Below are 144,179 nucleotides of genomic sequence, written 5' to 3' on the forward strand. Positions count from 1 at the left end.
AGTTTTAGGGGAACTATATAATTTAAACTAGTATCTATATGTCTGAAGAGAAGAGAAGGGGAACCCACTCCAGCATTTTTGCCTGGAGAATCTCACGGACAGAGGAACCTGACGAGCTACAGTCCATAGGGTCACAAACAGTTGGATACAACCGAAGTGACTTAGCATGCACATGAAGATAACAGGAGAAACAGTGAGATACATATCAAACTAATTTTCATTGGTGGCTTAAACAGTTAACATTAAAGTATATTTAGATATTGCAGTTTAAAAAGAACTTTTTCGGTTAGGTAATTTAGTTTATAGTATCTTTAAAATAGTACCTGTTGTTAAACTCCCCATAGCTTTTGTTTTAATCTTTATAATTTCTTTTTGTTGTTAGAAAATGGAGCAGATCTTGAAAGTTCTCTTTACAAGAAAGAAGTTTTGTAATTATGTATGGTAACAGATGTTAACTGAACTATTGTGGTAATCATTTTGCAATATATACAAATATTGAATCATTGTATTATATAACCTGGAACCAATATAATATTATGTCAATTAAAAATGAATGAATAACCACTGCCAAACAGGATAAAACAAAACTTTCTGTCTTTTATAATTTCTTTTAAAGATCACTTTGTAAATATGCCTTGCTTTGTGAGTTTTCCAGTAAGCATAAAAAGGTGTCATTAATGTTCCACTTGGTTTGTAGCAGTCTCAATTTATTTAAATGCTCTTCACTGTGATTTAGAAGATGGAGCTGATTCTTCCCGTATCGCAAGATGATAGGAATTATGGGAACCACTCATTTTAGGACTTTTCTTGCATAAACATGCTGTGATCATAAAAAGTAAAAGATAAGAATAATGTAGTTATTGCTTCTATTTTGTTATCATGAATAACCTATAAACCAATACGTTCACTGCTGACAAGGAGAACAATTTCCAGTCAGTGGAGTTTAAGATGCATAATTTTTCAACCCAATTCTTTTACTGGAAAACTGAAAGCACGAATCTTTTTTGAGTCTTTTCTGAGGCCTTGGCTTCTTTTACTTCAGCACATTTGGGGCTTCTCTCTTTTCTCTGCTTTCCTCAGAGGAACTTCCTCTCCAGAGTCTTCTCCTGGGGAAATAATTGTAATAAGGAGGAAGGCGACTGTGTGGACAAAAATATGGATGAAATTGAAAATGGTGGTTCCACGTTGGAGGAGGGTAAGGCCTGTATGGAAACCTAATGTAGACTCGGGACCATCGTGGTGGGAAAAAATGGAAGGGACACCTGGGTGTCCTGGTGATGGGCTGGGTCCTCGTCACTGTGTTCCTTGTGGCAGGGGGAGGGGTGAGTGTAAAGATCTCACAGTCTGTAGGGTGTGCATTATTTTGTGAATCTCCAGGAGGAGTGACCACTTCTTGTCCTGTGGGGAGAAAAGTACATGTCAGGAAATAGGCCTGATGGCAGGAACAGAGGGGAAAGTCTTCAGGTGTAGCAGAGGAGAAAGAATGGAAGGGAGAATTCTAGAGTCTCCCTAAAGCATGTTTGAGAGAACTGTCTAGGTCAGTAAAATGAGACATGGACACTCCTTGTGACCCAGAAATTCCATGCTGGAGAATTTACCCATGAGAAATGAGTGCGTATGTCTACAGAAGATTAGTTCAAGAATTTTTTTTTTAAGCAGCTTTTTTTTTGGCCACACTGTGGGGTTTGTGGGATCTTAGTTCTCTGACCAAGGATCAAACCTGTACCCCCTGCAGTGGAAGTGCAGAGTCTTAACCACAAGACCACCAAGGAAATCCGCATAGCACTCTTATTCATATTAACCTAACCCTGGAAACCATCAGTGGGCTCCCTCGTGGCTCAGATGGTAAAGAATACGCCTGCAATGTGGGAGACTTGGGTTGGGAAGATCCCCTGGAGGAGGGCATGACAACCCACTCCAGTATTCTGCCTGGAGAATCCCATGGACAGAGGAGCCTGGTGGGCTATGGTACAAAGGATCACAAAAAGGTGTACATGACTGAGGCAAGTACATACACACAGAAACCATCAATAGGTGAGGGTAAATAAACTATGTATTCATACAATAAAATACTACTCAGCAATAAAGAGCAAGAATTATGAATACAACAACATGGATGTATCCTATGATGCTATGTTGAGCCAAAGAGGTTAGACACAAAAGAGTATGTACTGTAAGATTCCAATTATATGAAGTTCAAGAACAAGCTAAATTATGTTAATCTATGAGAGATGTTCTAGCTGGATTTAGAATTGGCAAAGGAACCAGAGATCAAATTGCCAACATTTGCTGGATCATCAAAAAAGCAAGAGAGTTCCAGAAAAACATCTACTTCTGCTTTATTGACTATGCCAAAGCCTTTGACTGTGTGGATCACAACTGTGAAAGTTCTTAAAGAGATGGGAATACCAGACCTGACCTGCCTCCTGATACGCCTCCTGAGAAATCTGTATGCAGATCAAGAAGCAACAGTTAGAACTGGACATGGAACAGCAGACTGGTTCCAAATTGGGCAAGGAGTACGTCAAGGCTCTATACTGTCAGCTAGGTTATGTAACTTCTATGCAGAGTACATCATGTGAAATGCTAGGATAGATGAAGCACAAGCTAGAACCAAGATTTCTGGGAGAAATATCAATAACCTCAGATATGCAGATGACACCACCCTTATGGCAGAAAGTGAAGAAGAACTAAAGACCCTCTTGCTGAAAGTGAAAGAGGAGAGTGAATAAGGGGGAATCAGGATGGGGAACACATGTAAATCCATGGCTGATTCATGTCAATGTATGGCAAAAACCACTACAATATTATAAAGTAATTAGCCTCCAACTAATAAAAATAAATGAATTAAAAAAGCTAGCTTAAAACTCAACATTCAGAAAACTAAGATCATGGCATCTGGTCCCATCACTTCATGGCAAATAGATGGAGAAACAATGGAAACAGTGAAAGACTTTATTTTTGAGGGCTCCCAAATTCCCACAGATGGTGACTGCAGCCATGAAATTAAAAGACACTTACTCCTTGGGAGGAAAGTTATGACCAACTTAGACAGCATATTAAAAAGCAGAGACATTACTTTGTCAACAAAGTTCCATCTAGTCAAAGCTATGGTTTTTCCAGTAGTGATGTATGGGTGTTGAGAGTTGGACTATAAAGAAAGCTGAGTACTGAAGAACTGATGCTTTTAAACTGTGGTGTTGGAGAAGACTCCTTGGACTGCAGGAGATCCAGCCAGTCCATCCTAAAGGAGATCAGTCCTGGGTGTTCATTGGAAGGACTGATGCTGAGGCTGAAACTCCAGTACTTTGGCCACCTGATGTGAAGAGCTGACTCACTGGAAAAGACCCTGATGCTGGGAGGGATTGGGGGCGGGAGGAGAAGGGGACGACAGAGGATGAGAGGGTTGGATGGCATCACATATGTGATGGACATGAGTTTGAGTAAGCTCCGGGAGTTGGTGATAGACAGGGAGGCCTGGCATATTGCAGTCCATGGGGTCGCAAAGAGTCGGACGCGACTGAGCAACTGAACTGAACTGAATGGTTTAAAAAAAGTGAAAAACAGCTTAGGGTTACATGTAGGTGTCATTTAGTGGAGAAAGGAACCAGTGAATTCTTTCGATCTTGATCTGGGTGGTTGTTACACGAATATGGAGATATGCACACACATTTATATTTACACACATACATGTAAATATACACAAAAGTATATGTGTACACATATATGCATATATGTAAAAAGTGATTCATCTGCACTTCTAAGATGTGTGCCTTTTATTGTGCATAAATTATAAATAAATAAGAAAATTTGGTGGGAAAAAATGTAACATTAAGAAAAGTAACTGTCCCCCCGAAGGCTGTTAATCCGAAAGACTTGCTTCACTCTCCCAGCAGTGAAATCGCTCCCAGAAGAGGACAGAGGGAGCGTCTACACACATCAGAGGAATGACCACTGGGGACCAGCATGACAAGTTTCTGAGGAGAAATTTGGATCAATATTCAGCGTCACGCTGGATCACTTAATCAAACTGGCTATGAAAAGCAAGATTTCCTTTAGAAAATTATCCCATCGCTCCCTTAGAAACTTGCCAATACAAAGGGCAGCTGAGTGTGAATGACGGAAAAAATGAATTTCTCACAGGACTGTTGTTAGACATTCAACTCTTTCATTGACTGGCCAGTGACCAATCAGATGTCATCCGAGAATTTCAACAAAGAGACACAGTGGAGTGTGTAAGGAGAAGGTGTAGGGGAGAGGCTGATGTGTCAGGTGTTGGCCAGTTGAATGTTGAATGAACAGAGAAGCCAGTCTTTGCATAGCTGTAAAATGGGGATGGCCTCTCAAAGAGACAAGTGCCTATGTGGTAACAGGGTGATTGTGAGAGTAGCCTTGGCTCTTGATTTTCCAGGGTTGATCTTTTTGAGGGCTGGCTGTACTTAAGTTTCTTGGAAATATCTTTATAATAATCACCTCTATTATTTTGTTAATCCACCTTGAATGGGTGAATTAAATACTGACTCTTTATCCCATATCCACTCAGGCTACTGAGCATTAAAATGTTATGGTTGAAACTGGATTAAGACATTTCAAACTACAGAAGATGACTTAATGCCGTATCACTCATTCTTTCTGTAGGAGACAGGAAAAAGAAAAGCAGGCCCTGGCAAGGGCCACAAAAGAAATGTATAGTTATTGATAAACTGGATGCAAGGCATGAGACTCTTGGAACAAGTCCAGAGGGAACAGTTCATAATCTTGAAAACAAGATATGCTCCTGGGGTCGGAAAACCGACCCCAGACTGTTTCTCAACTGGTGTCTCAGAGTCACATGTTTTACGTATGTGGTGGAAAATCTGTAGATAAAAACATTAGTCTTAGTTACTGATTTGTTATTGATTACTGTTTCCTAATTACTCAATGGTTAGTGATCATTTTGTTTTTTGGCCCTGCAGGCCACATGAGTTATAGTTTAACTCCCCGCATATTCTTTCATTCACGGCTGAAAGTATAATAAACCTGGCTTGGATTCAGTTTCGGCACCTTCACCTTGGAGCGGTGTTGGTCCCCTGATCCTCACTTTTCTCTGAATTCTTGTGTCTCGTTTCTCGTTCTCTCGCTGTATTGTGCTTTCAGAAACCCTGCTTGTCGAGCTGGTCTTGACACTTTCCTCCTACACAATCAGATTAATTATGAACCTTTTTAACATAGAAACTTTCTGCCGAGAATCCAGTCGCTAGAGAGGAAGCTAGCCTTATTCTTGAGCTCCACTGTGACATTTTCCTATCAGATCAGGTAGGTCTTGGGCTCTGCCACTCAGTAAATTGGATTCTAGCTTTTAAAAACATCCACCCTTCGTGCTCATTTTACTTCTTAAAACTGAGGCTACTCACCAAATCCTCCTGACGATGGAGTGTTAGAGTTGTTAGTGCTTCTCTGACTCTGGGATGTCTAGTGTTTTTTAAAATTAAAAAATTTTTTTTATTTTGTTGTTTTTTGACCATGCCATGCAACATGTGAGATCTGTTTTTTTTTTTTTTTAAATAAAAAGTTTTATTGGAGAAAAATAGAACCACCATGTACGCAGGGAAAAGAGCACAAAAATTCAACTGATACAGAAAGGGAAGTCACAACTACCCAATGTTGTTTGCGATTACTTTGCAATTTCTTCAATGGCTTCCCTCAATTTTTTAAATAGCCTTGCCAATTTATTTCATCTGAAATAGCATCAAGTTTTAAAAAAACAAAGAGCCTCAGCGAAGGGACCAGCTTTTAAGATAACAAAGGTGACATCAAGAGTCTCCTAATAGGACCAATTCTACCGAAAAATTCCTGAAACACGTAACTACTGAGTCTGGTAGAACAGTAGCTCAGAGACCATCAGGGATTAGTCAGAACACTGACTCAGACGGTCCAGTATGCAGAGAGGGCAAACAAAAAGCTGCATTTCCCTGTCAGAGGAGTTCACGTAAGAAAACCAAGGAGGTGCTAAGACAATGCAGGCAATGGCTGCTCAAAATAATTAAGAAGGCATTCTAAATACCACATATTATTAGACAACAGTATGTAAAGTGATGCAATTAGAAAACAGGCAACTTAAAAAAAAATATGGTCACAGGTCTTTGAGAACTCAAGAAAACAATCAATAGGAAACACAAGAGCTGAAAGTCTTCTCAGCTGAGGGTTGAAAGTGAAAGTGAAGTCGCTCAGTCATATCCGACTCTTTGCGACCCTGTGGACTGTAGCCCACCAGGCTCCTCCGTCCATGGGATTCTCCAGGCAAGAATACTGGAGTGGGTTGCAGCATGTGAGATCTTAATGCCTCAACCAAGGATCGAACTCGTGCACTCTACTTTGGAAACTCAGAGTCTTAACTGGACCACCAGAGAAGTCTCTGGTTTGTCCAATATTAGTCAATGCTCTCTTCTTCCAGGAATTTCTAAGGACTCAAAGTCAAGATATAAGCTTGTCCCAGTATCTAGCTCACAAAAAACCACATTCTCCCAGCAGACTAGACACGTGGTGACTATTTCAGGTTACTGGTTGGCTAGCTCAAGTGTTGTGAAATATGGGAATTTAGGGACTTATTTGGGGAACTGTCACAGGTTTTTTACGAGGTTCAGGCCATACATCTGAGTGAGTGGGTTGATGCCATTTATGGTCTCCAAAGAGTTAATACTGCTTCTGAATTCTTCTGTCTGTCCATGTTCTGATCCATTCTCTCTGTCTTCTAAACCTTCCATAGTCTCTTCAAAGCCCCTTCAACATTCTCATCCTTCTTCATTCATTTGAAGAATTCTCTTCATAATTCTCCCGACCTTTCTAAGCAGATTACTTTGCTTCATATTTCAGAGAGAAAACTTCAGTGATCTGCCATGAACTTCTTGTTTCTACTTCTCTCACTTCAAAGAGAAGTCTACACACTCTGACTCCTTTTTCCCCCACCTATTTAATCCATAGGAATCTGACTCGTTTCCGCCACCCCACAAATAAGTGTTTTAGTATTGTCACTAGTATCGAACTCATGCACTCTTCTTTGGAAACTCAGAGTTTTAACCACTGCACCACCAGAAAATGCCTGGTTTGTCCAGTATTAGTCAATGCTGTCTTCTGACAAATGTTGACAAATACTTTGACAACAAGCATGCATGGTCCTGTTCTTTTAAAAAGTTGGTTCCAGATGCCAAGAACATCATTTCCTGCTCTCTTTGCCTGGTTTATCTCTATGTAGATTTCATATCTCATTTCCTCAAGGAGGTCTTCCCTCCCCTGCGGCTGGCTTAAGGCCTTTAGCAATATGCTTCCATAGCACCCTGTGAGTCCACTTTCACCATATTTATTGGTCATGTGATTCGTATTCAGTGGTTATATTCCTCCTCCACTGATGTATCTGCGAGATCATCGTGCAGACCTGGTCTCCTGATCGCTAGCACTGTGCCTATATTGGACTTGATCAGACTGAGAGAGAGCTCAGTTTCCATAATTGCAAAAGTTATCACGTTCCTACCTCTCAGGGATAATGTGATTATTAACAAGCAAATATTTCTCACTATGTAGCATACTGACATGACACCAAATATACTGAATATAAAAAATGAGAACTCTTCTGTAACCTTAATTAGACTGAAGTCAGTCAAATATTTAAATGCAGATGGGAAATATTTTGAGAGGCAGAATAGCATAGTGTTTAAAAGCACAGGATCTCTTAAGAGAACAGACTGTGTATGATTTCAGTAGCTTTAGGCTATGAAATTTTTGCATCCTGTTTGACACCCCTGGATATGTTCCAGTCTCTCCTGGTTTACAGTCTATGGGAACTGGAATAGAACTTGTATTCCGCTGTTGTGTGAAAATTGTATAAATCTTCATTATGTTGAATTTGTTCACAATGCTTTTCAGGTTCACTACTTCCTTCAACTTTTCTGTCTGTTAATTCTATTAATTTTTGAGAGTTTGCTATTTAACTCCAACTAAAAATCTTGATTTATCTACTTAAAAAATAATTGTAATATACAGTGGAACTGTATGTAACTTTGTTCTGCATTTTCCAAGTCACCTGTAAATGTTATCATACTTTCATAATTTTTAAAAACAGCATTGAATCCCTGAGCTCTATGACTTATATGAGCTCCGCCATTTAATAATTATGTGACTATTGACAGCTTCCATAACTTAATTGACACCTTTCTCCCAGTCTGCCTTTCCTTATTTGTTAAAATAGAGAAAATAATGCTACTTATTGGCTTATTACAGTGTCTAAAATAAGATATGTAAAGTGCTCAGATATGTATGTGAGAATTGGACTGTAAAGAAAACTGAGCACTGAAGAATTGATGCTTTTGAACTGTGGTGTTGGAGAAGACTCTTGAGAGTCCCTTGGATAGCAAGGAGATCCAACCAGTCCATCCTAAAGGAAATCAACCCTGAATATTCATTGGAAGGACTGATGCTGAAACTGAAGCTCCAATACTTTGGCCACCTGATGCAAAAAGCCAACTCATTGGAAAAGACCCTGATGCTGGGAAAGATTGAAGGTGGGAGGAGAAGGGGATGACAGAGGATGAAATGGTTGGAAAGCATCACTAACTCAATGGACATGAGTTTGAGTAAACCCTTGGAGTTGGTGATAGACAGGGAGGCCTGGCATGCTGCAGTCCATGGGGTTGCAAAGAGTCGGACACCACTGAGCGACTGAACTGAACTGAGCTATTGGGTTATTGAACCTCCATGAAGATGAGGAGGACTGTTGACTCTATTGGTCATTGAAAGTGAAAAAGTGAAAATCTCTCAGTTGTGTCTGACTCTCTGCAATCCCATGGACTATACAGTTCATGGAATTCTCCAGGCCAAAATACTGGAGTGGGTATTCTTTCCCTTCTCCAGGGCATCTTCCCAACCCAGGGATTGAACCCAGCTCTCCCGCATTGCAGGCAGATTCTTTACTAGCTGAGTCACAAGGGGAGCCCAAGAATACTGGAGTGGGTAGCCTTTCTATTCTGCAGCAGATCTTCCCAACCCAGGAATGGAACTGGGGTCTCCTGCACTGCAGGTGAATTCTTTACCAACTGTACTCTCAGGAAAGCCCCTATCGGTCATTGCTATAACCAGTTCTTCACTTAGTGTGAGCACTTATGCCTAGTACAGAACAGATGAGTTGAATGAGTGGCCAGGCAGGCAGGTGTGGATTGTATTAATGGATGTTGAGTTCATTTCTGTAGATTTTTGCAAGTCTAAGTGAGTATTTCATTATAGTCTCAGAAAAAAATGAAAAAAAAAATTTTTTTGGGCTACATGGCATGTGGGGTCTTATTACTCAGACCAAAAATCAAACCTATATGCCCTGAAGTGGAAATGTGGAGTCTTACCACTGGACTGCCAAGGAAGTCCTGCCAAACCCAGAAAATTTGCAAAAATAATTTACATTCAAAATTAGAGGATAATAAAATAATCAGGCTAAACTATTGCTGGAGTTTGGACATCAATTTTAAGTGGGGTTATTATAGTCTAGACATGAAATTCATAGTACGCCAAAAACTAGTACTTTAAAAAAAAAACAGTAAGGATGAGGTGACCTCTTTTTAGAAAATATAATTACCTGTAGTCTGTGGTTGTTTGGGCAGACAATAGATGTTTTGTAGTGAGCTACCTTGATTTTTAAGAGAAGTAAGCTTTGTACTTGATGTATAAGTATGCAGTTCTTCTTTTATACATCCTCAGGTGCCTTCAGAGGTGAACCAAAAAGAAATATAAGCCCTGTGATTAACTTGCTCACAATAACTGCAACTTAATTCACTGCATAGACTCACAGAATGACTAGCTATTTTGGTCAAGTCCCTAATTTTATAGATAAAGACTTTGGAGCCCACTTCACACAAGTTCACACAGGCCTCTTTCAATCCTATGCTGTGAGTCTAGTCGACTCAACAGTGTACAGATTACTGTGTTAGGAGCTGCAACAAAGGCAGAGATGAAGAAACAGGGCCTATGGGGAGATGCTACAAATACATGGATCTGTAATACAGAGCATAACGCAGTAAGTACCATGGGCAATGTGCAAATTGTAAGACTTCAAAAATTCCAGGTAGAGGGAGATTACAATTTTAAAACCACGTGTCTTAAGAAAACCATTGTGAAGGCAATACCATAGCGACACTAAACGACATCATATGAAGCAGAATTGTAATAAGCAGGTGAAAGCGGGAGAGGGGGTTAGCCACAGCTGTTGCCGTGGAGATGAGAGAGGACGGGGTGAGTTCAGGGACCACACGTGTAAGCAAGTGATGACCTGAAACCAGGGCTGCCTGGAGAGAGTGAAGCTGCGTTTGAAGGACTTTGAGGCCAGTCTGAGGGACAGTGGGGGAGAGGGAGCCCAAAACAGAAACCACATTTTAGTGGTGCTTAAAAAAAGTGAATAAACCTCTAATTTTATTATAACTTATTTGGATACATGTTTATAGGGTTTCCTGAAGAGTGGTCCACTTTCTGGAACCACCAGCTCCGATGGCCCTGCTCCTCTCCACTCTGTTATGAGCTGTGGTACATGGGCGCAGCAAACTGGTTGGGGGATGACTAGGGTCTACTAGGGTCTGGCTGCAGCCCTGCAAAGTCCCAGGCCACATGAAAGGGATGGAGGGCTCGGTATGACCCCTGGGGCTCTGTTCCTTTTCTTGCCTGTCCCCAGTGCTTGCAAACCAATTCTCTGGCTCAGGCCACCTGGAAATTCTGTAGGGGTGGGGGGGGGGGGGGGAGGAAAGAGAAAGGAGCAGGGGAGAAATTGAATCTCATAGAATCTCAAAGCGAGAAGTCTAGGCTCACCTCTGCAGCACCAGGACACAACTGACTAGATGTGATTAAAGCAATTAACAAACAGAAACTGAACACCCACCACGTGCAAATTACCACACCATGGGGAAGTCGAAGAGGTGGACATTGCTGTAATTCAGGGGGAAATTGTTAGCTCCACAACAATGATAGCTAGTATTCATATAGTGCTTGAAGCTTGAAGAGCTTTTCTTGCAGGATAGCTCATTTGGTCCTGTTGTTGCTGCTGCTACTAAGTCGCTTCAGTCGTGTCCGACTCTGTGTGACCCCATGGACGGCAGCCCACCAGGCTCCCCCGTCCCTGGGATTCTCCAGGCAAGAACACTGGAGTGGGTTGCCATTTCCTTCTCCAGTGAGTGAAAGCGAAAAGTGAAAGTGAGGTTGCTCAGTTGTGTCTGACTCTTAGCGACCCCATGGACCGCAGGCTACCAGGCTCCTCCGTCCATGGGATTTTCCAGGCAAGAGGACTGGAGTGGGGTGCCATTGCCTTCTCCCATTTGGTCCTGACAACCCTCATAATAATGGATGTCATTCATGCTGTCGCTTCACACAAGAGGAAATGGATTTCAGAGCAGTTAAGTGCATCTAAATTCATATAGCTAGGACTGAGACTAGGACCAACATCTTCCGATGATAAAATTCAGTGTCCTTCTCTTTAACCACACAGGCTAATGGAAGCTGACGTAAATATTTCCAATTCATGGATATGTTATAATCATGGAGCCAAATTCATTCTTTTTACACAGCTTATTAATTAGTGCACCCACAGGAGAATAAAAGCAAAACCCTTACCTTCTGCCACAGTTACCACCAGCCAGCAGACCAACAGCCAGTGGGAGAAGCAGGGTCCGTGAGCCATGGCTTCCACCCTGAGCAGTCACTGCCTCGAACCCAGCGTGGCTTTAAAGGGGGTGGGTGAGTCACCCACAGCTTGATTCAGGGAGTTGTATTTGCATAATGGACCACAGCGAGCAGGTCCTGTGGTGTGAGGGTAAGAAGTCAGCAAGGAAATACCAGACAGTATTTATCAAGCAGAGCCTCTGGTAATGACGGCCAAACATCATTTATCCATCCTTGACTGGAGTTGGATTGTGGACAACCACACCCTCGCTATACTTCTAATTCCTTCAAATTTTTTCTTCTCTTTCCTTGTGTGTATAGGTCTCCTCGGCAAGAGGAAGGATCTGTCCAGGAAATATTCCACACTGTTTCCTTCTGTATAGCTTACTTCACAAAGCCAAACAGGATGGAGAGGGCGTTATCCAAAGGCTCAGGGACCGAAGCGGTTTGATGAGACTGTTCACAGGTTTCAGATCAGGGATTATGTTTTTTCTGCTTTGGTTCAGGAGCCAAGACCACAGTTGAAAAACTGTCTTCTCTAGTAGCCATCATGGTCGTTGTCTAAACAGACATGAAATTTTTGGGAGATTAATTTACTGAGTTGTCCTTTCAGGACTCCCTCTGATTCATCAAATTGCCCCAAAGATGCCCAGTGTTTTTCCTGTCAGCTACTGGAGGAATGGGAGGGGATGGTCACAAGTGATTAAAAGCATGGACCCTGGATCTAGGGATGATCATACTAAGTAAGTCAGAAAGACAAATATTGTATGAAATCCATGTGGAATCTAAAATATGGCACAAATGAGCTTATCTATGAAACAGAACAGACTCACAAACACAGAGAATACATCTATGGTTGCCAAGGGGATGTGGGGCATTGGGGGAAAGATGGATTGGGAGTTTGGGATTAGCAGATACAAACTTACGTATAGAATGGATAAACAACAAGGTCCCTACTGTGTAGCACAGGGAACTATGTTCAATATCCTGTGATAAACCATAATGGAAAAGAATATGAAAAATGAGCATACAGGTGTATAATTGAGTCACTTTGCTGTATAGTAGAAATTAACACATTGTAAATAAACTATACTTAAATAAAATAAAGGTTAAAAAAGGTATGTACTTCAGAGTCAGGAAAAACTGGCTCCAGCCCTGATTCCTTTTGTTACTAGGTGGGTGACTTGAAGCCTCAGGGGTAAAATGGGGCTTGTAGTATTTCCCCCTGAGGATTGTTGTGACAAATAAAAGAGGTAATTGACACAGAGCTCCAACCACAGTGCCTGGCACAAGAAAGGGAGTTGTTTTTAATTGGAGGCTAATTGCTTAACAATATTGTGGTGGTTTTTTTTTTTTTTTTTACCATACATTGACATGAAGCAGCCATGGGTGTACATGTGTCCCCCATCCTGAACCCCACTTCCACCTCCCTCCCCAGCTTATCCCAAATAAATAAATTAATTAGTTAAAAAAATCCCTCCCCAGCTTATCCCAAATAAATAAATTAATTAGTTAAAAAAATCACTTAATTACAAAAACAAGTTTAGCAGGCATAAAGAGGGAGGACAAACAGCACAGAACAGGTTTGGGGATGAAAACAACTCAGGTAGTTGGACCTGATGTACATGAAGGTGCTACAGAGAAGCTTCTGGTTTCAAATGTTCAACATGCTGCGGGCACCCACCAGACTGCTCTGTATAAATACTGGAAGCTTCATTTAAGCTGCTGAACTGGCTAAGAGAATGTCTTCTACTGTGTCAATATAGATATTGATAACGTTTATTGAGCACCTATTATGTGTCAGGCACTGTGCTAAGCACGTAGCTTGCATTGTATAACTGAATGTCCACAATCTGCGAGGCAAATATTATCATCTTCATTTTACCTACAAGGAAACCAAGGCCCAGAGAAGTACTCAAGCAATTTATCCAAAGTTTCACCACTGAGAGGTGGCAGAGCTGAGATTTTTAAGTTGGTGTGAATCCAAAGCCTGTCTCCCCTCTTCCTGCCCACACTGGCTCTGCAAATGAATATTAAATAAAGGGTGTAACAAGAATAAAATACAGAAGTGAAAAAAAAAAAGAAAGGGAGTTGTTGTGGCTGCAGCTAAATCACAGTAGCTTCAATTGTTCTCTTAGGAGCTTATCCTTGCCAACTCATTCGATCGCTCCAAGGCCTAATGATTGAGCAGAACATTTTCCTGGCCATTGCAGAAAGAACAAAACAGAACACAGTCCCTGGCTTCAAAAGGCTGGCAATCTAATGAGGGAGACTGTGAGAACTGAGAACCAAAGTGAATAAGAATGCAAACACTCACCAACTAGAAGAATGGTAAATTCCACAGACTTGATGATAATCCTAGGCAAAAATTCTAGAAGTAGATGGTTAAGTCAACGATGTGTCAGCAATTTGGAAAGGAAGCAGGGACAAGCTTACCTCCTTAGATTCCACCGTTGGGTTCTGTTGACTGCATGTCCTGGGCCATGTCTAGGCCTGGTGAAGGTGCTCGGGCTAAAGATGGAGTTCCTGCTCTCATGGAGTGTCTAGTCTGGCAGGGACATTAAATATTAATTAAGGAATGACAGGAAAGGATTTGAGTGTTAAGATAAAAAAAGCACTGGGGGCTGCAAAGCAGAGACACCCATAACTTTACGCCAATGGGTGCGTATTACGTATACTGTTGATACTTTGTATTCTGTATTAGAATCACATTACCATGCCAATAAAATTAGTTCCACATATTCTCTGTAACTACTGCCAGTATTGTGTTTTATGGATTTACTGCAAACCATTGAGCCAAACATTTTGTATGATGGACATTTGTATTATTTCTTCTGATCCTCTTTCTTTTTGTATTGGATTTCTGATGACCTTTCATTTGAAATGATGAAAATAAGTAACAAAAGCAAAATGGTGATAGAATTTCTTTCTGTTTGCATTTGTTGTCCTGAAGTTTATGAAATAAACAAAACTTCAAAAGGAACAAAAAATTTTAGTTTCATACAACTCTTTTTATTTTTATTTTTTGGCTGCACTGAGCAGCCTGCAGGAACTTAGTTCCCTGACCAAGGATGGAACCCATGCCTCCTGCCTTGGAAGCATGGAGTCTTAACCTTGGACTGCCTGGAAAGTCCCTCATTGAATTTTTATTTGGCAGAGAATCCTAACATATCTTAAAAAAAAAAAAAAACTTTTATTATTTATTTATTTGGCTGAGAGGGTTCTTTTTTTTTTTAATTATTTATTTTTGGTTGTGTTAGGTCTTCCTTGCTGCCTGTGGGCTTTTCTCTAGTTGTAGGGGTCTCCTCTCTAGTTACGTTGTGCCGGCTTCTCATTGCAGTGGCTTATCTTGTTGGCAACCGCGGGCTCTAGGGTGACCAGGCTCCAGAATGTGTGGCTTACAAGCTCTAGAGCACGGTAGTTGTGACACATGGCTTAGTTGCTCCATGGTCTGTGGGATCTTCCAGGATGACCAGCAGCACCTAGCCTCACTCACCGCCGCAGTCCTGATGGGATGAAGTCCCGGTTTTGCTGCCAGGCCTTAGAGAACCAAAGGCGCGACACACTTATGGCCCATGAGGCTGGCTTCCTGCTGCAGAAACCGCTGAAGCCGTCTGGGGGAGGGGTTCCCCTTACCTGGCTGTGTGAATAAGCCGGGAACCTGCCATCAGGGCCTTCGTGAGTCAGGATTACGGATAACCTGGGGAGTGATGGGTACCGGCCTGCCCCCTGAGTCAGGCTGCGGGGGAGTAGCGGCTAGCTAGCGCTCCGAGGCTCATTTCCTGGAGGCCGGGGGGTGGATCAGCGTGTTGTGTCAGGAGCACTGGGGCACACACTCCTTCCAGGAATCTGTGCGGTTCTGTGGTCGGCGCCCATGTGGATTAGACTGTATGCCTCTCCTGCTAGGCTTGCTAAGGGCGTCTTCTGCTGGGATTTCTCCTGAAAGGGATTGCAGGCACCTGAGACATAGCTCCAACTCTACCACTTTGCAGATCTGGAGACTGAGATGAGACCTGGAGAAGTTTCCTAAAGTCATCCCAGCGATTTAACAACAGAAAGGCAGTAACATCCTGGCCAGGGGCGAAGTGATGCCCACCACTTGAGAGCTCTCATTTATCAATGGTCTGAAATACTATCAAACCAGTGGGATAAATCAGGGTTCTAGTCTTGCCTTGCCACCCATTAGCTGTGAGACCTTGGACCTGTCAGCCTGACTGACTCTCAGTTTCATCTGTATAATATATCATTTGCTGTGTTCTATGCAACACTGTTCTAATTATTGTGCATGCATCAAGCCATTTAATTCTCAAAACAACCCCATGAGGAAGGTACTATTGTGAACCCCACTTAAAGATGATAAAATTGAGGCACAGAGAGGTCAGTTCATGTGACTATCAAGTGGCAGAACCTTGATAAGAACACAGGCAGTTAGGCTTTAGAATTCATGCTCTAATCACTGTGTTAGGTGGACTCTGACCCCCTGGTTGCCAGCTTATTTTTATAAAGGCTCTGTGAAAGTATCCTAAAAATTCAGGCATCAGGGTAGGACAAAAGACTTGGTTGTTAACATAATTTTTTTTCCAAGGCTTAAATAAATAAAAAGAAGTTAGAGGGAGAACTTACAGGTTAAAAGAGATTTAAGACACCTAAACAATTAGAACATTTGGACCTTATTTGGGTCCTGCTTCAAATAAACAAATTGTTAAAGAAAATACAACCGGGGAAATATAAACACTGACTGGATATTTGATGATATTAAGTAATTATTGTAAATATGATGGTGATAAATGATTTTAACAAAAAGATAAAGATGGATTCAGAGATAGTTGCTGAAATATTTACAGGTTATATGTTGTCTGGGATTTACTTCAAAATAATCAGAGGATGGGGAGTGGGAATATAGATGAAGCAAGATTGTCCATTGTTTAAGCATCATTGTTTAATAATGATCTAAGCTGGGTGATGGGTGTATTTGGGTTTACGATGTCGAAGCCCATGGACCTACTGTTGGGAAGAATGACAGCTGATAGGGAGAGGGGGGTCGGATGCCTTTTTGGAAATTCCTCTTCTAGGGTGCCATTGATTTCAGGGTGACCCCAGTGCTTCCTACATGGAAGACCCTTACTGGATTCTTCTGGCCTGCATGAATGCGTGAGCATATAGATGAATGAATGGGAATGAATCTGGTCCACGATGAGTTGGAGAAACAGTCTGTCACAAGATCAGAGACAGAATCTAATTTCTAGGTCCAATAGAATGATGAAATGATTCTGTATGTTTCCCAGTTAACCAAATTGTGCATTTAAAGGCATTCTTTATCTATCACTATCATAAGGACCAAAACACTCCTACACCTTCCTGCCTTATCCTGGTAGATAAAGTACATGAAAAGATCTACTAAAACCTCCACTCTGAAGCCATATCCCCACTATTCACACCTCTCAGAGACTACTCCAAGTCCCATTGCTTATTATCTTTTGCTTACCCAGCCCAACATCTGTCCCAGTGCTACTGATTAGCCTAAGTTCCCTGGCTTCAGAATTGTCTGTATCCTACGCTTGCAAATCACATTGCTTTTCTATGGCCACAGAAATTGGCTTAGGGATGGGCATTTGACTCAAGCCAAATCAACTGGGGACCAGTCAAAACCAATCCTGGAACTTTTGTATAAGTGACTGGAAAAGAGGCACATTAATTGTGCCTTTGGACTTGAAGTTGGGGAGAGACATACCTACACAAAGAGAGAGTCTTCCCAATAAAACTGACTGGAGAGATAGCAGAGTCTGACATAATTTGACCCCCTGGATCCAGCTATACCTGAGGCCATACACACTGCGCTGTATGTGGTATGGTAAGAATGATTCTAAAGTATTACCAGCACAGTCTTACGGTAGCAAATCACATAGAGAATAAAGATTCTAGTCTAGTGTTTCTTGTTAAATGGAAAGAAGAGCTATTAATTTTTATACTCTTGTATTTGATTACAAACTCTAGAAGTAGACAGGGAGTAGAAAACTATGTCAGTTCCAGTGGTTGGGTAAGGTAAGGCATTTGAAGAAATTAAGATGATTCTTTTTATCATTCCGTGCATTCTTCCTGAGAGCGGAGAGTAACTGCATGACTAGACAGACTCCCCCGCAGGTGGAAGCTGTGGATACCTGAGTGTCTTGGCTATGAATGCGGTCAGCTGACTTCATCCTGTGTGCTTAGCCGCCCTGTTTATGCCTGGCAGTAGCATCAGACAGATCCAGATTGTGGTGATGAGTCACTTTGGGCTTTCCCCAGCTTCAGACACAGGGTGTGTTCACATTTTATCCTTCAACCTTTAACTGCCCCAGTTGGAGCTCCTGAATGGAATGAGTGAAGTCTGGACTTTAGGTATTTTCAATGAGCAATTCAGTATTTATTGAATTGAAATCTCTGGGTTGTAGATTGAGGTTGATAACAATGTGTCTCTTTGTAGAACTGAGGAGAGTATGTATCATTATACAAGCTGTAGGACCAAGGGGCAAGTTACCCAACTTTAATTTCCTCCTCTATAAAATGAGAGTAATAATAGTGCCTACCTCACAGGGTTGTTGTGAGTTTAAATGAGTTAATGCCATTTAAACACTTTCAATGAAGATTGGGGCTATGTAAATACTAACTATAGTTACTCTTGAAAAATAATAACTTTCTGTTTCAGACAAACGTTTCCTCTAGAACCTGGATATCTGAAACAAAACTAAGAAAAGGCAGCACGTGAGGATTTATGAAAATTGTGATTTGTGAGCGTGTGCACACAAATCTCACACAGCAGTACTTTGAAGTCCTGTTTTTAAATTTTCTGAGGTATTGAGTCAGTTGGAAAGCTGAAGGGGAAGGTTCTCAACAGGGAATGAAGGGGGTTTTCTTTAGGGCTCTGCTAGGTGGCTAGTCATAGGCAAGCTAATTAAAATCTTGTCATCATACTTACCCAGACAATGGTTTCTATAAACTGCAGTAGTTAAGCTGACAGGGGTTTGAGAGAATTCTTTGAAATATCCAGGAATTACAGGAAATGGTAATAATTTAAGACTTTTACCTAACATTCACCAGTGTCTCCAGGAGATGATGGGGGTGGTGGTAACAAGCAGCTACTAGTTTTTTCAGAAATGGCATGGTTTTGATTTAAATTTGTAGAATGCTGTTAAAACTTGTTCTTTCCTTCCCTCTCTTTTTCCTTCCTCTCCTTTCTCTCTCTTCTTCTCCCTGCACCTTCTTTCTCTTCCCACTCCCTCTACCCTACAGAAAGTACCTTCTCCCTTCTCTATAGAACCAGCCACTTTAAACACTTTATTTGTTTAGGCTGCGCTGGATCTTAGCTGTGGCCGTCAGTCTCTGCTGCAGTGTGTGGCCTTCTCTCTAGTTGTGGCATATGGGATCTTTGTTCCCTGATAGGGATGCAACTCATGTCCCCTGCATTGGAAGGTGAATTCTTAACCACTGGACCATCAGGGAAGTCCAATAATTAACCACTTTTTAACAGTTTGCCATATATCCTTCTATTTCTTTTTCTATGTATTTACACACACACACTCAAAAATTGTTTTGCAGGTGGGTTTAAAAATTGTTTTATAAATGGGATAATATTTTGAGTTGCCTTCTAAATGATTTCTTTTTCACTTAACTGTATTTTCTTCCCATGCCAATTCATATAGATGGATCTCTCTCTTTTGAATTGTTGCTTACTATTGCCTTGTATGGGTGCACCATAGTTTTATTTATCGATTCACTGCCTGATGGAATTTGAGTTCCTTTCCATTTTGTGCTCTTATAAACAATCCTCCCATAGGGCAACAGCAGAGTGCACTTGCCCTAAGTAACTTTTAAAAGTAGCTTGCTGAAATTGTTTTTAGATTTAAATTGTAGAATACATCTTCATTTCAGTCTGGTTTTCTGGTCCCTATGGCACTTTGTGGGCTGGAGCCTTTGGATAGCCACATTTTATTGCTGGCTAAAACCATTTCGTATCCTTTCAACAAGGATATATCCAGATAATGGTGACGGCCACAGAAATGTGAAACGTACATCTCAATAAGGCATTCCCTACTTCTTAAGACCAACCCACAAGTATCACAGAGAGAGTGGCAGCCAAAACATTTTTTTAAATGCTCAGGATATCAGAGATAGCTCCCTTCAGCTGTATAGGCTGGCAACACTTTGTACCATTATAAAGTCTACCTCTTTTATAAGCACTGGTACCCTTTCCTTCTAATTAAATTGTACGTTATGTACACTTTGCTGGCAAGTCTGCAGCTGGTGCCTGTCTCTACAAGGTGCTCGTCTCCAGTATTTGTGGTTCGTGTCTTGCACTAACAGAGTATGCTTCACTATCTCTGCTTAATAAAACAGATCCGTTTTAAAAAGCATGAGACCTAGATTTGCTGAGTCAGATGTTATCTCATGTATTATTTTTCAACAGCACAAGCTCTACCACAAGGATTTGGGAAATTTATTATCTGACACAAATCTGTTGGGGACTCCTTGGCTGTCAACTGACCACAAATCATGGAGCCAAGGGTAAGTTCAAAGTATCTGTTTAGTAAATGACTGGATACTCTGAGACAGTGCTAACTCAAAGTAGCCAGTTCAGAGTGAGAGGAGGTGCTAGTCCTAGAAAAGTAGCCAGTTCAGAGTGAGATGAGGTGCTAGTCCTAGAAAAGTAGCCAGTTCAGAGTGAGATGAGGCGCTCCTCCTAGAATGCAGATCAACATCAACATGTGGTTTCAGTGGGACTTCCCTGGTGGTCCAGTGGTTAAGTCTCCATGCTCCCAATGCAAGGGGTGTGGGTCAGTCCTTGGTTGGGGAACGAAGATTTCGCATGCTCTGGCCAAAAAATAAACAAATATATCCTAAAAACATATTGCTTTATTCATGGAGAAATATCTCACTATGAAGATATGTTGACCAAATAGTGGGCTTGGCGATGTAGTTGACTTCTTTTCTTATGCCAACTCCTTCAGTTGGACACTGGTCTCTGAACCACATGATGAGTAGCACTGTCTCAAGTGCTTTATGAAATGGGATGAATGAATGAATGAGTGAATGAGACATATCTAAGATGGATTAAGTGGTTTTTCAGAGTTGACATGGGAGGATGTGATTAGATAAAATTTTCTTGACTTTCAGTGGGACGATGTTCCTCGCTCGCCCTTGAGCTGCCAGAGAGAGGGAAGGTTTGTTCAAGGCACAAATGGATCACCTGGCCACTGTGGCTTGTGCTACTCTTATTCCCCATCAAGAGCATGCCTCCCCTCTTGTGCTCCGCCCTTCTTTCGGTTCTTATCTCCTTTCCCCATTATCCTGCCTTGGGATTTAAAGAAAGAAAAACAATGCATGGGAAGCTCATTGTGTGGGCTGTGCTTTACAACCAGTTAAATATAAGTCTCATCAACAGGGTGAGGAAGGGTATATTGTCTACTTTGTAAATGCTCATAGAGTTTCGGTAACTTGGCCCAGGTCCCATATGTTGTAAACTGGCAGGCGTGAGACTTGAACCTGGGTCTCTTTGATTCTCCCCAGGTGGTTTGGTCTCCTACTCTTGCATCTGAGGAGGCTGCTAACAGAGTCCCAGGCCTGTGACAGAAGTTTAAAACTGTCTACATTGACACACTTGAGTTCCATTTTGGAGCTTGGAGGCTCCATACATTTCATAGTCACCTGCTTTAATTGCCATGGTCCTGCCACTTTGCTTACTTCTGTTTGTGTCATATAAGCAAATGTGTCATTTGCTTACTTCTGATGTGTGCATCCCTGTAGGCTGCGTGTGCCTTCACCTTGTCATCTTTGCATCCCTCACAATACTGTATGGGGCTTTGAAAGCAGTACACTCAATGGGTTATGCTGTTAAATTTGCTAGTCTGTAAATTTATTTATGTGCCTAAAAAGCAAAAGTGAAAGTCACTCAGTCATGTCTGACTCTTTGCGACCCCATGGACTACATAGTCCATGGAATTCACCAGGCCAGAATACTGGAGTGGGTAGATGTTCTATTCTCCAGGGGACCTTCCCAATCCAGGGATCCAACCCAGGTCTCCTGTGTTGCAGGCCGATTCTTTAGCAGCTGAGCCACCAGCTGAGGTGAATATTAAATGAAGGAGACTGAGACTCAAACACTTAAACTTTAAGATGTTGTGGTGTGAATTCTATTGCACATGTGCATCTACTATTAATAATAAAGCAGTGCACAGTGAGGAGAAAGGCACCAGGAAGCCCATCCTCCTGAAATGCACTCCTTGGCATTCTCAGATTATTGCTTTTGGAACTTCTTACTAGTCTCTAACCTTGACGACAGGAACTGATCTTTTCTCTGTTGGTTATTTAGTGCCTAGCGTATTTTCTGGCATTCAGTTCCTGAAACTTGAAAAATATGTGTGAAATTGTTGATTGTGCTAAGTTCTCAGCATTTCCTCTTAAACTGCTGTTACTGGTGCTTGTTATGGACCCCCATGCAGTTCTCATTACAGGTTGTATCTGGCTGCTGCTCCTGGGTTTCCTGGTCCTGATCCAATGTTTTCTTCTGCCAGTTTCATCTCTTCCAGCTCCTGCTTTGCATTGGGTATACTTCTGTGATTGGAAGTACAGCTGGGAGAAGGTAAGGGATGTGGGAGCATGGGCATCATTGTTTCTCCTGAGTGTTAGAAGTGTGGTGAAATAAAGTTTGAGGAAGCAAAGTCTGGAGGTAATCAGGTGTAAGCCTCCAAGAGTCATTCCACTGTAGCATGGAATTGTGACGACATGTATGAAACTCTGTCTACTAGGGAAGCTCACGAAAGATTCAGTGTATAAGGTTTACTGGAGGCTGGTTATATAGGCACTCTGCCTAAAACATTGTCAAATTCCAGACTCCCGGAAGGAAAGCAGGTGTTCTTCATAAACCACATTGTGTCTACAAACTGTTAAGGCACATAGAGGCCCTCTTATCAGTTAGGGAATGATGGAAATCCTCCTGAAATCCAAATTCCCAGATGCTAGCCAAGAGTCAATTCTACAATCAGGCCTTTCTAAGGACAGCATTCTCAGGCTTGCTATGTTAATCCCTTTTTTCAGACCCCTTAGCTTCTGATTCATGGGTGGGGTTGGTAAAACCTTTACAGATCTTACAGGATGTAGGAGGAGTGGCTCCCATTTATCTCCATTTAATTCACCACTCTGGCACCTGCAAAATTTAGACAGAGGCTGCAGGATGACAGAAGACTAAAGCAAATTCACCCAAGGAGTAGCCCTGACAATGGCCAAGTACCAGCTGTGACATCTTGCTTGACTCAATTAACATGGCTCTGGGTGCATGGTAGATGACCCAGTGATTAGCTGGGTGCCTGCTTTACCATCCCTACTGAAAAGAAAACAAAGAAACAAACAAAAAACAGAATCAGAAAACAGATCATATTAACATGAAACTAACAAAAGCGACATTAACAGCCTAGGTTATAACTCTCTTGCTTCTGTTATGATTGAAAGAGACCTAGACCATGTAGACATTCTACAGAAAATCACTATATTGATAGATTATGTTAATCAAATTGGATGAACAAGCTGTGACTAGTAAATCTGAAGCCTCGATAAAGTTAAGTATGCTCTAGAGGGTGAGATGAAACTCACAAAATTCAGGGGTCTACCATGCCAGAAAACGTCTACTTCTGCATTATTGACGATGCCAAAGCCTTTGACTGTGTGGATCATGACAAACTGTGGAAAATTGCTAAAGAGATGGGAATACCAGACCACCTTACCTGCCTCCTGTGAAACCTGTATGCAGGTCGAGAAGCAACAGTTAGAACTGGACATGAAACAATGGACTGGTTCCAAATTGGGAAAAGAGTACATAAAAACTGTGTACTGTTACCCTGTTTATTTAACTTATATGCAGAGTACATCATGCGAAATGCTGGGCTGGATGAAGTACAACCTGGAATCAACATTGCCAGGAGAAAATGTTGGGCTGGATGAAGCACAAGCTGGAATCAACATTGCTGGGAGAAATATCAACCTCAGATATGCAGGTGACACCACCATATGGCAGAAAGTGAAGAAGAACTAAACAGCCTCTTGATGAAAGTGAAAGAGGTGAGTGAAAAAGCTGGCTTAAAATTCAACATTCAGAAAACTAAGATCATGGCATCTGGTCTCATCACTTCATGGCAAATAAACGGGGAAACAGTGGAAACAGTGACAGACTTTATTTTTGAGGGCTCCAAAATCACTGCAGATGGTGACTGCAGCCATGAAATTAAAAGACACTTGCTCCTTGGAAGAAAAGCTATGACCAGCCTACACAGCATATTAAAAAGCAGAGACATTACTTTACTGACAAAGGCCAGTACAGACAAAGCTATGGTTTTTTCAGTAGTCATGTATGGATGTGAGAGTTGGACCATAAAGAAAGCTGAGTGCCAAGAATTGATGCTTTTGAACTGTGGTGTTGGAGAAGACTCTTGAGTCCCTTGGACTGCAAGGATATCAAACCAGTCAATCCTAAAGGAAATCAGTCCTGGATATTCATTGGAAGGACTGATGCTGAAGCTGAAGTTCCAATACTTTGGCCACCTGATGCTCAGAATTGACTCATTGGAAAAGACCCCAATGTTGGGAAAGATTGAAGGCAGGAGGAGAAGGGGATGATTGAGGATGAGATGATTGGATGGCATCACCAACTTGATGGACATGAGTTTGAGCAAGCTCTGGGAGTTGGTGATGGACAGGGAAGCCCGGCATGCTGCAGTCCACGGTGTTGCAAAGAGTCGGACATGATTTAGTGACAACGCAACCACACCAGAAAAATTTGAGGCGGGGGGGAGTCCAGTGACCAGGGGCAAGCTAGACCATCCCTTCTGAGTAAAAGACAAATTAGTAGTACAGCTTCTGTCTCCCACTATGAATATGAAATGTGAATGTGTAAGTTGCTCAGTCTTGTCCGACTCTTTGCAACCCCATGGACTTTGCAACCTCTGTCCATTGGATTCTCCAGGGAAGAATACTGGCTGTTCCCTTCTCCAGATCTTTCCAATCCAGAATTTAACCCAGGTCCCCCGCATTGCAGGTGGATTCCTTAACAACTGAGCCACCAGGGCACTGAAGTGAAGTCGCTCAGTCGTGTCCCACTCTTTGCAATCCCATGGACTACAGCCTACCAGATTCTTCCATCCATGGGATTTTCCAGCCAAGAATACTGGAGTGGGTTGCCACTTCTTTCTCCAGGAGATCTTCCCAACCAGGGATTGAACCCGGGTCTCCTGCATTGTAGGCAGATGCTTTACCATCTGAGCCACCAGGAAAGCCCCCCACTATGAATAAGGAAGCATGATGCTTAACAAGCATCTCTAGGTTCTGATGGCAGCACATTTCAAATCTAAGAATACTACCCTTGCCTGTATACTGGTGACATGAAGGCTGCCAGTTTTGAGTGAGACTGAAAGGACAGGGCTGAAAGGGGTCTATGGCGGATGCACACTGTGGTGGAAGCTGGCCTGCCTCCTGGGTTACCTAATCTAGCAGACTCTAAGACAGCAGTTATTGGTGGAGAGAAAAATGCAGGCGAAATTAAAGCAATACCACTGTATACATACTCTTGATTTTTCTCAGCTCATTTTATTGAACAATTGAGTGTATAAAAACCACATAGAGCACATTACTAGAAAAAGTATTTTATTTTTCAAACACATAATGGATTCTTTACCCTCTTTTATCTTTTTATTAAGACTAAATACATATAATTTCATCTTTTCTCAAATTAATGACAATGGTGTAATTGTGATTATCTTTTAGCAACCAAAGTCTATTTCCAGAGGTTTGAACTTGCTATGAGAAAAACACTGTATCAAGTCCATTGTACCTGGTTTGGTGCTGAGGTTGACCTGGTGAAACGGTTTGCTCCAGGATCCAGAGGCTACTGGAAGCTTGAAAGCAAAGTGGAGTGCTTAGGTTGACCTTGGCTGCTTAAAGATCCTCTGGATGGGGTGAGCGGTGCCTGCTTCTGTTTTGCACAGGACGGCTCATCCTCAGGCTAAGCTGGAATCTCTGGGAACAGTGTGTGTGTGTGTGTGTGTGTGTGTGTGTGTTGCTCAATCGTGCCTGACTCTTCGCAATCTCATGGACTGCAGCCCACCAGGCTCCTCTGTCCATGGGATTCTCTGAGCAAGAATACTGGAGTGTGTGTGTGTGTGTGTGTGTGTGTGTGTGTGTGTGTGTGTGTGAGTTGCTCAATCGTGCCTGACTCTTCGCAATCTCATGGACTGCAGCCCACCAGGCTCCTCTGTCCATGGGATTCTCTGAGCAAGAATACTGGAGTGGGTTGCCATTTCCTTCTCCAGGGGATCTTCCTGACCCAGGGATCGAACCCAGGTCTCCTGCATTGAAGGCAGTTTCTTTACATCTGCACTATAGGAATTGAGGTATGTACATGTTCAGGCATTTGCCTGGATGGTAGGTGGGGAGGACTCTACTTCTTATGTCACATTTCTACTGGTAATCCTTTTTCCATAAGGGGCAAATGGGCAGCTCTGGATTCTTGACGATACCAATCCTTTGCCCACAGCTCACTCTTGTCAATGACACTATGACCACTGAAAAAGAAGACAAACTCTTAGCTCACTGTGAACACGGAACACCAGTAGTAAAAGTGACTGTGGTAACTATGTGATGAGGCAGAAACTGGGAACTGACTCTCGGAAAGGTCTACTGGGCTTGATTTAAGCAGCCAGGAGACATCTAGAATTTGGACACACAGTTGTTTGGATATATCCTTTTACTTTTCTCCATTGCCCACTGACTTTAAAAACCTAAGATCATACCCCAACTTCCATTAGCGTGTCCACCATGAATGCAAAATTAAATAACTCAAATAAATAATGGGTAGCTAAACACTTTAAAGGTAGTAAAAAGATAGCACCTCAGTGATTTCTTAGCATAATGCTAATCTTTCAAATGTGGGTAAAATCCCATTTAGTGGGAAGGTTTGGAATCTTACATAAAAATATAACATGAATTATATATTTCTTGAATATAAAAAATTTAAGTGACCGTATCATTACTAATATTAATATAACACAAATAAAATTATAATGAACATTTTAACACAAAATGTAGTTCATTTCTAGTTAACATATTGAAATAACTGATTCAAATTCTAACTATTATAGCACAGACATATGAATGGAGTTTATCTATATACACATGCTTCAAAGTAGAATTTGCTTTGGGGCTAGTATTTTTTATTCTAACCCACAGTATTTATGACTCATTTCAGTTGTTTTTACTAAGAAATCAGGAGATAAACTTAAATTTCAGATTCTTGGATCAGTCAGAAAATAACTAAAAGTTATTCTTCTGTAAATTCAGTAAGAAGCTATTCTAAAATTGTTGCTTATCTATTTCTCTAAATGAAATCTCAGGTAGTAATCTTGTCTCCTAATTAAAGGAAGACATTATAACCCTCTAATTCCTATTTTAACTAGAAGAGCCACATCATTATTTTTAATGGTTTCTTCTGTATTTTGTACCTTAAAAAAAATGCTAGTAATACTACTTTCTGTAAAATACAAAACAGCATTAAAAGTAAACAGTTACTACTGGCATTCAGATTTTGAAGATATACCTTTATGATGAAATAACAGTCATGAAACAAAATGTTCAGAAGAACTGTCAGTAACCATTTAAAAATCAGATTTATGATCCTATTTAAATATTTGTTAAAGCAATGCTGGTTTACATCAAAGTGCTCCTAGTGAGGAGAAATGATGTACTATATTGAAAAAATAAGACCTCATCAGGGGTCTTCTTAACTCGGCTCTGAACCTTAAAAGCCAAAAGACCTGCACCATATGTTGTTCTCAAGGTCACTACCATGGGATGCCTTGTAAAAACATCTTTTGGTATTATTGATAATAAAAGCACTTTGAATTGGATTCTAGATGGACATGTGTTATAAGCAAAGATACTCCTCTGAAGCCAAAAATCTGATGCTGCTGAAGTGTCCACTTTCGACTACTAGAGTTTAATGTAGCTGATCTAAAATCATTTCCTTAGTCCTACAGAATTTTCCTGATCTCTTAACATTTTAAAATAGTGACCTGGCACTAGTTTAGGTCTAAAAGTGTTCATCATTTGGCCGTGTCTGATTCTTTGTGACCCTTGTGAACTGTAGCCTGCCAGGCTCCTCTGTCCATGGAATTTTCTGGGCAAGAATACTGGAGTGGGTTGCCATTTCCTTCTCCAGGGGATCTTCCCAACCCAGGGATTGGACCCAGGTCTCCCGCACTGCGGGTAGATTCTTCACCTCTGAGCCAGCAGGGAAGCCCATATAATTTAGGTCTATAAAAACATAACTCTCACAAGTTACTCCAAAACATGATAACTAGCACAACACTTTTACCTATCTTTTACAAAAAGCCTTTGGATAATAACTCTAATGCATCAGGCTGCAGAGCCCCAAAGGGCACTCTAAATGATGGAATGATGGACATTATTTAATGATGGTAAATGAGAATTATTTCCTTAAAAGCCAAGATCAATTTTACCAATTTTAAGTAGAACATAACATGAAATTATTTCATGAAATATAGTCTTGTTCTATGCTCTCTTGACACCAGTCCCAACAGAAAGCTTCCAGTCTTTTTGCTGTTTCTTGACTGATGAGACATTCATCCTTTAATTCCCTGATTGTCTTCCTCAATGATTTTTGGAAACGTTTTTCTCGGTCTAGAACATTCTGCAGACTTTTCTTGGTATCCTCTAGCTCGCTGATCACATGATCTAATTTATGCTTAAGTTTCTTTGGACTGTCCATCACACTGTAGCTATGTTCCTAAAAACATAAAAACCAAGTTATTAAACCAAACAGACAAGCAGTTAGATAAAAAAATTATAACTAGGCCTCAGTTATTTCTGCAAATACTATGCTTAGAGAACATTTTTAAGTTGGTGATACTAAGAGGTTCAAAGACCACAGGGAGAGGACAGGGATATTTCAGGTACCTAGAGTCCCCATCTTTGTCTAAGGTCTGGCATAGACAAGGAGGGCAGAATCCTGTAGGTGGAAGGCACTTCTCACCTGGAGGTAGGCATCTGCTTATGAAAAAGCAGCATGACACTCACAATGACCATAACAGTTTTGGTCCCTAACTGTGGGCTGCTAAGTTTAAGTTAACTTACATTTTTAACCTTTTAACTGAACTGCTTTATTTGATGAATATTTCACTTTATAAGGGATGACAGGAAAGCACTGAAGCAGGTCCTCAGGCTGGGTGTTAGGGATTTAGAGAGGACTCTGGTCTTGGATTTATAAAGGGATAATTTAAGCGCTCTGTATTTATTTTGGTTATGGTATGTTTATTGGGTATACTTTTTTCATTCAAAACCACCACTGACACATAAACATAAAATAATTTTGAAAAGCTGTTACTTAAAATTAGTGAAAATGACTTTGCTTTCAGCCAAGATGAAATAAGAGACTGGACTGACCAAAAAACCCCAGGACTTCCCTGATTGTAAAAGGATATCTGCTGCTAAGGCAGGAGACTGGGAAGAGTTCGCATGCTGTGGAGCAACTAAGCCCATGTGTCATAACCACCGAGCCTGCACTCTAGGGCCTGCAAGCCACAACTACTGAGTCTGAATGCTGCAACCACTGAAGCCCACGTGCCCTAGAGCCTGTGTTCTGCAAGAAGAGAGAAGCCACCACAGTGAGGCCAGTGCACTGCAATGAAGAGTAGCCCCTGCTCACTGCAACTAGAGAAAGCCCGTGTGTGGCGACGAAGATGCAGTAAGACCTCAACACACAGCCAAAAGGTATAAAAAAGTTTTGCACATAAGGACATCAGGCAAGGAAGGCAGAGACTGCAGAGAGATGGGAAACAAAGAGATGAGCCTTATGAATGCCCAACTTACTGCCTTGAGAGAGTTCTAGGTCTCAGTGCCAGGAGAGGAAACCCAGGCAGAGCCGGTTAGACAGAGTTGAGGAGGTAGTGCAAAGTATTTGGGGAGACCAAGGTGGCTACAGTTTACAGAACAAGGTATCAATAGTAGAGAGGAGAACCTGGAGATCTTCAGAAGCTCCCTATCAAGTATTGCCCTGAGTAAGATCAGAATGTGTGTGTAGGAAACTGCTCAAGGCTTGAGGAAAGAGTGGCCAGAAAAGATCAGGAGTACCCTGAGCTCACAGATTTTACTCCCACCAGCCAGTACCAGAAGAGTACACAGAAGAGTCTTGCCTCAGTGGAGGAGAACAAATAGCCTGAGACAGAGCACTGTTCTGGTCCTGCCTAAAAAACACAAAACCTGAAAGAGCCAAATTGTTTCCAAATAACTACACCTCATAACAAAGCTCAAGCATATAGGACGCAAAAATATCCAGCATCCGGTAAAGTAAAATCTACAGTATTTGGCACAGAATATTTACCAGGCATGCAAACAACAGAAAATATGAGCCATAATAACAGAGAAACCAATCCACAGAAACCAACCCAGAACTAGCAAATGTTAGAATCAGTGGACAAGGATATTAATGAAATTATTAAAACTGTATATGTTAGAAAGTTAAGCAGAGACATGAAAGATATAAAAAAAGAATCAAATAGGACACCTGGACTTAAAAATTACTATGTCTGAGGTGAAAAATATATTAAGAGAACTAATGGCAGATTAGAAATTTCAGAAGATTGGTGAAGGTGAAGATACAGCAATAGGAATGATCCAGAATGGACTACAGAGAGAAAAGGGAATATTTAAAAAACAAAAAAATGAACAGAGCATGAGTGAGAGGTGGCACAACTTCTGACAGTGCAATATACATGTAATTAGACTCCCCCAAGGAAAAGGAAGAAAAGTTGAGGAAGAAATATTTGAAGAAATCATGACCAAAATTTTTCCAAGTCTGATAAAAACTATAAACTCACAGATGGAGAAACAATAAATCCCAAGCATAAGAAACATGAACAAAGCTAAACTATGGTATAATCAAATTATTTAAAACCATTAGCAAAGAAAAAAGATGAGAGTAGATTTTTGATTAGCAAGCATGCAAATGAGAATATAGTGGAGCAACATCTTAAAAAAACTAAAAACAACAAACTCCCAAACTGTCAACCCAGAATTTGTCAATATCTTTCAAAAATGAAGACTAAATAATGATTGTTCAGATTTTTCCAGACTAAATAATGACTAGTTAGAAGACTAAGTAATGATTTTATAAAAGCTGAAAGAATTTATCACCTGCATAGCTGCACTGTAAGGAGTATTAAAGTCCTTCAGACAGAATGATACCAGATGGAAATATGGACTTACACAAAGGAATGAAAAGCCCTGCAGTGGCAACTACATGGGTGGCATATACCTTTTTTTCTTATTATTTAAATCTTTTAAAAAGATAATTTACAGCTTAAACAAAAATTATATCAATGTAATGTGTGGTTCATAGCATATGTACAGTGAAATGTATGACAGCTGTAGCAAAAAGGCTGGAGAAGAGAAATAAAAGTATACTATGGTAAGACATGTACATTATACACTAAGTGGAATAGTTTCACTTATCATGTAGCCTGTGGCAAGTTAAACATGGATGCTATAGACCCAAAAGCAATTAACAAAGAGTTATGGTGAATTAATCAAAAAGAGGAGATAAGATGGAATTATAAAGAAATTTAATTAATTAAAGGCAGAAAAAGAAAAAAAGAACAAAGAATAAATGGAATAGGAAATAAGTATGATGACAGATTTAAACCAAACCATATCCCATTAGATAATTTGATATAAAGTAATGATAATCACATTAGATTATTATAGTTTAAATAATCCAAATAAAAGGCAGAAATTATATATAGAAAAGATCAGTGATCATAAATAACAAAGTTATATTAAAAAATCAAGACCCAAAAGTACATGCTGCCAAGAAAAAACACACTTTGAAAATAAAAAGACAGAAATAGGTTGAAACTAAAGGTTTCAACTAGGATAACACTAATAACAGAGAACTAAAGTATATGCAGAGTACATCACGAGAAACACTGGGCTGGAAGAAGCACAAGCTGGAATCAAGATTGACGGGAGAAATATCAATAACCTCAGATATGCAGATGACACCACCTTTACGGCAGAAAGTGAAGAGGAACTAAAAAGCCTCTTGATGAATGTGAAAGAGGACAGTGAAAAAGTTGGCTTAAAGCTCAACATTCAGAAAACTAAGATCATGGCATCTGGTCCCATCACTTCATGGGAAATAGATGGGGAGACAGTGGAAACAGTGTCAGACTTTATTTTTTTGGGCTCCAAATTCACTGCAGATGGTGATTGCAGCCATGAAATTAAAAGACACTTACTCCTTGGAAGGAAAGTTATGACCAACCTAGATAGCATATTAAATTAAAAAGCAGAGACATTACTTTGCCAACAAAGGTCCATCTAGTCAAGGCTATGGTTTTTCCAGTGGTCATGTATGGATGTGAGAGTTGACTGTGAAGAAAGCTGAGCGCTGAAAAATTGATGCTTTTGAACTGTGGTGTTGGAGAAGACTCTTGAGAGTCCCTTGGACTGCAAGGAGATCCAACCAGTCCATCCTAAAGGAGATCAGTCCTGGGTGTTCATTGGGAGGACTGATGCTGAAGCTGAAACTCCAATACTTTGGCCACCTCATGCGAAGAGTTGACTCACTGGAAAAGACCCTGATGCTGGGAGGAATTGGGGTCAGGAGGAGTAGGGGATGAGATCGTTGGATGGCATCACTGACTCGATGGGCATGAGTTTGAGTAAACTCTGGGAGTTGGTGATGGACAGGGAGGCCTGACGTCCTGCAATTCATGGGGTCGCAAAGAGTTGGACATGACTGAGAGACTGAACTGACTGACGGTGGGTATATTACTATCAGACAAGATTTCAGAGCAAAGAATATTACCAGGCATAAAGAAGGCCATTTCTTAATAATAAAGGGGTTAATTGATCAAGACATAAGTATTTTCTTTTCCAATGGTTTTGAATAATTTGATTACAATGTAGCCTAGTTTAGCTTTCTTCATGTTTCTTGTGCTTGGGATTGCTGAGCTTTTTATCTGTGGGTTTATAGTTTATCAAACCTGGAAAAATTTTGGCCATGATTTCTTCAAATATTCCCCTCTCTTTCAACTTTTCTTCCTTTTCCTTTGGAGAGTCTAATTGCATGTATATTGGACTATCTAAAAGTTTTACCACTTCTCAATGATGCTCTGTTCATATTTTTCATTTTTTAAATATTCCCTTTTCTCTCTGTATTCCATTCGGGATAGTCCCATTGCTATATCTTCACCTTCACTAATCTTTTCTTCTGAAATATCTAACATGCCATTCAGTTCAGTTCAGTCACTCAGTTGTGTCCGACTCTTTGCAACCCCATGGACTGCAGCACCCCAGGCCTCCCTGTCCGTCACCAACTCCCAAAGTTTACTCAAACTCATGTCCATTGAGTCGGTGATGCCATCCAACCATCTCATCCTCTGTTGTCCCCTTTTCCTCCTGCCTTCAAACATGCCATTAATTCTCTCCAATATATTTTTCAACTCACATATTGTAAGTTTTTTCTAATTCTTAGTTTTGCTTATATGAGATGATAGATGTTCATCTACACTTACTGTGATGATCACTTCATGATGAATGTTAATTATATTATTACTGTACACTTTAAACTTATACAGTGGTGTATGTCAATTATATCTCAATAAAACTGAAAGAATAAAATAGAAAGGTACTTCCTCAGTCTGATAAAGGGCAATTATGAAAAATCCACAGTTAACATCATATAAATATCTTCAATGGTGAAAGACTGATGCCTTCCTCCTAAAATCGGGAGCAATGCATAATGATCAGCTCTCAGTACTTCTATTCAGTATACCCTTAGAGGTTCAAGGTAGTGCAATTAAGCAAGAAAAAGAGATGAAAGGTATTTACATTGGAAAGGAAGAATTAAAACTGTCTTTAATGACAGACATCATGATTATTTTTGTAGAAAACCTGACAGTCTTTATGAAAAAGCTTTCATAATTAACATGTGAGTTAAGCAAGTTTGACAGATACAAGATTCATATACAAAGGTCAATTTATTTCCATATACTAACAGTAATTAAAACAATGTCATTTATAATAGCATCCAAACATACAAAATACTTAGGGATAAATCTGAAAAAAGAAATGAAAGACTATACACCGAAAATGACAAAAACCCTGCTAAGAAAATTTAAAAGTTTAAATATGTGAAGTGATGAGCTGGAAGACTTAAAATAGTCTTATTAAGATGTCAATTCTTCTCAAATGGATCTGTAGATTCAACAGAATCCCAGTCAAAACTCTAGCGGGAATTTTGTAGAAATTTATCAGAAGTGATTCTAAAATTCATACAAAAATGCAAAGGACCAAGACTATCCAAAACAACTTTGAAAAAGAACAAAGTTGGAAGATTTAACACTGATAAACACTGCCTGATTTTAAGCATTATTATAAAGCTATATATATATATATATATATATATATATATATAGTAATTAAGATAGGAAAACAGATCTGGATTCCAGGGCCTGATTCTAACATGAAAAAGCAATCAGATGAATAAATAAATGCAAGCTTCAATACTGTGTGTGTATGATAGTCCTTCAAGAAAACCTAAAGACATAACTATTTTTAAAATTAGATATTTCCACATAGAACCTACAATACCAATACCTAAAGGGAAGAATTATTTATTGTGTTTTATTGGTTGACATTACTTTGCCAACAAAGGTCCATCTAGTCAAAGCTATGGTTTTTCCAGTAGTCAAGTATGGATATGAGAGTTGAACCATAAAGAAAGCTGAGCACCGAAGAATTGATGCTTTTGAACCATGGTGTTGGAGAAGACTCTGGAGAGTCCCTTGGACTGCAAGGAGATCCAACCAGTCCATCCTAAAGGAGATCAGTCCTGGGTGTTCATTGGAAGGACTGATGCTGAAGCTGAAACTCCAATACTTTGGCCACCTCATGTGAAGAGTTGACTCGTTGGAAAAGACCCTGATGCTGGCAAAGACTGAAGGCAGGAGGAGAAGGGGACGACAGAGGATGAGACAGTTGGATGGTATCACTGACTTGAAGGACATGAGTTTGAGCAAGCTCTGGGAGTTGTGACGGACAGGCATACTAACGTGTTGCAGTCCATGGGGTCACAGAGTCAGACATGACTGAGCAACTGAACTAAACTGGACTGGTTGAAATATTTTTTGAAAGCATTCTTTGAATTAAATATGTATATATAAATTATAATGGCCCTTGGAAGCAGTATTACTTTTGGTTATTACATATTAAAAACATCTCAAAAACCTGAACTCCCAGTTTTTCAGTAAGATTTTTAAAAGCTTAATCCTAATGGAGAGGGCATGTTCATCTTAAAAATATCAACATTAGCCCAGTAAGTAATTTTACTTACAAAAATGAACTGCGACTGGAATTCTTCAACACACGAGGAAGCATCAACAAGCTTGGGATTGTGGTTTGTAACTGGAAGGGCTCTGAGGGTGAAGTTTCTCCTACAAGGAAGCTTTTCTCTTTTCCCCTGTTAAGAATAGTTAACTGTTAATCAATCATTATAGATATTTCTGTCCTTTTGTAAATTTTTAACCTTCTTAACTTTTTGTAGCAAAATTATTATTTTTTTATGGAAATTGCTTTTAAAAGTCAGTAAAATTTAAATTCACTGAGATTACTTTAAAGGAACTTCCCTAAAATAACTTTAAAGTTTACCTGGAAACATGAATTTTCCTTAAAAAAAAAGAATGATAATGAGGGAAGATATATCCTACAAGGTATTAAAAATATCCTACAAGGTAACAATATTTAAGATAGTGTTCTGTTCTTTTGGCTTCCCAGATGGTTCAGTGGTAAGGAATCTGCCTGCCAAGCTGGAGGCACAGGAGATATGGGTTCTAGCCTTGGGTCAGAAGACTATTCTCTAAGAAAAATATGAACAGATCATGTAGATAAGATCCTTCAGGATAAAAAATGGCATTCTGAGTAAGTGGATAAAGGCTATAAATCATGAAAAATGAACTAATTATGAAAAATAGTTATATCCTTTATGAACAGTAAATCAGAATGAATTTCTATATAATGAAAATTCATGTAAGAATGAAAACAATGAGGAAGTAGAAAAATACATGGGAAGTATTTATAAAATCTTAAATCAGACAGCACAAGAGAAAATATAGGACTATTTAAAAAAATGTATTTCACACAAAACAAACACCATAATTAGAACTAAAGACAAAGAACAAAAAGTAACTGCAACATAGTTAAATGATTCATATCCTCAATATCTATTGTTGTTACAAAACAGCTTAGAAAAAGATAAAACTGGAAGACTTTAATAAGTTATTCACAAAAGAAGTAGTAAAACTGTCTAATGAACACAGGAAATAATGCATAAATGCACTAATATTCAAAGATAAATTAAAAGAATAAGATGCCATCTATGCATATCAATTTCAGCAAAGGTTAAAAACACAACTTACACTGAGGATTAGGATGGACAAACACTTTTACACATAACTATTAGTAGGGCAGTAGACTGATACAAACTTTATGATGGGCTTTTGAGAGGTTTGTATCAAAAGCAAAAAATGACTTTAAAATGTGTGTAATTTTTGATCTAGCTATTTTATTTCCAGGATGTTAGTTTGGGGAAATAAGGATATGTACATAGATTCAGCTACAATAATATTCATTATAATGCTTTTTAAAACAGTGAAAGATGATAATCTATATTCAACAGTAAGGATTGATTACATAAAGTATTTATTGTCCACACATAGGATCAACCACTATATGGTCTTTAAAAATGTTCTGTAAAGATGACATCACTAAATATGAGGAAGGATATAGAATCATAGGAACTCTTATAAGCCAAAGGTGGGGGTATAAGTTGGCAAAACCACTTTGGAAAACTATGGTGATATCTACTCAAGCTCATCCTAGGATCCAGCAATTCCATTTCTAACAGAAATGTACATATACTCTGTAAAAATGTGTACATTTAAGTGCATCAGAAGGCATGGACAAAAATGTACCATTCATAACAGCTCCGAAGTGAAAATCCAAAGTTCACCAACAGTAGAATAGAAATTATAGCTTATTTATACATGTGCTGAAGAAGTGATATTTTTTTTTTTTTTTTCCGCCTGGGCGAGAAGTGATATTTTTGAACTGTGGTGCTAGAGAAGACTCTTAAGAGTCTCATGGACTGCAAGGAGATCAAACTAGTCAATTCTAAAGTAAATCAACCCTGAATATGCATTGGAAGGATTGATGCTGAGGCCGAAATTCCAATACTTTGGCCACTTGATGTGAAGAGCTGACTCACTCTGGGAAAGATTGAGGGCAGGAGGAGAAGGGAGCAGCAAAACATGAGATAATTGGATGGCATCACCAACTCAATGGACATGAGTTTGAGCAAACTCTGGGAAATGGTGAAGGACAGGGAAGTCTGGTGCACTGAAGTTCATGAGGTCACAAAAAGTTGGACAGGACTTAGCACTGAACAACAACAGATGCAATAAAATATTATAGTGCAAAGAAAATACATGGACTAGTACCACATGCTGCGATGTGGATGAATCACAAGAACAAAATGTTGAGGGAAAGCAGCCACAGTACAGAGTATGTACTATATGACTCCATTTACAACAACTGACAGGGATAAAAGTCAGGATAGTGGTACTTTCGAGGTGTAGGGACTGGGAAAGAGCATGAGGGAAGCTTCTGGGGCATTGATAACTTTCTCCATCTTGGTCTGAGAGGAGTTACATGAGTATATTCACTTTATGAAAGTCCAATGGTCTATACACTTATGTGTGCATTTGTTATATGTATGTTGACTTCAGTATAAAGTTTAGTTAAAAAAAAAAACTGATGTTCCATATAGGTTTCTCTTAAAAATGTGATCCATTGAGCTGCAACACAATCATGCAGGGTGCCTATTAGAAAATGCAGATCCTAGACTCCAAAGCTAACTTGCTGAATCAAATTTTTTGGGAGAAGGGGTTAGGATTCTGCATTTTAAGCCAAGCTCCCTGGATAATATTTAGGTAGACTAAATTTGAAAGCCATTGTTGTAGAAAAATATTTAACATCATGGAAAATATTATAATAGTTAAGAGTGAACTTTGGAGCTAAAATACCTGGGTTTAAATCCAGCCTCTGCCATTTAACAGCAGTGTGACTTGGGGAATGTATTCCAGCTTTCTGGGTCTAAATTTTCTCAAGTGGTCAAATGAGAATAAGATTATTTAACTCTTATGGTAGTTTGGGGGACTAAAAAGAGTCAAAATATATGTAAAGTGCTTAGATTAGTGCCTGGCACACAGTAAGCACTGTATGAATGTTAAAAAAAAAAAAGAGCAAAGCAAATAATAAAAAGGATATACAATATAATTCTGTTCTGTAAGAATATATAAATATAGATGAATTTATATACAAATATACACATACAAATGATAGAAAAGATCCACATAGAGTGTTAACAGTGTTACTTCTGGATTCTGTGATTTCCTTGTTATTAGGAAATAACTTTTGGAAGTTAGTAATTTATTATTTGACTTATTATGTCCGTATTTCTTAAGGTCTGCTTAACATTACAGATGACACCATGGTATAGGAAATAAACCCTTTAGAGCAAATTGCAGAAGATACTGTACATTTATTAATATGGAAGAAACTGAGTCAGTTTCCACTTTATAACTCAAGTACTGAGATATGAACATCTGCAAATGTGACCAAAGACCCTATGGGAGTAGACATCTTCTGAACTACTTCTTCTGTTTCCAGCTGTCAGGAAGGAGATATCTTTCAATGGAGGTTCATTCCTACTGGTGTGGGAACCCACAGGCTCTCCCTGAATTTTCCACATTGGAATCAGTCAATCTCTAGAGCTTCTGCAAGTGAGTACATGTTCAGGCATATGAAGTCAAGAGAGATACTGCGGGCGAAGCAGCTCATCGGTGGCACTAAAATCATTGAGAAAAGCCACAGAATACAACTAGAGTTTCCTTAAACAACCCTTTTATTTTTTTGACCTCTTCTTTCTTTCTCTTCTTAATTTTTGGTTTTCTACCTTCCAGTTCTACCTAGGCTTTAAGTGTGAATGTATGTGGCTCTCAAAGTATACTCTGTGTCTATTGAGGCTCTGCTCTTGACTTCTGCTCCAGTGTGAGGAGCACTGCCAGCTTGGAACTTCAGTTCAACTCTAACATTCCTCAAAATTTTAGACCCAAATCTTGAGCTATACTAACTCAAGTTTGCTTCACCAAACCTTAGTAAGGTTCAGATATTAACATTTCTGAGGGGCTATTGGTAAAACACTCTTACTATTCATTACAAAAGCTTACACAGCAGTTTACACATCTAAAAAAACTTAAAAAAGAATGGTTTTCAAATTAATAAGCAAACAGTAAAAAATGGCAGCAAGTGTGGTGAAGGTTCTTAAATAGTCCATAAAAAGTGAGTAATGATGGTAAGCAGCATCTGATAAACAAACCTGTAAGCGAGATATGGAGTCAAAAATAGAAGGTATGACTCCAGGTTTCAGTTTAATATTTGGAGCACTTCTGTCAAAATCTGTCTTCTTAAAGTGTCTTGAACACAGCACATCTCCTTTTTTAGGCTCCCAAATGCCTGCAGCATTCACATCACGTCTTTTCACTGCTAATACCCATTTTCTTTTGATGTTTTCATCTGTGGGGAATCTAGAAAAAAATACATACAGTATTTTAAAATTAAACACATATACCTGAATTAAAAGGCTGTGCCTAAATTGATTAACTGGTTTGTTATTACTCTTGGGAACTGGAATATTTAGGAAACCACTGCGATTTATGGCTTTATAACTTTCAGTTTTAATACTCAGATTTTTGTACCAAAATGCTGCAGGCAAATAGCCCTCATTTAATTCTCTCTCATATTATAAAGAAGAAGAGCTTCCAAAGGCATTTAATACCTTAGAGTAAAATTCACAACTGAAGGTTTTTCCTCATCTATAGATGATGAAGAATATCACTTGGGCCTTTTCCTATCTGATGAATTTATCCCAGATGAACAGAGACACTCGTAGTTCCATTCTTCTATCAGCATCAAAAAGTAGTTTAGTACAACATTTAATACAAAACAAGGGTATAAATGCTTAGTGAATGAATGCAGAGAACACCTGCGGAGTTTGGAATTTTGGAGAGCAGAACGATTTTGAGATCTGGAGGTTAATAGCCATATCTTTTCCAATTTTCCCAGCTGGCTCAAGTCCTTTTTGGAATAAAGTGGGGTACATGTGTTCATTTTTTATTTCCTTATACTTAGCAAAGTAGTTAGCAGATGCTTTCTCTGGCACATAGCACAATGCCTGGCACAAAAGCAACAAAATAAAACTTCAGCAAATGAATAATTATTAAACTTTATTGCTCCTTCTTTCCTATACTGTCAGAAGAATGACTAAAATACTAAATTAGGACCATCTTAATTTATCTGCAGTACAGCTAAACTTGGTCTGAAGTTGTAATTTATACCTTTTCCTCTGTAACATAAGCCTGATCTATTTTTAAACATCAACATAAACATAAGGTTGATTTATTTCTAAAGGACAGAATATATTTGAGCAAAGATCCTTGATTTGGATTGTAAACTACATGTAAACAACACAATTTCTTTGAAGGTATGTTAAAATGCAAAGTAGTACTATTAGCAAAAAGGTTTGATGATATTTTTGTTAATCAGTCTGTACCTTTGCAGGTATCTTAAGCTTCTGCACTAATTATAAAAATGTAAAATTATTATTGTCACTTCAAATTCAAGTAAAAAGGTTATTAAAAAAGAAGTTAACTAAAGTTCAAAATTGAAGATCTAGGAGGTATAGCTCAGAGGTAGAGCAACTGGTTGCAAAATTACAGATTTAAGTAGACCTGTCTTTTGCTTCTTTTAACAGTCAAAAGTACTTAGCTTAACTACAGCTGACTCTTACACGTGAAATGTCAGTCCTTTTAACTTGGAATTCGGTAAACAGCGAGAGGCACATCCAACGGCCGAGCAACATTTCACCATGGTTTCAGCAACTCATCCCAGAACTGAAAGAAAATTAAGGAGGCAAGCGTCAGTAACGTCAAAGCTAAGGGGTACATATTTACCTTTCCCAGAACGTTCTACGTAACATTACATGAGGTTAGAAAGCCAAAGGCAAATATTTTCTTTCAAAACCCGCAGCTCTGCTCATAAAATTTTCTAGGGGTTTGGCTCTTTAACTTAAGGCAGGTCATATTCAGCTAGGCCTTAGGTCAGTTTCGGGGGCGGGTACATTTCCCTCCCACCGCTTCTTACAGGCGCGCGTTCCCTCCATCACCAGATCTTGGCACCCTGACGCCTCCTAGAACGCTCCTTCTGCGCTCTCAGCTCAAGCGTTGCTTCCTCAGGGGAACCTTCCTTGACACCCGATTAAGTCAGATTCCCTCTAGTACTAGCTCTCAGGCAACACACACTTCCCCTTCCTAGCACTTCTCCAAGCTGTAAACCTACATTTATTTCAGGGTGTCTGTGGACTCTTTCTCCTTCACCAGTCTGAGTTCCCAGAACTGTTTTTGGTCACTTTCGTTCCCATGGTGTAGCTGGTGACTGGCACATAGTAAGTGTTAATATTCTACTGAAGGAATGAAGAGGAAGTAATGAAGAAGGGGACAAAAAGGCATTCGGGTCGCTGACGAGCGGCTGGCTGCTGGGCCGTCGCCGCGCGCGCGCCAGGATTCGCTCCCAGCCGGGAGGCCAGGCAGGAGCTCCGCCCCTTTCTCAAGGCTACGGCCGCTGCCGGGGGAGGGAGGGGCCTCACTGTCACAGGTGTCGCTGCGGCCGCCGAAAGCGGCCCTTCCCCAGGGGTCACCGGACGTCTCCGCGCCGCTGCAGTCCTCCTCGCCCCGAACCGCCCCCAGGGTGTGGGCGGGTAGCGATGGGGGGAAAAGGGGAGGCAACCTAAGAATTATTACCGTTAGAGGTGAAGGCAGCAGCTAACGACGACAACGGAGACTGCGCCTCCTTTCGCTTCCGCCCCGTGGTCCCGGGTGCCGGAAATCCGGCTGCCCCGGGTCACGTGCCCTGCCGCCATCTTGGCTCCGGGGGCCGCAGCACCTGGGACAGGGCGGGCTAGAGCGGCGCTGCTTCTCTGGGTGTAGCTTTTGGCCTGGGGGAAGGGGTCGTGGAGTTTGAGGGGAGGTGGAGGCGATGGCGTCCTCGGAGCGGGAAGATGGCGCCCGCGGGCAAGTCCAAAGGCGGCGGGGCTGCGAGCACTATGACAGGGGATGTCTCCTGAAGGTGACGATTTCACTGGGCTCTTAAGAGCTTCCGCCGGGCTGGGGGTGGAGTGGGCCGGGAGGTGAAGCTTGGGCTTAAGTTTCTTGTCGGGCTAAGCTGTTGTCAGGATAACTTCACCTCTGATTGACTTCTTGCCGTAAAGAGCGTGTTTTGTCAAGGCGACCACTGGTCCTACCTTTGTGTTGTAAGTTTGCAAGCAAAGTTCTTGCTTGGCAAAAATCTGGCCTTGCACATCGGTTACCTTATCAGGGGGTTCATTTATTTAGTCTTTTGGTGTTGGAAGTAGACAGAGGCAACCCCGGGCCTGTGCTGGCTTTTCCCAGGATCATTTTCAGGTGTGTGATGAAATAATGGTAGGCGGGTAAGCGAGTGGAGACTCGGAATACGCTTTCATCTCCTGTAGTAATAAGTTTTACAGCTTGCCAGCTTCATTTAGCCTGAGTATGCCTAAGCCTGCCAGGCAAAAAACGTAAGCGGAAGGAATGAACTATGTTATGGTAAGTCATAGCATAGGAAGTCTTCAGAAATGAGTGGGTCTTAAAGTTCACAGTGTACTGGAAAGTATAATATAAGGTTAGCTTACTGGCCTAGAGGCATTTTGATGTACTAGTTAGGGTAAAGCTAAGTTGCTGTAACAAAAAGACCCAGTAATAATGTGAGTTAAAGAATAAAAAGTTTATTTCTTCTCACCTCACAATTCAAGCTGAATGAATGATCTGGTTTGGTAATGAGGCAGTTTCACATGACCACTCCTTGGACAAACGTTCTCTATTGTGTTGTTAACCATGTTTTAGGGCATATAGTCATCAGCTGGGTTGCTGCCATGTCCACGTTTCATCTGGTGGAAAGGGAGAAGGGAGCTTGGGGGAAGAGGCAAGCCTAGTAGGCCCAGGAGAGGCACTGATTTTATTTTGTGCATATTCTGTTGCTAAGAACTTAAGTCATTTGGCCACAAGTAACAGCACGAAAACAGTAGTGTAGCTGGGCAGTCATGTGTCCTGGAAGGAGAGAGTCGACTTTCTTGTCTTGAACAACTTGCAGTCTTTGCCGGTCTTGAAAACAAGGACTGTCTTTTACGTTTATTGTGTCCTCCAAACTTTAAGACACAGAGTTGATGTGTGGTAAACTTAAGTGGACTAAAATATAATCATTATAGTATTTAATTCTTCAGCATTAAAGTTGGTAAATGAATTTATCTGGAATGTCTTAAGTAGAAATTGCCTGCCTGCTACTTAATGTTGAGAATGAGTTTAGGGTATTGTGGGATTAACTTTTCAGTTTAGGGATGGCCATCTTTCATAATTCTTCTGTTTGAACTGCAAGGTTGTGTTCAACTGGGTAGAGACCTAGATGTTGATGGAAAACAGTGAAATGTTATGTATAGTTATCAGCTTACCAAATGATCCATTGGTTGTAATCTTTGACCTTGTTCCAGGAGGAGGAGAAGGGAAGAAATTTCTTTTTGCATTATTTCAAACTTGTCTTGTCTTGCTTCTTATACCTTTTTTTTTTCTCACCTGGGAATTAGGCACCTTGCTGTGACAAGCTTTATACTTGCCGATTGTGTCATGATAACAATGAAGATCATCAGCTAGATCGCTTTAAAGTAAAGGAAGTGCAGTGCATAAACTGTGAAAAAATTCAGCGTGTAAGATTTTATTACATATTTCTATTTTTTTAAAATGTGTACTAAGGTGGTTTTAAAAATTTAATCAAGAATATTGCAAATACAACTTTAGCTCTGTATGAAAACATGTAAAACCGCATATACATTAGGAAGAAATCTGGACATTTAAATTAGTAATTCAAGATGTTTTGGTAAGTTGTATATTTTTAGTTACTTTTTGTTTTTTAGGCACAACAGACATGTGAGGAATGTAGCACGTTGTTTGGAGAATATTATTGCAGTGTATGCCATCTGTTTGACAAAGACAAGAAACAGTATCATTGTGAAAACTGTGGAATTTGTAGGTACTGTATGTAAAATGTTCTTTTTAAATTATTTCTAATATATCTTAGCAGTAATAGTTTTAAAAATCACATTATTGGAGTATAATTACATCAGGGAATGGCTACTACCCACACGACTATTCTTGCCTGAAGAATTCCATGGACAGAGGACTTTCAGAATTACCTCTTAAGGGGTGCATTAATTTTAAATGTTCAGTAACTTTTGACAAATATATCTACTGTGTTACCATCATCACAAATCAAGGTTAAAAAAAACTTTCTATTGCCCTAAAAAGTTTCTTCATGCCTTCATCATTTTAACTAGCTGATCAACAATTGTGTGGCTATTTAAATTTTAAATTTGGGGTAGAAATTATGCTTTTATATGAAGTGGCTTATAGGAAGCTAAGGTAGAAAATTAGGGTAGATTTTTCCTTCTTGAAAATTAGTTGAAAAAATTATCAAAAGTTTTGATAAAATCAGTATAGGCTTAAGAATTGGATAATACAGGAAAGTAGAAAGAATGAAAATAAAATAGTCTTCAATCCAGCCATCCACTGACAAGCTACTGTTGACATGTTGGTATATAGGAATTTTTTTCTTTCTAAAAATCCTAAAGTGTTATGATGTGTCCAGAAGCACATATGTAACAAATATATATTTTAAAGTATACTAATACAACAAACCACTGTTTTTAAGAATTACCAGTGTTGGAGCTCCAAGTGTCCTATGTCAGTCCTTTCTCTTTGTTTCTATTGGAGAATTTTAAATCACTTTCTGTTTTTATGTAGTGTTTTGTTTTTTGGCTGTGCCATGTGAGATCTTAGCTCCCTGACCAGGGATTGAACTCATGCCCCTTATGTTGGAAGCCTGGAGTCTTAACCACTGGACTACCAGGGAGGTCCCTTGAGGTAGTTGTTTTTAAGGAAGGATAACAAATATACCAAAAGATGTGACAATCATAAGCAAACCCCCTTTTCTTGTTTTTATGTCTAGAAATTTGACTTGGGTCTTTTTTAAATTTTTATATCTGTGTTAACTCTTTGAGCATATGAAATGTAGTAATAATAATTGTTTCATGTCCTCTGCTAATTCTAACCTCTGTGTCAGTTTGGATTGATTTTGGTTGTTCAGTTATTTTTTAAGTTGGTTTTCCTGCCTTTTGAGTGACTGGTCCTTGTTGGATACCAGACATTGTGATTTTTACCTTGTTGGGAACTTTTCATATTCCTGCAAATCTTGAGCTTTATTTTGGGATGTGGTTGTTACTTTGAACAGTTTGGTACTTCTGGGACTTGCTTTTATAATTTGTTAGATGGATCTGGAGGTGTGCTTATTCCAGGAGTAATTATTCCTCACCACTGCGGCAGTACCTTCCTGAGTGTTCAGCCCAGTACTTCATGAATTCTGAGGTTTTCAGTCAGGCTAAAGGGAGTAAACACTGGTCCTGACCGTGTCTGAGTGCTGAACCCTGTTCCTTCTAGTTCTCTTGAATGGTTCTCGCCATGGCCTTGGGGGGTTCACATGCATGAGCTGATGTGTATTCTGCTAAATACTTGAGGGGCTCCCCTGTGCAGCTCTGTCCTCTTTGATACTCTGTCCTGTGAGCTGCAGCAATCTTGGGTTCCTTGGACTCTCCACTCATCTTCTTGATCAACAAGTCTTTTCTGGCTCTGCTTTTGTTCCTCCAACTTGTCCTACTGCCTGAAAGTGCTCTAGGCAATAAACTAGGGCAGTTTTAGGGCTTGCTTAATTTGTTTCCTGTATCTCGCAGGTTGCTATCTTTCATTTCTTGATGTTCAGTGAAACTTGTTTCATATGTTTTGTTTGGGTTGTGTGGTGGTAGTTTTAGGTAAGAGGGTAGATCTCGTCTCTTGTCTGTTATTCTGTCTTGGGCAGTAGTGGGAGTCTCCTGCAGGGTTTTACCTGTGGAATTGGACAGACTGTAAATTTCATCTGAAAGAGAAAATATACAGAGCTGAGCAGATTTTGAAAAGGAAGAACAAGGGGACTGCCTTTCCACATAACCAAAACATGACAAAGGGAGAGTAATTTAAATGATAAATTCTTTGTATAGGAATAGACAAACAAATAAAGGGAGAAACTGTGTGTGCGTGTGTGTGTGTGCACACACACATTCACATATTTAACATATGAATTTATAGCAAAAATGGCATTTCAGATCAGGAGAACAGGTACTAAGATAACTGATTATCCATTCGGGAAACAAAAAATTGATTACTAAAATTCTATGCATTCATTAGAATATGGTTTTAGCATGTTGTAACAGAAATGCTAAATAACAAGTGGCTCAAAAAAGACATTTATGTTTCTCAAGGAAAAGTCTGAACCATGTAGTTAAACAGAGCCCAGGTTTCTGTTTTTGCCCTGCTATCTATAAGATACTTCCTTGTCTACACAATTTAAAAGAACTCATATTCTTGTCAGCGGAAAAGGGGAAATAGGTGAAGGGAAGGTACACCCTTTTTTCTCCGAGGGGCACAAGAGAGAATTTTCCTTTGTCCCTTCTGTTCACACTTCCAGGGAAGGTGGGAAGTAGTTTTTATCCAGTACAGCCCTGTGCCCAGCTCATATTGTGCAGGAGGAGGTTGAGAGGAATCTGGGGACAACGAGCTGTCCCACCTTTACTGTGCATAGTGGATTTCAAATGGATGAAAGAAAAATACAAAAATCATAAGCTGTAGTATTAGAAGTATATAGGAGAGTATGTATATGACCAATGGGTTTCACAAGTTTTTTTCAAAATAAGAGGCACACCCTGAGGAAACCAAAATGGAAAAAGACACATGTATCCCATTGTTCATTGCAGCACTGTTTACAATAGCTAGAACATGGGAGCAACCTAGATGTCCATCGACAGATAAATGGATAAAGAAGTTGTGGTACATATATACAATGGAGTATTACTCAGCCATAAAAGGAATGCACTTGAGCCCTAATGAGGTGGATGAACCTAGAACCTATTACACAGAGTGAAGTGAGTCAGAAAGAGAAAGATAAATACCATATTCTAATGCATATATATGGACTCTAGAAAAATGGTACTGAACAATTTACAGGGCAACAGTGGAGAAACAGACATAGGGAATAGACTTGTGGACATGGGGAGAGGGGAGGAGAGGGTGAGATGTAAGGAAAGAGTAACATGGAAACTCACATCACCATATGTAAAATAGACAGCCAACTGATATTTTCTGTGTGGCTCAGGAAACTCAAATAGGGGCTCTGTATCAACCTAGAGGGGTAGGATGGGGAAGGAGATGGGAGGGAGGTTCAAAAGGGAGGGGATATATGTATACCTATGGCTGATTCACGTTGAGGTTTGACAGAAGACAACAAAATTCTGTAAAGCAGTTATCAAAAAAAAAATAAAAAGGCAGAAGCATAAGCCATAAATTGAAATATCATGTCTTTTTATTACCTAGGAATTAAAGTGAATGTATGATAAAAGATGTAAAAAAGGTAGTTGACATACCAAAAAAGTAATTTTAATATATACAAGTGAAAAAGATTAATATCCAGGGTATATAAAAGCGTTGCTGTCAGTTGTGATTGACTCTTTGTGACCCCATGGATTGTAGCCCACCAGGCTCCCGTGTCCAGGGGATTCTCTATGCAAGAATACTGGAGTGGGTTGCTATGCACTTCTCCAGGGGATGTTCCTGACCCAGGGATCAAACCCTGGTCTCCTGCATTGCACATGGATTCTTTACCATCTGAGCCACCAGGAAAGTCAGGATATATAAAGAACTCCTTTAAATTAGGTTCCTCAAAAAACTAAAAGTAGACGTACCATATGGTAGCATGTGTCGTTCCATTCTTGGGGTTCTGTGTGTGTGTGCACTTGCATGCTCAGTCTTGTTCGACCCTTTGCAACCCCATGGACTGTAGCCTGCCAGGCTCCTCTGTCCATGGGATTTTCCAGGCAGGATGGGTTGCCATTTCCTTCTCCAGAGGATCTTCCTGACCCAGGGACTGAACCTGAGTCTCTTGTGTCTCCTGCGTCACCTGGGAAGCCCCCCACTCTTGTGTACATATCCAAAAAATGTGAAAACACTAATTCAAAAAGGTACATTTGCTCAAGAGTTCATAATAGCATCACTTACAGTAGCCAAGGTATGGAAGCGATGCAAGTGTTCACCAACAGATGAATAAAGAAGATGTAGTGCATAGACACACACTGTCTTCTCTCTCACACACTCTGGAATATTACTCAGCATAGGAAAGAATGACATTCTGCCATTTGCAGTATTGTGGGTGGACCTAAAGAGTATTGTGCTTAGTGAAGGAAGTCACAGAGACAAATCCTGTATATTATCACTTGTATGTGGGATCTTTTAAAAAAAGTGAATATATATAACAAACAGAAACAGACTTAGTTATAGAAAACAAACTAGTGGATACTAGAGAGAGAGAAGTAGAGAGGGCAAGATATAGAGGTAAAGGATTAAGAGATACAAACTAGAATATATTGGGCCTCCCAGGTGGTGCTAAGTGGTAAAGAGTCCGTTTACCAGTGCAGGAGATGTGAGAGACGTGGGAACGATCTCTGGGTTGGGAAGATCCCCGGAGTAGGAAATGGCAACCCACTCCAGCAGTATTTTTGCCTGGAAAATTCTGTGGGCAGAGGAGCCTGGTGGGCTGTAGTCCATGGGGTCAGAAAGAATCGGACAGGACTGACTGGAGTGAGTTGCCATAAGGAAGCAGTGTGCTTCCCTGGTGGTGCAGCACGGGGAAACGGTAACCATTATTTTGCAGTAATTTTAAATGGAGTATAATGTATAAAAATACTGAATCACTATGCTACATATTTGAAACTAATATAATATTGTAAATCAAGTATATACTTGAGTTAAAGAGCTTCTTTAAAATTATAAAAGACAAATACCCTATTAGAATAATGAACTGAGCACGTGAACAGACAATCCACAGGAGAAGTCCACATGGTTCATAAATAGTAAAATATGCTCTGTGTATCACCATTTGAGAAATCCAAATTAAAGTGATGTTTTTTTTTGTCATATAGGTAACCAGTGTTGGCAAGGGTGTGGGGAACATGGGTGCTGTTACACATTGGGGGGAGTATAAATTAGTACTGTCTTTGGAGGTCAGTTTGGCAGTATCAGAACTGATGATGCAGTGCCCTCTGACCCTACAGTTTCACTTCTAGGAATTTTGTAAAAAAATCATCAATATGTAGGTTGACTGATGTCTGTAAGAGGTATTTATTGTATCATTACATTAGCTAAAGATAGTAAATTTTATCAATAAAAGAATATTAAAAAATTAAGATATATCCATACCATTTAATATTATGTAACTGACGAAGAATAAAGTGGTTCTATATATTTTTACATAGAATATTCTTCAAGGAATACTGTTAAGTGAAGAAGTTGCAAAACAGGATATACAGAAAGAATCCATTTGTGTAAAAAATAAAACTCAAAGCGTATGTATCTGTATATGTGTGTGTGTGTGCAGTTTTATAGAAGAAAAAAACCACTCAGAAGGATAGATACCATTCTGTTTGTAGTGCTTGCATTTGGGGAGTGATGTTGGGGAGGTTGGGATTCACCTCATATTCTTCAGTGTGGTTTGAACTTTGTTTATAGTGAATCTGAACTTATCTATAATGAGTAAATATGTAATAAAAGCATATGTAATCTTTTGTTGTTCACGTTATTTTTTTAGGATTGGTCCGAAGGAGGATTTTTTCCACTGTTTGAAATGTAACTTATGCCTTGCAATGAATCTCCAAGGGAAGCACAAGGTATGTACTTTAGTTTGTATGATTTAAAAAGTATTATTTTTGAAAACAGCTAAAATCCTAATTTGTTTAAAAGCATGCTAACTTTCAGATGTTACTGAGTATAGTCATGTTGCTTTTTATTTTTAAGCAGTATTAAGTAAATGTTCTAAAGTACAGACCTTAGAATATCTGATCTACAGTTCCCTTTTCTTCTCTATAGTGTGTAAGAACACTTAACATCAGTTATTAGTATAATGTAGACAGCCTCTAAATTAGCCTGTGGATTCTTATCATTGCAACTGGTTTTGAGGATAGCTTTTAAAATGTATGGTACAGGAGAAATACAGAGCAGTGTAACCTTTTGTTAATATAGCATTCCTAGATAATTCAGTATCCCTTTCCAATAAAAATATTTTTAACTTGGATGTAGAAATTTTATATCATTATCCTAGGCCCTTTAAAAATTATTTTTCATTATTTAGGAGAAAATCTAATAAACTATCACTTACAGTACTGATTGTATCCAAGAATTGAGAGAATGGAGAATCTGATGAGGGTGTTTTTAAAAAGATACTAGATAATGAAAAAGTGAAAGTTAGTCACACAGTTGTGTCCAGCTCTTTGCGTTCCCATGGACTGTTAGCCTACCCAGCTCTGTCTGTGGAATTCTCCAGGCAAGAGTACTGGAGTGGGTTGCCATTTCCTTCTCTAGGGGATCTTCCCGACCCAGGAATCGAACCTGGGTCTCCTGCATTGGAGGCAGATTCTTTACCAACTGAGCCACAAGGGAAGCCCTACTAGATAACAGCTAGCCTGAAATACAGGTAGTAAGAGAAACTGAGGTGAATAGTGAAAATAAGGAATGGAGTGACAAGTATAAGGGAGAGAGAATGGGGGCTGAATGAAGATGACGCCAAAGGAGTTTAGTCCTGGCTTTAAGTATTTTATTAATAGATTGCAGGAGATGATAAAATTTTGGGTTTGGTTTTGTGGACTTGCGTTTAGGCTGATTAACTATGCTGTGTTGCCTTTAGATATGCTGTGTTGTCTTTAGAAAACTATATACTCAGTTTCTCTTGTGGTATTTTTGTTTTGTTTCTCGGTTATTTTTTATTGTCTGTTAGTAAGTGGTGGTATCATCTACTCAGGTGTTTGCTAAAAAACCTGGGTATCATTTATGGCTTGATGCTTTCTCTTAACTCTTCACACCTAATCAGACCTTGTCTTGTCAAGTTAAGAACTCAGGCTCAGTGGGCAGCCTTTGGAACACACATATATTTCCATTTCTTGATAGCATGTAATTTGGGAAGTTATTTAGCTTCTCTAGATCTCAAAAGGACTTCCCAGGTTGTGCAGTGGTGAAGAACCCGCCTGCCAGTGCTGGAGATGTGGGTCCAATCCCTGGGTCAGGAAGATCCCTTGGAGAAGGAAATGGCAACCTACTCCGGTATTCTTGCCTGGAAAATATTATGGACAGAGGAGCCTGGCGGGCCACAGGGCATGGGGTCACAAAGCCTTGGACATGACTGAGCCCACTAGAATGCATGCACAGGCCTCAAATACCTCATCTGTAAAATGGGGTAAATAATTGTATATGTTTCAGTGTTGTGGGAATTAATTGAGATAATACAGGCAATGAACTTGACATGGCATGTAGTAAAATCTCTTTAATATGAACTATTACTATTTCTTTATCTGTAAAATGAAGATAATTTGAATAATTAAGATGTATTAGGCAGTTTCATTGTTTCAGGTAATGTGCAAAGCCTGAAATAGTTGTGAGGGTTTATTGTTCAGTTCTTGTCTGACATATAGGGAACATATTAATGTTCATTATTACATTTAGTGAGTTGGTATTGTTTCCTTTGTTAGTTTTTGTTATTAATGCTATGGTTATATAATGTCCATCTAGTTAAGCTTTTGGTAATTTTAATTTTGCTTTTAAACAGTGTATTGAAAATGTTTCCCGGCAGGATTGTCCAATATGTTTGGAGGTGAGCTTAAAATATTTTTTGCTTTGGAAATATCCCCTTTTGAATTTGAAATACTGGGTATTTATATTGTGTTCATGTAATTAACCACCAACTTTATTTGCTTTTACAGGACATTCACACATCTCGTATCGTTGCTCACGTCTTGCCATGTGGACATCTTTTACATAGGTAAAGTGACTTTTTTTTCCTCAAAAGTGTTTGGAAATGGTGGAGATACTTTTTCCTTTATTAAAATAATGTTATATTTTCTTTCAGAACGTGTTATGAAGAAATGGTGAAAGAGTGAGTGTTTGATGGGATTGTAAAAAGTTGTTATGTAAGATGTCTGTTTTTGTTTGTTTCTTTTTTTTGGGCAGGCAAGTGGGGAAGGAAATGGGCAAACCTCGCAGTTACTTATACCATATGTGGATATGGTGGATATTTCCTTTGAGATGGGTAGGGTAGATGAGTAGTGTTAAATTGGGCAAAGCACGTTGGGAGAGAAACACTGGACTCTGGCTTTGTCCTCTGGCATGTTTCTGTTATGCCATATCTCATCTGCAATTTGAGACAGATACCTCTCACTCTCTGGCTACTATTTGGGGAGCTTGGTCTCTGCCTGAGACAGTCATAGCGTTGTAAAAAATAAAAATGCTGAGACATGTTGCACAAAATTATTAGCTGTTGTATTGACCCATTATGATGAGTTGCAAAAAAATCCAAAACTCATACCAAGATTTATCTAATGCTAATTTTTTGTGGGGAAAAGATGCTGAAGTAAAATGCAGATAAAAAGAAGAAATTGTGTATTTTGATCCTGCAAACTGATGAGCAGAAAGTGTAGTTTAAGAGCCAGATAAAAGGGAACATTTTCAGAATTTTTAGAAAGAAAATAGTATGATCTGAATAATTTTTAAAGACTACATTCTCTTCTTGAATATATTAAGAAATCGAGGCTGTTAGCTAAAAAGCAGTTTGATTGGTTTTTAAAATATATCATGTATATTCTACAAAGAATGCTCAGAAATTCCTCTCCATTTTATAGAACTGAGGAAAAAGAAGTAGGTTTAAAAAATACCCTATGATACATGATTTAATTGAAAAGGTTTGTGAGATGGTCTTGAAGTATAGAATAATGCTTATCTTAGATGATTTATGTACCAGTTAGCATGTGTGTTCTTATATACCTGGGTTGATACACTCTCCATTTAATACTTGGAAAATAACCCTTTTATATCTCTCCTAGAGGCTACAGATGTCCATTGTGTATGCACTCTGCTTTTGATATGAGTAGGTACTGGAGACAACTGGATGATGAGGTAGCACAGACTCCTATGCCCTCAGAATATCAGAACATGACTGTGGATGTGAGTAGAATCAATGCCTAAAAAAACTTCAGGTTCCTTGTTGATAGTCATGTTTATTTTTGCACTTTTGCTCAAATCTGTCTGAAAAGTACTATTTCAGCATTGATGTCACTGCAATGATTAATGGGAGGAACCAGATAATCTTTAAATTTTAGTTACTCTGAACTCAAAGGAAAAAAGAAAATCTAAGAATATCTTTGTGCAGTACTTGCCAACACTAGATGGCAGGCAAAAGCTTCATTCTAAATTATTTACTTATTACTTAACAGAGTCAATTGATAATAACTGAGTAGAGGTGAATTATTGGTCTGCTATTTTATTTTGATTATGTTTTAATTATTTTAAATTTTATTTAAGGCAAACATGTTTATTTTTTTTTGAAGATTGCTTTTTGGTTTTTAATGTTTATTATGCTTTTTATTCTAAGACTTTTTAACTTGGTCTTAGCCTGCAGTCTAAAATGTAAGAAGTATTTCTGTGCCTTTAGTCTTGTGGAGAATGATCATCTTTTCTCCATTAGTTGAGATGTGCTGCTGTCTAGTCTCAGCATAGCATATTCATTTACAGATTAGAATTGGAAAGTAGATAGTTTTCTGGTGCTTTAATAATTTTTGGACATAAAAATTTTCAAAAATCTTCAGTTCAGATATTTGTACACAAAAAGATAAAAACCCCTTAATAAAGCCAAATAAAAATTATTTTCTGTGTAATTTACACGAGCATTTCATAATTCATGTGGATAATTGTTAGGTTGATGAAAGATCATTTTTGTAATACTGATAATTGTGTCACGTTTTACTAGAGGCTATAGCGTGCTATATTCTGTTTAGATCACTTTTTAAAGTAACAGCCTTATTGGGATATAATTCACATACTATACAACTCGTCCGTTTAAAATGGACAGTTCAGTGCTTTTTAGTGTGTTCTTGGAGATAAAACCACCATCAATTTTAAAATGTTTTCTCCACCCCAAAAGGAAACTGTAACCATTAGCAGTCATTCTTTAATCCTCTAACTCTAGGCAGTGAGTACCTTCTACATTTAGATCATATTCTTAACTAATTCTCAGGAGGACTTCCTGGCGGTCCAGCGGTTAAGACTTTGCCTTCTAGTGCAGGGGGTGCAGGTTCAGTCCCTGGTTGAGGAACTAAGATTCCACATGCCTCACAGCCAGAAAACCAAAACATAAACAGTATTGTACAGATTGAATAGAGGCTTTAAAAATGGTCCAAAGAAAAATCTTTAAAGAAAAAGTTACTTTCCAAATTATAATTTAGAGAAAATTTAGATGTTTTCTACTTATTATGGTATGGCTTTTCTAAAGTTAATGCTTTTCTCACATAGTAATGTATTGATTTATTTTCAGGTTAACACCCTTCTTTATTTTTCAAGATCTCAGTATAAGAAGAGACTAATTCCTAAGTGAACGAAAAGCTTTTCTTAGTTCAACTTTATAAAGTACTCTTTTGGACTTTAATTCATTCTTGAGGCATCTAAGACCAGGAACTTAATATATTAATAAGCAAAAATATTATAAATATGTAAAAAATTGTTGACTGAGATAATTTTCTAAGTGTCAGTGAAAAATAATGAAATTGTGTGTTATTTTGAATTATAGGTGTTGATCTGATTATTCCTATGTTAATTTTTGTACTATTTATGCTATTTGGGAACTTTTAAAATAAGACTTCTTAGTGCACATCCACATTTTCATTTTCTAAATTTAGAGCTACTTTAATAGCCTCTTAGTATTTCCAGTGAACAAATAAAAGATATTCTATTTATGGAAATGTTTAGACTTACATATGTATGTTTTCACATCTTCAGTATAATTTTTTTAAATGATTTTTTGATGTGGACCAGTTTTAAGGTCTTTATTGAGTTGGTTACAACATTGCTTCTGTTTTATGTTTTGGTTTTATTTGGCTGTGAGGCATGTGGGATCTTAGTTCCTTGACCAGGAATCAAACCTGCACCCCCTGCATCAGAAGGCGAAATCTTAACCACTGGACTGCCAGGAAGATACCTCTTTGATATGAGTTTTGAGGAATTATTTTGAACAGACAGTTCCACTTTCTATCGATAAGGTTTAATTTACTTAATTTGAATTCATCTCTTTTCAGATTCTCTGCAATGATTGCAATGGAAGATCTACAGTTCAGTTCCATATAGTAGGCATGAAGTGTAATATTTGTGAATCCTACAATACCGCTCAGGCTGGAGGATGTAGAATTTCAATAGATCAGCAATGAACAGCCTGTATTGCACTGGAGAAATCAGGATTTTCTGATAGAAAAAGGCTATCTTTTTGTCATAATGTGTCACAATCTATGCATTAGAGTTGACGTGTTTTGTATTAGTGTCACAGCATAAAAGCGTATTATAAGACTTAAGGATTCAGGGTCTCTTTATAGAATTATCATAGCTCTACATTGAATGAAAGGCACCATTCTTGAGTTTTGATTGGAAATTTCTTTGGTGTCAGTTTTTTGGAAGTCAATGATGTTTGCCACTGAAATTCACATCCATAGACTTCTTATACTTCCTTGGTACTTCATTTTAAGTGACGCTGTGCATACAGAATTAATTTCTAGTTCTTGATAGAACTGTACTTAATTCTCAGTATTATCCTTGACTGTTTAAGGGCTGTGTTGTAATGAGGATATGTTCTATCTTACTGTTAAAATCTAATTACATATACTTTAGAATTTTTAAGACAGTCCTTTGGATCCTGTAAATGTGAATTTTGATGTAATAACTGCTATTAAAAATATATTCAAACAGTATTTTATAGAAAGTTTTTTTCAATGCTGTTTATTTTTGGTTCAGAGCATTATAGTCTAATGATGTGAAAGAAATCCACTTTTCTTTGTTTTGAGGTATTCTTCCATAAGGGTAATTGGGAAAAATGTAAAATAACAGAACTCTTCTAAGCCTTAAGACAATCAACATTTAAAAAAATTGTTTTAGTTTCCCAAAATTATTTTTTCAAAGAATAATTTATTCATTCAGTCAGCAAGTATTTAGTGAGCAGCTATTATGTGCTGAGTATGGTTCTAGACAATATAGAGACAACAGTGAACAATAGAGATGAAAGCTCCTGCCCTCAGATTCTAATGTTCCTTATACTTGACTAGCTTTTTCCTTGTTTTTCTTATGTATGCAGTGGTTATCTTTGTTGTGAATGGGATGGATTCTTTCTTCTCAGTGCTTGAAAGTAGGTATGGTTGAGTCAAAGTGGCACAGAATATAACTTTTTCAGGGACTGGTGATGGAATTGAATATACCTCTTAATTCAGAAACATGTACACAAAAATATTTGATCCTGAACTTTTTTTGCCTTTTCATACTGTTCGTGGGAAAAAAAGTTGCAGTCAGTCACGACTGAGCAACTGAAATGAACTTTTTTACACCAGTGTCCCAGTTTTGCTTATAAAAAGCTTTAGATAGGAAGTAAAATGTGTATATATTGATTGACAGGTATTTTATTAAACACCAGTTATGTTTCCAACTTTGATCTAGTTGAATCTCCTGTGTATAAGGAAAATGGTCTTTTAAAAATCCTAACATTTCTCATACATTTATTTCTTTTGTTGAAATCTCTTTACCTGGCTAAGGCAGCAGCACTGATTTCCTGTTTTGGGCCCAGATCTTTATTCTATATTTTCTGCTCTTCTTGTGTTCTTTCCCTTGGTCCATTTCCTCAGCCTGGGCAGAGTGTGAGTGCTGATCTTGATTTGGGGAAGGAAATGGGATATCTTTTTTTAATTTTTCCTTTTTAAGGCACTAAGTGTTAAGTGATTTATTATACAGTGAAGGAGAGCAGAATACACTATCACAGAGTATGCGTTTTTGGCATAAAGATGATTTTGATCTGATTATTTTTGAGAGCTGTTCAGAAGCTCTGAAAACGAGATAGAAGTTAAGGTTTTTAAGGGAAAGTTACATTTATAAAGGAAGTTTTCATTTGTAAGGGTCTCCTCTGTACCACGAAGAGAAAGATGACTCGAAATTGCAAGAGTATCTTGTCAGCAGAGAGTGTGTCCGCTTAGACCTATATAACAAACCTAGGAATGGGCTATCTTGTTAGGTATTACAAGTCAGTATACAGATAAGGAAAGACTAGTTTTCCAGTTGTGTTACTTTTTATTTCTGTTAATCTAATCTGCTAAACTTAGTGAAATCAATCGGATTTTAAAAATTTTTTTTGGCCACACGTTGGAGCATATGAGACCTTAGTTCCCTGACCAGGGGTCAGACCTGTGCCCCCTGCATTGGTAGATGGAGTCTTAACCCCTGGACCACCAGGGACGTACCTATACTATTGCTTTTAATCATAGAATCATTGGCTGTTTGAGTAGCAGTGAGTATGCAATAGTAACAAAGCTCTGATTAGAACATCTGCTGTTTACAAGTCTTAGGCATTAGCATTAACCGTTGTGATAGTTTTATAGGGTACGTGTTGCCTTCGTTCCATGGATGAGAAAGCTGAAGTTTAGAGATGAAATGAAATGCTTGAGTTAGTGAAAGGTACTCAGTGTTAGAGCTGGGAATCAGGTCCAAGTCTATGACCTCAAACCTACTATATCATGCTGCCTTTAGTTCAAATTTCCGTTTTGCTGAACTATTCTTGATAGCTTAAGTCATGGAGGAACTCCTGAGTTGATAGAGCTTTTATTTTTAGATGTCTTACTTTAAATCTGAGTAGTTATATCTTCAGTTCAGAATCCAAATTTGTCCGAAATAATGCAGAATTGGTATGTAAAAGCTTGTTTATGACATCCAATCATTTGCATGAAGCAATTTTCAAATGCCTTTGAAGTCAGGGTACCAAGGGTTTCTTCAAGGGTTTGTCCATGGCATGTCAATTCAGTGCTTAAAATCCTTCAACAGTTCTCACTGACAAGCAGAAGTCCCTTAGTGTTCAGTATGTAATACTTAAAATGAAAAATCTTAAAAATATGTTTTGGCTTGTCCTGATTCAAAAATAGCTATATTGTAGGAAAGAGGAAAACAAGGTTAAAAAAAAAATTTTTTTTTTCAGAGGTTACTACTGTTAATGTTTTCTAATGGATAACTTCATTCTTGTTCATAGAGACTTTAGAAAGCTTGTAGGAATGAATGTTACATGCTTAGTCTGATCTTGTGTATGGTGGTATGGTAGAAATATTTGTCCTGAAAATAGCAATAACATTGCCACAGAATTTCTATGTATTATATTACTTTAAATACCAATAACTCAATATGTTTATGAATTTCTTGGTGCATAGAAGCTTGTTGGCCCCTTTTGTCATTGATGAAATGTGTATCAAGTTGTTTACTTTTTACCTCTTGCAGTTTCTAGAGTCTTCTTAACCCGTATATGGATTTCTGTATGACATTAACTTTTGTTCATGTTTGCAGTAGTACTGTTGTTTTTGGTGTCATAGATTTTAATTTTGAACTCGTTTTTTTTTCTAAAACCCATTTTCATATTGTACACATATTTAATTTTCTTTTAATTAGAAAAATTTTGACCGTAAACCAAAATAAATGCAAGTAGTAAAGAGCCAACAGGCTATCTTGTAAGTTATTCAATCTTCAAGTTGTGTTCAAGTCTTTGTGACCCAATGGATTGCAGCATGCAGACTCCTCTGTTCTCCACTTTCTCCTGGAGTTCGCTCAAATTCATGTCCATTGAGTCAGTGATGCTGTCTAACCATTTCATCCTCTGCCACCTGTTTCTCCTTCTGTCTTCCATCTTTCCCAGTATTAGGGTCTTTTCCAGTGAGTCAGCTCTTTGCATCAGGTGGCCAAAGTATTGGCTTCAGCTTCAGCATCAGTCATTCCAATGAATATTCAGGACTGATTTCCTTTAGGATTGACTGGTTTGATCTCCTTCCAGTCCAAGGGACTCCTAAGAGGCTTCTGCAGCACCACAGTTCAAAAGCATCAATTCTTCAGCACTCAGCCTTCTATCATGGTCCAGCTCTCACATCCATACAATACTACTGGGAAGACCATAGCTTTGACTCTGCATACCTTTGTTTGCAAAGTGATATCTCTGCATTTTAATACACTGTCTAGGCTTGTTATAGCTTTCTTTCAAAGGAGCGGGTGTCTTAATTTCATTTCTGCAGTCACGGTCCACAGTGATTTTGGAGCCCAAGAAAATGAAATGTCACTGCTTCCACTCTTTCCTCCTCTATTTGCCATAAATTGGTGGGACCTGATGCTATATGAAAGTGAAAGTCTCTCAGTTGTGTCAGACTCCGCAACCCCATGAACTATACAGTCCATGGAATTCTCCAGGCCAGAATACTGGAGTGGGTAGCCCCTTCTCCAGGGGATCTTCCCAACCGAGGTATTGAACACAGCTCTCCTGCATTGCAGGTGGATTCTTTACCAGCTGAGCCCCCGGGCAGCCCAAATCTTAGGTATTTTGAATGTTGAGTTTTAAGACAGCTTCTTAACTCACCTCTTTCACTCTCATCAAGAAGCTCTTTAGTTCCTCTTTCTACTGTTAGAGTGGGATCATCTCCATATCTGAGGTTATTGATATTTCTCCCTGCAATCTTGATTCCAGCCTGTGATTGACCCAGTCCGGCATTTCATATAATGTACTTTGCCTACAAGTGAAATAAGCAGGCTGACAACATATGTCTTATTCGTTTCCCAGTTTTGAACCAGTCAGTTGTTCCTTGTCTGGTTCTGTTTATTCTTGACCCACATACAAGTTTCTCAGGAGACAGGTAAGGTGGTCTGGTATCTCCATTTCTTCAATAAGAATTTTCCACAGTTTATTGTGATCTATACAGTCAAAGGCTTTAGCACAGTCAATGAAGCAGTAGTAGATGTTTTTCTTCAACTCCCTTGCTTTCTCCATGATCCAGCAAATGTTGGCAATTTAATCTCTGGTTCCTCTACCTTTTCTAAACATAGCTTATACATCTGGAAGTTCTTGGTTCACATACTGCTGAGCCTAGCTTGAAGGATTTTGAGCATAACCTTGCTAGCTGGTAAAAAGAGTGCAATTGTGTGATAGTTTGAACATTCTTTGGCATTTCCCCATTTGGTTTGGGATGAAAACTGACCTTTTCCAGTCCTGTGTCCACTGCTGTTTTCCAAGTTTGCTAACATATTGCATGCAGCACTGTAACAGCAGCATCTTTTAGGATTTTAAATAGCTTAGCTGGAATTCTGTCACTTCCACTAGCTTTGGTCGTAGCAATGCTTCCTAAGGTCCATTTGACCTACACTCCTTGATGTTTGCCTCTAGGTGAGTGATCACACCATCATGGTTATCTGGGTCATTAAGACTTTTTGCATATTTCTGTGTATTCTTACCACCTCTTTTTAATCTCTTCTTCTTTTAAGTCCTTTCTGTTTCTGTCCTTTATCGTGCCCATCTTTGCATGAAATATTCCCTTGGTATCTCCAGTTTTCTTGAGGAGATCTTTAGGCTTTCCCATCCTATTGTTTTCCTCCATTTCTTTGCATTGTTCATTGAAGAAGGATTTATCTTTCCTAGCTATTCTCTGGAACTGCATTCAGTTGGGTGTATCTTTCCCTTTCTCCCTTGCCTTTTGCTTCTCTTCTTTCCTTAGCTATTTGGAAAGTCTCAGAAAGCCACTTTGCCTTTTTGCATTTGTCTCATTGGGATATTTTTTGGTTAGTGCCACCTGTACAGTGTTACCAGCCTCAGTGTATAATTCTTCAGGCACTCTCTGCCAGACCTAACCCCTGCATCTATTCGTCACTGCGAGATACTGGAGTGAGTGGCCATTTCCTCCTCCAGGGGACCACGTTTTATCAGAACTCTTCACATGACTTGTCTGTCTTCAGTGGCCCTGGCCCGGCATGGTTGGTAGCTTCATTAAGTTACATATACCCCTTCACAGCAAGGCTGTGATCCATGAAGGAGGAACTTGTAGAGAATGAGATAAATGACCTCTTCCTCTTATGAAAAAGGGGAAGTGAAAGTGTTGGTTGCTTAGTTGTGTCCGATGGACTATACTTCTCTCCATGGAGTTCTCCAGGCCAGAATACTGGAGTGGGTAGCCATTTCCTCCTCCAGGGGATTTTCCTGACCCCAGGGATCAAACCTGGGTTTCAGACATTGCAGGCAGAATCTTAACTGTCTGAGCCACCATTGGTCTGACCTCCAGGGATGGTGGGCTGTGATACCAGGCAAGACCTACCTTTCACTCTCATCTTGAGAATGAAGTAGTGCTTACTACAGTATGTCTGTGCAATTTTTTTTTTTCAATCAAATCATGTTGCTATTCTAGGCAAAGAGCAGTATTATTAGAATTAGTCTGTCTCCTTCTTTTGACCTTTGTGAGTTTATGTACTTCTTGGGGCTATTTTATTGTGAAGATAAACACCTTTTTAAAAAAAATTGTGAAATCATAGCCTTTAGAACTGGAAGAGTGTATAGTCCAGCCCACTCTTATTTTGCTTGATCAAACTGAAGGCCAGCAAACTTCCGTTTACTTGCCCAAGCTTTCTGTGAAGGCCTGCAAAGGAGACGTTTGTTATTTTCTGCACCAGTATCTCCTCTGAGGCTGTGTATAATGTACATCATTGGAGGCCGTAATAAATAGGGTTGTCCCCTTTGATAAACACCAACCCTAGACATATAGACCAGGAGAGATGATCTGGGTTGGGAGAAGGAAGACATGAGGAATATGGGAGAAGGACAGGAAACGGAGGAATAAACAAAGCATCTTCTCTAAGCTGTACTTAGCCAGTGTCAGAGTGGGCATTGCAGTCTAGGTATATCCAAACAACTCAGGCTAGTCTAAAATTTTGGGGAGGGGGCCAGAAACAACTCCTGAGTTGTCTGATGTCTTGAATTGTATGTTGTATGATGCATGAGCAGCTGGATGGAAGAGAAATGGCTTGAACTTTGAAAGCAGAAACACAGATGTTCACATTCTGTCAATCTAACAGATACTTGTGTGTGCCCTTGGGTCAGTTTTTCCCAGACATACTACTCTCTGTGAAATAAGGATGGTAATGACAGCCTCATAGGGGTTGTGTGGTGAGGTTTAAATAAGATAAAAAGTCTAAAGCACTAAGAACACTTCCTGTGTGTACTGGGCTTTCACTAGACATCCAGGCTCATACCCTTCCTGTTTGCAGTGTTGAGATGACCTCCAGCATGTGCTCCCAGTGAGCTGTAGTAACATCCCCAAGTCTCCCCTGACTGGAACAGAGTTGCTCTGTCCTTTCTGAGGGAGGGTTATTTCCTCCTCTTCCCACCATACAGGTTTCACTTGCCAAGTGAACCAGTCCTCAGATTTGGAACACTCAGTGACTCTGCTCAGCTGATTTCCTGGTTGATGCATGAAGCAGTCAGATTGTATGGGCCTTGAACTTGTTATAGGGGAAATCCATTCCCTTTGTAAAAGCAGCTGATGGATTTTAGTGAGGTTGTGATGAGGGACATTACTTTTGGGGTCTTTGTAATATATTCTAATTTGTCGAAAGAGCAAAAAGTCCTAAATTTAGAAGGAAAGAATATTCTAAACTTCAGAATGATTTTATTGTGGCTAGGAGACTTGGATTGCTTCTGAATTTCTCTGCTTAGCTTGGGACAAGTAATTTTCCTGACAGTCAGTATTCTTCTAGGTAAAAGCAATAATGAAAGTGAAGTTGCTCAGTTGTGTCTGACTCTTTGCGACCCTATGGACTGTAGCCTGCCAGGATCCTCTCTCCATGGGATTCTCCAGGCAAGTATACTGGAGGGGGTTGCCATTTCCTTCTCCAGGGGAACTTCCCAACCCAGGGATTGAACCTGGGTCCCCGGCATTGCAGGCAGATTCTTTACTGTCTTAGCTACCTTCTAGGAATAATCCTGGATACATTGAAAGAAATAACTCCCCCTGCCCTCCTCCCCCACAGTAGTCACAGTCACATCTTAGGCAGTAGAACAGAATGGTTAAGCACATAGACTGTGGAGGCAGATGGCTGGGATTTATATCCTGGCTCTGACATTAGTTTACTGTGTGACCCTGGGCAGCTTGTTTAACCTCCCTGTGTTTCATGGGTTATTTGTGGAGGGTAACCTTACTTCCGTAAAGGGTTTAAACAGAGACTGACTATGTTAAGATGTCATTGGTATCGGCTACCTCTTGAGATTCTCTGCCTGACTCCCTTTTCGCTTTCCTACTTATTACCATTCAGCTAGACACCCTGATTGGATTTTCATTCTTTACTATTTTGCTCAAATTAAGCCGCATAATTTTCCTCCCCTCTCTGATTTATGCTTTCACATCTGCCTATGATGATTGGCAGCCTTGATACAAAGATGCTAGAGAAGCCGGCAGGGAGAATTAGCCCAGTGCACTTTCAAGTTTGTTTCCTGACAGCAGGGGGTGCCACAATGTTTCTGGTGATAGGAATGTTTTGTGCTGAATAATTTTTCTTCTACCTGGTATTTAAGAGCTTTCTCAGGATACTGACATTGAGGCCTTTTATTATCTGTTATATAATAATGACACAAACCAACATCAAGAATGCACAGTCTTGAATAGTTTTACAGTTTAATTAAGCACATCTATTACCACCGTATTTCATATCTGTTTGTATTTCTTGGGCCAGGTTAGTACAGGTGTAATATTTTCAAGACTATATGGCCGGTGTTATCTGCAGCTGTGTCCCTATATGTTTTAGAAAGGGCAAGAGAGGAGGGAGGTGGAATGGTAAGCAGTAAGAGGTGGAGGTGGAGGTCTGGGAACACCAGGTAACACCAGTGCTGGAATGATGTAAATTTTGGTGCCAAGGGAAATCTGCAAGCTGAGTAGGGCCAGATGGACGGGCCCTCTGGGTGGAAAAGTGCTATTTGGCTTGCTAGTAACTGGGAACTGATCAGAGCCAGAGAAACAAATGCATATGCCAAGGGGGACCCAAAGTATGGCAGATTGAATTTTCTAAGATGGCTGCAACAAAAATCTTCATTCCACATGTTCATTTCCCAATGTGACATTGACACTCCTCTCATCAAGACAAGGGACCTAGTTTTCTCCCCTTGAACGTGTGTGACCAGTGAGTATGGTTGGAGTGATGTTTCCTGAAGTAGGTCAAAAAGCTGGTAGACTTGCTACCTGGGATATTATAGGGATACTCGTTCTTGGAACCTCACCACCATGCTACGGGGAAGCCTGTGTGAGCCCATGGAGAGCCCTGTGTAGTTGTTCTGGCTGACAACCTCCACAGACATCCCAGCCAACAGCCAGCACAGGTTGCCAGGTTTAGGAATGAGGGAAACTTACTGCAACTGTGTGACAGACTGTACGTGAGAACAGCCAAGTTCAACCTGGTCAAACCCCAGAACCATGAGAGATAAGAAAATAATTGTTTAAATACAAATTTTGAGGTGATTTGTTACCTAACAATAGTAACTGAAATATAAAGTTAAGGTCCATCAGCCGGAGGATCTGGAATAAGAGAGTTAAGGTTGAATATCCAAAGTGAGAGGTAAACAATGGAAAGGAATGTGAGCATAGCAGAGGGATGAAGACAGAGGGAGGGCTGGGGTAGGTAATGAGGGAGTCTGACGAGGCATGATTGGCGAGGGGTCTGTGACCTGGCCGACTACTTACCATCCTGCTGTTCTTGACAGTAAGCTAAGGTTGTAGCCGCCTGCACTCTCCTAACGTTTTATCATGGAAAATGTAAAACATGTGAAAGTGAAGCAGTTGAACCCCATATTCATTGCCCAGTTTCACCATGACCAACTCATGGCTAACTTTGTATCCTGACTTACTTTCCCCTTCACATTATTTGAAGCAAATCAGTCATGATATACTGTGTGTGTGTTACTCAGTCTTGTCTGACTCTTTGTGACCCCATGGACTATAGACCGCCAAGCTCCTCTGTCCATGGGCTTTCCCAGGCAAGAATACTGGAGTGGATAGCCATTCCCTTCTCCAGGGGGTCTTCCTGACCCAGGGATAGAAGCCGGGTCTCTTGCATTGCAGGCAGATTCTTTACCATCTGAGCCACCAGGGAGACTCAATATTATATTACCCCTACATATTTCAGATATATCTCTAAAAGATAGGGACTATTTTAAAAACATAACCATAATACTATTGTCATACCTAAAGCAATGAGAAATGAACTGTGCTGGGCTTAGTCGCTCAGTCGTGTCCAACTCTTTGCGACCCCATGGACTGTAGCCCACCAGGCACCTCTGTCCATGGGGATTCTCCAGGCAAGAATACTGGAGTGGGTTGCCATGCCCTCTTCCAGGGGATCTTCCCAACCCAGGGATCGAACCCATGTCTCCTGCATTGCAGGTGGAGTCTTCACTCTCTGAGCCACTAGGGGAGCCCAAAGAAATGAGCAATTATTATCTAAATATCTCTTTCAATACATCAATTTTTGTGTTTAAACCAGAATCTAAATACTATCAGTGCATGGGTGCATGCTAAGTTGCTTGATTCGTGTCCAACTCTGTGTGACCCTATGGACTGTAGCCTGCCAGGCTTCTCTGCCCATGGGATTCTCCAGGCAAAAATAGTGGAGTGGGTTGCCGTGCCCTCCTTCAGGGGATCTTCCCAGCCCAGGGATCAAACATGTGTCTCTTGTATCTCCTGCATTGGCAGGGGGGTTCTTTGCCACTAGTGCCACCTGGGAAGCCCCAATAATATCAGTACTGCTACAGAAATAAAATGTAATCTACATGTGAATTTTAAATTTTGGTTAAACAAATAAAAATATTAGTAGGCTTTAGGTTTCTGTGGTGGCTCAGATGGTGAAGAACCTGCCTGCAATGCAGGAGACCCAGGTTTGATCCCTGGATCGGGAAGAGCCCCTGGAGAAGGGAATGGCAGCCCACTCTAATATTCTTGCCTGGAGAATCACATGGGCAGAGGAACCTGGTGGGCTACAGTCCATGGGGTCTCAAAGAGTTGGACACGACTGAGCAACTAACACCTCATTTAATCTAGATGCTTAATCAGATTTAAATTTTTGTCAAGACTACTTGAACGTTGTGTTTTTCCATTAGGGGACACATAATAGACAGTCAGTGTTATGTTTTAGATTCGGTGTTTATTAGGGCTTGAAGATTATTTTATTATTCATCATTTGTTTATTCAGTTCAGTTCAGTTCAGTTGCTCGGTTGTGTTCGATTCTTTGTGACCCCATGAACCACAGCAATGCCAGGCCTCCCTGTCTATCATCAACTCCCGGAGTTTACCCAAAGTCATGACCATTGAGTTGGTAATGCCATCTAACCATCTCATCGTCTGTCGTCCCCTTTTCCTCCTGCCTTTCCCAACATCAGGGTCTTTTCAAATGAGTCAGCTCCTTGCATCAGGTGGCCAAAATATTGGAGTTTCAGCTTCAGCATCTGTCCTTCCAATGAACACCCAGGACTGATCTCCTAATTTAGGATGGACTGGTTGGATCTTGCAGTCCAAGGGACTCTCAAGACTCTTCTCCAACACCACACTTCAAAAGCATCAGTTCTTTGGCGCTCAGCTTTCTTTGTAGTCCAACTCTCACATCCATACATGACTACTGGAAAAACCATAGCCTGGACTAGATGGACATTTGTTGACAAAGTGATGTCTCTGCTTTTTAATACGCTGTCTAGGTTGGTTATAACTTTCCTTCCAAGGAGTAAGCATCTTTTAACTTCATGGCTGTAGTCACCATCTGCACTGATTTTGGAGCCCAAAAAATAAAGTCAGCCACTGTTTCCACTGTTTCCCCATCTGTTTGCCATGAAGTGATGGGACTGGATGCCATGATCTTAGTCTTCTGAATGTTGAGCTTTAAGCCAACTTTTTCACCCTCTTCTTTTACTTTCGTCAAGAGGCTCTTTAGTTTTTCTTCACTTTATGCCATAACGGTGGTGTCATCTGCATATCTGAGGTTATTGATATTTCTCCCGGCAATCTTCAGGCCTGGTGTGCTGTGGTTTGTTTATTAGCCTGGACATAACTATAAGGAGAAAACTCCCCCTCAGTTTGGTAATGTAAATAACAATTGTGGTTTTTTTGTTTTTAAACTATTGTTTTAAAATTGTATAAAAATCAGTAAAAGTGTTTCCTTTTTCATGGTGAGTTTTCTATTCAGATCATAGTTTTTCTTAAAATTACTTTTGTTTCTTATCATAAGAATAACACAGATTCATGATAGAAAATATGTAAAAGTAGAAAGAAGAAAAGAGAAAAACAGTGGCCTTGAATTATATCCCCCAGAGACAACCCTGTGCACATTTTGGTTTATTGCCTCACAATCCTCTAGGCATTACCACTTTTTGTAACCATAGGGTCATATGTATCTGTATCCTGCTCTTTTTTGTGTAATGGAACAAACATGCTTGTAGTAGTACAATCTCTCTGTAAACATCGTTTAAAAGTCTTGCACAATATTTCAGTTTATAGACATTAAGCATTTAGAGTGTTGCTGATATCTTTTCATTTTGTAAATGTATGATGAAGAGTGATGTCTTTCACTCTTCTGTATTTGAGACTGTCCTTTGGAAATGCCATTTATTTAAAAAAGCTATGAAAAAGTTTATGTGCAATGTAGCATAACAAAATCAAATAAGAACTCCACAATCTAACTATTCATTCAACCACCAAATATTTATTGAATTTCTGCATTGTCTCTATTCCAGATACTGGGATACAGTGGTAAACAAATAGACCCAGTCTCTTCCTCTCATGGGCCTAATATAAGTCAGCCCTTCATATCCATGAGTTCTGCATTCAACCAACCACAGATAGAAAATATTTGGGGAAAAAAATTCCAGCAAGTTCCAAAAGCAAAGTTGACTTTGCTGCACACTGGCAACTATTTACATAGTGTTTACATTGTATTTACAGCTATTTACGTAGCATTTGCCAGCTTCCCAGGTGGCTCAGTGGTAAAGAATCCATCTGCCAATGTAGGAGAGGAGGATTCATTCCCTGGGTTGGGAAGATCCCTTGAAGAAGGAAACGGCAACCCACTCCAGTATTCTTGCCTGGGAAATCCCATGCAAGGAGCCTGGTGGGCTATAGTACTTGGGCTCGCAAAAGAGTTGAACATGACTTAACAATTAAACAATAACAACAACAATGTAGCATTTGCATCACATTAGTTATTACAAATAATCTAGAGATAAGTTAAAGTATATGAGAGGGTGTGTGTAGGTTATATGCAAATACTATGCCACTTGATATAAAGGACTTGAGTACCCATGAGTTTTTGTACCCATGAAGTTGGGGGGGGGGCGGGAGGCGGCGGTGGTAGTGGTCTTGGAATCAACCCCTGCAGATACCAAGGGATGATTGACAGTTTCAGAGTGTGTGTGGAAAGACAGACGATAAACAGGTAAATGTGATAATTTCAGACATTAATGATTATTGGGTTGGCTGAAAATGTCATTTGGGTTTTCCCGAATGAACTTTTTGGCCAACCCAATACTGTACAGAAAGCATAGCATGGAGGGGCTACTTTAGAAAGAGTAGCTGTTTATGGGGGTCTGGCTAGAGACTAAGTTCGGAAGAGTTGGAAGTATGCGGAACAATGATGAAGCAGAAAATAGGATACCAAAGTGTGCAAACATTCTATTGGTAGAAGAGAGAACAAGTATTTTAGAATTAAGTGATCTAGGACTTCCTTGGTGGCAGAGTGGATAGGAATCTGCCTGCCAGTGCAAGGGACATGAGTTTGGTCTCCAGTCTGGGAAGAGTCCTCATGACACAAGGCAACAGCCTGTGCCCCACAACTACTGAAGCCCATGCACCGAGAGCCTTTGCTCTGCAACGAGAGAAGCCACTGCGATGAGAAGCCTGCTCTGCAATGAAGAGTAGCCCCTGCTTGCCTCAACTAGAGAAAACCCACACAAAAGCAACAAAGAGCCAGTGTAGCCAAAAATAAATAAATATTAAAAAAAAGTTCCGAAAAGAGGCCTAAGTGAGTCTGCTGGTTTAAATCTGCCAGCCATATAACAAGATTCTCAACATCATAAGCCTTCTGGAAAAGGAGGATCAAAACCACAATGAGACACTACTTCACGCCCACTAAGATGGCTATGATCAAAAAGATACGTGTTGGTGAGTTTGTGAAGAATTTGGTGAGAATGTGATATGGTGCTACTGCTTTGGAAAACAGACTGGCAGTTGCCTAAAAGTTTGAACATAGAGCTGCCATGTTACCCAGCAATTTCACTCCTAGCTGTGTACCCAAGAGAAATGAAAACATGTGTCATACAAAACTTGTATATAAATGTTCATGGTGGCTTTATGCATATTAGCCAAAGTTGAAAACAGCCTAAATTCTATCATTTGGATAAACAAAATGTGGCATAGTCATGTAATGGAATATTATGCAACCATCAAGAGGAATGAAGTACTGATTAGTCCTACAACATGGATGAAACTTGAAAACATTAAACTAGGTGGAAGAAGTTGAATCACAAAGGACCACATATAGCATGGTCCCATTTATATGAAATGTGCAGAGTAGACAAATCCATAGAGATGGAAAGTAGATTGGTGATTGCAAGGGGCTGGGAATGTGTGGAATGGGCAGTGAGTCTTAGTGGTTACGGAATTTTGTTTTATTTTTGACTGCACTGTGTGGCATGCTGGATTTTATTTCCCTGACCAGGGATTGAATCTGTGCCCCCTGCAGTGGAAACATGGAGTCCTGTTTCCACTGGACTGCCAGGGAAATCCCTGAAACTTCTTTTAGGAGTGATAAAAATGTTCTAAAATTGATTGTGGTAAAAATTGTGCAACTTTGTGAACATAATAAAAACCATTGAGTCGTACATTTAAAAGGGTAGATTTTATGATTATGTGAGTTCTATCTGAATAAAGCTGTTGTTGAAAAAGATATGCTGATACCCAACTCAAAAATCTTTCCAGATGTTATGATATCTGGGATTTTCTTCAACATAATCCATTATTGAGGACTAAGGTTCTAGATGAAACAAGATTGGCCATAATTTGATAATTATTGGAGCTGAGTTGTGTGTTTGTTATACTATTGTCTCTGGATTTTTATATATTTGATATTTTTCATCATTAGCATTAACAATATATTTTTTATTTAAAGAACTGATTCTGGGGTAGTTATTTGCAGGTCATTACCATGAGAATCAGAATGGCTTGGTTAACAGCCAGGTCTCTGGAGGTAGTCTTCATATTTTATTTTATTTTTTAAATTTAATTTTATATTATAGTTGATTTAAAATTTTGTGTTAGTTTCAGATATATAGCAAAGTGATTCATTTATACATATACATATATCCATTCCTTTCCAGATTCTTTTTCCATATGGGTTATCACAGAATACTGAGTAGCATTCCCTGTCCTATACAGTAGGTCCTTATTGATCATTTTATAAATAGTAGTATATACTTGTTAATCTCAAACTCCTAACTTTATTCCTCTTGCCTTATTTCCCCTTTGGTAACCATAAGTTTATTTTCTAAGTCTGTGAGTTTGTTTCTATTTTGTAAATGAATTCATTTGTATCATATTTTTTTAGATTCCACATATAAGTAATGTCATATGATATTCATTTTTCTCTGAGTTATTTCACTTAGCATGATAATCTCTGGGTCCATCCATGTTGCTGAAAATGGCATTATTTCATTCTCTTTTATGGCTGAGTAATATTCCATTGTATATATGTAGTGTGTCTTCTTTATCCATTCCTCTGTTGATGGTCATTTAGGTTGTGTCCATGTCTTGGTCATTGTAAATAGTGCCTGATGAACACTGGGATGCATGTATCTTTTTGTACTGTGGTTTTTATGGATATTTGTCCAGAAGTGGGATTGCTGGGTCATATAGTAGCTCTATTTTTAGTTTCTTAATAAACTTTCATAGAGACTTTTATTTTCTTGGACTCCAAAATCACTGCAGATGGTGAGTGACTGTAGCTATGAAATTAGAAGGCACTTGTGCCTTGGGAGAAAAGCTATGATCAACCTAGACAGCATATTAAAAAGCAGAGACATTACTTTGCTGACAAAGGTCCATCTAGTCAAAGCTGTGGTTTTTCCAGTAGTCATGTATGGATGCGAGAGTTGAACTATAAAGAAAGCTGAGCACTGAAGAATTGATGCTTTTGAACTGTGGTGTTGGAGAAGACTCTTGAGAGTCTCTTGGACTACAAGGAGATCAAGCCAGTCCATCCTAAAGGAAATCAGTCCTTCCAATGAATATTCAGCTGAAGCTGAAACTCCAATACTTTGGCCATCTGATGTGAAGAACTGACTTCTTAGAAAAGACCCTGATGTTGGGAAAGATTGAAGGCAGGAGGAGAAGGGGATGACAGAGGATGAGATGGTTGGATGGCATCACTGACTCGATGGACATGAGTTTGAGCAAGCTCCAGGAGTTGGTGATGGACAGGGAGGCCTCGTATGCTGCAGTCCATGGGGTCTCAAAGAGTCGGACATGACTGAGCGACTGAAATGAACTGAAATGTTCTCCATAGTGGCTGAACCAATTTACACTCCCATGAAAAGGGGGGTTCCCTTTTCTTTACACCCTTTCCAACATTTATTGTTTGTAGACTTTTTGATGGTGCCCATTCTGAGTGGTGTGAGGTAATACCACATTAGAGTTTTGATTTGCATTTCTCTATTTATTAAAATGTTGAGTATCATTTAATGTGCTTTTTAGCCATCTGTATGTCTTTGGAGAAACGTCTATTTAGATCTGCCCATTTTTTGATTGGGTTGTTTGTTTTTCTAATATACAGCTTCATGAGCTGTTTGTATATTTTGAAGGTTAACCACTTGTCAGTTGCTCTGTTTGCAATTATTTTCTCCCAATCTTCATATTTTAGATCCTGGTTTTCCTCTCTTACTCTGGGAAAGCCATGTAATTTCTTTGTGCTTCAATTTCACCATCTATAAAATAGAGGCATAAAACACTCTCACCTAGAGATGTTACAGGATTAAATGAGTTAATATTTACAAAGTGCTTGCAACACTGATACTTGGTAAGCATTATGTATATTTACCTCTTCATTAAAAAGAAGAAAGGGATATGGATTGCAACCATCAAAAAGGGATATGGATTGCAACCCATTAAATTTAATTTTATGACAAAGAGTTCAATTTTGGCAACATCATTGCCACCTTGGAACTTGGCTATTTCCTCCTGAAAACCCATTTTATTTGATTAAATTAATTACTTACTTAATTTTTGGCCATGCCACATGGCATGTGGTATCCTAGTTCCCCAACTAGGGCTTGAACCTATGTCCTCTGCATTGGAAACACAAAGTCTTAACTACTGGACTGCCAGGAAAGTGTCCCATTTCATTTTGTATTTCTGGTATCTTGTGCAAAGGGATGGTGTTTGCACCTGCACCTCCACCTCCATCCTCTTGCTTCCCTGAGTGTGGGTGTCCTAAGCGAAATGAAATACGTTAGTATGGGGACAGGACCATCTCACTCAAGTGAAACTCATTTTGATTGACCAGGCATAGTTGTTCACAAACAGGATGAATTCATTCCTCTTTTTAAAGAAAGAACTTTATCTTCCCTCCCCTCTCACTTTAAAATTGAAAATACGCTTTTGCTTTTGAAACTCATCTGCAGGGAGGCAAGTGCTGCTGACACGCCCCAAATGAAGTGCTGTTGAGATGCTAACGCAGATCAGGAACAGATGGGCGGCTTGTCCTCCTTAGCCTGCTGTTCCCAGACACTTAGCATCATTTGTCGGACACTCTGGGAATGCATTTACACGGACTGTGTTGAAACAGGTCCCCTCTGGCTGCCCTTCATTGCTACCTTACACATACAGTTGACCCTGGCAGCCATTTTCCTGTTTGCCATGGAGTGGGAGGAGAGAGGAGATAATTGTGCCTCTCAGCCTGTCATTATGTTAAGTGTTTTCTGTTTTGGTGCTTGAAAATTCTCTCTCTGCCTTGAAAGTGTGCAGTAGCTTCAGTTAGAGGGCCAGGTTCAAGTTTCCTCTTCTCTACATCAATAAGTACTTTTGGTGTCATATTTTTTCCTTGTCAGGAAAGATTCTCCACTGACTTTTCTTCTGTGACTGAAGTTGTGACTCTTGGTTCTGATCTGGTCTTGGGTTGGGTCCATGAACGACCTCCATAGAGACAGTCTTTATTTTGCAGAAGGAGTCATCAACTTTTCCATGGTATCCACTAACCCACCTCTCACCCACTTTCAACCTCTTGAACCCAAGACATGCATCCCTTCCTTTAATTGTTCAGTAAGCATTTTATCTACTACTGTGAAGCAGGGCAAAGGCTAACTGTTTTGCCAAGAGAACATACTGGTCATAGCAAACACCCTCTTCCAACAACACAAGAGAAGACTCTACACATCACCAGATGGCCAATACCAAAATCAGGTTGATTATATTCTTTTCAGTCAAAGATGGAGAAGCTCTATATAGTCAGCTAAAACAAGACCAGGAGCTGACTGTGGCTCAGATCATGAACTCCTTATTGCTAAATTCAGACTTAAATTGAAGAAAGTAGGGAAAACCACTAGACCATTCAGATATGACTTAAATCAAATCCCTTTCGATTATACAGTGGAAGTGAGAAATAGATTCAAGGCACTGACAGAGTGCCTGAAGGACTGTGGACAGAGGTTTGTGACATTATACAGGAGGCAGTGATCAAGACCGACCCCAAGAAAAAGAAATGCAAAAAGGCAAAATGGTTGTCTGAGGAGGCCTTGCAAATACCTGAGAAAAGAAGAGAAGTGAAAGGCAAAGGAGAAAAGGAAAGATATACCCATCTGAATGCAGAGTTCCAAAGAATAGTAAGCAGAGATAAGAAAGCCTTCCTCAGTGATCAATGTAAAGAAATAGAGGGAAACAATAGAATGAGAAAGACTAGAGATCTCTTCAAGAAAATTAGAGATACCAAGGGAACATTTCATGTAGAGATGGGCACAATAAAGGACAGACATGGTACGGACCTAACAGAAGCAGAGGATATTAAGAAGAGGTGGCAAGAATACACAGAGGAACTGTACAAAAAGATTCTCATGACTCAGATAACCATGATGGTGTGATCACTCACCTAGAGCCAGACATCCTGGGAAGCAAAGTCAAGTGATCCTTAGGAAGCATCACTACGAACAAAGCTAGTGGAGGTGATGAATTCCAGTTGAGCTATTTCAAATCCTAAAAGATGATGCTGTGAAAGTGCTGTGCTCAATATGCCAGCAAATTTGGAAAACTCAGCAGTGGCCACAGGACTGGAAAAGGAGTTTTCATTCCAATCCCAGAGAAAGGCAATGCCAAAGAACATTCAAACTACTGCACAATTGCACTCATCTCACACGCTAGTAAAGTAATGCTCAAAATTCTCCAGGCTAGGCTTCAACAGTACGTGAACCGTGAACTTCCAGATGTTCAAGCTGGTTTTAGAAAGGCAGAAGAACCAGAGATCAAATTGCCAACATCCGTTGGATCTTAGAAAAAGCAAGAGAGTTCCAGAAAAACATCTACTTCTGATTTATTGACTATGCCAAAACCTTTGACTGTGTGGATCACAATAAACTGTGGAAAACTCTGAAAGAGAAAGAAATAGCAGACCACCTGACCTGTCTCCTGAGAAATCTGTATGCCAGTCAGGAAGCAACAGTTAACACTGGACATGGAACAACAGACTGGTTCCAAATAGGAAAAGGAGTACGTCAAGGCTATATATTGTCATCCTGCTTATTTAACTTATATGCAGAGTACATCATGTGAAAGCCCAGACTAAACGAAGTGCAAGCTAGAATCAAGATTGCTGGGAGAAATATCAATAATCTCAGATATACAGATGATGCCACCTTTCTGGCAGAAAGCAAAGAAAAACTAAAGAGTCTCTTGATGAAAGTGAAAGAGGAGAGTGAAAAAGTTGGCTTAAAACTCAACATTCAGAAAACTCAGATCATGGCATCTGGTCCCATCACTTCATGTCAAATAGATGGGGAAACATGGAAACATTGAAAGACTATTTTTGGGGGCTCCCAAATCACTGCATATGGTGACTGCAGCCATGAAATAAAAAGACACTTGTTCCTTGGAAGAAAATCTATGACCAACCTAGACAGCATATTAAAAAGCAGAGACATTACTTTGCCAACAAAGGTCTGTCTATTCAAAGCTATGGTTTTTCCAGTAGTCATGTATGGATGTGTGAGTTGGACTATAAAGAAAGCTGAGCACCAAAGAATTGATGCTTTTGAACTGTGGTGTTGGAGGATAATTTTGAGAGTCCCTTGGACTGCAAGGAGATCAAACCAGTCAATCCTAAAGGAAATCAGTCCTGAATAGTCATTGGAAAGACTGATGCTGATGCTGAAACTCCAATACTTTGGCCACCTGATGCAAAGAGCTGACTCCTTAGGAAAGACCCTGATGCTGGGAAAGATTGAAGGCAGGAAGAGAGGGGGATGACATAGGATGAGATGGTTGGATGGCATCACCGACGTGATGGACATGAGATTGAGCAAGCTTTGGGAGCTGGTGATGGACAGGCAAGAGTGCTGCAGTCCATGGGGTCCCATGGACACGACTGAGCTGGACACGACTGAGCGACTGAACTGAAGCATTTATTGGTTTTCACTATGTGTGGAATGCTGCACTCACAGCTTTTGGGTCTCTACCAAAATGAAGGAAGGAAGAAAGGAGGAAAAGTGGTTCTTGTTTTTGTGGAAAACCAAATTTCTAGTTGGAGAGCTAAAGTGTATATGCAAAAGTTCTCACAGCAAATTAGCAGTGTCTTCTAGAAAGCTTCTTTTGCTAGCTTATAACTCTTACATCTTCTATCAGGCATTGTAATTTTCCATGTGCAATAGAAACTTCCCCTGTATTCTATTCTACTTCTTCTCTATATTTGAATTCTCCTCTATAAGAAGCAAAGGACTTTATTTTGATCCTTTTGTATCCTTCATCCACCCTGGCACACATGGCAAATGTGTTTCCCTTCCATCTTTTCTTCCTTCCTTCCTCCTTCCCATCTCCCTCTCTCCCTCCCTCCTTCTCTTTCCTTCTGCCTTCTCTTTTTCCTTTCTTTCATCCTTCCTAGTATTTGGATTGTGATAAAGATTTTATGTGAAGCATCAATATAGTTAGGGTTACTCTTTTCAGTTTATCTTCTTCATATTGATTCCCAGTTGCATCCTGGAAGAGAGTGGAGAAGCAGAGAATGAGCCTGAAGACATGAGCCAGGTCAGATGATGTAGCATTTGATTGGTACAGTAAGTTTGAATTTTATCCAGGAAGTAACATATGATTGATCACACATATTTATTTAATACTTACTATAGGCAGGCACTGTCCTACACATTAAGGATATAGCAGACAGATGGGAGCCCTACCTTTATGGTGCTTATATTCAGAAGTAGGTAGTGATATGTGTTATGAAGAAGGTAAAATAAAATATTGTCAACGAGAGTGTCTGGAGTTGGGGTTGGTTATTCTAGCAAGGGTGGTCAAATCAGGCCTTACTGAGCTGGTAACATTTGAGGTAAGAACTGAAAATGGAAAGGAAGAAATGTATTCCAAACACAAGGAATAGCAGATGCAAAGGACTTGAAATGGAAGCAAGTTTGGCATCTTTAGGGAGAGAGAAAGAGGGCAGAGTGGTTGGACCGTGGTGACTGGAGTATGAGTGAAATGTATTTGAAGAGTTTGAATGGTGGCCAGTTCATGGAGGGCTTTGAATACTGTATTAAGAAGTGCAGATATTTTTTCTGGTTCAGTGAGAAATGTTGGAAAGTTTTAAGTATGATAGTTCATCTAAATTATACTCTTAAAGAATATTCTAATGGCTGCCCAGAGGATAGACTGTAGTGGGGCAAGTTGCATGGGGACCAGTTAAAAGACCATTGCAATTCAGGGATGAGATTAGAATGGCTTAATCTGGGCCATAGCAGAGGGTCACAGCAGAGGGTCACATGGTCAGTAAGTGGTGAATAGATACTCACTCATGTTTGATCCTTTCCCCGACCAGCATAGAGCAACAATTGGAGGCTGTGCAGGAACTCAGAGTGATGATGGCGAAGAGTAGTCTGCTACAACTAGGAGAGAAGTTGCTGGGTTTCTGAGGCTGGCTCTCATTTTATTTCTCTGTTTTAACTCATGAGCATGCAATTTCATTATGAAAAATTTGAAAGACTAGAGGGAATGTTTATTTCCTGAAAAATATCAACAATCAAAATTGGAAAAAGAAGAAATGGAAAATTACTATTGATGAGAGTAAAAGGATGATTCAAATGTATTGAAAAAACCCAGGCACAGATGGTTTCAGAGCAATTATCTAATCTTTAAAGAATGAATAATTCCATTGTTTTTCAAGTGATTCCAGGTCATGTAGAAAGACAATCTCTCCAAATGATTTCATGAAATCATCATAACTATAATACTGAAACCTATGAAAGTCAGGAAAAATAGACAAATAACATTTATGAATATAGATACAAAAATTATAAAATATTAGTAAAAAATCTGGTACAAGTCAAAGGATTAATACATTTTGATCAAATACTTTTATTTTAGGAATTTAAGGATAATCAATAGCAAGAAATCTGACAACATAATTTTATTATACCAGCATATTGTGATTATTTTACTAGATATGGAAGAGTATTTATTTAATAAAAGTTAACTTTCATTCCCAATTAAACTAGAAGTAACATGGAAACAGAAGAAAATTCTCTGAGGTAGTACATTGTGGCTGACAACTATTATTTGTCCTATTATTAAAAAACTAAGCTTTCTTATCTTTATGATAAAATACAAGTATTTTGGACTTACTAACCAAGTTCAGATTGCAAACAGCTGGCCAGCTAACCAAGTGACTTTCCAGAGAACTAGTTAGCCACATGAGTTCTCCTTTTTTAACTAACAACCAAATTCTTTTATGTTACAAAATGCTGATGACATTCTCCTAATTACTATGATACAACTGTGAGGTGTTAGTTGTTTGCCTGAGAGCAGGAAATTGTACATCGTCTAGACGGAAGGTCAAGGGGATGAATGCAGCCTAACTTGATGATTGACTTTCCCCTGTGTTCCTGAGTCTTTGTTTACACACCAATGAACAGTGTGACTGGTTATTTCCAGTTTATTGCAGATTTAATTAAAGTAAAACTATGTACCAAAACCTGATAATCCTAAAATCAAATCATAACAGCTATTTCTGTTGAAGTTTGGAGCCAATTAGAGATGTCCACTGTCACCATTATAATTGATGCTAGTGATGTGGTGAGACAATGTGCACCTGCGTACTCAGTCGTGTCTGACTCTATGCCACCCCATGGACTGTAGCCTGCCAGGCTCCTCTGTCCATGCGGTTCTCCAGGCAAGAATGCTGACGCGGATTGCCATGCTCTCCTCCAGGGGATCTTCCCAAGCCAGGGATCGAGTCTACGTCTCCTGAATTGGCAGGTGGATTCTTTACCACTGAGCCACCTGGGAAGCCAGTGAGGCAATAATATACAGTAACTGATGTAAATTTGGGGGGAGAAAAGAGTGAAAACTATCACTAAAAAAAACCACATTTAATTTTATATTGAAGTACAGCTGATTAACAGTGTTGTGATAGTTTCAGGTGGGCAGCGAAGGGACTCAGCCATACATATGCATGTATCCATTCTCCCCAAACTCCCCTCCCATCCCGGCTGCCACGTAACAATGAACTGAGTTCCCTGTGCTGTGAGTAGGTCCTTGTTGGTTGTCCATTTTAAATCTCGTTGTGTATACATGCTCATCCCGAGCTTCCTATCTCTTCCCCCAGCAACCATAAGTTCATTCTCTAAATCTGTGAGCCTCTTTCTGGAGAACTATCACTTTTGCTGATGATATGGCTTTGTATGTAGAAGACCCACGATACCAGTAAGTAAAAACATGCAAGAGTTAATAAGGAAGTTTGGTTAGCTGGCTGCTATAAGATTCTTATACAAGAATCAGTCATTTCCCCTATTTTAATAATAAGTACTGAGTAAGGGAAATAGAAAAATAACATTTATACATAAGTGACAAAAACTACAAAATACTTAGGAATGGACTTTAAAGGAAAAGCATAGGAATACTATGAAGAAAATTATAAAATAATCTTATATGACCTAAAACAAGATATGAACAAATGGTTAAGACAATGTTTTTAAATGAGAAGTAAATGTAATACAAATGTAAATTTTCCCTAAATTAGTATAACCTGATTAAATCTAGATTAGAATGCCAAAGGGCACTAAAAGAAAAACTCTCTGGGACTGGACAAAATTATCTTAAAGTTTAGGAGTAAGAGTAGGTGCATGATAATAATCAAGACAAATTTGAAAACAGACTAGCAAAGGAGGGACTCTAATCAGATGTTAGAACACCCTATAAAGCCATTCAAGTCAAAACAATATGGCAGTAGGAATAGGCAAATAGATAAAAATGGGTCAAAGAAAGAATACAAAAATATATTTTAGTGTATAAGAGAATTTAAAATGTAAGAAACCAGTATTTTACTATGTTGGGAGAAATTAGAATTACTTAATAAATAGTAAACCTAGAAGCAGCCTAGAAGAAAGTAAGATTTGACCCTTACATTATACCATGTACAAATATAATTAAAAATTTTTTAGTATTGTAAATGAAGAAAATACTGTAATGAAAATTCTTGGAATTTAAAAGTTGTACTGTATATGTATAATTTTTTGCCTAAATGTTTTTGACTGCATTTACATATTTAATACAACTACCTTTTTTTAATACTTAAGTATTTTAACAAGTGATGAATAAAGAAGAAAAAACTGTTACAATAAACAGAACTACGGTCTCGAGTGCTTCAGAAGACCAGATTCTCACACCTGTTTTCTATTAGCATACAAAAGCTACTAGTGTAAAAAAACCATACATTAAGCATAGTTGATTATCCTTAAGCTATGCTCTGTAGGGGTTATAACACCATTTTTAAGAACAATATTAATAAGGCAAAAGTTATAAATCAAATAGTACACAAGACTTCTTACTTCATCTATAAAAATAGAGAATGCCAGTGCTTTATTTGCCAGAGATAAGGAGGGAAACATGGGTAAAATAAATTTGATAACATAACTCACATTACAAATGATTTTCCTAAATTCACAACTTTCACATTTAGCTGACTTATATAAAAAGAAAACAAATAAACAAACAAAACGCTAACAAAAAAATTTTCACTTGATGTTAGTAGGCCAAATCACATGATCCTTCTGAATGAGGGATTTTAATTCTCAAGCTGGGAAAATATTTTCCTTACTTAAATAATGCACCCAAAGTGATAAATAAGCCCTTGGACCAAGTTCAGAAGAAATCGCCTCTATCAGTCTGTTTTAAAGAAGCACACAAAATTTTTACTATGGAACTTACATGAAATTTTCTTGGTTAAATCTTAACAGTAAAGACAAAAAGTCCATACTACTTTACTATGTTTCAGGTCTTTTTCTCTCAAATGTACCTTCTAGATTTTTTAGGTATGCTGTAGTAGTACATATGAAGTTTATTTCACTTAATGGAGTAAGGTGTCATCATCTTTAGCATCCTAAGGAAGTAGCAGGTGTTATTTAAACTTTATCTTTATTCACCTCCCCCGTTACCAGCAGTAAAACTTACTAAAAAAAAATGAGGACAAAATACTGTAGTCTAGAGGCACCTGGGAAGAGAGGAAATTCAGAAGATGAGAGAATATGGTTCTGGAGTGATGTCCCATCTTATCGGAAATACATGGAGTTCAACTATAAACCCTTTTACCCTTTCCCTGGCTTTAGACATAGTGTGTGAGGTATCAGGGATGTGAATGGAGCCTTCACAAACTGTTATTTTCTTCCCGCTTTCATTTGCACGAAACAAATAGAAAAAGCAGTGCTTGGTACCACGTGCTTTTGAGGTTTAAAGGGCCCTTAATAAACATGCTGTTTCCGTCGTGGCAGGGGAATAGAAACCACTTTTTAATAAATATCGCCAGAAGAATCTCCTCGAAGGGAGACTGAAGTCACTCTCCCTCCCCAGGAGCCCTGGGGGAAAAGGGAGACAGAAGATAATACCCTCTACTTGCACGTGAAATCTCCTACTCCTCCGACCAACCCTGTAACTACCTATTTTAAGACAATCTTTTATTGAATATTTTCTTTTGCTGTGCAAAAGTTTTTGACTTTAATTAGGTCCCATTTGTTTATTTTTGTTTTTATTTCCATTACTCTAGGAGACAGATCCAAAAAAAAATATTGCTACAGTTTATGTCAAAGAGTGTTGTGCTTATGTTTTCCTCTAGGACTTTTATAGTATCCGGCCTTACATTTATGTCTTTAATCCATTTTGAGCTTATCTTTGTATGTGATGTGAGAAAATGTTCTAATTTCATTCTTTTACTTGTAGGTTTCTACTTTTCCTAGCACCATTTACTGAAGAGACTATCTTTTTATCATTATATATTCTTGCCTCCTTTCTTGTTGATTAATTGACATATGGGCATGGATTTATTCCTGGGCTCTTTATTCTGTTCCATTGATCTATATGTCTGTTTTTGTATTGGTACCATGCTGTTTTGATTACTGTAGTTTTGTAGGATGGTCTGAAGTCATGGAGTATGATACCTCTAGCTTTATTCTTTTTTCTCAAGATTGCCTTGGAAATTCTGGGTCTTTTGTGGTTACATCTAAATTATTCATTCTCGTTTTCTGGGATTATTCTAGTTCTTTGAAAAATTTCATGAATATTTTGATAGGCATTGCATTAAATCTGTAGATTGCTTTGGGTAGTACAGTCATTTTAACAAAATTCTTCTAATTCATTAACATGAGATACTTTCCAATACATCTATTTAATTTCTGTATTTATAAATTAAAGACTATGATTTTACACCAATATATTCATTTCCAATCCAACATCACAGATGTAATCTAGTTTTTCTCCCTTTCCATCCTCATTTAAAAGTTTAATTGTTTAAATTCCTTTTGCACATATTTTTCATCTGAATTTTGAATAATATGCTTTCTAGTTTTCCCATACAGTTATTTGCCATCTTCAATCAGAGAGACTGAAAAGAAAATTTTAAATTAAATATTTGTTTTTCAAAATGTAAAAGCTTAATTAAGCATAGAGGAAATTTAAATGCTCAAACATTCAAATTAATTTTTTGTAAGTTTGTAGAATTTATGGTTCTGAAGTTATTAAAGCTTAAAATTTCATGAATACTTCAGGAACATCCTTTTTTAATTTGATTAATCCTCCTTATGCAATTTCTCATCTCTGCCATCATGCCTACCCCTGTGTGATGCCCTGTTGCTTGGACCTATCATTCCTACGCCAGGCTGCTCTTCCACGGGGATACCCTGCTCACCCTGCTGGGACTCTGACTCCCTGTGTCTCAAGGTGGGGGTGACCTCTTACCCACCCTGCCTGTCCGTATCTTTCTAAGATGCCACCTGCATCCTCTGGGCTACCATGGCCCACCCTCTCCCCAGTCCCGAGGTGTAAATTCCTACGTCTCTTAGAAGTGGGCTCATCTAATACATTTAGAACTGAATTGTTCAGGAAAGGAAGACAGGGGAAAAAAATGGAAGTGAAAGGAAGCAGAAGAAGAGGAATAATTTGTTTTTAGCCTTCTATTAGTATATTCAAAGATATAAATTTCCCTCTATGTACTATTTAGATGCATCTCATAGATTTTAATATATGATACTTTCATTGTCATTTAGTTATAAGTAGCTTCTAATGTTTTGTTTAACCCAAGCTTTATTAATTTATTTAAATAAGATGAGGCTTTCAATCAAGCTCTGTAAAATGAAAATCTGAAAGTCACTTTACTCTTTTTTCCTAGGCATGTTAAGTGCCAGTGATCCCCTTCTGGCTTAACAAAGAAAGTCAGCAAGTATTTATATCTTTAAGATGCCATTTTAAACATTATCACCAGGGCAACACATTATAAAATAACCCATCAGTGTTATAAGCCTCTTAGAGATGAGGAACTATTTCCCCAGGATATAACAACAGTTTCTGAAGTCTGGATGTCTTACAAATCTTTTGTTAGATTAAAGTTGTCAGGTCAGTTTTGTGATGCAGAATATTCTGTGCTTCTATGGCAGTTTCAGGGGGAAGTGGAAATATTTGCTTCTTATTTGCAAAAACTTTTCACCAGAGTTAAATGAGTCTCTAATTTTTCAAGGCTAAATGTTAAAAATGTATGAAAAGAAGAGACAGTTCTGAAAAGCACCCAAAGTCAGTTTGGAATGGGTTATATAAATTTCATATCTACTTTACTATTTTAATTTTAATCTGAGAACTAAGTGTTCTATACTTTTGCTCTTTTGTTTCCTACTTAAGCTATTAATTTCTGAAAATGATGACTTAAAAATTTCTAAGTAGATTAATTTATTTCATTGTTCTCTCATTTCTTGTTCTATATATTTTAAAGCTTTATTACTAAGTGCCTGTATGTTCATGATCATTATATCTTCTTGGGCCCTTGTTCCCTGATGCTAATATTTGTTACCCCTATGTATCCCATGTGTTGTTTTTCATATTGTAATGTTCTTTTTTGTCTCATATTAAAACAGCTATATTGAATTTCTTCTGGTTTATATCTTTTGTTTAAATCTTCTGGTTTATATCCTGTTTAGCTCTTCTCATCTCTTTTAAAATATTTTAAAAAATTGACTCATCACCTGACTCAAGATCTAAAACAGTAACAATTAAAACTGCCTAGTACGTCTCTTCCTCACCTTCCTATCCCATTCACCTATTTCCCTCAAAGATAGTAGCTATATCATTACCTTGTTTTAAAAAGTTATTTTATCACATGTACATAAACAAAATGTTTTTTGTTATCTGATTTTGAACTTTAAAAAGAGGGTACACACTGCATGTAGTCTTATGGGACTTGCTTTTATCATTCAGCATCATGCTACTCATATTCATCCGTATTCTGTGTTACTGCAGTTCATTAATTTTTACTGCTATAAAGTATTTCACCATTTGAATATATCATCCTATCAAAGGATTTTAACTTTTTTTTTTTGCCGTTACAAGCAGTGCTGTCATGAACTCTTCCTGTACAAGAGGTTCTTTTGGGCATATATTTAGGCGTGGTATTGCTAAAGCATAAGTTATGCAAATATTCAACTTGACAAGCTGATTTTATTTTGTCATCTATCTATCATTTATCTGTGCTGCATACAAAATGCTGTATGTAATAATCAACTTCTTTTCAATCTTATCACATCATTTTGTTTTCAATATGGTTCTTATGAGTAATAGTTGTTGGATTTTTTTCCCCCCACAATCTAAACCAAGAATTCAGTTTATGTAACTTATTATTTAGAAGTTCTTGCTGTTTTATTTTATGCTTTCAGTACTTTTTACTTTAGGCTTTCTGATGAGTATGCAGTATCTCATCATGGTTTGAGTTTAAATTTCCTAATGTTAATGATATTAAAGGGCTTCCCAGGCAGTAGACTTCCACCTGCAATGCAGGAGACCTGGGTTCCATCCCTGGCTTGGGAAGATCCCCCTGGAGAAGGAAATGGCTACCCAACTCCCAGTATTTTGGCCTGGAGAATTCCATGGAGTATATAGTCCGGAGGGTTGCAAAGGTTTGGACACGACTGAGCAACTTTCAGGTGGCTCAGTGGTAAAGAGTCCCTCTGCCAAGGCAGGAGACTCAGGAGACACAGGTTTGGTCCCTGGGTGAGGAAGATCCCCTGGAGAAGGAAATGGCAACCCACTCCAGTATTCTTGCCTAAAAAATTTCATGGACAGAGGAGCCTGGAGGGCTATAGTCCATGGGGTTGCAAAGAATCGGACATGACTGAGTGACAACACAATGCTATTAAACATCTTTTTATCTGTTTATTTGCCTCCTGTGTCTTCTTTGGTGAAATGTCTCTTCATGTATTTTGTGCATGTTCTAACTAAATCTGGTCTGATCTGACTCATGTGCTTCCTCACTCAGTCATGTCTGACTGTAACACTATGGACTCTGGCCCACGAGGCTCCTCTGTCCATGAGATTTTTCAGGCAAGAAATACTGGAGTGGGTTGCCATTTCTTTCTCCAGGGATCTTCCCAACCCAGGGATTGAGCCTGTGTCTCCTGTGTCTTCTGCAATGCAGACAGATTCTCTACCTGCTGACCCATCTGGGAAGTCTCTAACTGAATATTTTTTTTTATTTTTGACGTTTGTGTTTTCTTTATACATCCTAGACACCCATTCTTTGTCAGACACATTGTTTTCAAATATTTTCTTCCAATTTTTAGTTTACCTTTTCATCTTTTTAACTGTTTCTTTTATTTATTTAAAATAAAAACTGGGTGCTTCACACAGCAGAAATTTTTTAAAGTTTAATGATGTACAGTTTATCAATATTTTCCTTCATGGATTGTGCTTTTGGCTTGAAGTCTAAAAACTTGTTGTCAGCTCTAGATTCCAAGGATTTCTTCAATTTTTTTTTCCTAAAAGTTTTTGTAGTTATATGTCTTATATTTAAGTCTGTGATTTATTTTGCTTAATTTTTGTATAAGGTGTGAAAATTAGGCCATTATTTTGTCTGTGAATATCTAATTATTACAGCACCATTTGATAAAACAACTGTCTTTCTTCCATTGAGTGTTTTTGCACTTTTGTCAAAAATCCATTAGACATATTTGTCTGCATCTATTGCTGGATTGTGTGTTCTGGTCCATTAGGGTATGTATCTTATCTATATATACAATAGATCTTGCTGAGATGTTTATAGGAATTGCATTAGATTTATCTTTTTGGGGAAAATTGACATCTTTACTATGTCAAGTTTTCCAGCCCATGAACATGGTATGTCTGTATATTTCTTGAGTTCTTTTTTGCCTTCTTTCATTAGAGTTGTGTAGTTCATAGCATACAATTCCCAGGCATGATTTGCTAGATTATACCTGAATCTTTAAGTTTTTGAATGATTGTCAGTGTTATCATATTTTAAAATTTTGGTGTCTATATGGTCATGCTAGTGTGTATAGAAATAAAACCAATTTTCAATATTCTTTGCTCTATGATCTTGCTGAATAACATATTAGTTGAAGGTCTTTTAAAAAAATTTTGTAGATTCCTATGAATTTCTTTTTCTTGAGTTCCTTTTCTTGCCTTATTGTAATGGTTAGAACTTCCAGCACTGTGTTGAATAAAAATGGTCAGAGTAGACATTTTTGGGTTATTCCTGATGTTAGGTAAAGCAGTTCAATCTATTACCATTAAGTATAATGTTAGCTATGGAGTTTTGTTAGATGTTCTTTATTAATTTGAAGGTATTCCCCCTCTGTAGCTATTTGTCTAAGAGTTTTGATCATGAATGAGTGTTGAATTTCATCAAATATCTTTTATGTGTTGATTGATATGATCATGTGATTTTTCCTTTTAACCTGTTAATCTGCTGGTCTACACTGATTAATTTTTGAGTATTGAGCCAACCTGTATGCCTAGAGTAAAATCTACCTAACCATGTTGTATATGGGCTTCCCTGGTGGCTCAGATGGTAAGGAATCTGCCTGCAATGTGGGAGACCGGAGTTCAATCCCTGGGACAGAAAAATCCCCTGGAAAAGGGAATGGCTCCCCACTCCAGTAATCTTGCCTGGAGAATTCCATGGACAGAGGAGCCTGGCGGGCTCAGTCCATGGGGTCACAAAGAGTTGGACACAATTGAGCAACTAACACACCTCCATACACACACCCCCACACATCTACACACACACACATTGTATAAATCTTTTTTGCATGTTGCCTGCTGCTGCTGCTGCTAAGCCGCTTCAGTCGTGTCCGACTCTGTGCAACCCCATAGATGGCAGCCAACCAGGCTCGCCAGTCCCTGGGATTCTCCAGGCAAGAACACTGGAGTGGGTTGCCATTCCTTCTCCAATGCATGAAAGTGAAAGTGAAAGTGAAGTTGCTCAGTCGTGTCCGACTCTTAGTGACCCCATGGACTGCAGCCTACCAGGCTCCTCCTTCCATGGGATTTTCCAGGCAAGAGTACTGGAGTGGGGTGCCATTGCCTTCTCTGTTTTTGCATGTTAATTAATTACAAATGCTAATATTTTGTTAAGGACTTTCATGTCTATATTCATGAGCAAAATTTTTGTCTAATATTTTTTTTTTTGTACTGACTTTGTCTGGTTTGGCATTAGGATAATTCTTGCTTCCTAAATGAAGAGTTTTCTCTTCTGTATTCCAGAAGAAATTGTATAGGTTTAGGGTAGAATTTTCTAAAAAATCTGGTGGAATTCTTCAGAAAATCCATTTGTTTTTAAAATAGTCTTTACTTTTAAGAGCAGTATTAAGTTCGTTGTAATATTGTGTAGAAGTTCAGTTCAGTTCAGTCGCTCAGTCATGTCTGACTGCGACCCCATGGACCGCAACACACCAGGCCTCCCTGTCCATCACCAATTTCCAGAGTCTACCCCTCATGTCCATTGAGTCGGTGATGCCATCCAACCATCTCATCCTCTGTTGCCCCCTTCTCCTCCTGCCTCCAATCTTTCCCAGCATCAGGGTCTTTTCCAATGAGTCAGCTCTTTGCATCAGCTGGCCAAAGTAATTGGAGTTTCAGCTTCGACATCAGTCCTTCCAATGAACACTCAGTACTGATCTCCTTTAGGATGGACTGGTTGGATCTCCTTGCAGTCCAAGAACTGCAAGAGTCTCCCCAAGGACTCTCAAGAGTCTTCACCAACACCACAGTTCAAAAGCATCAATTCTTCGGCATTCAGCTTTCTTTATAGTTCAACTCTCACATCCATACATGACTACTGGAAAAATTATAGCCTTGACTAGACGGACCTTTGTTGGCAAAATAATGTCTCTGCTTTTTAATATGCTGTCTAGGTTGGTCATAACTTTCCTTCCAAGGAGTAAGCTTCTTTTAATTTCATGGCTTCAGTCACCATCTGCAGTGATTTTGGAGCCCCAAAAATAAAGTCTGACACTGTTTCCACTGTTTCCCCATCTATTTGCCATGAAGTGATGGGACCAGATGCCATGATCTTAGTTTTCTGAATGTTGAGCTTTAAGCCAACTTTTTCACTCTCCTCTTTTACTTTCATCAAGAGGCTCTTTAGTTCTTCACTTTCTGCCATAAGGGTGGTGTCATCTGCATATCTGAGGTTATTGATATTTCTCCCAGCAATCTTGATTCCAGCTTGATTCCTCCAGCCCAGCGTTTCTCATGATGTACTCTGCATATAAGTTAAATAAGCAGGGTGACAGTATACAGCCTTGACGTACTCCTTTTCCTATTTGGAACCAGTCTGTTGTTCCATGTCCAGTTCTAACTGTTGCTTCCTGATCTGCATACAGGTTTCTAAAGAGGCAGGTCAGGTGGTCTGGTATTTCCTTCTCTTTCAGAGTTTTCCACAGTTTATTGTGATCCACACAGTCAAAGGCTTTGGCATAGTCAATAAAGCAGAAATGGATGTTTTTCTGGAACTTTCTTGCTTTTTCAATGATCCAGTGGATGTTGGCAATTTGATCTCTTATTCCTCTGCCTTTTCTAAAACCAGCTTGAACATCTGTTAAGTTCACAGTTTATATATTGCTGAAGCCTGGCCTGGAGAATTTTGGGCATTACTTTACTAGTGTGTGAGATGAGTGCAATTGTGTGGTAATTTGAGCATTCTTTGGCATTGCCTTTCTTTAAAACTGGAATGAAAATTCCTTTTCCAGTCCTGTGGCCACTGCTGAGTTTTCCAAATTTGCTGGCATATTGAGCGCAGCACTTTCACAGCATCATCTTTTAGGATTTGAAATAGCTCAACTGGAATTCCATCACTTCCACTAGCTTTGTTCATAGTGATGCTTCCTAAGGCCACTTGACTTCACATTCCAGGATGTCTGGCTCTAGGTGAGTGATCATACCATCTTGATTATCTGGGTCGTGAAGATCTTTTTTGTACAGTTCTTCTGTGTATTCTTGCCCCCTCTTCTTAATATCTTCTGCTTCTGTTAGGTCCATACCATTTCTGTCCTTTATTGAGCCCATCTTTGCATGGAATGTTCCCTTGGTACCTCTAATTTTCTTGAAGAGATCTCGAGTCTTTCCCATTCTGTTGTTTTCCTCTATTTCTTTGCATTGATCACTGAGGAAGGCTTTCTTATCTCTCCTTGCTATTCTTTGGAACTCTGCATTCACATGGGTATATCTTTCCTTTTCTCCTTTGCTTTTCTCTTCTCTTCTTTTCACAGCTATTTGTAAGGCCTCCTCAGACACCATTTTGCCTTTTTGCATTTCTTTTTCTTGGGGATGGTCTTGATCCCTGTCTTTTGTACAATGTCACGAACCTATGTCCATTGTTCATCAGGCACTCTGTTTACCAGATCTAGTCCCTTAAATCTATTTCTCACTTCCACTGTATCATCGTAAGGGATTTGATTTAGGTCATACCTGAATGGTGTAGTGGTTTTCCCTACTTTCTTCAATTTAAGTCTGAATTTGGCAACAGAGTGCCATATACCCCTTGCCCTGTACATGTATAGCCTCCGCCATTATGACAATCTTCACCAAAGTAGTACATATGTTATAATCGACAAAGTTACATTGACACATCATTATCACTCAGAGCCCATAGTTCACATTAGCGTTCATTCATGTGTTGTTAACTCTGTGGGTCCGGACAAATTTATAATGACATATATCCAAAACTATAGTTATCATTGCCTTAAAAATTTATATGACTCACCATCCTTTCCTCCTCCTTAACCCCTGGCAATCCCTGATGCTTTTTATTGTCTCCATAGTTTTACTTTTTCCAGGATGTCATATAGTTGAACTCATATAGTATGTAGAATTATCAGGCTGGGTTATTTCACTTAGTAATATGTATTTAAATTTCTCCCATGTCTTTTCATGGCTTATAGCTAATTTCCTTTCTAGCACTGAAAAATGTTCCGTTGTCTAGATGTATCATTCAGTTTTTGATGGATATCTCAATATCTTCCAAGTTTTGGCAATTATGAATAAAGCTGTCACAAACATCTGTGTAGAGATTTTTGTGTGGACTTAAGTTATCAGTTCCTTTGGATAAATACCAAAGAGTGTGATTATTGGATCCTGTGGTAAGAGTGTGTTTAGTTTTATTAGAAACCACCAAACCATTTCCCAAAGTAGTGATATTTCTTTTTTGAAAGTTTTGAAATTGTGAATTCAATTTCCTTAATAGTTATAGGGCTATTTAAATTATTTATTTAATAGTGATTGAGTTGTGATTTCTTCTTTCTCTGTCCCCTCCATTCTGCTATGAACCATTCACTGACTTTTTATTTTGGTTTTTGTAGTTTATAATTCTAAAATTTTCACTTTTTTATCTTCTAATTTTTCACCAAGGCATATTTTTGCATTTGTTTTAGTTGTGTTAATAACTGTTTGATGAAGCATTTTTACAATGGTTATTTTAAAATCCAACATCTCTGTCACCTTATTTTTGGCATCTGCTGATTGATGTTTTTCATTCATTTTGAGATCTTTTTGGGTCTTGACATCATGAGCAATTTTCAATTGTAACAAGACATTTTTGCATTATGTCACGTGACTCTGGATCTTATTCAAGCCTTCTGTTCTAGATAGTCTTTTTGACACTGTGCTGTGAATGCCACCCTATTGCTTCTAACTGGAGATGGGAGTCCAGTTCTCCCTCTGGTCTCCACTGAGACCCAAGGTGTGGAGGAAGCTTTTCTTTACTGCTGGATGGTAGTGGGAGTTATATCACCCCACAAGGTCTCCACTGACACCATGGTGGTGGGTCTATGTTATTAGTGGGTGATTAGGAATGTTTTGACTCTTCACTAGGAGATACTGCTGATACCAGTCCCTATGGGGAAGGTGGGGATATCTTGTTATAGCCAGGTGGATTTGGAAGTTCTGACTCACTCACTGTCACAGCTCAGGAGAGGTCTTGTTATTGCCTGGCTCTCTAGTTGGCTTTCTCCCCTGGTGGTGGTGCTGGGATGTCTCATTACAACCTTGCAAGGATGGAAGTCTAGACTTCCCACTTTACATCTGCTTACATCTGCTAGCCTGGATGGTGGTGGGGCCACGGTATTTTCTGTCGCATTTGGCTGGACTTGAGTGTCATTGTCTAAAAGTTTTCTCTCTTGCTAGATTACCTCTTTCCTGGTCCTTTGGTAGAAAGAGCAAGCTTTTGTTTTGCTTTTATTTACATATTTGTCTGTTCTCATTGGTGTTTTCAGGTTGCTGTCTTTTTCAACTCAAAATCTAGGGTATATGAGGCAAAAAGCCCATGAAATTCACCACTGTGTCATTTTTTAGATCATGAGGTCCCTAGCTGGTCTACCTTCTCTCCACATTTCAGTCATTTTATCAGATGTTCATTTTATATCTAATATCCAGGATTTTTAGTCATACTGATTGGAAAGAATAGAGAAAATGATGTCTACTCCATTCTCCCTGAAGTGGAGTCTAACATTTACATTTTATAGAAAAGTGAGCTGATATTGAAAGATGTTAATTAATAGATTTAAGATCACACAGAAAGTGAGAGAGAGAGCAGGATCAAATTCAGGCTGTGAAGTCCTGAATGTCAGAGTTGAGGAGTCATCCTTTTCTAGTATCTTTTCCAATACTTGAATTCTCTCTCTAGGGAATCCTCTTATCAAGGGAATCTCTTGATATCCCTGTCAAGTGGTCATCAATGAGACCATGCAAAAAAACTATGTGACTCTTAACTTCCTGCTGCTTGTACCAAAACATGGACCCTCGCTGGGCAGCATAAATTTCAGTTGATTGTATGGGATGATAAATCCTGTTATTTGATGTTTTCATAATTCCTACCCCTGTGAAAGGCACAATGTTGGTAATCAGTAGCTGCCAGTTGACCTTGGTGTTAAAAGCCAGTCTAGAAAACTCTAGGCAAACACTGTCTGAGATGTATGAGAAAGAAAGTATGATCAACCTCACCTTTTCTTCTGTATCTGTCTCTCCACAGTCACTTGCCATCTGCAGTGTAGAGGATATTGGTGGTACTCTGCTCAAACCCCTGGGGTACCATTTTGCCGTTTTTGTGTACCACCTGGGTTTTCTGTGCTTTCCAAAGACAGTATTCATAGCCTTTCTCTGGACTCTCTGGCTCCCAGAGCCCAGTTTTCCTAAAAGGTATAAAGCTGAGAGTACATGGGAATTATGTCTCCTGGGCTGACATTTAACTAATGACATTTGGGAGCAGACAATTCTGTGGTGAATCTTATACTCCACTTTCCTCTCTGGGAGCAGACTGAAGCTACTCTCTGCAGAATTGTGCCCAGGAGGACATCGCTGCTTGGGTCTCCTTCCCTTTCCCCTCCCGTCCCCGCTTCCTTCCTGGTTTCCCTTGGGAGCACTTCTTTAATAAATCATACAAATCCTCTTCTCAGGGTCTGCATCTGGGGAGCCTGACCAAAAAAACCATCAAAGAAGTTTCAAGGTGGACGCTTGTCCACCTGTTGTGTGAGGATGGAGTTACTGTGGTCACTACTGAGGAAGAACAGGGAGGAGTCATGGCCAAGTTGCCTTGACCTTGTTGTTATGGAGACAAACGTGCCGGGCTTTGTCAGGGCTGCTTTCCTCCAGGTATGATGTTGCTGTGGAAACACAGAGCCTGAAGCCTCCAAGAACACTCTGTGCTAATCCCAGCTGCTTTATCCATCTGCTTTGTGTCTCATTAGCAGACAGAGCCCAGTGAGACAGGAGGCTTTGACCATGTCTATGTTGAACCCAGTTCTCTAGAGAAGGGCCCCACCCCTGGACTTTTTCCCGGGTGAGTGAGCATCTTGGGGTATTTTTAGGTAATATTCGCTAAATTAGATGGAAACAAAATCTTCTTGTGCTGTATGGTTTTCAAACTGTCTACTGGGATTCGCACTTACCACATATTTGTTTCAATCTACATCCAAGTGGGTCCATCTTAGATGAAGTCTTATTTTGGGCTTGTAGATTCTTTTAGTATTAACCTCCCAGTTCCCAGAAATCAGAATAACTATCCTAACTCAATGGTTAATGTTTCCTGTGTTCAAGAAAGCAGAAAGTTAAGCATATAGTTATGGGATATGTTATCTCTACATGGTGATGGCACTGATGCTGGACTCTGACCACAGGTATCAATGTGGCCTGAGGCTGTCTCCCCGATGGGTGACTGATTCTCAGTTACAGTGCAATGTGGTATATACAACCTCATGGTTAAGAGCATGGGCTTTGGTGTTAGATGGTGTCTTGGTGTGAGCAGCAGCTATAACAAAACAACATAGACTAGGTAGCATATATTACACATATTTACTTCTCACATCTTGGAGGCTGGGAAATCCAAGAGCAAGGTGCTGGCAAATTTAGCGTCTGATTAGAGCCCTCCTTCTGGCTTGCAGATGACTGCCTTCTTGCCGTATTCCCACACTGGGGAAGGAGAGAGGACTACGGTCTCTTCCTCTTCTTTTAAGGGCACTAATCCTATCTTGGGGACTCTAGTCTCACGACCTCATCTAAACCTAATTATCTCCCAAAGGCCTCATTTCCACATATCATCACATTGTGGATTAGGGCTTCAGTACATGAATTTTGGGGGGACACAACATTCGGTTTGTGGCAGTTGGCTTTAGGTTGACTCGAGTTAAGGAGAGCATCATAAAAAAAGAGATCTTTTTTACTGTAAAAAGTTATTTACTCTGTCATTTAGAAATGGCAATGACTGTTATCTTCATTATTACTGTTTCTGTTGTTAAAATCAAATTTTGCCAATGAATTAGATTCCCTGATAGGTCAGTTGGTAAAGAATCTGCCTGCAATGCAGGAGACCCCAGTTTGATTCCTGGGTTGGGAAGATCTGCTGGAGAAGGGATAGGCTACCCACTCTAGTACTCTTGGGCTTCCTTTGTAGCTCAGCTGGTAAAGAATCTGCCCGCAATGCCAGAGATCTGGATTCGATCCCTGGGTTGGTAAGATCCCCTGGAGAAGGGAAAGGCTACCCACTCCAGTATTCTGGCCTGGAGAATTCCATGGACTGTATAGTCCATGGGGTCGCAAAGAGTCAGACATGACTGAGTGACTTTCACTTTCACTTTCAAAGTTAATTCCTGACATTCTGTTGCCTGCATCTCTTGGAGACATCAGCTAGATCTGGGAGTCCACATTAATTTTCAGAGAAATGAAGCAATATCAGTTAGGGTTCAGCTGGGAAAAGAAATCATTCTAGATATTTCAAACAGCAATATTTAATATGGGGAATAAGCTGCCTACAGAAATTGATGAGAGGAATGAAGACACCAAAAGTCAAGAGGGCAATCACAGCTATGGTCTATCCAAGGGGCCAAAGAGATTCTGATGCTTCCCAGTGGTCAGGAACTGATGGGAAACTACCGCTGGCCTTATAGCTTCTCTGCAGCCCTAAGGGGGTGAATTTCTAGGGAGCATGGAAACTATTTATTAAACCCCCCTGTTTATGATGCCCACCATATCTGCTAAAGCTAGAGGAGGAAGAAGAGTAATTCCATCCCCATTCTGCCTTCTCTGGCTTGCTTGAGTGTTGTAGACTAAACCATAGCCTGTACCCTGCTGGTAACTGAGTATGCGACATTTAGTTCCCAGTCTTCCAGCCTCTGTGATTCAATGGAGAACAGAGAAGGGAATGCAGAGTGTATGGGGCCAATAGACAATATTGGGTTGTTGTTCTTTTTATATGCCTAGTCTCCAACATCATAATTTATTTCTTGTGAATGGGATTATAACTGTGAATGGGATAGTGATGTTTGTGAATTGGATGTTTCTAACTAGGGTTCTGTGATTATACTTTTACCCTTATGTGGTTTTATATACTGAATACAGAAAATTCGTATTCATAAGCACAATGGATTGTTTGATTTAGGTCAACTAAAAGTCAGCATGTGTGTGTGCTGCATGATAAGTCGCTTCAGTTGTATCTGACTCTGTGTGACCCTGTGGACTGTAGTCCACCAGGTTCCTCTGTCCATGAAATTCTCCAGGCAAGAATACTAGAATGGCTTGCCATGCCCTCCTCCAGGAGATCTTCCCAACCCAGGGATCGAACTCCGGGTCTCTTACAGTCTCCTGCATTGGCAGGTGGGTTCATTACCACTAGCACAACTGGGGGAAGCTCCAAAGGAAGCACATAATTAAAGTGAGGACCTGAGACTCAGAGATTACACTTGTCATTTACCATCTGGGATGGTAGAATAACAACAGCAATAGTGATACTGATCAAGACTTTCCAGGTGGTCCAGTGGTGAAAACTTCATGCTTCCACCATAGGGGGTGCAAGTTTGATTGCACACGCCATGGGCATGGACAAAATGTAAAAAAAAAAAAAAAAAAGTAATGTTGATAATTATAGCTACTGCTTGTTTTTACTTTTGAATTTCATTCTAGGTGTTTAACATCTACTAACTCATTGTCTCTCACCACAGTCATATGCGGTACTATTCCTATCTTACGGATGAAAACACTGAAATATCAAGAGGTTAAATAAATTTCCCAATTTCATATAGTAGAATGGGATCTGAATCTCAAAGTAGCTCTTCAGTTCAGTTCAGTTCAGTCGCTCAGTTGTGTTCGACTCTTTGCAACCCCATGAATCGCAGCAGGCCAGGCCTCCCTGTCCGTCACCAACTCCCGGAGTTTACTCAAACTCATGTCCATCGAGTCGGTGATGCTATCCAGCCATCTCATCCTCTGTCGTCCCCTTCTCCTCCTGCCCCCAATCCCTCCCAGCATCAGGATCTTTTCCAAAGAGTCAAATCTTCGCATGAGGTGGCCAAAGTATTGGAGTTTCAGCTTCAGCATCAGTCTTTCCAATGAACACCCAGGAATGATCTCCTTCAGGATGGACTGGTTGGATCTCCTTGCTGTCCAAGGGACTCTCAAGAGCCTTCTCCAACTCTTAAGTACTAAAAAACACACAGAAATTCTGTTACACATAATTTTTATTCATTTTTTACTTATTCTAAATTATTTTATTGCAGTCTACCAAATTATGAGTTTTCTCTGACTCTCCCTTCTGTTCACCCTTGTATTTTATGATAAAATTAGTGCTTAAAGTTTATTTAGAACTTTCTATGCTTCAGACCATGCTAAAGAATTTGCAGGTAATATATCATTTAATACACAAGACAGCTTTATGAGACCTGGAGAGGTTAAATAATCAATTTAGCATCACACAGTAAGGAAGTGGCAGAGCCTGGATTCAACGTGTAAAATTGCACTGACTGGCCAATTCAGTAGCCAACAGCCAAATGTCATGACTGAGCACTTGAAGTGTGGTAAGTCTGAATTATGATGTGCTGTAAATATAAAGTGCATACTGGATTTCAGAGACTTTACACTGTGGTGCATTTGGGAGATGCTGTGCTGTGAAATAAGACTTAAAACCTTGTTTCCAGCCTCAATCTCTTCCTAGGAGTTCATCTAAGCATTATTGTGGCTACTCAATAGTGACTGGAGAAAACTGGGTGAAAGCGACTTGAGTTGGAGGCGGGGTGGGCTTGGGGGCTGGGACACTGAAAAGAGAGAATACACTGCATTTCTTAAAAATGCCAATGGCATTTTGGGATTTACAGAACAGATCAGTCTTGCTGGAAGGATGTGTTGTAGTTGATTATTATTTACCACAAATCCCTCACCCTGACTTGCCAAAAGAGGGTAATTATGGAATGGTGGCAAGACTGTTTCCTACAATGCAGGCAGATAGGACAGCTGGGTCTTAGACAGGACTGAAACTAGGGCTTTGAAACCTACCAGGAGGCCTTTGAAACCTCCAAAGGAGGCCACTCTTTCTCTCTTGCCTACTCTGGCAACTGAGTTTCTTTTTCTGCTTTGGTGTCTTTTTTATGTCAACTGGCTTTTTCTGCCTCCCAGCACATGATGGAAAAACCCTTGATTGACTGGAGTTGCTGGGTCCCCATTCAAAATTAGCTAAGTGGGAATCTGATTTGTTGGGCTTTGCTCAAATATTCTCCTCTAGTCTGAATAATGAGTCAAAATAAGTAAATTAAATAATATGACTGCTACAGAAATGACTGCCTCTGTACTTTTTACTGGCTCCTCTATCATACATTGGAGAAAGAAACGGCAACCCACTCTAGTACTGTTGCCTGGAAAATCCCAAGGACGGAGGAGCCTGGTAGGCTGCAGTCCACGGGGTCGCAAAGAGTCGGACATGACTGAGCGACTTCACTTTCACTTTCTATCATACATGGGTAACTTTCGTCACTGTCCTGCCTTCTCAAAATACTTTAAAGAATGCTTTTATTGCTCCATAATTATGTCACAGCTCTTAACCTAGTAAAGCAATATAGTTAACTATTTTATTTAAGAATGTTCCCAACACAGGTGTTCTGAGAAATTCTTTTGGGTTTGGTCAATACAAATTCTGTTTATTGTTTCTATCTTTTATGTATAAAACTCAATCAGACTCCATAGCATTTCTCTATTTTCCCAGTATTCTTACATTCTGTTTATATGATATTTTATCTGTTTTATGATATTTTATCAGTTTGTCTTTAGATATCATGGAGGAAGGCAAGGACTATGTTTTGCTTGTCTGTACCTTCCTAATGCTGGTGCATAATTCACTTTCCATAAACATGTGTGAATAAAGGAAAGAATGAATGGCACTGCATTTTCTTTCCAAAACGACAGAGTTTGTATTTTTGTATTCCCAGTGATCCTTTTCTAACCTACCAGTATTGATTTTTTAAAATAACCTGTGCTTTGGTCTATCTTTCTTAGGTGGAGAAAATATTCACCTAATTCTTAAATACTCAAAATTCATTCATGTAAGTGATGAGACTTGGCAGTTTCATTGCACATTCCCTCTGGAAGGACTTTTCTCAGCGGGGATTACACCTATAGCTATGCTCTACAAATGGGTTCTCTGAAGGGAACCTTTAAACTAGAAAACACTGACTCAATCCCCCTGTGGATCTCTGTCCTGTAAAAGGTTTCTTTTTTCTTTTTCATTTATTTTTATTAGTTGGAGGCTAATTACTTTCCTGTGAAAGGTTTCTGAACTGTATTATACAACTATCTGTTATAGTCTGGTCTGGCTACTCCAAGCCTTCTTCTCAGCCATGTTCCTGGGCATGATTATTCCCTAGAAAAATTCAGGACAGAGTGTCCAATTCAAAGTCTGCTGCCATAGGTTTAGCTACAGAAGTGGATGTTTTGACCTGTTTTCTGACTACAGGATCAGATTCTCTGGACAAGAGTCAAATGTCTGCTCCATGTTATGCTATGGCTCAGAAACTTAAGAGTAATATGGCACTCTTGCCAATTTTGGAGCTCTGAAGCCTCGACAGTAATTATTAAAAACTATTAATAGTCCAAATTCTTTGACAGTTTAGTGCCATAAAAGTTAAGCTGAACCGCAGTTAATATCATCTCTCTTGCAAGCTTGGTGGTGAAAAAATGAGTTTAACTGCTTCACATATTATATGTAAATTAATCAGGTAGGAATTGCTATAGTGTTACTGTGAGAAATTGGCTTATTTTTTCCTCAAAGTAAGGAAATTTCCATCTAGACCAGTAAATTGAATTATTTTTCTGGTGTATACTAAACATACAATATTGATAATTGCCAGTGCTCATATACTGTTGAAAGACATGGCTCAATTGTTTAAATAGTGAAAAAATGGATACAGGTAGCATGTATTGAATGCTTTCTATGAGCTAGGAGTTTTACATACTTTATATTGATTAACATTCCATCTTCTGACAACAAGATTTCCCTCATTTTACAGATGAAGAAACTGATATTCTCAAGGCTAACAGTCAGTAAGTGGTATGGCTGGTGTTTGAACCTTCACTTATGTGGTTTTAAAGCTTTTGCTCTTTCTAATTTCCTAAGTTATTCTTTTGCCAGTTCTCCCCCTCTTTTTTATATTAAACTCCTCAAAAATTAAAATATAGAGATTATATATATATATATGTATGTATATATATATAAAGAAGTCTAAGGGTAATTTTTTGGATATGAAGAAGATAATTGCATACTTCCAAATATAATTCAAGCTACGATGAAAGGAGCATCCACTGGACTTATGGCCAAAGTCACAGTGTTCCCAAGCTAGTTATGCATGTCCTGGGAACAGAGAAGGGCACGCGGGTTCTTCTGCCCCCACCCCCTGCTGTGTCTCCATGCTGAGTCTTTTATGTCTCAAGGTGCCCCTCTCTTCACATCAGGCCCTGATTTCGACATAGGAGACTGTTGAGACTGTGCATTCAGTGTCCTCTGAAGCTTTGCTGCCCTCACAGTTAAATCCTATACCTGAATTCCAGCACAGACTGTAGGATTTATCTCCCATTAAATCTTCCAGTTCAATTCAGTTCAGATGCTCAGTCGTGTCTGACTCTTTGTGACCCCACAGACTGCAGCACACCAGGCTTCCCTGTCCATTACCAACTCCCGGAGCTTGCTGGTTTGATGTCTTTGCATTTTGGGGCTAGTTTTGGTAACAGCTATTGGTCTAGGCTTGATCCTTCCAGGATCCTTTGAGGAAATGTGTGAAATGTACCCTGGGGTTATCTCCCTGAGGAACAGACAAGGGGAGAATTTATTTACTCCTTTTCGTTCTCACTTGGCCAAGTATTGCTTTCTGATGTTAACTCCTTCCCACTTCCAGATGCCTGTGGGATCAGGAGGGCTGGTCTGTAGCATCTTACGTGGGCTGAGAGTAGCAGAGAAGTCTGGGGGCAGGAAGTGGGCAGTGTATTTGGGACAGCTGCATCTGCATGTAGTCAGATTGCACCTGAGCACAGCTGATCACATCAGGGATGCCTGGAGTGAAAGGCGAACAGAGAGCATGTGATGTGCAGCCCACATGGTGTCAGATGCAGATACGATCTCGTTCTACGGCTCCAACATATCATCACACAGCTGTCAAACAATGATATATTTCTAAAGTCTGAATTGGTGGTTTGTGGTTTAGTCACTAAGTCATGTCTGACTCTTTGCCACCCCATGAACTGTAGCCTGCCAGGCTCCACTGTCTATGAGATTTTCCAGGCAAGAATACTGGAGTGGGTTGCCATTTCCCTTCTCCAGGGCATCTTCCTCACCGAGGGATCGAACCTGGGTCTCCTGCCTTGCAGGCAGAGTCTTTACCAATTGAGCCACCAGGATTAGTTGGCATCAAATCACACATGCGAGTAGGCATTTGTGACACCATCTTGGCTGGGGTACTCTAGCTCTTCTTCAGTTCCTCCCTTGGAGCGTTCACCAGTGTGGTACAGTAAGTCCCTTACATACAAATGAGCTGTGTTCTGAGAGCATGATTGTAAGTCCAAAAAAGTTAGCCTAGGAACCCAACTGACATAATCGGCTATATAGCACTGTACTGTAACAGGTTTATAATACTCTTCACACAAATAATGCAAAGGCAAACACAAAAATAAAGAAAATGTTGTTAATCTTACAGTAAAGTAGCTTGAAAAGTTTAGTAGCATCAGCTACATCACTGCTTTTGCACTTACTTCCGGACATTGTGGACTTGAAATAAAGAAACTGTACTACTGTCCTCTATGAGTGAGTGAGTGAGTGAGTGAGAGAAGTCGCTCAGTCGTGTCTGACTCTTTGCGACCCCATGGACTTTAGCCTACCAGGCTCCTCCATCCATGGGATTTTCCAGGCAAGAATACTGGAGTGGGTTGCCATTTCCTTCTCCAGGAGATCTTCCCAACCCAGGGATTGAACCCAGGTCTCTGCATTGTAGGCAGACACTTTAGCATCTGAGCCACCAGGGAAGTCCTCTATACAGCACTGTAAAGTACACAAAAGCACGACCGCTTGTAGAGGATGCATGCGTGAGACAGTGCATGCCAGACATGTGAACTGACTTAAGTGATCGGACATGCAAATGCACTTTGCATCTTTGAAAGTTAGCAACTTTAAGGTTTGTATGTAGGGGACTTACCATACAGGTTTAAGGTCACATTGAACACACATATACCTGGTTCGGTTCAGTTCAGTTCAGTTCAGTTCAGTCAGTCACTCAGTTGTGTCCGACTCTTTGTGACCCCATGGACTGCAGCATGCCAGGCTTTCCTGTCTATCACCAAATCCCACAGCTTGCTCAAATTCATGTCCATTGAGTTGGTGATGCCATCCAAATATCTCATCCTCCATTGTCCCCTTCTCCTCTTGCCTTCAATCTTTCCCAGCATCAGGGTCTTTTCCAATGAGTCAGCTCTTTGCATCAGGTGGCCAAAGTATTGGAGTTTCAGCTTCAGCATCAGTCCTTCCAATGAACACCCAGGACTGATTTCCTTTAGGATGGACTGATTTGATCTCCTTGCAGTCCAAGGGACTCTCAAGAGTCTTTTCTAACACCACAGTTCAAACGCATCAATTCTTCAGCACTTGGCTTTCTTTATAGTCCAAAATATCCAGTGCTCTATCTAAACTAAGGCTTAAGTACATTCCTGTGGCTAATGCCATGTACCTGTTTTTGACATAAAACTTATGTGGTTGGTGATGCTTTCTGAGTAGTGGTATAAAGTGTGCTCCTCTCTGGGTCAGAGGAGGTAGGCATAGACTTAATTGAACTCCGACTTGTGAGAGAACCGAGAATAAAGATGTATGGCTCCAGTGATCGGGGTGACTTTCAGTCCGATCTGCTTGGGGAACATTTTTTTTTTTAACAATATCATGCTCTCGGCAGAGATAAATGGGAGGGGATCAAAGCGTGAGAGTAAGTGTTGCTTGTAGTTGCTTCACAGATGATTCTGTGACACCCTACCCATTTTCTTCTGAGAACACTGAAGTGAGTTAATTTGCCCAGTAGTTATCTGGCAATTCACAGGAGGGCTGGCATCTCTCACTGCTCCATCAGATGCCCACAACAATATCCAAGGCCAGGAGAGGCCATGTGGAATGAAGGCGGCTGCAGACAAAGCTCATGGAACACGGAGTGGTGGATTTGATGAGGAAGCGGACAGGATGCTTGCACAGACTTACATACTAGTCAGTTGAAAAAACCCTCGACTGCCTTCTTGGCCTCTTGGCCACAAGGTCTCCCCAGTCCTCACCACTAAAAGAATGCTTTCCTGAAGCTGATCTTGAGGCTGGCGGCAGGCCATCACTACACCGCAGACCATCTGCGTGCACTGGGAGTCCTGCCTGCGGTGTACCCAGCTGGGGCGGCCTCCTGGGATGCTTCCCTTGGCAGGAGTGTCTTACAGCTGGGCTGATTATTAGTGAGTTTCTGAATTATTTATGTCAGTGTTTCCTTTCATTAGTGTGAATTGTCATGAATTGGATATAATCTGAATGATTTAGGTTTGAGGAACAATAGTGAGGTGCCACTTTTAGTTTAATATTAAACTTGGGCTTTGTTATTGCTCTTAAAGCTCCTACCAACATTGTTAGGAGAAGCCATTTGGTGTGTTGGAAGACCCTAAACTTGGAATCTGGACACCTTCTTTCCTGGACCTGCTCTCTTGCCCCGGACTCAGCCTGATAGCACCTTGTGATCACCTGTTTAATGTCCTGATCCTTCAGTTGAGCTGAGGCCCAGGGAGCCTAGCAGTAGAACCAGAATGAAAAGCCAGGTGGCGGAGTTCCCTCTTCGTTCTGATCTAGGTGATCTCGCTGACCTGTTGGGCATTTACTTGTCAGGTCATAAGCTAGAAGGTAACAGTCTGCAAACTGGAAGAGAGTCCTCACCAGAAACTGACCACACTAGCACCCTGACTCAGACTTCAAAAGTGAAAGTAAAAATCGCTCAGCTGTGTCCGACTCTTTGCTACTGCATGGTCTATACAGTCCATGGAATTCTCCAGGCCAGAATACTGGAGTGGGTAGCCTTTCCCTTCTCCAGGGGATCTTCCCAACCCAGAGATCGAACCCAGGTCTCTGGCATTGCAGGCGGATTCTTTACCAGCTGAGCCACAAGGGAAGCCCAAGAATAATGGAGTGGGTAGCCTATCCCTTCTCCAGTGGATCTTCCTGACCCAAGAATTGAACCAGGGTCTCCTGCATTGCAGGCAGATTCAAAAACTGGGAGAAAATCAGTATCTGCTGTTCAAGCCACCCAGTCTATGGTATTCTGTTATGGCTGCCTGGACAGACTAATATACAGGCTAGACTAGAAAGGATTGACTATCAGAAGTGCAAGGCAACTTGTCTTAGTTTGAATTCTTCCGAAAACATCCTGAGATAAGGATTAAAGTAAAAGTTTGTTTGGGAGATGAGTCCAGAAAGCAGTGCTGAGGGTGTGGGGAAGTGAGACAGAGGAAGATAGGAAAGCTAATATGGATTATCTCTATGGGCAACTGAACTTAGTACTCCTGGGTACACTCTGAAAAACAATGTGGAACATGTCTTGGAATTTTCCTATTTAAAGCCAAGAAAACTGTGATGCTTATACACCAACTCACCATTCCCACAAAGACATCAAGTTCCCAGCACTTCTGGCTGGCCTGGCATGTGCCAGCCTGGCAGCAGGGGTTCTGGGTCAGAGAGAGAGACCAGGGAAAGGTGTGTAGCAAGGCATGCATGAGAACTGAGTCAGGTCACCTCCAGGGTGGCCTGAAGGGATGAGAACGCAGCATAGATGACAACTGCTACAGCAGAACTCTCACACTTTAAAGTGGACACCGAACATCTTGGGGGGTCTTGTGAAAGTACAGAGTCTGTTTCCTAGGACTAACTGGGACCTGAGAGTCTGCATTTCTAAAAAGTTCCCTATGATGACAAAGTAGCGAATCCATGGACAAGATTTTGAGTAGAGAGTTACAGACTCTTTCATGAATTCAATTCAGTTCAACATGTATTTGTTGCTCACCTGCTGAGCTGGATCCTGGGGCTTCCTGTGCTTCTCATGGGGACTAGAGAGATCAGAATATGGCACCAGCAGGGCCCTGTGGGGCTCCTGGGCACAAAAGCCTTTCTTTGGCCCCCATTTCTTGATTACAGAAAAATGGGCTTTATTCAGCCTCCATGACCTTCCCTGAGTTGCAACAAGAAGGTTCAAACAGTTGCTAATTAGGGAAGGCAGGGGGTACAGAGACAAGGGAGGAACAATCAAAAGAAACAGTAATGCAGCCTTGGGACAGGGTCCTGGTTTAACCCTATACATAATAGTATTTTTGAGCTATTTCACAGATACTGGAACCTCCACCAGGTGGGAAAAGTTAACCATGCCCCACACAAGCATGCAGACCCCAGACCCATTGGAACCAGAAGGTTGATGATGCTGATTCCCACTTACCTCACCACCAACCAATCAGAAGAATGTCCCTGAGTTGATTACACCCTCTTTGAACCATTACTGTAACTCCTCACTACCCCTCCAAGTGGGGACAGAGTTTTGCGGGCATTAGCCCTCTGTGGCTCCTTTGGCTCGCAAAGCAATAAAGCTATTCTTTTCTACTTCACCCAAAACTCTATGTCTCAAAGATTTAATTTGGTACTGGGGTGTGGGGGCTGGATTTGGTTGCAGACAGAAGGGTCAAGTGTTGAATGCATGTTATAGATTATCTATCCTGTTTCGGTTGTCTGGGATTGGAAGTGCCCTCTACATATTTGTATTAAGAAACAGAAGAAAGTACAATTCCTGAACTCTTTCTGTCTCTTGGACAGAATTTTAGCCTATAAAAATGGTAAAACCATTAGCATAGATTTACCTTTAGGTATACTCCCAGTGTCTTAGTAGCAGCCTCTCTGGAACCATGGGAGGGCTTTCATAAAGCCATTGCTCACTTTAAGGTTTTAAAATTTAAAAAAATTTAGAGTTTTAACCAAAATAGCAACATTTTTGCAGTACTTTACAGCTTACAAAGTGCTTTCCACCACATTATCTCATTATGTCCTTTGGAGGCTTGAGAGAAATAATCTACAAATGGTGTTTAAAAATAAATGCACATTAGGGCAGGTACATTACACAGCTGGGTACATGATATCCTAGATCCAAGATAATGAAAAATGACCATGAAGAAGCCTGCATATAAACATACACCATGTCCTAGGGCACTTGGGTAAACACTGCAATAGCTGGGAAAAACAGTTTAGTCTTGTTGTTGCTGGTTTCTCAGTTAAACTTTCCATGAGAGTCTTATGAACATCTTTGCTCTCTGGGCTAATCTTCCAGCTTGACCACTTGGCTCTTCATCCTATTGAGATGCTTTGGGCCATCTGTATGCCCCACTCTGAAGTCAAGTACCAAGAGTGTGGCTCATACACAGTGGACGTATCACCAGGCTGTCAACTTCTTTGGCTGGACAGTCAATGGATTTAGCCAGTCAGATAAGAAAATGAAAATGAGATGTAAATGAAAATGAGAGTAAATGAAAATGAGAGTAAAGACTTTCTTTAGGCATCATAAAATGACCTGAGTATGAAGACCCTTGTAAAGATTTAGCCTCATATACCCAGGAACTCTAGTTATACCTATCAAATGTTATCAATAGAAATTATGAATTATATCTAATTTATAATTTTACATAAATAAAATTGAAGATTCTATTTATAATAATATTCAATGAATTCATTTATAATAACTTCAATGGCCTTGAAATATTGAGTGAAAAGGAAGCAAATTGATGTCATTCTTGAATATGTTATCAATTATAATGCTTTTTGCTATATGAAATGGAATATTTAATCACACTTAAAAGCTATAATTTATTGCTTACATAACCTGAATCTGGAATAATGGTTTTGAGTTTTGTTAATTCAGCAGCACAGTTGAAGTGTGGGTTTTGGGTTCTGGGTCAGCTTCTCCGTGATTCTTTTAATTTTAATTTCATGGTCACAAAATGGCTGCCACAGCTCTAAGCATCATGTCTCTCGACAGCTGAATCTAAACAGGAAAGAGAGTTCTTCCTTTATGCCTTTTTTTTTCAGTCATGGAGAAAAATCATTCTGAGAAGTCCCTAGTAAGTTCCCCTCAGGCTCTTTTGACCAGAAGGGGTCATAGGCCCACTTCCACAACAATCTATGGTAAAGAATGTGGGATTAGCATGACTGACTTGACTGATTCTGCTTAATCTTCTAGGGCTAGGGTGGGGTCCAAACTTCCTGGAGCACATTGCTTCCTCAAATCTGAACAAGATGAATGTCATTCATAAGGGGGACATGGAATGGCTTTTGGGGAGTAAAGTAATATTGTCTGATACACATATTTTCTATTGCTTCTTTAGAATTTCTTTGGTTACCTATAATTCAGGGGTTAGAATCAAAGATTAAGATTGAAAATATTACCTCTTACTGAATTCTAAAGATGTATAAAAGTGTTTCGGTGTACAAGTTGAGTTTCTTGTTAGTTTTGTTAGGGAAACCACTGTCTGAAACTGCCCACCCTGGCTAGGCATGACCATAATCATTTGCAAGAGCTAGCTTACAATAGGAGGCCCTGGTAAGGAATGCAGAACTAACAAGCTACCACCAACAGGAAGAATTTGGGAAAAGTCAAAAGGAAAGAGGAGACATGAGTCCACACGTCCTACCAACCTCCCAGAATCCTTCTCGCTGGCATGCATCTTGGCTGAGTGATGAACATGCCACCAGGAAGGACCCTGAGTCAGAATGATTGGCCAGAGACAACCTGGAAACTAACCCCATTGCTATAAAACCTGGCACATGGCAGAACAGTCCTCCTCGGTTCCCTTACCCCGCTGCTCTCCACCTGGGCGCCCTTTCCCAATAAAGTCTCTTGCTTTGTCAACTTGTATGCCTCCTAGGATAATTCATTTCTGAGTGTTAGACAAGAGCTCACTCTTGTGAGTGAGGAACAGGTCCCCCTTCCTGCAACAGCTTGGGTTCCTTATGGAGTAGAAACCTTCCTGGGCAGAGCTCAGCCTCTGTAGGGTGGCCTGTGTCCCCATCATACTGCTACCTGCTAGGGGTCTTCAGAGGGACAGAGGAAGAAATGGCATGAGGGCTAAAGCTCCTGGAGGAGATTTTAGGGGGGAATTTTGGGGGAAATGTAGAGTTTGAGGGCGAGTGAGTAGAGCTGTGGGGAGGAAAGTAGACATGAGGGGAAGGAGGGTTTGAACATGTGAGTTACTGTGAGCAGGTATCCACTCTCTTCATATACTCAAAACACACAGCTGAGAATGTGGGCTAACCTAGGGTTAATGTCTGTTTGGTAGCCTGTGTATCTTTTCAATATTGCACTGCAGGTTGTGGCTTCAGCAGGGCACATTCTCATCATTGATAGTAAGGGGTAGGCATAGAATTTTCCCCACAGACCCCATTCTCAACTGAAAGCCTATCTAGATCCATGGCAGGGGGGGTGTTCTATAGGATATATATATCCTATAGGTTATGTATTCTATATATGATATATGTATTCTGTATATTCTATAGGATATAGGAGGTTCTGTAGGATAGGATGTTGGCATCTCTATGCTCCAGGCCATTTCATGTTCCAAGATGGCAGCTCAAGCTTTGGCCACTACCTTCACATCCCAACATGCAAGAAGAGTGAAAAGGGAGAAGTAGAAGGGTGTAAAGGCAATGCTAATTGGTTTCTTAATGATGATTCTCAGGAACTTCCTCATGATACATCTGCACACACTCCATTAACCAGAATTTAGTCTCATGGTCCATCTAGGCCTCTGGGAGTTTCTGGAAACGTAGGCTTTGATTTGATCAGCCATGTACTTAGCTAAAGATTCTATTACTAAGGAAGAGAAGAAGAATGGATATTGGGGGAACAAGGAAAAGGAGTCTCTTCCAGACTGATATTCCTTTCTATGAATGGGAAATGGACTAGCATTTTATATCTGTTTACTTTTGTCACTTATTTAGCATCAAATGTCCTTCCCCAACCTCCCCCCGCCCAACCTCTTACATCTCATCTATCTCCGTAATTCCTTTGTTGTCTACTGAATTGTTTATCACCTTTAAGCTTAGTTCAATGTCACTTCTTCAAAAGAGTCTTCTTGGACTCTGCCAATTAGAACTAACTCTGACTTCCCTAGTTCCCTTTTTCTACTTCCATTATAGCAAAGTGTTGATTCTGTTTCCTATTATCAGGAGTTGTTTAGGTTTCTCATTAGATAGTAAATTTCCTGAGGGCTGGATCCTGGATTTAGTCATCACCAAATCCATAGAGTGCATACATGAAAGAGAAGTAAACTCACGTCTTGTTTAAGCCAGTATAATTTTGTACTTTTAATCACTCACAGACAAGTATAATCCTAACTAATGTAGGATCCCTCTCTTTTGTCTTTACAGAGTTGAAAACCACTCTATTTTTGAACAGATGATTATACAGATGCCATGTAAAAAGGGCTAACACATTAAAAGAAGTTTATGAATGGAAGAAGATTGGGAAATAGTCTTAAACTGGTGCTGTGTTCTCAGTTTTCAGGGTTAGAAGGGCTGGTAGGGTGTGGAAGCTTTGTAATTTGACATATCTGATTTCAGATCTTGCTCAAGTGACTTATAGATGTGTGACCTCAGGTAAGGAAATTATTCTCCCTAAGCCAGAGTTTCCAGATCTGTAAAATGGAAATGAAAGTATTTAATTCGCAGGGTTGTTTTGAGAATTAGGTAGAATGTCTGCAATGAGCCTGGTACTTAGAGGATACTCATTCCTGGGTATTATTATAATCATCATACAGCAGATTTGGAATGGTTAAGGAAAAAGCTCTATGTTGCCCTATCCCAGAGCCACAAAGCTGATTACATATGGGTCAGGGGTTCTTGGAAAGAGATTTACTACAGAAGGCAAGGAATGTTATTACTGGTAACAGAAATTGAGAGCATATCATTTATACCTCTGTAACTGAGATGAAATTTGGCATATTGACATCAACAATGTTCCTCCAACATCCATTTTAAGTCTCCAGATGAAAAACTTAGACACAAAAGTACAAGCATTCGTTGATGCTGTTAATAGTCATAGCAACATGTAAGATAATAGTAAAAATGATGAAAGTGGCAATTCTATTGAAATGTGGGCTGAAGTGTACCTATTAAATTGAATCCATAGTTAAAACACCCTGGATTTTTCATAGTTCTCTAAGGAAGAGCAGTTAAATCCCAGATTTTGTCTTTATTGACAGCAGTATAGAAGTTATGCCTTTCACAGACCAAAAACAATCAGTGACAGAGCTGTCAGAACTTCAAGGTCAGAATAAAAGAGTAGATACTGTAATTTTAAGGAAAATTGGAGATGTTTATGTGATGACTTGGTTAAAAAAATGCCTTGTGGACTCCTCAAAGCATATGAGTAACTTTTTTGACTTTGTACCCTGTGAAATCTCCATGAAATTTTTGATACTTTGAGCCTAATACCTAGCATGTATCTCAGTTTATTTTATGCTTTGACACATCTTAAATAATTTAGTTATTGTATTCATTTCCCATTGTTGTATAACAAATGACAAATGACTGTAAACTTGACTGATTATTCTCTCACAGTTTTCATGGGTCAGAAGTCTGGGCACAACTTAGCTGGGTTCTCTGCTTAGGATCTCACAAGGGTATAATTAAGGTGTCAGCTAGGCTGTATTCCCATCTGGAGGATCAACAGGGAAAGAACCTGATTTCAAGCTCACCCAGGTTATTGGCAGAATTAATTTCCTGTGGTTGCAGGACTGAAAGGCCTGGTTTCTTGTTGGGGCCTGGGCTACCAGTCACTCAGCGCTTGGAGGCTGCCCACAGTTCCCTGGCATACGGGCTTTTTCCAACTTGCCCACTGACTTCACCAAGTTGGCACAAGGAGTTTTAGGGAGGGTCTATTAGCAAGATGAAATCTAATATAGCATAATGTAATCATGGAGCAACCTGTAAGTTTCACCATATTCAGCTGGTTAGAAGTAAGACACATGTCCTGTCCACACTCAAAGGGAGGGGGGATTATAAAAAAAGTCGTGGACATTAGGAAGAAGGGATCGGAGTGGGTCACCTGGAGTGTGTCAGCCACAATTATCAACACGGTCCTTTGATAAGGCTGAGTAAATGTTCTTACTTCCATTACAAGAAAGAAGACTTTGACGTTCAATTAGAGAGGTTAAATGAGCTGATACTGAAGATAACACAGTTACAAACAACAGGTGGTAAGGTTAAACCCAGGATCCTCTAGGTCTTAGTTCTACACGCTTGTCTACAAAAAAGATGCATGATGTGAGAATTAAGTTTTATTTGGGGCAAAATGAGGACTGCAGCCCAGGAGTCAGCATCTCAGAGAGCTCTGAGAGACTGCTCCGAAGAAGCAGTGGGGGAAAGTCAATATACAAGATTTGGTGAAGGAAGAGTTCAATGTAATCAAAATCATCTCATTTTACAAAAGGTTTTCTGTTAGTTGCGGAGAGCTGATGTCACCATGAAGTGATTTAGTGCTTCTCTAGATATGAGGAGATGCAAGGGTTGGGATCATGAAATCAGTTCCTGAAAACATCTAACTATCTAAAGACCAGTTTTGCCAGTTTCCCTGAATCTCAGAGTGCCTCACTCTCCACCCTGAGCTCTCTCAGGATTTGTCAAAAGTCATCAGCTGAAGCAACACAGGGTTCAATCTCTGCAGAGGCAGATGGCAAGATGGCAAGTGCCAATTTGTAGCTGACACTCTAACCATCAATATCTGTCTTAAGTATCTTTGTATCTACCCATCCATCCATTCATGTATCCAACCATCCTAGTCCAATGTTCTTTTTATTACATCATAACGCTTCTTGTATAAATGTGAGTAATATTCAGCTAACTCATCTCTTTCAACCCAGCAGAACTCTCTCTTTGTCTCTTTACTGGGGCTTCACTGATGGTTCAGCTGTTAAAGAACTTGCCTGCTAATGCAAGAGTCGCAAGAGGCATGAGTTCAATCCCTGGGTTTGAACTCCAGGGAAGATCCCCTGGAGAAAGAAATGGCAACCTGCTCCAGTATTCTTGCCTGGAAAATTCCATGGACAGAGAAGCCTGGTGGGCTATAATCCATGGGGTCACACAGAAAAAATCGGATATGACTGCACACACAACAGTCTTTATTAGACAGGTTAGGATAGTGTCTCCTGTGGTTAAAAAACAAGAAAAAAAAAACTTCAAAATCTCAATTACTTAACTCAAAAAGTGTTTATTTCTGGCTCATATTATATATCCATTTCAGGTCTGTTGGGTTCTTTGTTCCACATTTTCTTACTTGATGACCCAGGCTGATGTTGTAGTCACCTCGTGAATGCTGCCAATCCCTACTCTAGAGGAAAAAGACTCTGGTGAGTCTTGCAATGGCAAAGAAATGCAGTGACCTGGCAGGGACACATATCATATTTGCTTAAAACTCAGTTCAGAACTAGTCAAATGGCTCTACCCAACCATAACAGGGCCAAGAATTTCAACTCAACGGACTTGATCACAATTTTTACATTCTATTCTTAGCGATGTTATTTTCAGCCATTCTAGGTAGACCATTCACCAAAACTTGCTGCACTCCTGGGATCCTAAACCTAGACCCAGACTGTGTAAATGTCTAATGCCTCTGTGAAGTCGAGCAAGTCATTAATAATACCATGATGAATGCCACCGGGGGGGGGGGGGGGCGGGCGGGAAAGTATGATTAGACCCTTAAGTATCCCCCTGGGTGTCTTTCTTCAGAGATACTGTAGGCACTGATCTAAATTCAATTAGCAATCATCACAAAAAAAGGAAACATCAATGGAAAAAATGGATCAAAGGATTAGACATGGCTAAACCCAGCAGGAAAAGCAGAGCTGACCATTCTCAAGGTGAATAATTATCTGAAGAAAGGTGAACCACAATGACACAACCCATCAGTTGCATACCCATTTTGGCTCCATGTGAAAGCTGCAACAAGTGAGCTAAAATATTAATGCCACAGTAAGCCATCTCAGAAGAATACTGTGTTAGTACAACATTCTCAGTGGGGGGCCTGCCCTGCTGGAACAAGGTATTAACAAATAAAGAAGCAGCTGGACTAAATACATGTTCACAGCATAAGGAATATTTTTCATCCCACCACCATATTCTATTTCATTATTTCAAACATTTCTGCCACCTTATGGACTAAATTGTAGTCAACTTTGTTACGTGTAAATTTCATTATCACTATAGCACAGTGAAGAAACTTGCTTGAGAACAAGGACAGTGGTGGACTAGGAGAGGAAAATTCTGGGAATTATCTTCTTTATTAGTAAAATCCATAACCTCTAAGATTTAACCCCAAATAGAGTATGTGCTGGCCAGGAAGTGACTTGATTACCTAAGCCTCCTTCTGCTCCTGAGAAGCTTCACAATTCATAGGATTCTTGTGACCATAGTTAGACCATGCAGTCCTTGAGTTTCTGCAGTATTTCTGGTTCATCCTTTAGGATCTGATTCATACCTAAACATGCCATACAATTCACGCCTTTAAAATGTAAATTGTTTTTAGTATGTGGAAGTTGCATAGTTGTGTAAAACTCCTTGCAACCCCATGGAAGTCCATGGAATTCTCCAAGCCAGAATACTGGCGTGGGTAGCTGTTCCCTTCTCCAGGGGATCTTCCCAACCCAGGGATCAAGCCCAGGTCTCCAGCATTGCAAGCAGATTCTTTACCAGCTGAGCAGCAAGGGAAGTCTTCTGAATATTGGAGTGTGTAGCCTATCCCTTCTCCAGGGAATATACTTGTTTTTAGTATATTCACAGATATATGCAACCATCACCATAGTCAATTTTACTTATTTATTTTTGGTGCACTGTGCAGTTTGTTGGATCTTAGTTCCCTGAACAGGGATTGAATCTGGTCCCTCAGCAGTGAAAGCTCAGAGTCCTAACTACTGGTTTGCCAGGGAATTCCCACCATAATCAATTTTAGAACATGTAATCATCTCAAAAAGAGAGTCTGTACCCTTCAGATACCATTCCTTACCCCTAATCTTCCTTCCCCATCCTAAACAACATTCATATACAAGTGTTTGTGTGGACATATGTTTTCACTGCTCAGAAATATACAACCAGGAGTGGAATTGCTGGCTCACATGGTAATTCTATGTTGGATCATTTGAGGTACTACCAGCTGGTTTGTTTCCCAAATGGCCACAATATTTTACATTCCCATCTGCAGCGTATGAAAGTCCCAATTTATCCATATCCTCACTAATACTCATTATTATCTCCCTTATTTGATTCCAGCCATCCTAGTGGATGTGAAGGGTATTCACTGTAGTTTCAATTTGCATTTTCCTAGTGATTAGTGGTGTTGAGCACCTTTTTTAAAATGTGATTACTGGCTATTTACTTCCTTAGAGAAATGTCTATCGAGATCCTTTCTCCATTTTAAAATTTGGGATTTTTAAAAAAATTATTGAGTTTTAAGAGTACTTTATATATTCTAGATATAATCACTTATCAGATATATGATTTACAACTATTTTCTCCCATTCTGAGGGTTGATCCTCTGATTAATGATGCCTTTTGTTATTCAGTTCCATAAATTAGAAGAATTAAGCAGAAGAGGCCCTAATATCCTTTGTTTCTCTCTTTTTATGTATTTCTCCACCCCTGAAGTCTCGAGTCAGGCAGAAGCCTTTTGATAAAAAAATACTTAATCATTTTTCTAACCCAGGGAAAGCATGAAACCTAAAAGACAAACTTTGGGATCAAAAGAGGCTCATTTCAGCCTGGTGCTTTGCATAGGCCTTCCTGGTTGGAAAGGGACACAGTGGGGGGGAAAAATTAATTTCTCAGTATCCTTCAAATTTTATCTTCAGATCATGGATACAAATTTGTTTGGAAATTCCCCGAATATTCAAACCCCTTGTTTATTACACTATATTTGTGAAACTTCTGGATTGTGGACCAGATTAGATTGGTTAATCACCACTTGATCACATGAGCAACAAGGAAGGGGAAAATAACAGACTTCAGAATAAAACCCCAGGACAAAGGAGGAATCCCAAGAGCTCTGTCAAGTATATTTACCCAGTTCAACCATTTAAAATGTAATCCAGTAACCAGATTGTGAGCCCTGGGAAGCGAGAGGCTCTGTGGCTGCTTTTGTGGGGGTGCTGGTGGTGGAATTGGGGATGAGCACGCAGGAAAGCCTTGGGAGTTCACAGTTCATGACACAGGAAGTGAGAAGAGAACGTAGCAGGGATAGAAGAGGGGAGAATGCGTTCAGGGCAATAAAAGAGGCACAAGACACAGTCATAGGGATTGAAGAAATCCTACCTGAATGGGGACTCAAGTACAAGCTCAGGAAGTTCTGAAAAGCTTTAGCATTTTAGCTGAGTCTTGAGGTGGTGTTGGGGTTTCTAGAGGTGGAAATAGAGAGGGAGAGAGAGTACTGCCAGCATTTGAAGAGTTTGGAGGAGAGGATTGGGGGTTGGTTCAGCTTGAATCCAGGGTAAACCTGCATGGGAGAGGCTGGAGGTGAGGTTGGGAATTTGCTTGTCCTAGAACAAAAAGGGCTGTAACATTAAAGAACACTTGCCCCAAATTTTTGAGGCCACAGGGAGCCACTGAGTGGTTAGTAAGGAGCATTTGGCAACTGGCTGCAGGATGAGTGGAGAGAGCCCGGATACAGGGCGGCAGTGAAGACTTCTTTGAGGACACGATGTGGGACCAGTGAGATCAGGCTTTGGTGGGAAAAGGCAGCCCTTGTGGAATGACAGGCTGTTGAAGCTCAGCAGCCGAAACAGGACGTACTCCCTGGCTGAAGCTGCCACCCTTGTTATCAGGAAGGTGGCAGGTACAGAAGAAAAGATGACGGCAGATGGAAGATACGCAGCATCCATTGTCCCCGTGCTCAAAACTAATCAAGCATATTAAGTCACACGGGAGCTTTACAATCAGTGCCTCGGCTTTGAGAGTGCCAGTTGGCAGAACACAACAGGTGATGGAATAAAAGACTGCATGCAACTGGCTGTGCTGAAACAGTCCCCTCCCGGGGAGATGGGTGGTGGTGGGGGGGGGCGGGGTGGAGGGGAGGAGAGGCAGGAGGTCCCTCTGCCATCTGAGCTGCGTACACCTCACCTTGCAGCTGCAAGAGTGAAATTTGGCAACTCCAGCAAACTGGATCTCTGTGAGAGGGTCACAAAGCAGACCCTTAGCTTCTTCACCTGTAAAATGGCAGATATTTTGAGGACTAAGTTAAATAATTCATGTGCAGTCCTTGACAGGTGCCCTTGGAAAGTAAAATAACACTGTTACCATTCCCTAGGGCTGCTCTGGGGACAGCGTGCCTGTGGGGTTTGGGGGGACCCTTTGTTTCAGAGCCCTGTTCTTCTGTCTCTGGAAGGTGTCAGGATACCTGGATGTTTTGTGTTTGAGGTCAGAACGCAGAGGCAGCCTTGTGAACTGATGTGATGCTGACTCAGACTTTCATACACGTCACTTTACCTACTGGGTGACCTCTCCCTGCCTCCTGGGTGTGGTCTGACTCTTGTGTTTCCTATTTCTTGGCTTTCCTCTCCCCAACACGGAGAAAGGCTGGCAAGGCTCAGGGATCTGGGAACCTAATCTGGGACCCAATCAGCATTTGGTTGCTAATTAGAGGGGAAGAAGAAAGTAGAAAACCTAACCACCTTTTGGAGAGACATGGAAAGTCCAGGGAAAGAGTAAAGCAGATACTCAGTTTGTTGGGGGACCACACAGGGCATCTGGGCTGCTTGGGTGCCAGGAGACTAACCGGAGTCCTTCTTTCCTTGTTTTGCTTCCCTCCATCCTAGCTTCTATGGGAGAAAGAACAAGACAGACCCTGCCTTGCAGCAAACTCTAAGAGGGAGAAAGGCACGCACACAAATGACCCCCATGGGGAGGGATGATTCTCCTAGAAGAGACTCAGATGATGTGATCTGTAGTTCAGAATGGGGGGCAATGCTGACCGGAAGGATTTCAGAAGGCTGAAAAGAGGAGGTGCCAACGAGCTGGGTTCTGAAGGATTTGTGAGATTTAGACATTTGAAGTTAAAGAGGAAGGTAACAACTCAAAAAAAAAAAAAAAATACAGAAAGGAACAAAAATGATGGTTGTATAAAGGAATGAATCCTTTATTTTGGTCAAATTTCCAAGAGTGTGAAGGGAACAGGGGGCCAGATTAGGGAGGAGTTTGGAAACTAGGGTGGGGATTTGGGACTTCAGTCCATAGCGATAGGGAGCAGGTGGTGATATCAGCAGAATTATTTTAGGAAGGTGAATCCATTCATATCAGGTAGAATGGGTGAGTAAGGGCAAGGAAGCAGGGAGATGCCTTGAAAGTATTGTGATGGTCCAGGAAGAGCTAAAGCTATGAACTCTGTACTGTTAAGGAGGTGAACGGAGTTAGAGATGAATGGAGTTGGTGCTATGGAGTTAGAACGAGTAGAATTGATAACCGATTGAATATAGGGGCTTAAGCAGGAAAGAAAAAAGTCAAGAATGACTTTTATGCCTCTTTGCCCCTGAGGTTGTTCAACTCTGCTTGTTCATTAAGAGTGCTGGCCCCTCTTAGATGAGCAAATAATTTTGTAATCTTCCTCTTCTGTGGGCTCCATCCTGCTTTCCTCCTCCATCCCCACTCGCCACCTGTTCTGATGATGGTGTGAAAATCTTTTCCATTCATCTTCAATGTCACATACAAAGAAGTGTTCTGTTTATACAATGGACAAGGGCAATTTTACGGTCACCTTTCCTGAGGATTTTGCATCCAGAAAGGATTTCACAATGCCATGTACACTGTGGGAAAAAAAATCAAGTTTTTATCAGTCTTGATGCTGGTACATGGGTTATTAGGATGATATATTTGGTAGGGTGGGAAGTGGAGGGAAGAGGTGCGTGGGGATATTGCTGACAGTAGGCTTTGTGAGTGTGATGGTTTTTTACTTATTTGCTGTGATGCCTCTTTCAGAACCATGCTCAGTTAGACCTGGGGCAGCAACTGCTTGCCTGAATTGACCCACCTGACCAGTTTCCATTGGTGGGAAACCCTAACCCTAACCCTAAAAATCTTTATTGAATTTGTTACAATATTGTTTCTACTTTATGTTTTGTTTTTTTGGCCCCAAGGCACATGCCATCTTTGGTCTCCAACCAAGAATTGAACCTGTACCCCTTGAATTGGAAGGCAAAGTCTTTTTTCAAAAAATATATATACTTATTTATTTATTTGGCTGTGCCGGGTCTTTGGGCTCCCCTCATAGCTCGGTTGGTAAAGAATCCACCTGCAATGCAGGAGACTCCGGTTCGATTCCTGGGGCGGGAAGATCCACTGGAGAAGGGATAGGCTACCCACTCCAGTATTCTCAGGCTTCTCTTGTGGAGCTGGGTCTTAGTTGTGGCACGTGGAATCTTCAGCCTTCATTCCACCATGTGGGATCTTTCAGTTGCAGCAGGCAGGATCTTTCATTGAGGCATGCAGGATCTAGTTCCCTGACCAGGGATTGAAACCAGCCCCCTCACCCCTGCATTGGGAGCCTGGAATCTTAGTGAATGGGCCACCAGGGAAGTCCCTGAAGTCAAAGTCTTAACCACTGGACTGCCAGGGAAGTCCCAACAACCCATTTATTTACATGTCCGCCTTTTTTCGGTTATACTGCAGGGGCAACAACCAACCCCCACGTCATAGTGGATTTCAACAACAAAGGTATAATTCTTGCTACATGCTATATCAATCTGCCAACTCTGGGTCAAAGCCAGCTCTTAGTTTGTGACTCTGCTCAATTGTCTTCTTCATTCTGGCTTCTGGGGTAAAGGACTAGCCCTCTCTTGGATGAGTACTCTTTGAGTTTTCTTTTCCTCCTGCCCTCTTTCCTTATGATATTTCCATCCTGGAACATTGATCTGTACCAGTCTGGGATAGTGGAAAAGGGAATTTACCAAAGGTGAAAAGATCTAGAACGTTTGTTGGCATGACAATGCCTTTAGTTTTGCTACAAAAGTGAGGGATGTTAGGAGAACAAGGGTTTTCTTGTGAATGTTTCACTCTGAGTCTGGAAGCAGGAAGTTCTTTCCTCTCATCCCCTCCACCTCCAGAGGGACTGAATGTGTGATGTGTCCACTCCTCATCTCCCCTCCTGTAGTCCCACTTCTCAGGAGTGAGGGAAAGAAGAATTCTAGAAGGAAGGAAGTGTGTTGAAGAGCTTCCTTCAACAGGGAAGGCAGAAGATGAGGGAAGGAGATGAGAGGCTGGGTTCTCTGATAGCCATCTCTGATGAACTTAGAACCCAGGGGGATAGCTTAAAAGCACTTTTACCTAGCCTGCGTGTGTGTGTGTATGTGTGTGTGTGTGTGTGTGTGAGAGAGAGAGAGAGAGAGAGAGAGAGAGAGAGAGAGAGAGAGAGAAATTATGAATAGTATGGCTTCTGTTTGCAGATGGTTGTATCTTGCAACCTTTCTTGCTTCCTTAGCTATGGGCATATGTACATAAACCCAGTGCATCACACAGATTTAGAAATAGGCTCCTCCTTTATGGTGTGATGGAAGATGCTACCATCCCCCCACTCAACCACTCTGCAGAATTCTGTAACTCTGAAAAATGTACACTGACTAGCTAAAAGATGAAGTCATAATCCTTTGGTCTAAGATCACGGAACCATAAAAAATGACTTCTAGAAAAAAAATGCTAGAGTTTTTTTGTTGTGGTGGTGGTGACTGGATAATGAGGTGCAATTATAACACCATCCCTTGGAGAATTGCAGAAAAGGGAGAACATGTGCTAGAAGCCAAGGAGTCTCTTCTATATAGTTTATGCTTTGATAAAGATAAATAGGACTTCCCTGCTGGCTCAGAAGGTAAAGAATCTGCCTGCAATGCAGGAGACCCAGGTTCGATCCGTGGGTTGAGAAGATCCCCTGGAGAATTGAATGGTTACACACTACAGTATTCTTGCTTGGGGAATTCCATCTACCGTGAGAAGGTATTTTTTGGCCTCATCAACAGGAGCTCTGGCCACTGAAGGGGTCTCATATACCCAGTGCGTTCAGAGAAGAAGCTGTCTGTAGATGTGGTGGGTTTGGAAAAGAACCAAGAAGAGATCAGTTAGGAAACTGAACGGGGAGGAGAGAAACCACTCTTCTCAGGCTGAGGAAGGCTTCATGGCGGGCTTCAGTGAATGAAATCAGAACTGGAGGCTTGAGTTTTTGTGGACTTGTAGGTAGTGAGGACGTGTCCTGTTTTCTTGCAAGTGGGTAACATGATGGACCCTGGACTTTTGAAAGGGAACCAGCGTGCAACGGTGTGGACTTGTAATCCTTTGCTTCACAATGTCCTGTGACGAGGTGTGTGGTCTGGGACACACGGAACTGCGGCAAGGCAGTCTGGAGCGTTGAAGAATTTCTTTTTCTTCCTGCCAGCTGCCAAGTCTGGGAAAACAGGACTTGTTCTTTCCCACTGAGTCTCCTTCAGAGAAACGTGTATTTCGTGGCTGTAGGGGGAAAAAAAAGAGAACATTCGTTTCTACCTCTTACTTCTGTGGAGATGTGTTAACTTGCGAGGAGGAGGAGGTGGCATCTTTTTTATGAGGATTATCCTGGCAGCTCGGGGAAGCACGTAATGAAGGGGATTTGCAGTTTGCTGTTGAAAGCTGCAGATATCTTTGCATACTGTTCCCAGCTGAGAGAGAGCTAGCGCTGGCTGCTACAAAGGTCAATGCCAAATTTAAATGCATCTTTTTTAAAAAGATCATTTCCATAGCATTTTATTCACAAACATTGAATGACTTTCTGTTTCTTGGGAAAAATAGTCATTAACATTTTAATTTCTCTCTCATGGGTTATAATTATGTTGTTATAAATATGGACACTTTAAACAGATCCTGCTGAAGAAAAAATGGGCATATTTTTGTGCCCATTGAGGAGAAAACAGGGGTGACTGATCTCACTTAGCTGTGATTTCAAATAACTGGCTTTGTATTTGAGATGGGTAGAAGAGTTTATGTCCATTTAGCCAGAGTTTTGAGCTATTAAAAAGAAAGTATAACTGTAGAGTTAAAAAATTGAAGATGTGTCATAATTCAAAATGGTTATAATTATTTTTAGGCTTCCCAAGTGGCACTAGTGGTAAAGAACTTGCCTGCCAGTGCAGGAGATGTAAGAGACACGGATTCAATCCCTGGGTGGGGAAGATCCCCTGGAGGAGGAGAAGGCAACCACTCCAGTATTCTCACCTGAAGAATCCCATGAACAGAGGAGCCTGGTGGGCTAGAGTGCATAGGGTCACATAGAGTTGGACACGACTGAAGCGACTTAGCACATAATTATTTACATGAAGACGTGTATGCAGTAGATTGGACGCTTAAAAACATAGAGATGTTCCTTCAATAAAATCATACGGGAATAGTAAACATGCAAAGTCAATCAGAGAGAGCTGCTGGGGTGGGAGCCTATCTTTTATTAATATTATTATTATTATTTTTGGCCACATGACTTGTGGGATCTTAGTTTCTTGACCAGGGATCGATCCTGTCCCCTCTGCAATGGAAGGGCCGAGTCTTAACCACTGGACCCTGCCAGGGAAGTCTGTAGAGCCTGTCTTGTCATCCGTCCTGAACTCTGGAGCGACCACTCAGGCGAGGTATCCCTGGAGTCCTGAGGATCCCAGTGTGAACACGCTGGGCTGAAGAGCAGGTTTTCCTTGAATCCCAAGCCCATGGCATTTGGCCAATACCCTCCGGGGACTGAGGGATGACACGAATCGTCTGGTGCCTGGGCACAGTCGGCGTGAGCCCTCCTGTCTGGAGTGTGGGAGATTCTGGGATTCTGGGGCTGAAGGTGGGGGTGGAGAGGGGCTCAGCCACAGCGGCGGTCCTGGAGTGAGGGGAACTGGAGACCACATCCTGCGTGAGGGGCAGCCCAAGGTCCACAGGAACTTGATACTGAATACTGCTCAGTACCATGTACAGAGGGGTTGACAGCGAGTCAAGGATAGTCTGAAACAGAGGGTCTACCCCGGAGGTCGGGTAGGACTGGCCTAGAGTCTGACAGTGAGGCTAGGAGGCAGAAGGCGGCTTTTGGAATACAGGGAGAGTGCCCTTATGGGGCTCTGTGGTCTGGCAGGGAGGGAGCTGAAAGGCCCCAGGGGGTCCGGAGAGGGTCCTGGCTGTGGGATGACGTAGGTGGGGCCTCCTTATCCTATGGTCAGTTGGGGTCTTGAACACATTGTGAGCCAGCCCTGTGAGATGCCTGTCTCATGGGTCTGTCTCACGTTCCTCCTCCATCTCACTGGCCGAGGGTGGGGTCTGATCACAGATGGGCTTCAGAACTCTAACCAGAATTCAAAGTAATCCCCCTAAAATTGAATATAATATACAGTTCTGAATAGATCAAGCAAACACCAGTGCTGTCCACTTCTAATACATGGAAGTCTGTGCCATTGGGATTTTAGTCTTTTGGCAGCTTTTCTGGTTCTGTCCTATGAGCTCTGTATGGCCCTGGGGCTGCAGCACCCATCTCATAGCCTAAAGTTACTTGCACACATGCAAAGACTCTCCCAGGCCTGAGAGGGGGCATACCTGCTGGGAAACATGAAAGTGGGCACTGCCCATCCCGCTGTATGCCTGGGAGGGTCATCACCCAGGACAGCCAAAGAGGGGCGAGATGGTTGAATGCTGGAGGAACAAAAGCTTATGAACCCTCTTTCTACTGTGGGTTTATGAATTATTTCATTTTGTGGATGTCTTTAAAAAGCAGGATCCTCCACTAAGGCTCAACATGACAGACTCCAGGGTAGTTGAAAGCCTTGGTCTTTGAAATACAACCACTTGAGCCTCTGTGATGAGCTCAAGTTTCTCTTAATGAGTTCTTTATCCTTCTTGCTATCTGTGGCTTACATAAAACTGGAGACAACCCTAAAAACCAAGAAGTTTAAACATGAGACTAGAAAGCACTAAATAGAATTTTAAACTTAAAGGGACATTATAGATAGATCTGTTGGCAGTTTAAAGGATGAGGGCTCAAAGCCCGGAGCCTGATATTTCCTGTTTTTCAGGTCTGGGACCATCTGCAGTAGCTACTTGAAGCTTCTGGGGTTATTTTCCAGAACCCTCTGAGACTAGGGGGCTGAGGAATATCTGAATAAGGAAGAGATTCCTCAGACATTGGCATCTAGGAGGTTTGGCTGGTGTTTGATTAGTTCGGGTCATATTTCTAAGACACAAGTGCTGTAGGAAAGCTTGAGTAGAGACCCCAAGTTTCAGGGACCTTCTGGAGTTGATTGACACAGGCCTGTTCAGAGGGAGCCAAGTGTAATCTAAAATCTATTAAGTTCCAGGAAACTCAGAAGGGATAGGAATGTCCAGATAACCTTGGTGAGATCTGAACTGTTTCTCAGATACATAGGCTACAAGGAGATCTGGGATAGAGTTTTTAAAATTCATGTGGCAAATTGATGGCAGAGTCAGGTTTAGAGCTCCTGGCTCTTGATTCTGGTTCAGTCATTTTTCATGTCTGTGATGTTACCTCCATCTCCACCTGGCTAGTATGTGCCCCAAGTTTGCCTTTGTAGGAACCATCTCCTCTCCCTCCCTCCCTTCCTTCCTCTGTCTCTCTCTTTTCGTCTTTCCTTCCTTCTACCTTCAAGCATTTGGCACTCACCATGTGTCTGGATCTATGTCATTTTTAGAAAGATGAAGATGAGTAATACACAGTTTTGCTATCTTAAAATCTTAACTTCAAAAGAAATCTGTCAATAAAATGGAGAAATCTTCACCTAAGGACTTACGAGATCAAGGGTCTTCCTAACCATTATCCTATTATCCTAACCATTATTCCTATTATCATTTTCCAAAGGTTGCACCCAGGAGTCTAGAATCAAGTCTAGAACCAAACACATATGTCTTTGCCTACAGGACGGTACTCACGATAGGGTCATAGCATGTATGCGTGCATGTATGCATGCTCAATTGTATCTGACTCTTTATGACCCCCATGGACTGTAGCCCACCAGACTCCTCTGTCCATAGAATTTTCTAGGCAAGGATACTGGAGTGGGTTGCCATTTCCTACTCCAGGGGATCTTCCCGACCCAGGGATTGAACTGGCATCTCTTGCATCTCCTGCATTGGTAGGCGGGTTTTTTACCACTGGGCCACCTGGGAAGCTCATGATAGGGTTGGCCAAGTCAAATTTCAGCTTGTTTCTAATTTTAGGAAATGTTTCAACAGGAATCCTTGTGTTCCAGAAAGGAGTTTGAGTGAACTTCTCCCTCACCTGCCTAATCACTATGGCCCCAGCAAATAAATGACTGGAAGTGGCAAGGGACAGTTGGATGTTGGAAGGAGGGAGGTAAGGATGAGAGGGAAGTGGGTAAAGAATTGGGCAGCGGTCGGGCAGAGGAGACAAGGCTGGAGCCAGGACAGAGTGTCATGGCAGACATTAGGGACACAAGGCAGAAAGTTCTGATAAGGGCTTGGCATGAATTCAGAGAGCTGTGAAGAGTGAGTGGGAGCCACAGTCAGGAGCCAAGGACGGAGCAGAAGCTGATGGCAAGACAAGCTTGGGTCAGAGTCAAGTGTACTGCAGCCATGGCTGGCCCTGAGCCAGAGCTGGGTATTGAGGGAAGGACTGGCTTCAGGAAAGGTTTGTATTCTCGCCTGTGGCTCAGTCAGATACAGGATGTGAATCATCTGAGTGGAGAGCCGTGGAGATGAACAGCTCATGCAGGCTGCTGCCCAGCTTTTCTGGGCTCCCTGGAGGTGGTCATGGCTACTGGCTTACTAAGAAGGAGATGGAGATGGGGGTCCAGGGAAGGCATCGACTTCATGAAGTTGCTTTTGCCTCCCCCACAGCTCACCTCATGACTGTAAAGAGAAAACTCTTCATGGGCATTTCAGAGAAGTAATTTCAATCCACTTACCCAAGGTGACAGGAGAACCAATGCCTAGCATGGTGACAGGCCCGCAATTTGAGAGATTTGTTTAAAAAAAAAAAAAGGAAAAAGAGTCTATAGTGTCCTCCTTGCCCAGTAAAGAAAAATGTGTACAGGTGGATGTGGTGACGAGAAAATCCCATCCGAGGAGAGCACTGAAGAAAGGCTTTTCTTAGAAAAGGCATTTCCTTATGTTTGTAGCCATTATTTGGGAAAAAGTAAAAGAAGAGAGAAGTATGGCCCTTAAATTTCTGACTGCAGTCATGATGATGCAGTTACTTAGGGAGGAATGAAGAAATCCATTTGATATTACAGGAATAAAAGAACTAATTGGTGCAGTCAATAATTTTAGAAAATCTCCAGCATTTGTCTAGGCATGGGGTAGACAGGTTTTTAAGTTTGCTCTCCTTCCACAGCATCTCTCTTAATAAAAAAATAGCAGTTGTCTCATTCTGGGAGGAGACCTATTTATTGTCTCCCACACAAAATCCATCATACTGATTCCAGATAAGGACCCCGCCCTTCCGTTGTGTCCTGAATCATGCGGTCAGACAGACAAAATCAGACAAACAAGAAAAGGCTTGCTGGGGAGTTACATGGTTAGATGGGCTAAGGGTGGGGGGTATTTTCTCTTCCTCGAGTTGACCCATGTGCCTGCCATGTACTTGTTTTTCCTTGCTCTGCTCTGTGTCCCAGGGAACGATGTCTCTAGATAGGTTCGGCCAGTGGGAGATGCGAGCAGAAAATTATAGGGCAAGGGGAGGGGAGGAATCGGTTGTTTCTTCTCTTGCTCTGAGTGAGGTGCCTGGCCTGTGAGATAGCTTCCTTCATGATGCCCAGCTTCTGTATAGGCGGTCCCTGCCCTGGCCCAAAGTCCTTCTATGGCTTGTGTTTCTGGGCTCTGATGATACCCCATTCTTATGCAATTTTTTCCTGCCCCAGGGTGGTAGTGGGCTTTCCAGGTGGCTCAGTTGTGAAAAACAAACAAAAAATCTGTCTGCCTATGCAGGAACCACAGGAGAGGTGGGCTTGATCCCTGGTTTGGGAAGATCGCCTGGAGAAGGAAATGGCAACCCACTCCAGTATTCTTGCCTGGGAAATCCCAAGATAGAGGAACCTGGCAGGCTCCAGTCCACCAAGTTGCATAGAGTTGGACACGATTGAGCACCCATGGATTTACTATTTTTTTTTTTTTTAAGGTAGTAGTGGATTCCTGGGCTTCCCTGGTGACGCTAATGGTAAAGAATCTGCTTAAAGTGCAGACTTGAGACTCAAGTTTGATCCCTGGGTTGGGAAGATCTCCTGGAGAAAGGCATGGCAACCCACTCTGGTATGCTTAGAGAATCCCATGGACAGAGGAGCCTTTTGGGCTACAGTTCATGGGGTTGCAGAGAGTCAGATACAATTGTAGTAACTTAGCACGCCGTGGATTCCTGCTGTGGCCTTATCATTTCTTCTTTACTTCCTGGGCTCTTCTATTACTTGTTTAATCAATGCCCTCAATTAAATTTCCTCTATTTCTAATATCCAGAGTAGTTTCTGGCTTCTTAAGAGCCACCTGTCTGATGGTATTTGTTTGGTCTGGTGGATACTGAGAACATAGACGTTAAGCCATCAGCTTACAAAGCCCTGCATTTTCTGGTTCTACTCTAGTGTCCTGAATTCCTCGCTTGTGACTTTCCTGCTTGCTCTCTTCTCGTCTGCACATTAATCTCCTTTTTGTTCAGTGGTAAGTCAAATTCATTCCTTACTCAGAGAATTTGCACCATTGTCTTCTCTGCCTAGAAATCACCGCCCAGATCTACATGAAAGGCTTTATTCTGGAATCTACCGGATGTCTAGCTTCACAGTTTTAACAGGTCTTCTCTGAGGGCTTGCTTCTCCATTGGTTCGGATAATCAAGACTTTCCCAAATGAACTGCTTTGCACATTCTGTTTCCTAAAGGAAAATCCACAAGGGCTTGTTTTTGGAGAATCCACTAAATGTATTTGAGGTTCTGTTTTGTTTTATGACTCTTCAATAGCCTAGGACTTTGAAGTTTGCACATCAGATGGAACTGTCAAATATCAGGTGTTAACTGACCTTGCAGTTGTGAAGAAAAAAAATCTACATTTTGTTTTTAACTTATAATATTTTCTGGATATATTGCAGAATGTTTTTGTTTTGATTAAAAAGCGTTAGTTGGAGAACAGCAAAAACATTTGACAAAACTTTATTTTCTAAGGATGTAGAGAAAGCTGTGGTCAGAGGAGACCAGAAAGGTTCCTCTGATGGAGCATATTCACTCTGAGGGTCCACTATGAGATTTCCATACATCTGGAAGCAGTCGTACTTTCAAAGTGCAACTGCCCTGTGGAGAGGTCCTATCAATTCTTCTCCTGCTAGTGGAATTAGTATTAATACAATTAATTTTCTTCCTGGCTTTTGAATAGATCAGATTTTGAGGACACTAAGAGTTTAGAGGGAGGGGTAAAGGAAAGTAGCGCTGATTTCTTAGAAACAGGGGCTTATCCAAAGCAGGCTGACCAGGGCACGTTGGGGGTTGTGTGCACATGTGTGTATGTGTGTGTGTATGTGTGTAAGGATGTGTATATCTGTGTGCTTGCATGCCCTTTGAGTGAGCAGTACCAAAAATGGTAGTGGGTAGAGACTAAGGTTTTTCTTTTACCATTTTGCCCAGGTCTGTCTCTAGAGGATGTTGTCGTCTCTAGAGCAGCGGGCCCCCACCTCTGGGCCACAGACCAGTACCTCTGGTCAGGTCAGCTGTGGCACTGGGTCAGAAGTAAAGTGCACACTATATGTTATATGCTTGAATCATCCTGAAACTATCCCTGACCTCTTCCACTCTCACCCTAGTCCATGGAAAAATAGTCTGTCACGAAACCAGTCCCTGGTACCAAAAAGGTTGGGAACCACTTCAGAGGACTAACCATTTTGGTCTACAGAGAATGTGTTTTATTTTATTGCCTCTTGCCCTCCTCCCTGAAACAAAAATTCTGCATTGGAAATCCTTGAGTTTGATAAAGAGAGGAACATTCCTGGAATGAATAGATCTAGGTTTCTCACTTTGTTTGTACATCCCAGTGAACATTTATATACATTAATACAGTAATTTACTCAAGTGATTGAATGTTAGTGAACATTAATAATAAATATGCAAATCTCATTCTTGAATTTACAGGTGCTGGTGGAAAATAGTCAAGGGCTAACCTGATTGTTTATGAAAAAATTTCATTTCTTGTATATTTGATATGCATAAGTGAACTTAAGTGTATTGCCATCCATCCGGGGAAATCAAGATGCTATGATATCAGCAAGCCCAAACTAGATGGCTATTTCAATATTCAACCTGATTACTTTGGGGAAGAAACAGCTGTTCATAAAGCAATTTATATTCAACAGGTGCACTGTGGTTCTGTCTAACGGACGTGAAAGTTACAGTGGAGATGATCTGTAGACTGTCATTCTGCCATTGCCTCCTGGACCATCCAAGATTTCTAAAGAAAATATCATTTACAAACTATTTTTTAGATTTTTTTTCATGTTTAAAGGCTGTTTGCTTGATTTTCTGGAACTAGGAGATGATTTACATCTAGCTAGCAATCAAAACTGTATTTTTATTTTTATTACCACCTATGTAGTAACTGGATGGAAATAGAACAATAGGCTTATTCATTTTTGGTTCTTTTCTCCTTGTTAAAATTAATACATTTCATATAATTGTTTTTTTCATATACTGACTTTTAGGAAACTTATTTTAGTGATGAAAGTGGGATGACAAATGGCAGTTTAGTTGAATACTGATTGTTTATATATATATATATATAACAATATATATATATTGTTTATATATATATACAGGGTATATATATTGTTTATATATACCCTGAAATTTGTAACTTGAGGAGACAAGCAGAAGGACAAAATGCCAACATGCCAAGAGTGGTGGACTAAAAAATAGATTGAGCCTGAATCCTTGATATTGTTGAAACACTGTTCTGACCTGGACTGCATTCTCCCTGATTTCATATTGTGGTAGCTAAATGTCTGTTTCATGAACCCTGCTATTTGAGGTTATTTCTTGCCGCCAAATGCATTCCTAACAGATCTGATTTCTCAAACCAAATTCTTTCCTGCCTATCTCCTCTCCTATCCTGCCCCTCTTCTTATATTCCTTCAGTTAATGGCATTCACCAGTTGCCCAATCTCAGGAATATTTCTCAATTTCTTTCTCTTATGTAACTACTTCCTTGACAATAGAGACTATTTCTTGTTCATCCTTCCTGATACAATGCCTCACATACAGAAGACACTCAAAATATGTTTGTTGAGCTAAATTAAAGTAGCTAGATATTTGATTTCATGGATTAGTACACAGATGCTGAGTAAAGTGAAGAGTATAATCTTGGGAGATATTTTATTTAATAGGCTATGGCTTTTGATAAGCCAACCTTGCCTCTTATCTTAGAATAGTTTTCTATCAAGTAACATTTTTAGCCTTTTTGATTATGTTTTTCACATAGACAATGTTGGATGAGCACTGTCGTATTTTTCTTATTGGATCCTTATTTAAAATTTTTCCATGTTGAAATTCCCCTCTCACGATATTTCTGCTCCGTAAATCAGTACTATTAATTGTTACAACTAGTGTTGGTCTTCCTACATTTACCCTGATTGGCATTCTACATCTTCATCAAGTCTTCTGCCAACGTCTGCCCTCTTTTCTTGCATTGACTGATTATATTAATCTTATTCTCAGGATCTTGGGTAAGTTCTCTGTCTTTTTATACAGGGGATGAAGATAAAATATGTGAAGGGATTCGCAATCTGGTGGGGAAATGGATAAGACATCAGATTTGTAGTGGGAAAAAAAAACTCCAGCATTTATGTAGCAGCAATTCCTGTATGTGTGATGTTAATGAAGTCAAGAAACTCAATCAGTTTTATTTATTTACAATTTCTAAAAGTTGAAGTATAGCTGATTTACAATGTTGTGTTAATTTCAGGTGTGGAGCAAAGTGTTTCAGTTATATATATCTATTCTTCTTCAGATTCTTTTCCATTAGACATTATTATAAAATATTGAGTATAATTCCCTGTATTTTACACTAGGTCCTTGCTGTTTATTTCATATATAGTAATATGTATATTTAATTTCATGTATATTTAATCACAATGTCCTGATTTATCTCTCTCCCATTTCCCATTTTGGTAACCATGTTTGTTTTCTATGCCTGTGAGTCTATTTCTGTGTTGAAAATAAGTTCATCTGTATCATTTTCTAGATCCTACAGATAGACAATAAAATATGATATTTGTCTTTGTCTGACATTTCACTTTGTATGATAATCTCTATGTCCATTCATGTTGCTGCAAATGACATTATTTCATTCTTTTTTATGGCTAAGTAACATTTCCTTGTGTATATATACCACATCTTCTTTATCCATTCCTCTGTCAATGGTCATTGAGGTTGCTTCATGTCCTGGCTATTGTAAATAGTGCTGCAACGAACACTAGGGTGCATGTATCTTTTTGAGTAACTGCTTTCCCCAGATATATGCCCAGGAGTGAGATTTCTAGGTCATATGATAGCTCTTTTTATTAGTTTCTTTAAGGAACCTCTGTGAAAAAGTTGGCTTAAAGCTCAACATTCAGAAAACTCAGATCATGGCATCTGGTCCCATCACCTTATGGCAAATAGATGGGGAACCTGTGGAAATAGTGGCTGACTTTATTTTTTTGGGCTCCAAAATCACTGCAGATGGTGACTGCAGCCATGAAATTCAAAGATGCTCATTCCTTGGAAGGAAAGTTATGACCAACCTAGACAGCATATTAAAAAGCAGAGACATTACTTTGCCAACAAAGGTCCATCTAGTCCAGGCTATGGTTTTTCCAGTAGTCATGTATGGATGTGAGAGTTGGACTATAAAGAAAGCTGAGTGCAGAATTGATGCTTTTGAACTGTGGTGTTGTAGAAGACTCTTGAGAGTCCCTTGGACTGCAAGGAGATCCAACCAGTCCATCATAAAGGAGATCAGTCCTGAGTGTTCATCGGAAGAACTGGTGTTGAAGCTGAAACTCCAATACTTTGGCCACCTGATGCGAAGAGCTGACTCATTGGAGAAGACCCTGATGCTGGGAAAGATTGAAGGCGGGAGGAGAAGGACATGACAGAGGATGAGATGGTTGGATGGCATCACCGACTCAATGGGCATGAATTTGAGTAAACTCTGGGAGCTGTTGATGGACAGGGAGGCCTGGCATGCTGCAGTCCATGGGGTCGCAAAGCGTCGGACATGACTGAGCGACTGAACTGAACTGAACTTAACTGATACTGTTCTCTACAGTGGATGCACCAATTTATATCCCCCAAACAGTGTAGGAGAAACCCAATCAATTTTGTTTTCTTACCTTGGCATCACCAACTCAATGGACATGAGTTTGAGGGACTTCGGAAGATCAGAGAACAGACAGGACAGAGAAGCCTGGTGTGCTGCAGTCCCTAGGGTCACAAAGAGTCAGACATGACTTAGCGACTGAACAGCAACAATATTTAAAACAGGAATCAGTTACATCTATCCTGTTCAGCTCACAAAACTGATGTGAGAATCAAGAATCCTGCTTACATCATGTATCTATTCTAGGATGCAGTGACTTGCACTTGAATCACAAAGATAGAGCAAGATTATCATAGAAGAGAAGGAGCCCCAGTGGGAGAAAAGTTGGAGAAATAATAAATTTCCCAAAGAGCTAGCTTATAGAAACCAGCCATACCGAGATATCTCTTGTGCTTGAGAAGAGTGGTCAATTTACTCTTTTCTATATTATGTGATAGAAGTTACTGAAAGATGGAATGGGAGAATAAATTGCTTTCAGCAATTTGAAAACCCTTGATAAGTTCCAAGTCCTGTTTAGTTTTTCTTGGCGTGGCTACACTTTAGCTCTTGACCTCAGAGTCCAAAGTCTGTAGACCTTTGTCCAACCTTTTCATGTTACAATAAAGAAACTGAGAGTTACAATACTGTAAAGTAATTAGCCTCCAACTAATAAAAATAAATGAAAAAAAAAAAAAAGAAACTGAGATTTAACTAAAGGAAATGACTTGCTTTAGATATTAAGGCTAATCAGTGCATAGGGCTTCCCAGGTGGCAGTAGTGGTAAAGAAAGTGAAAGTGAAAATGAAAGTGAAGGTCGCTCAGTCGTGTCCAACTCTTTGTGATCCCATGGACCATACAGTCCATGGAATTCTCCAGGCCAGAATACTGGAGTGGGTAGCCTTTCCCTTCTCCAGGGGAATCTTCCCAACCCTGGGATCAAACCCAGGTCTCTCACATTGCAGGCGCATTCTTTACCAGCTGAGCCACAAGGGAAGCCCAAGAATACTGGAGTGGGTAGCCTATCCCTTCTCCAGGGAATCTTCCCGACTCAGGGATTGAATCGCAGTCTCCTGCATTACAGGTGGATTCTTTACCAACTGAGCTATGAAGGAAGCCCACTGGTAAAGAACTCACCTGCAAAAATGCAGGAGACCGCAAGAGACTCGGGTTTGATTCCTGAGTTGGGAAGATCCCCTGGAGGAGGGCATGAACATCCAGTATTCTTACCTGGAGAATCCCACGGACAGAGGAGCCTGGAGGTAACAGTCCATAGTGTTGCAAAGAGCTGGACATGACTGAAGTGACTGAGCATGCATACCATCAGTGTATAGTCAGGACCTAGAACTCAGGTCTCTCAGCTGGTGTGCTGAGAGGATCCAACCATGTTACAACCATTTGTGATATATTTCCTAGTAATTCATTACTAGAAAGAGTTCAAGCACCAATAATTTTTGAAAGACTTACTTTTTCATTTTAACGAAAATGAGAGAAAATTCAAGTTTATCCCTATAGTCATGCTCATACCCTTATTTACAGTCCATCATTTTGTGAAGAGAAGGAACAGTGGTGGAGATTACATTCCACTTTGGGTGCATTCATGAAAGTGTTTTGCCTTTGTGAGCATCAGTTGTGTCCCAACACAAAAAGTTTAAATATCACAATGTCAAATCATGTGATGTCAAGAGAGCCTCTGAGCATCTGCTTTTCTGTGATTTATTTTTCCTTTAAAGGGAAAAACGTTACTTGATTTTCCCTGGACATAGCATCGGATGGAAAAGGACACTATGCCCTAGAACACCCACTACTCAAGAGGCATCCACTAATTATTCATCTCCTTTTTTTCATCTGGAGCCTTGGCTCTCATTGGGTATTTATTTCTGCTGCAAATTTCTGCATACTAGTTTATTAATTTCATTATACTTTCACTTCTTAGAAAATATTTCAGAGCTTATATGTGTCAGATACCAAGAGGTATAGGTAACCAAATAAAGAAGTAATTTGCTGGTGTTTATACTCCTATGCCCTTAGTTTCCCAAAGTGAGTACAAAATGGTGATTATTATTTTTTTTTCAAAAGACTGGAACAGTATTAAGACTCCAGTGTGCTATTATAATGATTAGCCTTCTCTGGCAAGCTGCACTTCAGCGCACATTAGAACACACAGTGAAGTCAAGTACATTTAAGTGGGCCTTTAATAACTATTGATAACGGTGGTGATGATGATAGTGATCACAGCGACACGAATGACGTAATCATGGCACCTTGCAATTTGTGGTAAACAATGGAAATTACATAGCAACTTCTGTTGTTGTCTTCTTCCACACAAGTGCCTGAAAACATTAATTAACTGGAGAGATTGTTGCAAAGTCTCTTGGTAGCAGACAGCCTTTAATCCAGGCAAACAGTAGAAATCAGTATTAGCGGGATGTCTGGAATAAACCATTAATTGTATGAATTACAGTGTTTCATGGTTATTATCAATCTCCAAAGAGGGACCTATTGGGGGATAAACATCTCTGGAGGATTTCAGGGCAGGGTTAATGTGGTACTGAGAACTGGACCGGGTCAATGTGGACTCTAGTGTTTGATCCAGCAGCCATTAAGCTGCATCTTTGATGAATCATGATGGCACTGGATCCCAGTGGTCCAAAGGCTTTTGATGTCATTAGCTACTCTGAGGCTGTGGGCAACTGGTAAGAGGACTATGTGTCAAGTGCAAAGGCAGAGTAGCTGCTCTAATTGTGTTACCAAAGAATTAGATCTGGATCTGTTGCAAAACGTGGGGCTTGTCTTCCCATCTCCCATAATTATTTATTGGAGGGACAGATGAATGCTTGCTTCACAGATGACAACGGTAATAGAATCCTTGGCCAGCCCAACAGATACAGATTTTAAATGCAAATCTGTAAAATCTTATTTAATGTGTCCTGATGTGGCATTTTGGCCAATCACATTTTCTTTATACTCTAAATGATTTCACACAAGGGAGCTACTTCAAATCATATGTCAGGCAAAACAACAGCACTTATGAATCTCTTCTCCCAAGTCTTGGGCAAGAACCCATTTTCCTCAAAGTTGGGCCTTTGGAGTATTTATTTCAAATTAAGACTTGAATAAAGAAGTGAAATAGTATCAACGTTGTTTTGTTACTTGCTATATCTGTCTTCTGCAAGGAAGGCCAGGGGTGGTAAAAGTGAGGGGTGGAGACTGACAAAGCAGGAATTGATCAGTTTTGTTGGGGGTTGGGGGACATCTGGGCTGAAGTCTGTGCTGATGTGGAGTCAACTCACTGGCCTGAAAAGACAGTGTGAAGGGGTCCAGGTGTCTCTCGGTAGGGAAGGGAAGAACTTCTAGACATAAATTATAACACACCTTTTTTTTTCCCCCAGAAAGAAATCATTTTACAATTATGCCATGTGTTTCCACAGCTGAGATGCCTAGACCTCACCCAATCAGCTCCAACAGCTGCCTGGAGGAGGCAGTGAATCTTCATAACCACCTTTGAATGTGGGGAGTTTTTACCCATTTTCAAAGATGAAAATACTAGAGAAGAGACTTTACAAGTGGTTTGCATGAGTGATGATGCTATTTAATCCTCCAAACACACCTGCGATGCAAATTGCATTCCTAGCTTCATTTTACATATGAGAAAACTGAGGCTTAGCGATCTTACATCAATTACCTGAGGTTTCACAGGCATTACCTTCAGGCTTCTCTGAAAGCCTGTCCCGCTGGATCCTTGGCTGATCCAGATGGGGAAATGAGGCTCAGAGAGGTTCAGTGAATTATTCAAGATCACACAGCATGTAGCAGAACTAGGATCAAGTTTAGGTTAAATATTTCTAAGTTCAATGCTAATGCAGTGGTGTTCTGTTTTTCTCATTCTTCCAAACTTGAAGGACATCACTTTGCAAAGTGGTGTCAATGGTGGCACCCACATCACTTGAAACAGCCCCCTGAGTCTGATATCTTTTTCAGCCTGTATTCCCTAAAACACAGAAAATTAGGCCAAGCTTAAAGACTAAAGTTTTATTGGGAAGGGTAACTGCAGGATACTAAGCAGGGAAATGGAAGGTGAGGCAGGAGGGATGTGTGGAATGAGAGAACACAGCCAGGCACTCACTCATGTGGCAGATTTCCAATCAAACCATAAAGGACCACAGTACCTCAGACGAAGAAGGAAGAAGAATTCTTCTGACTGCTCTTTCCCATTTTCTGTCTCTTAGGCCTACTGTTTATCCCGTGAGACATTAACTAACTCCCTTGCAGTTCTGGGTTTGTTACCTGGCTTCTGCAGGCAGCTGCTGGAGACAGTAGAGTTTTGCAGATCTGGTCGGATTAGATCTGGGCACCTGAGCCTTTGCTTCTAGCTGAGTATGACCTTCACCTGGACAGAGACCAAGATAGCCAACAAAGCTGGCAGGCGAAGTGGTCAGGGGTCCAGGAGATAGATGAGACTGAACAGATCTGGGGAGAGACATAGCTCTGAGTTAGACACTGTCATACTATCCTCTGGCTCTCATACCATAGCAGTGGGCCTTCTTATAAGACGGAGGTACCCTCATTTTGTCCCTGAGAGGGGAGGTAAAACTCCATTGCTCACAGAATCAATGTCACTTGCAGTCATCTAAAAAGGCTAAAAGTGGGTTAGTCAACCAAGCTACTAGCTGTAGCTGATCCCAAGGACATAATTGATACCCATCACCAGCCTCTTTAACCACCCATTTTGGATTTCTTTCTCCTTAGGCAAGCGCACTGGCTGGTCTCGGTTGGTAGTCTGGTAGGAATTCCAGCTCTTCCCTCCCCAAGTGGTCTGAGTGCATTGGTACTTTGTGGTCTATAGGAGTTACCATAACTGTCCATGAAGAGTTATTACTAAGCAATGTGAGTATTAAGAAATGACCTCCTGAATCCCCTGCGTTCAATAAATAATCCTTTCATCTTATTGTGTGGTTGTAAACTGAAAGCCTTGTGGTAATCAGTGCTGATGACATTAGCAGGAAGGACCTTCTCAGCTCCTGGATCGTGGACATAAGACACCCAAAGAGGCTGGGTGCTAACAGTCACTGTTTCCAAGTGAGTGAAATCCTTCCTGTGTGACTTGGTGGACCTATTCTCCACCTCCCCCAACTCCCCACCCCAAAGAGAAAGAGAAACTCTGACTTCACAGAGCTTGACTTTTCAGGACAGGAAATACCAATCCTTCTAGGGAGAGCAAGGGTGGGAGGCGCACTCTATCACCTCTTGGTTCCTAATTCCATGTGGTTTAGCTACTGGGGACACAGCATTACATACTGGCCTTTGATCCTGTGCCTAAATTGCTCCCTGGAGAATAGCCCCCAGCAGTATATCCCCAACAGGCTCTTTATCTGTGTCTTCCATAGGCTCTGCCATTGTTTTTTCAGATCATCTGCTTCTGGTCATGGCTTCCCTTGTGGCTCAGATGATAAAGGATCTCCCTGCAATGCAGGAGACCTGGGTTCCATCTCTGGGTTGGGAAGATCCCCTTTAGGAGGGAGTGCCAACCCACTCCAGTATTCTTGCCTGGAGAATCCCCATGGACAGGGGAGCCTGGTGGGCTACAGTCCATGGGGTCACAAAGAGTCTGGCAGGACTAAGTGACTCACAAGCTAGAGGGGGTGGGATTGGGGGCTAGACAGGCTCAAGAGAGAGGGGATATACATATATGCATACATACAGCTTCTGGTCATGGGGTACACAGTAGGAGCAATGAATCCTGTCCTCATGGGCCCATTGTCACACCCCCTTTGCCTTCAAAGGGACTCCCTGGTGTGAGGTGATACAGTACGGAATACCATGTTGGTGGCTGAGTCAGCCGGTACCCCCCCACCCCCATCCTGGAGCTGATGGAGACAGTGCAGGCAGGGAAGGTGATCTGGAGTCAAAACAGACTCTTTCTTTAAAAAAAGATTATTTTATTATTTTTGTTTTTTGTTGGAATATAATTGCTTTACAACGTTGTGTTAGTTTCTGCTGGTCAACAAAAGGAATCAGCTGTGTGCATACATATATCATCTCCCTTCTGAGCCTCCCTACCCCCCAGTCCCACCCCCCTAGGTCATCACAGGGCACTGAGCTGACTCCCTAGGCTATATAGCAGCTTCCCTCTAGCTATCTATGTTAAGCATGGTAGTGTTTTTCCGTCATTGCTACTCTCTCAACGCGTCTCAGCCTCTGCCTCCCTCCCCACCCTTCCTGTGTCCACAAGTCTGTGGAATATAAATATTCATTCTGATAAAAATAAACTGCTGTCCCTTTAAGGTGGAAAGTGTCTAACAGAGAGTGGTGCCATACTGAGGGCTCAACGCTGGTCTCTACCTCTGGGGGACGAGGGCCCAGCGGTGGCAGTAGTTGGACGCGTCTTGGTGGGAGGGAACCTATGTTTCTGAACCCGTGTGGAGCTGCTATCCCTGCCACCATAGACACGTGGTTCCCTCAGAGGCTGGCTGAGAGTCAGAGCTTGGCTGACATCTGTAGGATGTGGCATCTCGTCCGTCACTCTTTGAGCTCCTCTGCAGTAGGTGATGTCTGGTGAGCAATCCCGTGAGACGTAAACATGCAGTTTAGTGTGATGGTTACATTGATCATTGATGGGCTCTGGAACCGGATTGCCTGGTCCAAATACCAGCTCTGCCAATCACCTATGGGATCTGGGGCAGGCCTTTCACTTCTGTTTCCTAGTCTTCTTTTCTATAAAATGAAGGAAATAAACACATCCACAATGTAGGGTTTTTTGAGGATTAATAAATTAATGTGTGTAAAATACTTAGAAGAGTGCCTGGTATAGCCTAAGTGATTTACAAATGTTTGCTATCGTGCCTTCTTCTCCTTCTCCCCACTCTTCTTCTTATCATTGTTATGCTAAAAGTCAATATGAGTGGGACAAAGGGAGTGAGTAGCATGGAAACATATACACTAACATATGTAAAATAGATAGCCAGTGGGAATTTGCTATATGACTCGAGGAACTCAAACTGGAGCTCTGTGACAACTTAGAGGGATGGGATGGAGTGGGAGGTGGGAGGGAAGGGACATATGTATACCGATGCCGATGTACATTGATGTATGGCAGAAACCGACACAATATTGTAATTATCCTTCAATTAAAAATAAATTAAAAAGCCAGGGTGTTTCTCTTTTTTTCCAGTTGTATTTCAAAAGATCCTCTTCTGTGATGGGACTAGGCCTTAGAAAGAGGGTAGTTATATACCATACCCAAAACTGGGAGTGGAAGAGAGGAAACAACTTTTATCAATAAAAGAAGCATTGGCAAGTCAATATGTAAAGTGATAGGAAAGACTATGATACTTTGTTAGGCTCTGGAATGTGTAGACATTAATTTGCTTAAAAGCACTAATGAATCTAGATAGTTAAGGGTGGAATTATAAATGATTTTTTCTGGTAAGCTTGATCACGAATGTATTAATCATTTGAATACTTAATGATTTATACGTTTGGAGAAAGACACTGGGAGGCTCCAGAGCACTGTTAGCTTCTTCTCCAATTTTCATCATTATTTATTGTTTCTATTGTCAAGTGGAGAAAAAAGTCAAGGTACTCTTTTATTTTTAAAGATTATGTAATTGATATATTGCAATGTTTGGTTTAGTACATTGTGAAGAGGTTCATGACAAGTTAAAAAAATCAGGAGATAAAACGTTATGCATTTAAGATGCACTTTATGCATTTAAAACAAAACTAGAATTTTATTTATAGTTTTATTTAGAGAAGAATTGAAGTTCAAGAATAAACTCAGCATGTTGCCATAGGTGGAAGAGATAGGATCAATTAGCTGAATTTGATGGTTGGTTATTACTTGTATTCATGGCAGAAAGCGAAGAGGAACTGAAGAGCATCATGATGAGGATGAAAAAGGAGGGAAAAACCTGGCTTAAAATTCAACATTCAGAACACGAAGATCATGGCATCCAGTCTCATCCCTTCACGGCAAAATAGATGGGGAAAAAGTGGAAACAATGGCAGATTTTATTTTCTTGGGCTCCAAAATCATTGCAAACAGTGACTATAGTCACGAAATAAAAAGATGCTTGCTCCTTGGAAGAAAAGCTATGACAAACCTAAACTTTGCCAACAAAGGTCCATATATTCGAAGCTATGGTTTTTCCAGTAGTCATGTATGGATGTGAGAGTTGGACTATAAGGAAGGCTGAGTGCTGAAGAATTGATGCTTTTGAACTGTGGTGCTGGAGAAGACTCTTGAGAATCCCTTGGACAGCAAGGAGATCAAATCAGTCAATCCTAAAGGAAATCAACACTGAATATTCATTGGAAGGACTGATGCTGAAGCTGAAGCTCCAATATTTTGGCCACTTGATGTGAAAAGCTGACTCATAGGAAATGATCCTGATTCTGGGACAGATTGAAGGCAAGAGAAGGGGATGACAGGGGATTGGATGGTTGGATGGTATCACTGACTATCAACGAACATGAGTTCGAGCAAACTCTGGGAGATAGTGAAGGAAAGGGATTAGATTTAAGTTAAAATATATTGGCTTCCCCGGTGGCTCAGATGGTAAAGAGACTGCCTGCAATGCAGGAGTCCTGGGTTTGACCCTGGGTCAGGAAGATCCCCTGGAGAAGGAAATAGCAACCCACTTCAGTATTCTTGCTTGGGAAATCCCATGGACAGAGAAGTCTGGCGGGTTACAGTCCATGGGGTCACAAAGAGTCAGACACAACCAAGAGACTAACTCTAAGATATATTAACTTCATGTTGTGGTTTGGTTATATAAATGATTGCAATTCTTCTTTCCTGTATGCATGTGATTTTGCAAAGTGACTCTTGATTCTCCATCAAGAAGTAAAATCTATTCCCACTCCTTGTGATTTGTTTTAATAAAATGCACTGAACATGATGGTGTACCAGCTCCAAGCCTAGACGTTAAGAAGTCTTTCTCACTTCAGTCTCTTTGGAAACTTCTAACCACCATGTGAAAAGCTAAGCTAGACTGGCGGGGAATAAGAGGCTTTCTAAATGCCACATGGTCCAGTGGCCATGGGAATAGGTAGCCAGTCACCAGATATGTCAGTGGGACCATCCTGGATCAGGCAACCTGCAGAAGCAAAATTACCCAGATTTATTCTGCAGCTGTTTGCAGCTACAAGAGCAAGTCTGGCCAATATCAGAAGAACCAACTTGCTGAGCTCAGGCCAAATTATCTACTGTAGAACAGTATGAGAAGTAAATAGTAGTTGGTATTAGTTTTGGAGCAAGAGCTAACATTCATTGATCACTTTCTCTGTGCCAGGTACCTTTCTTTTTTTTTTTTCATTTATTTTTATTAGTTGGAGGCTAATTACTTTACAATATTGTAGTGGTTCTTGTCATGGGCCAAAAAGACATACGGATGGCTAATAAACACATGAAAAGATGCTCAACATCACTCATTATCAGAGAAATGCAAATGAAAACCACAATGAGGTACCATTACACCATTCTAAGTGCTGTACAGTTATTGGCTCATTTCATCCTTGTAACAACCCTGTGATGGGGTTCCAGATGAAGGAAGGGGTCTAGGCCCTCTGTTGGTCACAGGCAGAAGTAAAATCTCAGCAAAACTCATTAACCTGTTCTCCTTCCCCCTCGTTGATGATGAAGCAAAGGCCAAGCTGGACAAAGCCAAATGTATTTACAGACATTCTCATTGAGGTTTCTGTAAAGTGGGGTTGGCAAGTTTTTCTTATAAAGGGATAGATAGTAATTGTTTTAGGTTTTGCAGGCCTTCTCTGCACAACTGCTCAACTCTGTCCTTGTGTGAAAGCGGTATGTAAACAAGTGAACCCAGGGCTCCAATTAAACAGGTGGTGGGCTGAATCTGGCCTGTGGGTCACGGTGTATTGAGGCCTCCCCTCCCAGAACTTAAGCTTTAATGACATAAGGCATCTATTGAATATAATAAATTAGCTTATCTTCTATGCATCTAGCATGTTCCCTAGGTATGTATCATCCTTGGGAGAACTGAGAAAATTTTTAGTAAGACTTAATTCTCTTGCAGAACCCCAGGAGAAAGAACCCCATGGTTGCTGGTTTTGTCTTGGATCTGGCTCTTCTTGTGGCTGTGGGTGACTGGTAGAGCCTTGGCTGGTGTTTTTCACGTTTGCTTCCAATGGAAGGAAGGGATCCAGTCCCAGGAAAGTGGGGAGGGATTTTATTCCAGAAACCCAGCAGATTTCTCTTGGTGTCTCAGCTCAAATATGTCACCTACTCATTTGAAGCCCAGCCCTAGCAAGAGGATGGGATTGCGCTGATTGGCTGGAACTAATCAGGCCCTACCCATGAAACTGCAGTTGGATCAAGTTACTTAATGGTTACCTGATACCATTTCTAATTTGCTCTCTCACTTGTATTATAGTTTTCTGTACCTCAGAAATACCTTTTTTTCCCTCCGATGTTAAGCATATTGCTCCATTGTTTTCTTGCTTCCAGCAGTGTTGATATGAAGTGTAATGTTAATCTAATTTTTGTTGTTTTGATGTGTAATCTTTATTTTTTTATTTTGGAAGCTTAAAAACATCATTGTTCTTATTGTCAGACTTTATTACAATTTGACAAGGAGTTGGTCTTTTTATTTTTCATCCTGCTTGGTACTCAATGGATTCTTTCTACATATAGACATCATTTGCCTCAGGGAAATTTTCTGCCTTTTTTTATTTTTTAAAAAATATTTCTATTCCTTAATCCTGTCCCTTCTCACCTTTTAGAATTTCTATGGCATGGATATGAGGGCTTCTCTTCTCTCCTTGTCTTTAATTGCTGTTATGGATTGAATTTGGCCCCTCTCCCCAAATTCGTATGTTAAAGTCTCAAACCCCAGTACTTCAGAATGTGACCTTGTTTGGGAATAGTGTTATTGCAGATATAATTAAAGATGAGGTCATATCTGACTAGTGTTCTTATAAGAAAGGGGAGTTCTGGACACAGATACATACATGGGAACAACATCATGTGAATCTGAAGGCAGAGGTTTGGGCCATGCATCTATAAGCCAAGGAATACCAAAGGGCTTCCCAGATGGCACGATTGTAAATAATCTGCCTGCCCATGCAGGGGGGTGCAGGAGGTGTGGATTCAACACCTGGGTCAGGAAGATCCCCTGGAGTAGGAAATGGCCACCCACTCCAGTATCCTTTTTCCCCTCGACTCCAGCATTCTTGCCTGGAAAATTCCATGGACAGAGGAGCCTGGCAGGCTACAGTCTATGGGGTCACAAAGAGTCGGATGCAACTGAACATGCACGCCTGCCCGTACCAAAGGTTGCCAGGAAACCAACAGAAGCTAGGAGAGAGACACAGAACAGATTCTTCCTCAGAACCCTTAGAAGGAGTAACCTTGTCAATAATTTGATCTTGGAAGTCTAATTTCCGGCACTGAGGAGACTGTGGTACGTTATTACGTCACATGAGAAAAATAATACAACTCTGTTGATAGTCTCCATCTCTTTTGCTGTTTCACAGTGATACAGAATTCCTCAGTGTGCTCTCAGAACTCATTAATTTGCTCTACAACAATGTCCATTCGGTCTGTTATTTTACCATTTACATTTTCATTTCAAGATCTGATTACAGATCATTTGTTCCTATTACATGGGTTACAGCAAACACAGTTTTTCAAAGCTCTTTTCCTTTGAGATTTATTAGAAAGGATGGTATTCAGTTTTGAGCAACAGAAACCACAATAAACTGTAATTTAAGCAAGTAATAGATTTGTTTTCTCATGAATTAAAAAGTCCAGAAATGAGCATCCAGGGCTGTGATCCAAGGATTAGACACCTTCAATTATCTTATCTTACAGTTTTGAGTATGTGGACTTCATTTTATGGATGTAAGCGGTAGCTCTTGCGCTTCACAGCATAGGGTATGCATTTCAGGCCATAAGGGGAAAAGATTTATGTAATAAGAGGACAAGCAGAGGGGATGAGTCACTTGAGATCCAGGTCTTCTGAAGGATGTGGTATTTGTGATGAGAAGTTTACCATCTCCAGGGGATTTTCCCAACCCAGGGATCGAACCCAGGTCTCCCGCATTGTGGGCAGATTCTTAACCTCTGAGCCAACAGGGACGTCCTTATCACCTTATGACTGGGTGGCGTGAATAATACTATTGAGGCAGGGATTAGTATTATTTTTCATTTGAAACCTGATTTTAGAAATGTAGCTTTTTAAAACTCTTCCATGAATTTTTGGTCTTTTTTTTAAGAAATTTAAAACATGGATCCCTGGAAACATCTTTGCGTGTAGTACCTGAAAATATAGTTTTGTTTTCTACATATATTTGTATTTTTAAAGAAGTTGCTCTTAATTCTATTATTTTACTAGTTCATTGATTTCTGCTTTTATAAATTTCTTTCTTCTTATATTGATTTTTTTTTGCATTGATTTAGCTTTTTCTTTGCTTCTTTAGTTAAATGTTTCTTTACTGTGAGCTTTTTTTCTGTATAAAAGTTTAGTGGTATAAACTTCCTTCAGGTAACAGCTATGGTTGCTTTCAGACATTTCAGGATTGTGGTATTATTATTATTACTTAATGTTAAACATATGTAAGTGTTGATTTTCCTCTTTGACCTAAGAATTACTTTGGAAAATGACCTTTAATTAATTTCTAAGTGGTTAAATTTTCTTTCAGTTTCAAAACCTTAGCAATTTTTTTGCATTGTGAATAAAGAAGTTGACTTAGACAGTTCTTGCTCTTTGAAATTTATTTAATATAAAAACTTTCTTTGTAGTATAATATGTGACAAACTTTTATATTTTTTTTCATAGGATTTGAAAAGTAAGTTGTATTGTCTAGAGTTGAGGGTTAGTTACCAGCACTGAAATGAAACTTACTAATGACAGAATTTAAATCACCTTTATCATTATTTTTGCCCAGTTGGTTTATGGAAAGTTAGAGTGTAAGTGAAATTGTTCTACTGTTATTAAATTTATGTGACTCTATTCTTGCCTTTTGAAATATACTTTTCTTTATATAAGGAAGGTTAATGGGAATAATATCTTTAATTTGAGTGATATTCTTCATCAGTATAAAACATTTTATTTCCCTTGAGTTATCTAAAAACACTTATGCAGCAGCAATTTTATTATGATAAACATTTTTTTGTAAAATTTAAAAATAATATAGACTTGCTTAAGTGGAAGCCAAGATCTTGTTGCTCCAAGAATTTTATTCCCCTGATGTTCCATTATTAAAAGTCTGTTATATAATCTTCCAGACTTTGAAAAGCCATGCATAGGTAATTATTTTTTCATATTATATAATCTATTTCTGAAATTCAATAATATGATATGGATAGCTGTGTCATTCTTTAATGGCTACCCATTACTTAATTTTATAAATTTACCACAGTTTACTTAACAATTCTCCTTTGAATGTCTTTAGGTTAGCAATTTTTTTTTTGCTATTATAGACGACATTAGATCTTGAATTCTGTTTTTGTCTGATAATAATTTTATGAAACTCTACTCTCTGTTGTCATGAGTCTGATATAGCTTTGACATTCATTAAAAAAAATACTGTTTTTGGAAGCTTACAAATATGTTTTTCTTAAGTTCTCTATTCAAATGTCACCTTATCCATGAGGACTTCCCTAAGCATGCTTTAAGAAATGGCTTTTCCCTACCCGCCCTCCTCCACCTACTTATGTTTCTTTTTCCTTGTTTAATTTTCCACATGATGTTTATCAACACTTAGCACTTGTTTATATATTTATTGTTATTGTTTGTTATTACCCCCTCTAAACTAAAAGGTAAGCTCCATGAGGAGTGGAATTTTATGAGTACAGTCTTTGACAAAGCAAATGGATGTCGTGGGATCTACCTGCTGAGGAAGGATAGTAAATTGCCCACAGGTGGCGCTAGTGGTAAAGAACCCTGCTGCCAATGCAGGAGCCATAAAAGATGTGGGTTCAATCCCTGGGTTGGGAAGATCCCCTGGAGGCCGGCATGGCAACCTATTCCAGTATTCTTGCCTGAAGAATATCATGGACAGAGGAGCCTGGTGGGCTACAGTCCA

The 144,179-nt window shown here is 40.2% G+C and overlaps 3 protein-coding genes and 2 non-coding genes across 8 annotated transcripts; 1 reads left to right on the plus strand and 4 right to left on the minus strand.

The window, feature by feature from the left end:
* Window positions 1-997: 997 nt before the first annotated feature.
* On the minus strand, window positions 998-11,680 carry ODAPH (odontogenesis associated phosphoprotein). Of its 2 annotated transcripts, XM_070457995.1 has the most exons (3): window positions 11,614-11,680; window positions 1,262-1,398; window positions 998-1,117 (listed from the first exon to the last, which is right to left on the minus strand). In XM_070457995.1, the coding sequence occupies exons 1-3, from the start codon at window positions 11,678-11,680 to the stop codon at window positions 1,034-1,036; spliced, it is 288 nt and encodes a 95-aa protein (XP_070314096.1). In that variant the 3' UTR covers window positions 998-1,033. The 2 variants fall into 2 exon arrangements, with proteins under 2 accessions (XP_070314096.1, XP_070314095.1); XM_070457994.1 differs by having other exon boundaries at window positions 998-1,398.
* A 13,204-nt stretch (window positions 11,681-24,884) lies between these two features.
* TRNAC-ACA (transfer RNA cysteine (anticodon ACA)) lies at window positions 24,885-24,956 on the minus strand. The gene has a single exon. It is a non-coding gene; the product is annotated as a tRNA-Cys (tRNA).
* Window positions 24,957-26,407: 1,451 nt separating this feature from the next.
* Window positions 26,408-41,773, minus strand: THAP6 (THAP domain containing 6). 2 transcript variants are annotated; one of them, XM_020904129.2, is made up of 5 exons: window positions 41,673-41,773; window positions 40,664-40,766; window positions 39,194-39,401; window positions 35,093-35,218; window positions 26,408-28,483 (listed from the first exon to the last, which is right to left on the minus strand). In XM_020904129.2, the coding sequence occupies exons 2-5, from the start codon at window positions 40,741-40,743 to the stop codon at window positions 28,229-28,231; spliced, it is 669 nt and encodes a 222-aa protein (XP_020759788.1). In that variant the 5' UTR covers window positions 40,744-40,766; window positions 41,673-41,773; the 3' UTR covers window positions 26,408-28,228. The 2 variants fall into 2 exon arrangements, with proteins under 2 accessions (XP_020759788.1, XP_020759786.1); XM_020904127.2 differs by lacking the exon at window positions 41,673-41,773 and adding an exon at window positions 41,212-41,449.
* Window positions 41,774-41,806: 33 nt separating this feature from the next.
* On the plus strand, window positions 41,807-55,843 carry RCHY1 (ring finger and CHY zinc finger domain containing 1). 2 transcript variants are annotated; one of them, XM_020904121.2, is made up of 9 exons: window positions 41,807-41,997; window positions 43,526-43,645; window positions 43,853-43,968; window positions 49,660-49,738; window positions 51,667-51,711; window positions 51,821-51,879; window positions 51,967-51,993; window positions 52,937-53,057; window positions 55,181-55,843. In XM_020904121.2, the coding sequence occupies exons 1-9, from the start codon at window positions 41,908-41,910 to the stop codon at window positions 55,307-55,309; spliced, it is 786 nt and encodes a 261-aa protein (XP_020759780.2). In that variant the 5' UTR covers window positions 41,807-41,907; the 3' UTR covers window positions 55,310-55,843. The 2 variants fall into 2 exon arrangements, with proteins under 2 accessions (XP_020759780.2, XP_020759781.1); XM_020904122.2 differs by lacking the exon at window positions 41,807-41,997 and adding an exon at window positions 42,350-42,494.
* Window positions 50,436-50,507, minus strand: TRNAW-CCA (transfer RNA tryptophan (anticodon CCA)). Its single transcript has one exon. It is a non-coding gene; the product is annotated as a tRNA-Trp (tRNA).
* Window positions 55,844-144,179: the final 88,336 nt, after the last annotated feature.

This window comes from Odocoileus virginianus, chromosome 29 (assembly GCF_023699985.2).
Source record: "Odocoileus virginianus isolate 20LAN1187 ecotype Illinois chromosome 29, Ovbor_1.2, whole genome shotgun sequence".
In the NCBI taxonomy this organism is placed as follows: domain Eukaryota; kingdom Metazoa; phylum Chordata; class Mammalia; order Artiodactyla; family Cervidae; genus Odocoileus; species Odocoileus virginianus.

Coding starts and splice junctions, on each gene's coding strand:
- ODAPH (XM_070457994.1), bottom strand. CDS start 11,680: ATGGCTCACGGACCCTGCTTCTCCCACTGGCTGTTGGTCTGCTGGCTG. Junction 1,399..11,613: donor GGTGGTAACTGTGGCAGAAG/GTAAGGGTTTTG, acceptor TTCTCCCCACAG/GACAAGAAGTGGTCACTCCT.
- THAP6 (XM_020904129.2), bottom strand. CDS start 40,743: ATGGTGAAATGTTGCTCGGCCGTTGGATGTGCCTCTCGCTGTTTACCG. Junction 39,402..40,663: donor AAAGGACTGACATTTCACGT/GTAAGAGTCAGC, acceptor ATTTTTTTCTAG/ATTCCCCACAGATGAAAACA. Junction 35,219..39,193: donor ACTCCATATCTCGCTTACAG/GTTTGTTTATCA, acceptor TATTCTTAACAG/GGGAAAAGAGAAAAGCTTCC.
- RCHY1 (XM_020904121.2), top strand. CDS start 41,908: ATGGCGTCCTCGGAGCGGGAAGATGGCGCCCGCGGGCAAGTCCAAAGG. Junction 49,739..51,666: donor ATCTCCAAGGGAAGCACAAG/GTATGTACTTTA, acceptor GCTTTTAAACAG/TGTATTGAAAATGTTTCCCG. Junction 53,058..55,180: donor ATCAGAACATGACTGTGGAT/GTGAGTAGAATC, acceptor ATCTCTTTTCAG/ATTCTCTGCAATGATTGCAA.